This window comes from Mauremys mutica, chromosome 19 (genome assembly GCF_020497125.1).
Source record: "Mauremys mutica isolate MM-2020 ecotype Southern chromosome 19, ASM2049712v1, whole genome shotgun sequence".
Classification (NCBI taxonomy): Eukaryota; Metazoa; Chordata; order Testudines; family Geoemydidae; genus Mauremys; species Mauremys mutica.
This window is the reverse complement of record NC_059090.1, coordinates 26,060,262-26,203,917: the sequence shown is the minus strand read 5'-3', so window position 1 is coordinate 26,203,917 and position 143,656 is coordinate 26,060,262. Positions and strand designations below refer to the sequence as shown.

Genomic DNA, 143,656 nt, shown 5'->3' with positions numbered 1-143,656 from the left:
GTTAAAAAATGGTCATTTAGTCTTGAGAAAAAAAGACTGGCTGTGGGGAGGGGGGTGTTTGGAAAACAGTCTTCTCATATGTTAAGGGCTCTTATAAAGAGGATGGTGATCAATTGTTCTCCATGTCCACTGAAGGTAGGACAAGGAATAATGGCCTTAATCTGCAGTCCTGGAGATTTAGGTTAGATATTAGAAAAAACTTTTTACCTATAATGATAGTTAAACTCTGGTATGGACTTCCAAGGGAGGTGGTGGTATCTCCATCATTGCAAGTTTTTAAAAACAGGTTGGACAAATATCTGGCAGGGATGATCTAGGTTTACTTGGTCCTGTTGCAGCACAGGGGGCTGGACATGATGATTTGTATGATTCTGTGCTGGGCACACCACTGGGAAAGAATAAGGAAGTTTCCATTGTAAAGGAGATTATGAGGTTTTAGTGAGATAAGATTCTTACACAAAGTTTACCTGAGTGCAGTGGGATCTCTTTAAGAGTGCTCATTCATTCGCTATATCCCTCCCAAAGGACAATCCAATGAGGACAAGAGAGAAGAAGAGTACAGTTTCTCACTCACCTGACTCCCGGATTGAGGTCACTGCTTGCGCATTACAGTGCAGCTGCAACATATGTCTCAGCATTGCTTCTCCCAGAATCTTCAGCTCCGGAGACAATTCAGCAGACATCGTCATATGTGCTTTCAGTTTGGACTGGCTCTCACATGACCCCTGACTCAAAATGGTCGGATCTGCTTCTTGCAGTTTCTTGCATATGGCTACTATGCTCAGGCTGCAAAGGAACTTATGTTCAGGACTGTGCTTTTCAGCATGGGTCAAAAGGTTGAAGACAGCTTGGTAAGAACCTCGGTACTGTCCATCATCCTCACAATCAGGAATCAAAGGCGCTGCTTTCTCAGAGAGACCCTCCATGCCAGCTGTGGAATCTCGTGTCTCATCCCGACTCTTACCTCTGGCTTCAGCCTTGTGAAGTTCCTTGTCATCTCCATGAAACTGCTTCACTAAGCTGCTAACCTCTGCAAATCCAGCCACTAGAACAGTCCTTAAGGCCACATGGGAGAAGACCCCTAGTGTGAGCAGCAGTGCCCCTAATGGGCACTCTGTACTGTGATAGTGCTCCCACGCCAGCTGTGCACACTTCTTGCTGCAGTACTTGGCATAGCTACACCCCCCGCAGGGCACTGAAGCCAAGAGCCGCTTCAAGCAGTGATGACAGTGGAGGTCCCCATTAGTGACCCTAGTATCCCATGTTGTTTCAGCACTGTCCTGGAGCAACAGGCTCTTCCCAGGGCTGAGCACACTTACAAAGGCCTCCTCTTTCACCAAGCTCTCCCCTGGCAGAATATCTCTGGTGGCAACCAGATGACGTCCTCTGCAGGAGTTAAAGTTCAAGCTCACAGATGAAAATGCACTTGAAATTTTACCATTTTCTTCCCAGAATTCCAAGTCCTTTTGAGTTTTGCTGAGTGCTTCCGGTACCGATACTGGGCTATTCTCCTTCTCATGTGCTTTTACTTTAAGTTGACTGATTTTTCTTAGCAGAATCTGGCGTGTGGTACTAGTCAGACTCTGATCCATAGCTATTTTACTCTCCACCTTGCTGATGACCCCTGCTGCCTCCTGTAATCTCCCCAGAAGAAGCAGACACTCAGTTTTCCGCAGCAAGATCTTAGGCTGCAATCTGTTTGGATAGCCCTGGGCTTGAGCCCTGTCAATGTCTTCTAGACAATCCTGGAAGTTAATATAAGAGGCCTTTTAAATGACTTTGAAAAATGCCAGAAAGAGATTTTTACTCTTCTGCCCCACCTGAGGTTGGGCACATTTCATTTATTTAGAACTGCATTAACTAAGTTTCTGGTCCATGACTGACCAGGGGTCAGAGTAAAGGCTTATACAGTGCTGCCACTTTAAAAGTGAGACCATTCCACAGAGAGAAAGAGTGCAGACACTCCCAAGGAATTCTGAAAGGCACCTGCAGCTTGAAACACTTTTAAAACCATATTGGACCACAGCCTCTTGTTCTGGTATTTAAACTTTGTACCTTATTAATCTTAATTTGGATTTAAATAAACACAGGAACACCTATCCCAGGTATAATGTACAGGGTTTGGATAATATAGCTTTAATTAGTTAGTAAGCCCTCTACTGGCTTTCTTCTCGGTTTCAAAAGCCACCGGAACGCAGAGCAGCAGTGTATAAATGTAGCTAGGCACCGCACATTGTATATGGTTAGTAAATACAGTGATTTGGACTTCACTATGCCAGTGTGGTTTCTTCATATTATGTTTCCTGTATAAAGAGCAAAGGACACAACACCAAGCCCTAGGCACCTTTATCATCCACTAAAACTATACCATAAAAACCATTACAAAAAGAGCAGCAACAAGACATTACAAACCAGATTAAAATCATCCACCACTCAGATTCCCAAAAGAGAAACCCTACTCTAGCCCTCCCCAAATGCCATCTTAGGCTAATTTGGACCAAGAGCACACAATGTTGAACAGTGGTCTCCCACTGAGGCATGGCCTTTTCCAATTTAGTGGCACTTCATTTTAACACCTTCAACTAGCCTGATTGCTGCCGTATTTTGGGAAACATATAGTGGGATTATGCAGTGCTGGCACCTTCAGAAACACACAGCATGCCACTTTTTTGAAGTTGTGGCACAGCATATAAAACAGTTGAATAGCTGCAAATCTTCACTGTCATTATTGGATTCGCTATACCCAGTTTTCAAAATGAATAGCTGATGGTTTGTCCTTGATTGTGTCAAATCTAGTACTTACCTCAAAGTGACCCAAGTGAAAGAGGGCTGCAGAGCGATTGGCATAACACAATGACATTTCTGGGCTGTTGTGGGACACTGCCTGCAAAGACCAAAAAGAGTAGTAGCCACATTGAGAAAGAGGAATTGGTATATGTTCTATGGGTAGTTTGGTTTCTGGGACATGAAATATGTGTGGTCACGGCTGGGAAAGGGAGAGGAGTGGGGTGAAGAGAGTCAATTCAACCTGTTATGTGCCAACCACTGGACTATTGTACTGGAGATTTTCATGCCCAATCTGTCATCATCCTATCTTGCTTATCTTGACCTCTTCCATCTTTATTCCACACCATAACAGTTAGGAGGGCTCGAGAGATTCTTGGATGTATAAACAGGGGAATACAGAGGACCAGGGAGGTATTATCATCTCTGTAGATTACATTAGTGAAACCATTACTGGAATCAAGTCTGTTAGTCTGTAAGGTGCCACAGGACTCTTTGTCGCTCATTACTGGAATATTATTCCTAATTTTGATGCCTACTCTTCAATGAGAGATGTTGATAAACTGGAGAGGGTTCAGAGCAAAAATATTACTCAAGCTCTGAAAATCCTGCCTTACAGCAAAAGACTTAAGACGCTCAATCTATTTAGTTATTATCTGGTTAAAAGATTATTCAATCACAGTCTATAAGTACTTGCACGAGAACATTTCATTATGCCTTTTTCTGTTAGACTAGATTCAGACTTGAAATACATTGCAAAATTTTAACGGAGAGATTAATCAACCACTGGAACAATTTGCCTAAGGACATGGTGGATTCTCCATCACTTGAAATCTTTAAACCAAGATTGGATGTCTTTTTAAAGACACACTATAGCTCAATCACAAAGAATGTATTTGATGTAGGAATTACTGGATGCAGTTCTATGGCCTGTGTTCTGTAGGAGGTCAGATAGATGATTAGACAGGCCTTTTCTGGCTTTAAAAATCTATTAATCATAATAATTTGCCCTTCTCTAAAGTCTTCCATCCAAGGATCACAATGCATTTTACAAAAGCCTATAAATTAAGCCTCAACACCCTTGTGAGGAAGATGTTTTTATTTTACATATATAGAAACTAGAGAACACAGAGATCATAGATGCAATCCTGAATATTTAAGTGCATTCTCAGCTCCCGTGAAAATCACCTGGAGTTGAGACAGTTCAGCACCTTTCCAGACTGAGCAAAGAGCAGTAAGTGACTTGCCCAAGCCCATAGCAGAGATGGGAATAGCATGTGGTCAGGCTATAGCAGAAAAACAGTTACTAAAGAAGATCGATTGGCTACATGCAGGGTCCATGCAGAATAAAACTTCTCATGACTGTGGTACCCAAGGACACCCCAGAATGCTATTTCCTTGCTAATCTTACACGACTGCATTAGACAGCTGTTACAATAGTCACAAACACCTCCGCATTCCCGTGGAGTTCCAGTAAAGTTATCCCCACATCAAACCCTCCTACCGGGAGATGAACCTGAGGCTGAAGTACCCTCAAAGCAACCATTTTTCCATCGGTGTGAACAACTCTGACTCTACCTTGGAATAGAGTATGAGTGCGGCTGTGTAGCCCTTTTCTTGAAATCTCCTGTTCCCCTCCTCCTTGTAGAAAAGTGCAGCTCTCGGATCCTTTCCCACCCAGTTACGGGCAGCCAGGCTGTGCAAAAATTCTTCATCCGCGGGCCTGTGAGGAGTTAGAAAGCGCAGGGTCACGGCCTGGCTACCCCAGGCAATGCAGCGGGAGGGGCAGTCGGCCGGCCGGCTACTCACTGGAAGAGAGGCCAGCAGAGGAGGAAGGTGTCCCTCAGTGGCGCTGCCAGAGAGAGCTTCTGCTGCAGACGGGGCTCCAGCGAGGCCCACCTCCGACGCGCATACGCCGCCCACTTCTCCACAGGCAGATCCATGGCCCGCGGGCGGGAAGAGGCGGCGGGACTGAGCCACTCTGCGAACCGGAGGGGGTCCCCGCCGCTTGGGGGTGTCTCGGCCCCACCGGGGGCAACCGGGACACGGCGCCTGACGCTCACAGCAGCCCAGGAGAGGCAGGCCGCTGAGCCCCGACCCACCCGTACCCAGCCCCGCCACTAGCGCCCTGGGCGGCCTTACACACCCCTGAGCAGGCTACACGACCCGGCCTCCTCAGCCGCGGGACTCAGAAGAGCCAATGGCGGCGCCCACAGCCACACAAACAACGGGCCAAAGGGGTCACTTCCGCCGTACACAGCACGCCGGCCAATGGTGGGTACCGCGTGGCTGACGTGCGTACGTGCGGAACGTACGTGCTGAGGGGGTGGAGTTGCGCGACGGCCGAGCGGCAAGCGGGAGGATTTGGCGGCAGTGCGAAGAGCTCGCGGCTTGGGAGGCTACGCACCATGAGCGCGCGGCTGAGCGAGGGGGCCATCGCGGTGAGGGGCTTCGGGGGAGCGGGCGCTCGGGCTGCCCTGAGCCCGCCCAGCGGCGGCGCTGCGGTTCCACCTCCTCCCGTCGGGGGAGCGGGGCCGAGCCGGGCCCGGCCCCGCGGGAGGGGAGCGGGGTGGGGCTGTCCGAGACTCGGGGAGGGAGGAGGCGGGGGGTGTCTAATGCTCTGGGGGGCAGGGGCCCGGGGCATGTGAGGGGAAGCGGGGGCGGTGTCTGTATTTCCATGGGGCGGGGTAGGGGTTTTCGGTGCCTGCCCGCCCTGGTGCCCCCATCGAGGTGAGGCGGGGTAGTGAGCGACTGTAGTGCCCCGACTGTAGGGCAGGTTCCCCGAGCTTTCTCTGGAGCGCCCTGGGGCAACCGGGGCCAGATGCACGTTATCACGCGCTCTGGCCCTGCTTTCACTACACCGGCGGTTCTCAGACTTTTATACTGGTGGCCCCTTACACACAACAAGCCGGAGTGCAACCCCCTCCTCATAAATTAAACACATTTTTTTTATATAAAACACTATTATAAATGCTGGAGGCAAAGCGGGGTTTGGGGTAGAGACTGACAGCTCGTGACCACCGTGTAATAATCTCATGACCCCCGAGGGGTTGTGACCCCCAGTTTGAGAACTCTGGGTTGTTACATTCTTCCACTCCATGGTCACTTCCTCAGTGATCCCTGTCACACATACCTCCCTTTCCAGCCCTGAACTTATAGCTGGATAGTATCTGTCTGGCTGTGGATTTATATGAACACAAACTCTTATTTAAAGTGGTGGAGCAGCGGGTTAGTTATAACCTGCCTTTCTGTATCTGAGCTGTTTATTCTTGCTGCCCGTTCATAATTTCACTCCTATTATTTTTGAGGTTTATAAAGTTAGAAGGGAATGACTGTCATATGTTCAGTGTACCTCTGACAGTTAGTTAAATGTACAATTAATATGAGCAAAAGAGAGTCAGCAACAACCCTACAAAGTATAACAAAAAAATAAATTGACCTCATTGGGACTGAATCTTTGCTCTCTGCCCCATCTCTTGGATACTGTTTGCAGTTCAGTCCCAGTGTGTGTTTACTACTATTCTGGTTCTGGTGGTTGCCAATTTGATCACACTTGAATTGAACGTTGGAGAAATACACAACACAGAGCAGGGGTGGGCAGACTACGTCCCAGGGGCCACATCTGGCCCTCAAGCTCCTGTCAGGGAGTGGGGTCTGGGGCTCGCTCCGCTCCGGTGCTCCAGGTGAGGAGTGGGGTTGGGGGGGTTGCCCTGCTCCGCATGTGCCATGGCTCTGTACGGCTCCTGGAAGCACTGGCATGTCCCCCTCTCTGGCTCCTATGCGTAGGGGCAGCCAGGGGATTCTGCACACTACTCCCACCCCAAGTGCCGCCCATGCAACTCTCATTGGCCTGGAACTACGGCCAATGGGAGCCGCAGGGGCAGTGCCTCTGTATGGGGCAGCACACAGAGCCACCTAGCCGCACCTCTGCGGAGGAGCCAGAGTGGGGACATATTGCTGCTTCTGGGAGATGCTTGAGGTAAGCATGCCCGGAGCCTGCACTCCTGATCCCTTCCCATGCCCCAACCTCCTGCCCCAGCTCTGATCCCCCACCCTCCGAACCCCTTGGTTCCAGCCCAGAGCACCCTCCTGCACCCCCAACCCATCAGCTGAAGCCCTCACCCCTTCCTGCACCCCAACCCCCAATTTCATGAGCATTTGTGGCCCATCATACAATTTCCATACCCAGATGTAGACCTCAAGCCAAAAAGTTTGCCCACCCTTGACAAAGAGAGAAATGTGGAAAGGGAAGAGATGGGCTTTGGGAACTCTAGGGTCCTTGGCTAAGTTACAATTTGTAGGAAGTATAACTACTTGCAGCAGCTCTATAGCCTACCTGAAAGTGCTCGACAGGCCACTGTGTGAGAATTGATGAACTGGTAAATCAGCCTGTCACTTCCCATAAAGTGCAGGGATTTTTGAGGTGAAATGCTTCTCTCAACAAATGGTCTGTCCTATTCCTGGTATCAGGATGCACTTGTACAACAAACAGAAATTTTGAGGATGTTCACATTGTTGGCACGCTAACCAAGTTTGATTCCCCGTTTTGGGAACAGTTTATTATAATTAGTCTAATTATTTGTTTGCTAATCTCCTCAGTCACAAAGCTTTAAAAATGTTTTCCAATCAAAAGGATTAAATCCTCTATCTTCCTTTACAGGCCATAATGCAGGGAGAGAATAATTTAAGGCCTGTCCTCCAAGTCATTGTGAGTATTCCCTCAAGTGTCGTCTTATTCCTATTATCCGTAGCTTAGTGTACTTATAATTGTACATGCTGATCTACAAGTCCATAAAGATAAGTTACCTGACACACACACACACCATTGATGAGTTTACAATCCAATTTGGACATGAAGAGGTGGAAGCCTTGTAAGTGAGCAAAGGAGCACTGAAAAGCTCATTGGCATGAATCTGAGCAAGCATGTTTTAGTCCATCTGAGATAGGCTTTAATTGCTTGTCATCTGTCTATCTTAGCTTTCTGCTTTATGAGTAAGCTCTCCCCAATAGGTGTGATCTCATACTTTGTCTCTGTGTGCCTGTAAAATCAGATAAGGGCTAAGAATTCAAGTATTTTCTTCTAGAACATCCGTGCTATCGCCACAGGAAATGGGCCACCTCGTTACCGTGTGCTGATGAGCGATGGGGTGAACACGCTATCCTGTAAGTAATGCATAGTGATGAGAATTTACAAGTGCATGGCTAACAACTGTACTCAATTGTCCGAATTAATGACAGAGTGGTTTTTGCTGCTGAACTAAGTTCCAAAGGAATGTGTGAAGGATAGAATTTATTTATTTACATTCTGGGATCTATAATTGCATTTTAATCTTACAAACAAAATCCAGCTTTTCTGAGTTGTTGCAGAGCGTCCAAGAATTCATGTTAATTATGGAGAACAGCTTAGTCATACAGAACAGTGATTAGTGGACTATACTAATAGTAGTGGGGTCCAAGAACCATTTATCAGCTCATCTTAATCTATCTTTTTCTAATTTGCTGCATAAATTTTACTTCAGTGGCTTGGGCTACTAGGCAAAATATCATTGCAAGGGTGTTGTATTCTGTTCTCAAACTTCAGAGAGTTAATATGTGATTTATGTTCCAGAGATATATTCACACTTTCTCACTTGTGATTGCACTGGTTTGTGAGAGATGATTAACTGGGTGGGCCTTAGATCTGTGCAGGACCAGTGGCCTGAATGGATTGATTGCAGTTAGCTATGATGGCCATCTTTTCAGGGCTGCATATGCTGGTTGTTTTAGGGTTTTTCTTCTGTTTTTTGCAGCTTTCATGTTGGCTACACAGCTGAATTCTCTAATTGACGAGGAGCGCTTGTCCGCCCACTGTATCTGCCAGATTAACAGATACATTGTTAACAGCCTGAAAGATGGAAGGTATTTATGTATATTTAGATATGTGCACACAAATGCATCTGACTAGTGGATGCTGCTGCATCTTACATAAATGATGAGGTCAAGTGCTGTTGTTCTGAGATTAATAATAGGTGTATCCATTGTGGTGTGTATGGTACATGAGGGAGGAGGCATGTGTTTCTCCTGACACATCATGTAATCGTGATGGCTGTTTGAGGGCGGCCGAGATAAAAGTTGCTGTACCTGTCTGCAATGTACTTAGTTGCAGATATTAATATATCTGTGTAGTAATTAAATGGAAATAACTGGATAAAATGCATCCAACTGCATAATTGTTAGATTTCAGTCACTGAAAATTACCTGCTGTGGGTGAGAGTATGAATGAGGACATGCCCTGGTGGTGATTGTTTTTGTATTAAGATGGTAAAGTACTTGAACTTTCTATTGCAAATTAAGGTAGGGTAACAAACCTTCAAGATTGTGTACATGCATGAATGTGTAACTGTGTTAACTTTTGCTGTCACTCTCTTTCTCCCCAGTCCACCTTTTCTATTTGACACTCACTTGTATTTAGTTTTATGCCATTTGGGGCAGAGTTGTAAGGAATGTAGCACATTTTATGTGCTCCTACAATAATGTTGATGGTATCACTACATATCAACATCATGTGCATCATTCAGATGGCTATCTACTCTTCCTGATTAAGTGCTGTATTGTTTCAATCTACACCACTTTTACCGGCATTGGTTAAATCTCTGGTTGATAATGGAGTGTTTCTTCTTGACAGTGCCTCCCCAGGAAATCTGCCTTCTGTAGTGATTGCAGTGCCTGTGTGTATGCAAAAGACTCATTTATAGCCTAGGGCTATATAGTGTCCAGGAAGATGTCAAGAGTTTTTACTGTTGCTTGCTTTGTGTTTGTAGGAGAGTGATTATATTGATGGATTTAGATGTTCTGAAAACAGCTGATGTGGTTGGTGCAAATATTGGCAATCCAGTACCATACAATGAAGGTAAGAAACTTCCTACAGACAATAGAATTGTTTAAGTGACTCACTATCATGCTGGTTTTCAGCTGGCTACTCTGTTTTTGGTGAAAAAATAAGGACACTCATTTAATTGTCTTGTGCCTGGAGTTGTGATTTCCAGTTCTCCAATGTCACTTGTATCTGTGTAGCTTAGAGTTTTGTACAGTGGCTATCACCATAATATCTAAGCCCAGGCCAAATGGGTTAGTTCCTGCTTCCATGTGTTATGGGGAAGTATCAGACCAGCTGATTGTCACACCTTAGTGACTCTCTATATAGCTCTCAAGTATAATATTGCCTGAATGATTCCATTCTGATTCTTTTTTTTATCTGCTTGTAACTGTCAGCTTTCAGGCAGACGTTTTCCAAGCCACTCTCCTTAAGGTGGTGTTTGGAAAATTGATCAAAAAGTTCAGCTTTCTTAATGAAAGTTGGGTGGTGGATGGGAAATACATTTATAATATATACCTCTACCCCAATATAACGTGGTCCTCAGAAGCCAAAAAAATCTCACCACCTTATAGGTGAAACCACATTATATTGGGTTTGGTCTGGTACGGTGTACTGGCAAGAACTGGTATGCTGTGCCGGACTGGACCGGCTTCCTCAGCGGTGATTTAAAGGGCCCGGTGCTCCAGCCGCTGTGGGGAGCTCTGGGCCCTTTAAATCACCGCTGGAGCTCCTGCAGTGGGGTTCGGGCGGGGATTTAAAGGGCCTGGGGCTCCACACAAATTCGGATATAATGCGGTAAAGCAGTGGGGCTCGGGTGGTGCTTTAAAGGGCCCGGGGCTCCCCGCTGCTTTACCATGTTATATCTGAATTTGTGTTATATCGGGTCGTGTTCTATTGGGGTAGAGGTATATAGGGCTTTAAACTAGATTAAAAGGCGCAGGAGACAAAAGCCCAAAGGTAAGTGTAAAAAGAAATGACCTTAACAGAAGGCTAGCTGTTGTGGGGGGAGACGTGGAAACTTACGATAGGGTCATAGGAGCAACAAGAGGAAAATTAGTGAGGAAATCTGCTTGACAACTAATTGACTATACACAAATGTAAGGGCTATGGGGAATAAACATAAATAACTGGAAGTCTTAGTCCATGAGCTAAATTATGACTTAATTGGTGTCACAGAGACTTGTTGAGAAGTCTCATGACTGGAATATTGGTATTAAGGGTATAGCTTGTTCAGGAAGGGCAGGCAGGATAAAAAGGGAAGAGGTATTGCATTAAACCTCAAGAATATATACACTTGTTCTGAGGAAATGAGAGGCCAGACCATTTGCAAGTCTCTGAGTAAAGATAAAGGAGTAAAAAAAAATATAAGGGTGACATCATGGTAGGGGTCTACAATAGATCACCAAATCAGGAAGAGGAGGCAGATGAGGCATTTCTAGAACAAATAATAGAAATATCCAAAACACAAGACCTGGCACTGATGGGGAGCTTCTACTATCCAGTCATCTTTTGAAAAAGTAATACAGCAAAACATAAGAGGAAACATAAGGAAAATGGAGAAAGTAACTTGGGAACAGACTTGATTCTGGCCAACAGGGAGGAATTGGTAGTGAGTCTCAAGGTGGAACGTAGTATGGGTGAAAGTGATCATGAAATGATCATTTTATGAGTCCAAGGAAAAGAAGGCATGAGACCAGCAGAATAAGGACAATGGACTTTGTAACAGGGTCGGCACCCACCACCCATGAGCGCCCCTTCTGGTCAGATGTGATCCTGCTGTTTCTTGGTTTGTGGTAACAGGGTAGCATCCTGTTCTCACAAGTGCCCCCTTCTGGTCAGTGGTTTCTTTGGCGGGTCTTCAGTGACTCAGGCTTCCAGCTGAGCCTCTCACACTGTCTGTAGGTGGAACAGAACAAACAAACCCCTTCTGGGATATATTGTCTTTACCTTCTGCCAAGGCTTCCTCCCTGGAGACGCTGCCCTCTGTAACAGTCCAACAGGGCCCATCACGGTACCCTCGCTTGGTCTGGCTAGGTTCTGGGCTCAGTCTTTGCTTGGCCCCTGCAGCCTGCCAGGATCTCCTTCTTAGCTCCCTCAGTCTTCGGCAACCTTCCCTGGGCTCAGTCTTGCCCACACTGAGCTGTCTGTTGTCCTGCTGCTCTTCCAGCCAGCCAGGAACCTGCTCTTCCCTCTTCCAGCTCCAGGAAGTAACTGACTGCTCTGCTTTTTCTGCTGCTTCTTTTGATATGGCCTTCCTAGTCCCTCTGATTGGCTTCTTCCCCTGCAGCCACTCTAGGCTGCCTAGAGGACTTCTCCTCTGCTCTTCTCTGGGACGGGGTGAGGTGGGGCCTCTGGACCTAGTCCACCCATCACAGACATCAAAAAAGCAGACTTTAACAAACTCAGAGAACTGGCAGGTAAGGTCCCCTGGGAAGAATGTCTCGGGAAAAGTTCAAGAGAGCTGGCAGGTTCTCAAGGAGATGATATTAAAGGCATAACTACAAACTATTCTGATAGAAAGGAAAGATAGGAAGACTAATAAGTGTGTCAATATGGCTCTATCAAGAGCTCTTTAATGACCTGAAAATCTGAAAGGAATTTTACAAAAAGTGGAGACATGGACAAATTGCTAAGGAGGAGTATAAAAGACTAGCACAAGCATGTAAGGACAACATCTGAAAGGCTAAGGCACAAAATGAGATACACCTACCAAGAAACATAAAAAGCAATACAAAGAGGATCTTTAAATTATATTAGGAGCAAGAAAAAAAAAGTGTTGGCCTCTACTTAGTGGGGAAGGAGAAGTAATAACAGAAAACCTCAAGAAGGCTTAGGTATTTAATGCTTCACTCTTCACTAAAAAGGTTAATGGTGACCAGATGCTCAACGCAACTTATATTAGCAAAGGGTGAAGAAATGTAAGCCAAAATATGGAAAGAACAGATTAAAAAATATTTTGACAAATTGGATATATTTAAGTAATCAGGGCCTGATGAAATTCATCCTGAGATACTTAGGGAACTAGCTGAAGCAATCTTGGAACCATTAGCAATTATCTGTGTGAACTCATGGAGGACAGGTCAGGTCCGATTGGATTGTAGAAAGGCAAACTTTACCTCTCTTTAAAAAGGGGAACAAGGAGTACTTAGGGGAATTATAGACCGTCAGCCTAACTTTGATACCTGATACTGAAGATATTGAAACATATTATTAAACAATCAATTAAGCACTTAGAGGACAACAAGATTATAAATAATAGCCAGCATGTATTTGTCAAGAACATAGTATGCCAGATTAACCTAATCTCTTACTTGATAGGGTTACTGGCCTATCAGTAGATATGATATATCTTGATTTTAGTAAGGCTTTTGACAGTTCCACATGCCATTCTCATAAACAAAGTTGGGAAATGTGGTTTAGATGAAATTGCTATAAGGTGGGCACAACAGGCTGAGAGACCATACACAGAGAGTAGTTACCAGTGGTCCCCTATCAAACTAGAAGTATCTGGTGGGGTCCCACAGGGGGTTTGTCCTGGGTTCAGTACTAGCCAATATTTTCATTAATGACTTTGGTAATGGAGGGAGAGCATGCTTATAAAATTTGTAGATGACATCAACCTGGGAGAGATTGGAAGACGGAATAAGAATTCAAAAAGACCTCAACAAATTGGAGAACTTTCCTGAATTCAACAAGATGAAATTCAGTAAACATAAGTGCATAGTACTTCACTTGGGGCTTAGCTGCACTTGCGAGTTATGGGTGCACTAGCTCACTACCCGTCCACACTGGCAAGGCACGTAGAGTGATGTGACTCCATGGCTAGAGTGCTCCTGGTTCTCCACCTCGGTGAGGAAAGTGGCCTTACGCGTGCAAAAATTTTGCAGCACTGTGAATCATCCCATACCTGCAACACTATGCGGTCCCACCAGTCTGTGCTTGTTTGCCTGGCCCAGAATTGGCATTCCACTGCATCAACCAGCCCCACTGCCGCCATGATGTCCCAGTTGCCACAGCCCGTGCTTTCAGGAATGTCTGTGTCCTCATCAAAATCCTCCTCATGCTGGCGTCTCTTAGCCCGGTTCTGCATATACTCCAGGATAATGCGCAAGGTGTTTACAATGCTCAGAACAGCAGCGGTGACGGTGAGCTGAGCGGGCTCCATGCTTGCCGTGGTATGGTGTCTGCACGGAAGAAAGGCGCAAAACGATTGTGTGATGTTCCTTTCACGGAGGGAGGGGAATGACGACATGTACCCAAAACCACCTGTGACAATGTTTTTGCCCCATCAGGCATTGGGAGCTTAACCCAGAATTCCAATGCGCAGCGGAGACTGCGGGAACTGTGGGATAGCTACCCACAGTGCACCACTTTGTAAGTTGATGCTAGCCACGGAAGTGAGGACGCACTCCGCCGACTTAATGCACTTAATGTGGACATACGCAATCAACTGTATAAAATCGATTTCTAAAAATCAACCTAATTTCGTAGTGTAGACATACCCAAAGCAACCATTACTGTGGAATGCCGTGTATGTGAGAGAGAGGAGGGGTGTGTGTGCTGCTGTCTGAACTTATAAGACAGCATGCTGACAGGCTCTCAGCCCCCCAAAAGCCCACTCTTCCCCCACATACGCACAACACACTCCTTGTCATACTCCACTTCACCCACCCCATTTGAAAAGCACGTTGCAGCCACTTGCATGCTGGGATAGCTACCACAATGCAGTGCTCTCTGTGGCTGTTGCAAGAGCTGCTAATGTGGCCACGCCAGTGCGCTGTCAGTGTGGACAGAGTACAGCGCTTTCCCTACTGTGGTCTACGAAGGCGGGTTTAACTCAAAGCGCTCTACATCTGCAAGTGTAGCCATGCCCTTAGGAAGAAAAAACTAAATGCACAACTACAAAATGGGAAATAACTGGCTATCTGGTAGTACTGCTGAAAAGGATCTGGGGGCATAGTGGATCACAAATTGAATGAGTCAGCAATGTGATGGAGTTGCGAAAAAGGGCTAATAACATTCTGTGGTGTATTAATAAGAGTGTTGTGTGTAAGACATGGGAGGTAATTGTCCCACTCTGCTCAGCAATGGTGAGGCCTTTAGAGTACTGTGTCCAGTTCTGGGCACCACATGTTAAGAAATATGTCAAGTATCAGGGGATAGCCTTGTTAGTCTGTGTCCACAAAAACAACAAGGAGTCCGGTGGCACCTTAAAGACTAACAGATTTATTTGGGCATAAGCTTTCGTGGGTAAAAACCCTCACTTCTTCAGATGTATGTAATGACCCATCCACTCCCAGTCTTTATTCAAGCCTAATTTAATGGTGTCCAGTTTGCAAGTTAATTCCAATTCTGCAGTAGTACTAGTAGTAACAAGAAACTGCAGAATTGGAATTAATTTGCAAATTGGACACCATTAAATTAGGCTTGAATAAAGACTGGGAGTGGATGGGTCATTACACAAAGTAAAAACTATTTTCCCATGCTAATTTTTCCTCTCCTGTTACTCACACCTTCTTGTCAGGTGTTTGAAATGGGCCATCCTGATTATCACTAAAAAGTTTTTTCTCTCCTACTGATAATAGCCCACCTTAATTGATTAGTCTCCTTAGAGTTGGTATGGCAACACCCATTTTCTTCTTCGAGTGATTGCTCATATCAATTCCAGTTAGGTGTGTGCACGCACTGCATGCACGGATGTCGGAAACTTTTTCCCTAGCAGCTATCCCGTCGGGCCGGCTGGGGAGCCCCCTGAAGTAGTGCTGATATGGTGTTCTATATAAGACCTTGCTGGCCCGACCCCCCTTCAGTTCCTTCTTACTGCCCGTGATGGTTGTTGGAACAGTGGTCTCTTGTCTCATCAAGTGCTCCACTTATCCCTAGCTTCTCTTATCTTAATTGTCGATTAATTGTTATTAGTTAGTGTTAAGTGTTTCCTATAGTATTAAGCGTAGTTTAGTAGTTGAGGGCAGTTCCATCAACGACTGCCTTGCGGGGCTCTGGGACATGCTGTCCCAGGACTACAAGCCTTGCAACAAGCCCATGCCTATGGGCAACCCCCATGATTCCTGTCTCAGGTGTCTGGGGGAGCGCCATGAGGCAGACAAGTGTAGAATCTGTAAGGCGTTCAAGCCCCGGACGTGAAAAGAGAGGGAGATTCGACTCAAGCAACTCCTCATGGAGTCTGCTTTGCAGCCCTCTCAAGACGCGGGCCCGAGGCTTCAGTGCGGAGTGCCCCTCCTGCAGTACCGTCTTCGGCACTGCAGAAAATCCCGTGCTCATCTTGGGACCGGCGATCTCCTGGGCCCCAAAAACGCTCGCCTCGGCACTGTTCCCATTCCCCGGTTGCTGGGAAGAAGCAAGCCTTGGAAGGACCCTCTGTTAGGGCTGAAGCAGTTGTTCCGGTCCTGACTGAGCAAGACTCTAACCAGGCCTCTAAGCAGGACAAGGCTGCCAGGCCCAGATCTGCTCATCCCAGCCCTGCACAAGGGACAGTGCAAGTGGAAGAGATCACATTACCTTCCACACCGGACACCTTCGAGGCCGCCAGAGGGCTCATCGAAATGACGGCTCCGGTGCCTCTGGCCCCAGCACCGGCCCCAGCCCGAGTCCCGGTACTGTCCAAGGGTAAACCAGCAATGTTCGGAATGGCAGCCCTCAGACCAGCATCTCCACGCTGCTTGGAGTCCCGCCATTGTTCTGAGTCCCGGCACCGTCACAAGTACCGGTCTGACTCACGGCACCAGTTAGACTCATGGTGCTGGTCTCGCAGTCCCGATCCTTGAAGCCGTTCCCGCTCGAGGTCACTATCGACTGCTGGATCATGGTCCCGCTCGAGATCCAGGTCATGATCGGCGACCTCATGGCACCATTTGGACTGACGCAGTGTGGAACTCCGATCCCTGCATTGACTGTCACCACAACACCGGCCCATGGCCCGGCACCGCTCTCCGGAGTGGCACCAGTCGCCATCACAGTGCCGCTCTACTGCCCGGCACCACTCTTCATCATGGCACCGGTCGCGGTTGCGATCAGCCTCCCGGCACCGATCCCTGCATGACCTGCTCCTACCAAGGGACTTGGTGCCCCCTTTGCTTCACTCGTGCACCGCTCCTCCTTGGCTGTCGCAATCTTGGTCCCCTTCCGGCAGGTCGGAGAGAGCTTCAGGGTTCTCGGATATTCCCCAGTCAGGCCCGGGGAGCCTCGTCCAAGATCCCACAACACCCAACTAGCAGCCCGCGCAGTGGCAATTTTGGACCCCCTGGGCATATCACCAGGCCCAGGGCACCACCCGAGTTGCCCGGCCACCATCAGGATTGAGCACCCAGCCCCCCGAGGCGACCCTCAGCCACCCCACTCCGGACCTGGACAAACCTGCTGAGCCAGTGCCCGTGGTAAGGGCTACCCCAGGCACCCAAGAGGAACCACCCATGCCTGATCGGGAGACTGTCTCTGCACTGGTCCTTCCAGTGGAGGCTGTGGCTGGCACGTCAATGTCTGGTCCAACCCCGATGGACTTTAGGGTCCTTCAAGAACTATTGAGGCGCGTAGCCCTCAATATGAACCTCCAAATTGAGGAGGTTCTGGAGGAGGAGGACCCTATGGTGAACATTCTAGGGAGGGGCCTTCCAGGGTCGCCCCCCCCCCCCCCCGGCGAATAAAACCATTCAGAACAATGCCAAGTCTTTCTGGCAAACCCCGGCCTCTATCCCTCCCACAGCTAAGGGGGTAGAAAGAAAGTACTTTGTCCCCACCAGGGGTCATGAATACCTTTTTACCCACCCTGCCCCATGCTTGTGGTGGACACGGTGAACGCCAAGGAAAGACAGGGCCAACAAGGGCCTGCTCCCAAGTCAAAGGACGCTAAGTCGCTGGACCTTTTTGGAAGGAAAAATTTATTCTACTGGGGGTCTCTCTCCTCGTTCTTTTTGCTGTTACAGACTAACACGGCTACCACTCTGAAACCTGTCAGGTAACAGTATAATCCATTTTCATTGTTGCTGTCTCCACCTTCTGATCTGGGAAAAGAATGTAGAGTAGCAGGATAACACTGACAGGTAAACTGCCAGGCTGACCAGAAATCGAGCAGAAATCCTACTTAATGCTGCTGTGTAGAACCATCTTTTTCTATCACTGTTACTTCCATTGTTACTTTTGGGGGAGAAATGCATGCACTAAACAACAAGAGCTTGTTCTTGTGACAGCCACAAAGTTAATCCCAATTGTAAATGTTGTGGTTAATCGTAGCTCTAGACTAGTGTCTTCTGAAAATTTACTGAACAGACCGTTTTATGTGCATGTGTGATTTTCTTCCCAATTGCTTGTCTGATGCAATAGTATATTTCTTGTTAGCTAGGTGTCTGTTTCAGAGTTGTCATTATTCTTTACTGTTGCTTAGAAGCAGCTTGTCATTTCAAATATTTCTAAAATGCATTTTCAGTTGCAGATTATTCTGAATGTGCAAGTTTTGAAATTATTTTCTGTAGTCTGGTTTAGGTTTTAAATTTACATAAAAGTTCTGTTCCTATTACAAATCAATCAACACAGACTGAGCTGTTCTTGCATTGTTAAAATTACTGGAGGATTTTTGCCTCTTGTGTTTCTTATTTGAATTTACAGCTAGTCAGATCACTAAAGCTGCTGGCATTTGGTCGAATATAGTCAGAGCAGTGTTAAAGGTTCAGGAGCAAGGCCAGTGCACTGATACATTCTGCAGATTAGAGGGTCTCACATTTTTTCATAGTGTGGGCTAAGGATGTCAAATATTAAACGGTTAACCGATAAGTATTAGTTTTACGGTTAAGCCACCCTAACTGTTAAGCCTATTGGGGAGTCTGGAGTTGAACTTCAAGCTGCTAACCTGAGTTAAAGGCCAAGTTGCCGTGTTTTCACTGTTTTAAATTGACTGAACACCCCCCCCTTTTTTTTTTGAAGTTAAGACACATACATAGACTAGTTTTCTGTAATGTAGAGTCAGTCCCTTTTTTAGGGTGCTCTCAAGTGGCCATTGTCAATATACTGACAGCTGTCTCTAAGGTGATCAGGTGCTGTGATGATCCACCTGACTTCCTGTGAATCCCAGCACTGTGGCTCAGGTTGGTCAGCAATGGATTCAGACTTGACTGTGGTGGTTGCTATAATGTGGAGCCCATCATCCTTCATTTAAGGTCTCCATATTTTTTAATTTGGAAAATATGGTGACACTAAGGTGTATCTCATAGATTTCTTTATAATTAGTGTTGAGTCTCAATTTACCTTCACACAGCACCTTTTTTTCTGCATTTTAAGGAGTTTTATTAAATTGTTATATTTTAGCCCTTACGTTGTGTAGTGGTGCAGACCCTACTGCTGAACGGCCACACTGGATCAGACCAAAGGTCCATCTAACCCAGTATTCTGTCTTCTGACAGTGGCCAGTGCCAGGTGCCCCAAAGGGAATGAACAAAACAGGTAATCATCAAGTGATCCATCCCCTGTCGCCCATTCCCAGCTTCTGGCAAACAGAGGTTAGGGACACCATCCCTGCCCATCCTGGCTAATAGTCATTGATGGACCTATCCTCCATGAACTGATCTAGTTCTTTTTCGAGCCCTGTTACGGTCTTGGCCTTCACAACATCCCCAGGCAAGGAGTTCCACAGGTTGACTGTGCGTTGTGTGAAGAAATACTTCCTTTTATTTGTTTTAAACCTGCTGCCTATTAATTTCATTTGATGACCCCTAGTTCTTGTGTTATGAGAAGCAGTAAACAACACTTCCTTATCTACTTTCTCTACACCAGTCATGATTTTATAGACTTCAATCATATCTCCCCTTAGCCGTCTCTTTTCCAAGCTGAAAAGTCCCAGTCTTATTAATCTCTCCTCATACGGAAGCCATTCCATACCCCTCATCATTTTTGTTGCCCTTTTCATCTGCCATTTTGTTTCCCAGTCACCCAGTTTTGAGAGATCCCTTTAAATAATTGTCAACCCTGAATTCTTTTAAGTAGTAATAGAAAGTGGTTGCTTGTGAAAAGAGATCTGGTTGAGATCACCATATGCTATGGCTCTTCTCAGAATGGTTTGCTGTTGTCTTGTAACACATTTGACTGTTAGTGGGTATTCTATGCCATGAAGCTCTTGTGGAAACAAGATTACATCCCATTGTGACACCATGGGTATGTGTCTGCCTCATTTTCCCTTAGTGAGCTTTCCCTAAGTTCAGATGCTTGCATACAGTGAACAATGCCCCTCCAGGGATCTAGTTTATTTAATCAATCACCAAACATGCTATGTAAACAAGCCACCACCTGCTTTAAGACCCAGGGCTTCTCTTCTGCCAGGAGCTGTGCAGTCTTTCCCGTGCTAACTCAGGGTTTCTCCCATGCCTGCCTGCCTGCCTGAAGAGCTTTGTAGTCTTTCTCCTCTGGAGCGTTCTCTGTGTTCCGTGGCTGGTTCCTCTCTCGGAGCTTCTGCTCTCCAGGAACACATCACTGGGAGTAGCTTTCCTATCGAGCTCCCCAGGAGCATCCTCTCGGTTCTGGGCTCCTGACTGAGGCGCATAAGCCGAGGCCCAGGTGTTCCTTATATATCCATTCATAAGCCGAATGTTTTTGGTTACGACAAACCACAGCCACTGGGAGCTGAGTGGCTCCATGTCTGTGAACGCTCCAGGTAAACAAAACATCCCGACCCGCTGACGGCCCGGGAGCCAAAGGTTGCCAACCCCTGAAATATAGGGTCGGCTTATGAAAGGGTCATATTTTTTTGCTATTTTGCTGTTTTTACCTAACCATCTCGGGGGGGCGTCAGCTTATAAACAAATAGGCTAATGAGCGAGTATATATGGTAATTAACTGCTGCCCAGCTGTTTATCCAATTAACCATCCATAGGTAGATCTGGGTTTGCTCATTCTTTTCAGTGGAGCCTGTCACAGGGAGGCTGGGTGCCTGAATCCACAGAGGGCCAGTCCCTGTGACAGGCATCCTAAAGGCAGTTTTTAATTACTTGGGTCCCCCATAAAGCAGTTGCTGTGAGAGATCTGGTTGAGATCCATATATGCTGTGGCATTTCTCAGGCTTGGTCTACATTTAAAAGTTAGGTCAATATAGCCATGGTGCTCAGGGGTGTGGGAAAAAGTTCACACCCCCTGAACACCATAGCTATAGTGATGTTAACCTCCAAGTTGAGTGCAGCTCAGCTGATGGAAGAATGCTTCCATCCACCTAGCTACCATCGCTTGGGATTTTGGAGTTTCTGTAGTGATGGGGGAAAAAACCCTGCCATTGCTGTAGGACGCACCTGCACTACAGCAGCATATCTATGGCACCATGGCTGTGCTGCTCTAATGCCCATAGTGTAGACATAGTCTCAGGGTGCCTTGCTATTGTCTTGTAACACACTTGAATGTTAGAGGGTGTTATGTGCTATGGGGCTCTTGTGAAAACAAGGTTACATCTCAGAAAGGCACCCTAAGGCAATTTTAATTACTCTGATCTCCAGTCCATTGCACTAGAAGTAGTCTTTTCTCCTCTGATTAACAGGACAGGGGCACCAGCAGCAACGTTCCTCAGCTCCAGCAGCCAGCCCAACACACAGCAAACCACAGCAGCAGAATGGAAATTCAGCAGTAGGTAAGACACTTCTCATTCAGCATGTCTAACTATTGGCTCGCAATACTGAATTGAATTATGAGTCTGAATTTGTTTAGGACTGGAAAGTCAACCCAGCTAGAGAATCCTATAACAGCAGAGAATGAAGGCAGCTTCAGGGCACCTCTTCAAAGTGCCTAGGAAAGAGCAGGCAAGAAGTTCTAAACCAGGAAATGAAAAGTATATAGCAACAGACGAACAGTAAATGACTCTTTATTCGCTTATTGTCCCTGAGAGAATGCTGTCCTCGAATCTTTGGAATCTTTTTCCACAGTGAAAAGGGACTACTGCCTTTAAAATATTTGAACCCTTCTCTGAGGGAAGAATGATGAGTCCATCTTAAAACACATGAAAGAAACTTGGTAAAAATTCTGGACTTCATTTGGGAAGTGGCATATGTTACACATTCTTGCTGATTGATGTCTTTTGGTTTAGACCTTGTCTACACTGCCACTTTATAGCGCTGCAACTTTCTCGCGCAGGGGTGTGAAAAAACACCCCCCTGAGTGCTGCAAGTTTCAGCGCTGTAAAGTGGCAGTGTAGACAGTGCACCAGCACTGGGAGCTGTTCCCCTTGTGGAGGTTTTTTTTTTTTTTTTTTTTTTTTTTACTACTTGGAGAAAGCTCTCCCAGCGCTGGTGCCATGACTACACAGGCACATTAAAGCGCTGCCGTGGCAGTGCTTTAACAATGCTAGTGAAGACATGCCCTTAGTTGAAACTACATTGTGCCCTCTAGACAACTGAACAGATTCTGGTTCCAAACTGATTGAAAGGGTATGTCCGTGCTAAGCCATTGAAGCAGAATGGTTAAGTGTTATAGGGATGAGATTCAATTGAAACTGCTTCTATAAATACTAGTTTTTTGTGAGGGCTTTAAATTGGCATATAAGTTGTCTGTCTAGCTGCAGATTTATTTTTCAAGCAAAAAGGTTTCAATCCAAGTCTGAGCTATGAGTAAGATTTGAGACCTGTCTTAGACTTTTTTGGCCAAATTGCACTGTTTGAGAAGCATTTTGAAATAGATACGAGAATTTTGAAGCCTGCTTACTAAGACAAAAGTGAAAATGAGTCCTACCTTTCTTTACCCCTTACCTTACTTAAGCGTATTTGTTTGTTCTACATTTATAGGAGCATAAATAGGCTTAGTAACTGTGTGTTTGAGTTCTCCAAGGAGATGCAGGACTGAAGCTAAACTTGCTATATCTTATTGGTGCTGGTTTGTCCGTGGACTTAGCTGATGATTCTAACTGAACATCCTTGGAGACTTGCCCATAGCTGCCATTCTTAGTTCATTTACTGTTTAATAGTCATAAAAGACTGAAGCATTTCTCTTCTGAAACAGTTTGCAGTGACAGACTAGGTACAGTTTGTGACTCAAGAGTAGAAATGCTTTAAAACTGAATAACTTATTTAAAAACATACTGTTCTGTGCCTCTGTACCCTGGTGACTGGAGACTGATAAATGCCTACATGCACTTTCTTCTACTTGCTTATGTGCATCATCTTCCTGTAGCCTAGTGAGAAAACTTCCATCGCAGATTGAGTGGTGCCTGGCTTGGCACTGCCACTTGAAATTAATCTTTGTCTATACATAGAAAACGAAAGTGCAAGATCATTTTGTTTGAGTTCTATATAACTGAATTTATGCTTGTTTTTTTAGGCCCCACTACTACTAAGTACCATGGCCCCTCAAAGCAGTTTGGTAAAGCAGGTGGTACTAGCTTCTTGAGCACCCCTGGTGGATCACAGTCCAAAGTGGTACCAATTGCCAGTCTGAACCCATACCAATCCAAGTGAGTTACTCTGCCAGTGAGGTTCAAAGAATAATGCATAAATGAAGGAATGATGCTGAGAATAAATTTCTGCTTTCTCAGAAGAAACAGTCTTTTAAATCTGCCAAAAATGCTTTAATTTCTCTTGGACACAGTGTCAGTTACCTCAACACAGCTGGTACTAAAGGTATTTTTTGATTACCCCATGTGCTAGGAACTCTGATAATCTGAGATTAGGCTCTGGATCACCTTGTAAAGTTAGTTCCAGAGTCTGTGGGCTCTGCTGACCTTGACCTGTTACTATGGTATATTGCCTGAAAATCAATTGACATGTTCTACCAAAGATTTCCTTTTGGTAGCCTATTGATCTGCTCTGCCATAAACGTATTCGTCCTGGCTTCAGGAGAAATGATGTCCAGTTTTAAGAGAATGTGGATATAAGTATTTTGGGAACATCAGTAGTTAAATTATACAAACTGATGCACTTTACCCCATATTTTATCAACTGTTTGAACCCGAAAATTGGACTCCTGCGAGGTTCTAATATATGGCCTTTCAGTACAGGCATATTGCTGTACTGGGAATGCTTAATATAGAAGCGTGAAGGATTAGAGGGTTGCTTCCAGGAGAATTGTTTGGTACTTTATCACGCTATATGCCTTAAAAGTGACTTTGTTTTCTTAAATGTTGTTGCTTCTCTATAATTTCTGTTTTAATGGTGTAGACAGTGTACCCTTTACACAGACAAGTAGAATCACTGAGATACAGTGGAGTATCCTAGGTTCTGAATTAACATCTTAAGAACTGAAAGTCTGTGAAATTTGTAAGACTCCACTCCGTTCTATAAAAGGACACTGGAGTACTAATTCTTACTGTCTTGTTTCCAGATGGACCATTTGCGCTCGTGTTACCCAAAAAGGCCAGGTTCGCACATGGAGCAACTCCCGTGGTGAAGGAAAGCTGTTCTCTATAGAGCTGGTTGATGAAAGTGTAAGTTCTGTGGTGGGATCCAAGATACTACAGTGATGGGAGCCATAGAAGTACCTAGATAGGAGCAGAGGAGTTCTTGAGATGTCTTTATGTAAATGAGAGAAGATAGAACAAAGGAAATCGTTGGCAGATTTGTTATAGAGAATTGCATTCTCTGAGGTGTTAATGTACTTGACAGTCCCACATTGATTTGCTCAGAGTTTTTACAGCTATCTAAAATGACACCCTAAATACAGTTGTTTGCCTCTTTTGTTAACCCAGTCTAACGTGGTATGTGGCCAAAAATGATGGTGGCATCAGAATCTGGTATCTATGCAGGCAGACAATATCTCTGGTTTGTGGCACTCCCCATTAGATTGGCAGATGAATCCCATTGCTGTTGCTAGGACTTCATATCCGTAATACAAGGAATAAGACACGGAATTTAAAAGAGCATTTCGAAATAGAAACTCATTTTAATTGGGAAATCAGAATGTATAAAAATGCAATACAGCGAAATTCCATTTCTGGTTTGTTTTGAGGAGTGAAGTCTGGTTGATCTAAATCTGCTGTTGAGGCTTGTTACCCAAGTCTCTTGATTTAAACTATTTTGTTACACAGCAGCTTGTTTGTTTGTATGAGATTATTTTTAGTACCAAATGTGTGGTTCATAATTTGACATATCTTCATCAGTCTTTTATTTCACTTCTGTATGCTATCAGCATTTTGACTGACAGTTTTTATTTTAATTTGTAATATTTCTATTGCATAAATATCTTAACAAGTGGAATTCTAGCTCTGCCATTAATTGTCACTCAGGGAAGAGCTTGTCACAACACACATTGCTGTACTGATCAGATGTGATGTCATCCTCTAATTTGTGAAGCTAAATGCTATATCATATCTATAATGAGGTATTGCCTAATCTGTAAAATGACACAATTAATGCAAGGTTTGGGCATATCTGTTCAGAGCCGCACTTCTTTACTACAACGTGATGGCATACTGCACTCACCACTATATCTCATTCTTTCTGGAGTTTCTTATATGGGGTTGTTAAAACATGGAGATGAAATCAGATGGTCAAGCAAAGGATTTATCATCCTAGTTATAACTATAAATATGTATGGAAAATGTGTTTGTTTCTTCCGTGCCTGGAGCGACCCCTACAGAGCATTCCGCATCTGTAGAAATGGTGCCACTTTTATATTGGAAAGATTTTGTGTGCTGAATTTTAGTTCTAACTGGCTTTTGCATTTTCCTGCAGGGTGAAATTAGAGCTACTGCTTTCAATGATCAAGTGGACAAGTTCTTTCCCCTCATTGAATTGAACAAGGTACAGTATCATTTATTTTATAAACAAAATAGGGTTGTTTAATGTGAACGTAAGCCATTTGCAGCATTTCAGTGCAGATGTATCCTATGTTTCATCACTTCTCCGTCTCCTGTAGGTGTATTACTTCACCAAAGGTCATCTGAAGACAGCTAACAAGCAGTACACAGCTGTGAAAAATGACTATGAGATCACATTCCATAATGAGACTTCTGTTGTACCCTGTGAGGATGCTCAGCACCTTCCTTCGGTTCAGTTTGAGTTTGTGCCCATCTCTGACTTGGAGAACACATGCAAAGACTCAATTGTCGGTGAGTCTGTATCGCAAGATGGGGAGCCATGAGGCTTAAAATTAGTCATCTTGTACCAAATACTTGAGGAGCAGATGAAGAAACCTATAGTGCTATGCGATTGATACGTTCTCTGTTAGACATTGACACTCAGATACTGCAGTGGTGAGTACCCCCTAGAAACGCCTGAGGTAGTTACTTTTGCTCGTCTCGCTGCTAGGAGCTTTAGAGATGGATGTCCAAGTTCAAAGCAATATAGAGATTAGAGGAGACGTTGCACGAGTTTATCACTTGTAAAGTGCCCAAACATGGTTTGGGTTGCCAAATGAAAATGACTTTGGGGTCCTCATCAGAGTTCCTAGCAGATGCTTGTCTGCATAATAGCCACTTTACAATCCCTTGCTCAAGGGAGCCTCATACTGGAACAGAAAGTGGTGCTGCAAGGTGAGAATAAATTCCATTTTATAAAGTGGTAGGAGAGAAGATTGCACAAAATCTTAATCTACGTGGTACAGTGAGTCCCTTACTTTCTTGAACGCTAAATTCATGAACAAAATAGTATTGCAAAGATGTAATGGATTTTTCTTTCACTAACGGCCTTTCTACTTTAATATACAGGGTTCCCAGGTTTTAGACTTTAAGAATTTTAATAGTGATTTAGAATCTCACAAGATGTAATCTGATGCTACCTATGTGTGAGTTCTTCCCATGCAGTTTTTGCTCATCTGCCCCAGCCATGACCTTCAAGTAATTCTGACTGAATTATGCCTATTTTTCAGACATAATTGGAATCTGTAAGAGCTATGAAGACATCTCTAAAATTACAGTGAAATCTAGTAATAGAGAGGTGTCCAAGAGGAATGTGCATTTGATGGATACATCTGGGAAGATGGTGACAGCTACTCTGTGGGGAGATGAGGTAAGTACCCTGTTACCTGTTCTGAGCTTTCAGATATATAAAAAGAAGACTGGGTATGGTATGTCACCTGAGGCAGGTAATAGTCCTGGGCTAAGGGAGGGGAAGCATCTCAGTATTGAGGGTGGAAGATTTATTTTGGCTTCACTCTGTTCTGACACTGTTAGTCTTTCTCCAAAATAACTTTATACTTTGGCTGATCTGGTGTAGTTTGAGCAACACTGTGCATCATGGCTGTCAGGGTCTGAAGATAAACAGGCTTCTGATTCAGGAAGCCAGTGTCAGCATTAGCTCCAGGTGAGTTGCTAATTGATCAAGGAAGAGCTCTGTGACCAAAGGTATCCAGCAGGGTTAAGGTTTATTTGTAGAGCAGGGTCCCTGGAACCCTGACTAAAACCAGTGCTTGTAGGGTTGTGAGGAGGAGTCAACCTCAAAAAGCTAGCAGGAATAAACAGCCAATGAATATATTTGAACTGGGATTTGGGGGACATGAGCTCAATTTTGAGCATTGCCATAAATGTCTGATGTGGCCTTGAACAAGTCACTTTGTTGTTTTCTAGTGATGTGGTAGGCTCTTGTTGATCTGTGCCCCAGTTTCCTGTATGTAAAATGGGTATTATTCTGATCCACCTGACAAGGATTCTTTGAGGCTAGATGTTCATAAGTCACACAGCTTCTCTGATGGAAGGTACCACAGAAGAGCTAAATGTTAACTTCATGCAAATAGCCCTTTTATACAGCTATAAACATTATGAATTGAAACTGTTTTCTGCCACAGACTGGAGAGGGTGAGCAAGCTGAGAGGGAGGAGAGGGGCACAATATGGGTAGTGAATGGCCAGTCTGCTGCTGCAGGCAGAGATCTGTGACCTGTGTGATCTGGCAGGATCTCTTGAACATAAGCACTCACTGTCTTCAATCCTTGTCTTGTACTGCAATTTTTTTGCATGGCTGAATATTGGGGTTGGTGGCGTGGATTGATTTTAAATCATCAATTTTAATCATGATTTAAATCAGCAAGCAGGAAATCTTAGTTTAAATTATCAATCTTAGTTGTGTTTTGCATTTATACTTTTGAGTTATTGTCATAAAAAAGTTGATTCTCATTGGTTGGTAACAATTATAGCATGTTAATTTGTAAGTAAATATAGCCTCTACTCTAAATTTTGTGCTTCTTTTTGTTACCCAGGAAGATACTTTACCAATACACAGTTCTATAGTTTGTTACATTTATTCAGATTCTTATATTTTTATATTTTTTTATTACTATTGCTGGTGAACGATGTATTTCTTTACTAGATTAATTTTTTTTTTACTTGTGCTTTCTGTAAAGCTATGTTGGATGGAAATTCAATTTCAATTAAAAATGTGCATCATTTTAATTTTTTATTAGTTAAAAATATTGTGTGTGCTAGATACATAAGAAAAAAAGCTTATCAAAGCATGTTTTCTATTTAAAAATGATTTATTAAATAAAGGAAGAATTATAGAATCATATAAATGTAGAGCTGGAAGGGACCTCAATATTTATAAGCCTATTTTAATTTTGTAAGCATACTCTCCACTCCATTATCCAAGTCATGAATGAAAAGATTCAATGGTACCAGACTCAGGACAGATTTCTGCAGGACCTCAGTAGATACGTCCTCTCAGTTTGACGGCAAACCATTGATACCTACTCTTTGAGTGATGACAGGTTTCAGAGGGGTAGCCGTGTTAGTCTGTATCAGTAAAAACAATGAGGAGCCCAAATAAATTTGTTAGTCTCTAAGGTGCCACAAGGACTCCTCATTGTTTTTACTCTTTGAGTATGGTCTTTCAACCAGTTATGCACCCACCTTTTAGTGATTTCATCTAGACCGTATTTCCCTAATTTGTTCATGAAAATGTCATGTAGGACTGTCAAAATCCTTAGTAAAATAAAGATCAGACCTACTACTTCCTCCTATCCACTAGGCCAGCAGTCCTGTCAAAGAAGATAAATAGGTTGATTTGGCATGATTTGTTCTCGAGAAATCCACACTGGCAATTTCTTATCACCGTATTGTCCTCCAGGGATACAGATTGTTTTAATAATTTTGTTTCTATGTGTTTCCAAGTATTGAAATTAGGCTGACTGGCCTATAATTTCCTGGCCCTCTTTGTTCCCCTTTTTAAAGATAAGTACCTAAGTTCCTTATAAGCTGTGCAGCTGCGCAGTAGCCTATTTAGTGCCGTGCAGGTGCTCAAGGAACCCACTCGGGGACCTGCTGGAGTAGGGGCGCCCTAGGCACTGCCGGAGGAGGGTGGACTGGGCCAGCCAGAGCAGCCCAGCCTGACCCTGGAGCGACCCGGACCCAGCTGGGGCATCCTGGCCTGACCCTGGAGCAGCCCAGACCTAGGCGCAGCCGGGGTGGCCCTCAGCTGGCACGGCCTTCCCCAGGCCAAGACCTACTGGGGCTGGGGGAGGGGCACCTATCCTGCAGCCCTAGCCTCAGAGCTCCCAGGGCTGGGAGAGGCGCCTCTCGCTCCCAGCCCAGGCGCTGCTGCGGGGGAAGTCCTCTCTCCCCTCCGTAACCCCGGAGAACCAAATCCCTCACCACCTGCACCCCAGCCCTAAGCCCCCTTCCATGCTCTGAACCCCTCGGCCCAACCCCCACCACATGAATTTTGATATGAGCACCAATATGAAGGTGATGTGTCACGCATCACCTCCATATTGGTGCACATAAAATTCATTCTGCACATGGGTGGGAAAAATTAGAGGGAACACGGATAGGTACTGTATTTCCTCTTGTCCAGTCCCCTAGGACCTCACCCATCTTCCATGAGTTCTTGAAGCTAGTTTAGCTTTAGCTAGTTCTTTAAGTACCCTAGGGTGAATTTAATCAAGTCTTGTTAATTTGAATCCAGCTAATTATCTAAATGGTCTTTAACCTGTTTTTTCCCTAGTCTAATGTGTGTCCCTTCCCCCTGGTGGTTCATATTGATTGTGATAAGCATTTATCTGTAGCTAGTGAACTGAAGTGATTCTTTCTGGTCACCATGCCCTTCAAGATTTTGGAACTAGAAGATTTCATTCTCTTGCAGTGGTACTGGAACCGGGCGGGGGGCCAGGAGAGCGAAAGCCCTTCCAATTTTTGCCAGGGCGGACCCCGCCCCATTCCCTTCCTCTTCCCCCCAAGGCTCCACCCCCTGACCAGACCAGCTTGGAGCCTGGCCAGTTGCAGGAGCCGTGCAGACACTCAACCTGTCTGTGGTGCGGCGGAGATTAGAGCAGCTCCCAGCCCACCATCCCTCGGGTTCCCCTCCTGGCCCAGGGAAGGGTAGAGGTGGAGGGTTTGCAACTCCACTCCGGCTCACCACAGCTGCCCATGTGGCTCTGGCTCGGGTGGGAGGCCTTGGAGCCGCTGCCCCGCCATGGTAAGAGCTGGGAGGGCAGCTTGGGGAGCCATGGACCCTCCACCTGCCCTGGGTGGAGGGCCCAGGAGGTGGGTCATGGGCAGGGGGCTGCTCTCGGCAGGGCCCCCTCATCACAGGTAGGTGGAGGGTCGGCCGTGGCTGCCCACGCACCTCTTATCATGGCCGGGCTGTGGCTCCGAGGCCCTGGCCGGAGCCGGGTCAAGGAGAGTTGCACAGCAGCTGTGGTGATCCTGGGTCTCTCCACCTGCCCGGGGTGGGGACACGGGCAGGTGGCTGCTTTCGCCCCCACTCCAGGAAGGGAGGTGGGGGCGGGGCCCCCGTCCCACCTACCCACCTACTTTTGGGAAGGCTCCAACACCCTTGTCTTCTTGCACTTAATTTTTATTCATAGATTGGAAGAAGAAAGCAAGTTTTCCTGCTTTTTCAACTCACAAACTGGTTTCTTAACTTTTAATGAACTAGTCATTGAACTAAACTAATTGAACAAACTGATATGAAGAAGATATTCCCTCCGCACCTGCAAAAGAGGTTACTGTTGTCAAAAGCCTAAACAGCAGCATATGCCCCCGAAACTGGCAAAGGCTCCCCCCGAAGGCAAGCCAGCCGCTAAGACCCCTTGGGGCAGTGGAGTGTTGCCAATCCCTTGAGACAAAGCAGTGCTCTCCACCTCTGCACTGCAGGTCGCCAGAGTCGCAGCCTGGATGCTCTGGGGCTCATCCTCGGTCACCAGCACCACGTTCACCTAGTTCCTGGTGCTAAGTCAGTGACTTCCACCAGTTCAATTGTTCGACTTTCTTTAAAACTTGCCAGCAAACATGCCTGCTTATTATTTTTTATATTTAATTTAAATGATTTAAATTGATTTTAACATAGGGTGTCTGTTTTAAATTTAATTTTAAATAGGTTTTATTTTTAAGAATAAACCTGTATTTGATTTAAATTAAAAAATCTGATTTAATTTTTTTACAATAGTAAAAAACAAACACAAAAAAATCCCACCCTGTTATCCACCCCCAAGGATGAGTATGTGAAAGAATGGTTCACGGTCTCTTTGAGTATGGTGGATGTGACCAACACCATTGCCAACTCTAGTCTCAATCTTTCAGCTTCTCCCCTTGTGTTCACCCACCACAACGTGATGACAACACGACTTCCTGGGAGTTGTCCCTTGTCTGAGGGCTCTAGGTTCTAGAAACTTCTTAATCTCTAAACAGAGGTCCTGAAGGGTATGGGGTTCTCTTCTCTTTGAGGATGTCTCTGTGAAAGTGCCTAGATGACATTGATCTTAATGAATTTTGTTTCAGTTAAACTGAGAAAATGGAATTAAAAGAAAAAATGTTTGCTTAATATATCCAGATTTATGCTTCTCAGAAGCTAAAATAGATAAGGCAGTCTCAGTTTTGCTAGAGGACAAAAAAAAAGTAAGTAGCTTGCATCTCCTTAAAGCAATCATTTCTCTGACCACTCAGGTCTTCCTGTCAGCATGTTGCTGTCTAGAGAGAGATCACCCTCAGGTTAAGTCCCTTCTGATCCAGGGCAGCAACTCTCCCTTTCCAAACCATTTTTCTCCAGTTAAATGCGCAGACACTAGGGTTTGGGGACTTCCTGCATTCTCTGAGATTGGCCATTGGGGATACAAAAATCCTGTAAACAATGATTAATAGGTCATTAAGCCTTTGAAAATAGGCTTAATGACCTAGCTTAGATACTCTACCTCATAGATACAGCTAGATAGTTTGGTCTAATTTTGGCCTGTTTTTAGTCATGATCTATGAATTATGAACTGAGGTGAGCTGCCACATTAGGCCATTAATGTTTTTTGTGTTTTCACAGGCTGAAAGATTTGATGGTTCTAGACAACCTGTGGTAGCCATCAAAGGAGCCAGAGTTTCTGATTTCGGTGGCCGGAGTCTCTCTGTTCTGTCCTCGAGCACGGTCGTGGTGAACCCAGATAGTCCAGAGGCATTTAAGCTCCGAGGATGGTATGATTGTGTACTTGTGTTGAATAGAGGGGACTGCCTATTGCTTGACTTTAACTTGTTGAGGATTCTATTCTTGTTTTACTCCTGTAATCCACATGTGAGCAGTCTATAGAGCATTAAGAAGGGAAGCATGGGATTTGGGTTCTAAATAGAACAGTTTCTATTTCTCTTGGAGGTATTATGGCCTTTGAGAGGTTGGTTTTAAAATTCTTAAATTGACAAACCTGTAATCCCATAGCAAACTAAGAAGAAATTGGAGAAGAAGCAATTAGAGTGGAAGTGGTGTGTGTTGACCCAGATCCTTAGAAGGCAGCATGAAATCAGACTTTTAACAACTCTGCTTCTATGGGTTTTACCTGAGAGAATGTTTTTCTTCCACAAGCTTTATCCACTCTGCAGGATCTTATTAGCTGAAGCCATATGTGGGTGGGAGGAATAGTTTTGATTCTTGAAAGGTTTTGTTGTTGTATTGGAGTCTCCTTTTCCATTATTAGATGCCTTTTATGGTATGATAACAAAATAACATCAGATCTTTGTCAGCAAAGTAATGTAATTCCAGAGGTTCCCCTAATGCTGCTAGATTACAAGCCCTGGTAAGAGGAAACCACAATGCTAGGAAGGATCTAGTGGATAAGGCACTGGACAGGGGGCTGAGATCCTGGATTCAATGCCTGGCTCAGTCATACATTCCCTGTGTGATCTTGCACAAGTCACTTAATCTACCCTGTGCCTCCATTTCTCACCTGTAAAATGAGGTACTTCCATACCTCACAGGACTGTTGAGAATAAAATCATTAATGGTTCTGAGGTTCAGATACTGCTGTGATTTTCATTAGATGCTGTTTTTTACGAAGTGCTGTCAGCATGCTCAGTCTGTACCAGATACAGACATAGCCCTTCCTTCAAGGGGGTTACGCTCGAGTAGGCAGCGAGCATCAGACACATTGGGAAATATGGAAGAGGGCTCTATCTTAAGATGCATGTTTTGTTTGTTTTAATGTAAATGTAGGCTCATGTTTGTGGGCTCTGTACAATATGTGAGGTTTGAGGAGGAATTTTAAAGGGGTGGGAGCCTGATGGAGGGCCCACCATGGAAAAAAGTGTGAAAATGAGCATGACGGAAGACGAGAGGAGAGGGTAAGAAGTAAGAAATGAGATCAAAGATACAGGGAAGAGCAGAGGTGTGCAGTCTGAAAGGTGGGGATGAGAAGCTTAACCCCTCCCCCCATCCCCTGGCTGATGGAATTGCTACCTTTAAATAAACATAACTAATATTGAGCAACATGGCGGGGAATAGTGTATTTGGCACTGTACTTCAGGCTGCTTAAAAAAAACTTGGAGCAAGTTAGCCCATGACATGATCTACTAGATCTTCCTGGTAGTTGGGCTCTTTCTCATGCTTCACCAGCGTTAATATTTCATTGGTGGTTGCCTCTGGACAGTAACTTAGAGCTCTTGAAATTAGTTTTTACACTAACATAGCCACGTATTGGTTTAGTCTGATGTCTGTGTTGCACTGTACTGAAAGTCATAAGACCTTACAGTACAGAGAAGAGTGCATGGCCTCCCAAATGAACTGGAGACTCTTTCCTCCCTAAGAAAAGCTAAACAAACACTACATTAAAGTAACAATGCGCAGCAGTTCCTCAGGGATGGGAAGATAAACACTAATAATTACTTCAGCTTTTCGGTTTCCTGGCTCTGGAATATCAGAATCCTAAATAGTATCATTAGCTTTTTTTAAGAGTTATAGATTTTTGTTAGTTCAAGATCATGATGTCCTTCCCTCCATCAGAGAATGGGTTTTGTCTATCAGTGCCACTTGTCACCTAGCTGCGGTTGCTGGAGCATGAAGTGATGGTCTTTCACCATCCTGCTCTCAGCCTCTTCTGACCTTGAGGGTGGGGACAGATAGGGTCATAACTCAACCTCTGATTCTCCCACTTGGCACCATCCATCTGCTTTTAGACTTACTTTAATATTTGAGGGAAGCTTGGAGAAGATGTGCCTTTGGAACGGGATTGGAGTAAGGGCTTGGGAGCCTTGTAAATTGATACTGGTTACTTTGGAAAACTATGTACAGGGTGCATTTGCTTTTTTATGCAATACACTTGAGTTCCATTTCAGTGATTCCCAGGCTTTCAAGTCTCCTCTTCCCAAGACTTCAGTTCCTCTCTGAGGCCTCCCTCAACCCCATTCAAAGTGCACATAGGTTGAGGCAAGGCTTCCTAAAAAGCCCTTACCTCAGCTGTGCATGATTTCAGTTCAGTTTTCAGTGTGCAACTAAGTTAATCATGCACATATTGGGTGCTGCAACTGCCTTAGCTGCATATTCATAAGCTCAGGAAGAGAATTGTATGCAAACTGCAGTTCTTCTTTGAGTGCTTGCTCATGTTGATTCCATTCTAGGTGTGCACCCGCCCACGTGCATGGTCGTTGGAGATTTTTGCCTTAGCAGTATCCGTAGGGTCGCCAGTGGAACCCTATTGAGTGCCGCGCTCATGCACCAGTATATCAGGTGCGGCCTACCCTACGCCCTCTCAGTTCCTTCTTACCGCCCGTAGTGGTTGGTTGGTGCGCCTTCCCTTGCATTGCCAGGTCTAGCGATTTTCATCTACTGTCTTCGAGCCTTAAGGCCTTGTAAATAGTTTTGTTCATATCACTTAGTGTTAAGTAGTTAAGTGTAGTTAATAGTTAGCAGTTAGGGTCCCAGCGGGGACTTTGCCCCAGGCAGTGCATGCCCCGGTCTCCCGGGTTTAAGCCCTGCATGGTCTGCAACAGGCCTATGCCTGTAAGTGACCCCCATAGCAGCTGCCTCAAGTGCTATGGGGAATGACACATTAGAGACAAGTGCCAAATTTGTAAGAACTTCCGTCCCTGCACACAAAGGAGCGGGATATTTGGTTATGGGCTCTCGTCATGGAGTCCACCTTTCCTCCGGCCTCCGTGCAGCCCCACCAGGACTCGCTGAGTACCTCTCCCTCAGTGCACAGTGCACCCCCGGTACTGTTCCCTGTTGCTGGTGCCCAAAACGAAGACTAAAGAACATGGCTCCCCGGCACCAAGCAAAAAGGGCCATGGGCCATCGGGCAAAGGACCCGCTTCATGCCTCCTGGCCACTCCAGATCTGTGCACTTGCACCGTCCCCCTAACCGGGGCTCTTAGTCCCATGAAAGATCCCACCACCGACTCCCAGGAGCAGCATGGGACCAAAAATCCTGGCGGCACCAACGCCTTCACAGGCTTCCCTGGCGCCGAGAAAGCACAGGCCTCAGCCCATGCTGCCGACGCAGCATGTGCCCCCGGAACTGGCAAAGGCTCCCTACGAAGGCAAGCCAGCCGCTAAGACCCCTTGGGGCAGTGGAGTGCCGCTGATTCCTTGAGACAAAGCAGTGCTCTCCACCTCTGCACCGCAGGTCACCAGAGTCACAGCCCGGATGCTCTGGGGCTCATCCTCGGTCACCAGCACTATGTTCACGGTTGCCGCTGTCTCAACGCAGATCGCCTAGAGCAAGATGCCAGTCTCCGTACTACCAATGCTGCTCCCCCTCCCACAGATCATCCTCTAGGCACAGGTTCTGGTCGCCTGCATTGTGGGAGAGCTCCCCGTCACCTCTCCAGTCCCCCCCGGCACTGATCACCTTGCTCCGGGCACCGGTCCCCGACGGCAATGGCCGGCAAGCAGACCCAGGTGTCAACAGCCCCACCGTGGTCAATGGAAGGGGATTCTCTTGCACGGAAGCCCAGTTCAGCCCCTCACTTAGTCTGCACCCATGCAAGTGGGCACCTGAGGGTACGTCGACATTTCCAACTTAGCAGCACGGCCAGTGGCTGGTGCAGTGGCATTATTGGGGCGCATGGGGAATGCCAGTTGTGGCGATGCCCCCTTCTTACCACTCATCAGCTGCTGCTTCGGAGCAGCAGCTGGCGGCACCGGGCTTGGTGCAGAGGGCACGCCTGGTGGTTGAAGCAGAAGGAACAGCACTCACCCCTAAGCCTTCCTCCCCCGTGGGGGAAGATGCCCCGGAACCTCCCCTGGTGGTGCAATCATCGTCCTCGTCGCCAGAGGAGGCAGTTGCGGGTCCCTCGAGGGCAAGCCCGCTGGACAATTTCAAGAAATATCAGGCTCTGCTGAGTCATGTGGTCGAGAACTTGGCCCTGGAGGTGGAGGAAATGGCTGAGCAGATGGACACCTTGTTTAACATTCTGTCAGCTCCACTTCAACCCATGTTGCACTACTGGTTCACGATGGTATCCTTAAGATTGCCAATGCTCTCTGGCAAATTCATTCCTCCCGCTTCAAAGAGGGCCGAAAAGAAGTACTTAGTCCCGGCCAAGGGGTTTGAGTACTTGTATACCCACCCTCTCCCAGGCTCGCTTGTGGTCTCTGCGGCTAACGAAAGAGACAAGGAGAGGCATACCAGTTTGACTCTCAAGAATAAAGAGGTTAAACGGTTGAATCTGTGAGAAAATTTATTCGACGGACAGTTTGTAGTTCCAGGTGGCAAACCATCAGGACCCCTTGGGCTGTTCCAACTTCAAGTTATGGGACTCCCTGTGGAAGGGACTCCTTGAACTTATGGAGGGTTTGACCCAAGAATTTGGCACTCTGGTGGAGGGAGGGCACTGTGGTCACCAGGTGCTCCCTCCAGATGGCATGCGATGTGGCGGACTCAGCAGCCAGAGTGGTTGCATCGATGGTGGTGATGAGGTGCAGCTCCTGGCTTCAGACTGCTGATCTCTCCTAGGAAATGCAGACCTCCATCCAAGACCTCCCATTTGATGGGAACAGTCTCTTTTCGGACCAGAATGATGCGAAGCTACGTGGGCTGAAGGACACCAGGGCCACCCTTCATTCACTGGGAATACATATGCTGCAGCCTGTGAGGAAGCAGTTACAGCCGCCCCCGCCACCTAGGCCTGGGCAGTCTCACCAGGGACCTGCAAGAAGGGACAGAGATGCTAGTTTCAGCCGCTGTCACCCTTCTTCCTCCCAATCACCCATGCAACCTGGTCCGGCAAAACATTCCGGGGGCCAGAAGCTCTCGTGTTGAGGTTGAGAGCGATGCTCCAGTCACTGTCCAGGATCCACCCTGCTCATTCCTCAACCATCTGTGTCCCTTCCGTTCGGCCTGGTCCCAAGTCACCGCAGACCATTGGGTGCTAGACATAGTGTCTCAAAGTTACACCATGCAATTTTCGGTCACCCTTCCCTCCCACCCTCATTCCTCCCCATCTCTCTTCAGGGACCCTTCTCACAAGCAACTCCTTGTTCAGGAGGTTGAGAACCTCCTGTGCATGGGGCTGGTGGAGGAGATCCCTTGGGACCTACTCACACTACTTTCTAATTCCAAAAGCAAAAGGTGGCCTCAGATCCATTCTGGACCTGTGACGCCTCAACAAGTCTCTCAAAAAGTTGAAGTTTCACATGATCTCCCTGGCCTCCATTGTCCCCTACCTGGATCCGGGAGACTGGTATGCTGCTCTTGACTTGAAGGATGCCTATTTCCACATCTCCATCTTCCAAAGTCACAGACATCCTCCATTTTATAGTGGGCGAACGCCATTTCCAATTTACGGCACTCCCCTTTGGTCTCTCATCGGCTCCTAGGGTTTTTACCAAATGTATGGCCCCGGTGGCCGCTTACCTCAGAGGTTAAGGGGTCCTGATCTTCCCATATCTCAAAATGGCTCATCAAGGACAGGTCCTGGAACCAAGTATAGAGAAGCCTTGATCTGGTGCATTCCACCTGCCATGACCTGGGCCTGTTGATGATAAACGAGAAAAAATCCACCTTAAGGCCAGTCCAACGCAGAGTTCATTGGAGCGATTCTCAACTCCACGCAAGCCAGAGCCTTCCTTCCGGAGGTGCGTTTTCAGATTACGTCGGACCTGATTTCTCATGTGAGGAGCTGCATGCTCACCACGGCTCACACTTGTCTGCGGTTGTTGGGCCACATGGGCTCCTGTGCCTATGTGGTCAGTCATGTCCGGTTCCACCTCTGGCCTCTGCAAGTGTGGCTGGCGTCGGTCTACACCTCCCAAAGACATGATCTAGACCTGGTGGTCTGGATGCTGGATCACATCCTGTTGTCCCTGAACTGGTGGTTGGATGCTGGATCGGTGTTGCAGGGTGTCCTCTTTGTGACCCCATCCCCATCACTGACCCTGATCTCTGATGCTTCGGACTTGAGCTGGGAAGCCCAGCTGGGCGAGCTGAGCTCCCAGGGCTGATAGTTGCAGGATGATCTGGCCCTCTACATTAATGTCAGGGAGCTCAGAGCAGTTCCCCATGCCTGTCAGGCCTTCTTGCCCCACCTGAGGGGCAAAGTGGTGAAGGTCCTGATGGACAATACTGTCGCGATGTATTATATCAACAGACAGGGTACAGCCAGGTCATCAGCCCTCTGCCAAGAAGCTCCCAACCTTTGGCACTTCTGTGTGTGGCATGCCATTTATCTGGTAGCCACTCAGCTGCCCAGCACCAAAAATGTGCTAGCAGATTGCCTCAGCAGGATCTCTCATCTCGCCATGAGTGCTCCATCTGGAGGCGGCCAGTATGATCTTTTGGAAGTGGGGGACTCCCTAGGTGGACTTGTTCGCGTCCTGCCAGAACAGGAAATGCTATGTATTTTGTTTGCTCCAGGGGATGGACAGGGGGCCTCATGTACGCCTTCCTGCCAGTGCCATTGATCCAGAATCCTCGTGAAAATCAAGCAGGACAGGACGAGGGTTATCCTGATAGCCCCCAAGTTGCCTCGATGTGGACCTTTCAGTAGCCAGGCTGCTGCGACTCCCTCTCTGGCCGGACCTGCTGTCTCAGAATCACGGCAGTCTCCTGCACACGAACCTGGAGGTGCTGCATTTGACAGCGTGGCTGCTGCATGGTTACATGCGGACAAGCAGGAATGCTCGACCCTAGTGCAACAGGTCTTGCTGGGTAGCAGAAAACCCTCCACCAGTGTGACCTATCGGGCAAAGTGGGAAAGTTTTACATGCTGGGCCTCGGATCGGTGCTTCTGAGCCCAGCAGGCCTCCCTGCAAATGATGCGGGACTATCTCCCGCATCTCAAGCTCCAAGGCTTGTCACTGTTGTCACTCATGGTCCACCCGGCTGCTATTTTTGGCTTTCCATCCTCTCTTCCAAGGCAGGTCGATCTTCGCTCACAACATGACGGCCTAATTCCTAAAAGGTCTGGAGAGTCTTTATCCACACATCCGGGATCTGGTCCTTCTCTGGGATTTGAATCTCGTGCTGTCGAGGCTCATGGGGCCTCTATTTGAATCTCTGGCATCCTGCTCTTCTCCTTCTCTCCTGGAAGGCAGAGTTCCTAGTGGTAATTACGTCCGCCCGCAGAGTGTCTGAACTCAGGACACTTACATCAGAACAACCCTATACGGTGTTGTACAAGGATGTGGTTCAGTTGCAGCTGCACCCAGTGTTCCTGCCCAAGGTAGTCTCCCAGTTTCATACCGGCCAGGACATTTTCTAACTGGTCTTCTTTCCGAGACCCCATAATTCCAAAGAGGAGTGCAGGTTACATGGTCAGAGGTCTGGAGGGTGCTGGGCTTCTATATCGACAGGACACAGCCTTTCCATAAATCAACGCAACTCTTCATTGCTGTGGCAGACGGAATGAAAGGTCACCCAGTGTCTGCTCCGAGGATTTCGTCCTGGATCACAGTCTGTATCCGATACAGCTATGAGTGTGCTTTGACTAGCGCCAGTGGAGGCACATTTGATTACAGTACAAGTGTCAGTGGGCTTATTGGCTCAGGTGCCGATTCAAGAGAGCTGCTACCTGGTCGTCTGTCCACAAGTTTACATCCCTGGGACGATGCTGGCTTCGGCAGGGCAGTGCTGCAAGCTGCAGAACTGTGAACTCCAAGCCCACCTCCATTGGCATGGCATGTGAGTCACCTAGAATGGAATAGACATGAGCAAGCACTCGAAAAAGAAAAAACAGTAACCTACCTTTTGCAATGGTTGTTCTTCGAGATGTGTTGCTCGTGTCCATTTCATTACCTGCCTTCCTGCCCCTCTGTTGGAGTTGCCTGCAAGAAGGAACCAAGAAGGCATAGGGTTGGTGGCACCTGATATACTGGTGCATGAGCACGACACTGAAGGGGAGTGCCACTGCCGACCCTACAGATACCACTAAGACAAAAATCTTCTCACCGCACAGGTGGGGGCACGCGTGCATACCTAGAATGGACTGGACTGGACATAAGCAACACATCTCGAAGAACAACAGTTACAAAAGGCAGGTAACTGTTTTTTTCAGCAGATTATAACTTGGTCAAATCCAAACCAGTTTTCATCAGAACACTCAAAAGCACTTCTCAGTGAGGTCTGTCTTCGTGCCAGGTTTCAACTTTCGCTCCCTAACCATTTGGGCTGTAGAGCTGTGCAGAAAAATGTTGCAAGAATTTATTATGATAGTTAAGTGGTGTTCCATTCTTCTCAAAAATAGCTGAACTGTTATTACTCAAAATTTCCAGAAGAAAATCCCTTTTGTGCAAAGACTGAATATGAGAAACTTCTGCTTCAAAGTGAGTGGCTGAAAATGGGATTAGAATCAAAAGCTTATGCAGCCTTACCTATAATGGTCATTACTGCTCCTGTGGACTTCTGTTATTTCTTTGATGGATATATAACTAGTGGGTTTTTGAGAGAGCTTCTGCTGCCCAAATCAAATGTGCCGTAATTCAATTAATGGTCATGGCTGTATTGATGCAAGAGGCTACCCTTTTGTGGACAGTGGTCTCTGGGAGGTTTGACACAACTGAAATGAGCTTTCTGCTGAAATAAATTTGCCACTACATTGAAATCACAACATCACCTGAGCAGGGCTTGTAGCACCAGCTTCACTAACAGGCGTATTTGCTTATTTTAGCTCAAGAAATATGATCTATTAAACACTGTTTGCTTTTCTTTCAAAGCTGCAGGAAAGATAATAGCAGCATGTAATTTAATTCTAATTATGCAAATATTATCTGACTGCTTCTAAAATGCATGCAGTTCCTGGTTTGGCCACTAGCTGGCATCAAAGCTATGGACCTGTAAACCAGAATTTGTCCACCTTTGAGATTATAAAATACTATGCTAATTAAAACAGTATTAATTTATCCTGAAATTCTATTTTAGTGTAATATGCACATGGTACAGTAATTGTTTCCTGTGGAAGTCGCTGATAAAATCCCTCTTGTATTAAGTATGTAAAACTAAATATAAGATTTTGGATAAGTCTGGCTGGTTTGCATTCCAAAAATGGAAGAATCTCTGTGCTTTCAGGTTTGATTCTGAAGGACAGCTTTTGGAATGTACCTCAATCTCTGATCTGAGAGGTGGACCAACAATTGGGGGAAATACCAACTGGAAAACTTTGCATGAAGCTAAATCTGAAAATTTGGGACAAGGAGATAAGGTAAAATAGAGCTATTAAATGCAAACTGTGTATGCTGCATAGAAAATAAGTTAGGTTTTACATAGGTATGGTGTTTAAAGTTACCAGCTCTTGAGGGGAGATACCTGTGGAGACGGTTAGAACTTTTGATCTTACTGAGTTTGAACAGAGGTTAACCAGATCCTGAAGTTCATGGTATCACTTATTTATTTTTCATATTATAATAGCAGCTAGAATCCCCAACAGAGTTCTGGACTCTGTTTTAAAAAAAAGAAAAAAAAAAAAGAAGAAGAAGAAAGGCACTCTACGACCAAATAGCTTTCAATCTAAATAGATAAGACTAATTGTGGGAGGAGAAACAGGTATAAAGAGGTGAAGTGACTTCCCCAAGGTCACACAGCAGGTCAGTGGAAGAGTTACATAAGAACATAATGACGGCCATACTGGTTCAGACCAATAGTCCATCTAGCCCAATATCCTGTCTTCCAACAGTGGCCATGCCAGGTGCCCCAGAGGGAACGAACAGAACAGGGAATCATCAAGTGATCCATCCCCTGTCGCCTATTCCCAGCTTCTGGTAACAGAGGCTAGGGACACCATCCCTGCCCATCCTGGCTAATAGCCATTGATGGGACCTATCCTCCATGAATTTATCTAGTTCTTTTTGGGGTTAGAACCCATGTCTGAGTCACAGTTCAGTGCTCTGTTCATGATGTCACACTGCCTTTTGGTTTTGAAATTTAAATGCTAAAGCTTCATGGCATAAACCTACCAGCATCTAAAGGGTAGGAAGAGACTTTTCATATAGGTAGGTTATTCCATAATTGCCCATTATGGAGTTTTTTATGTCTTCCTCTGAAGCATCTGGTGCTGGCCACTGTCAGACAGACTAGACTTGATGAACCATTGGCATGGCAGTTCCTGTGTTCTTTTATTCTGCAGGCTGTGGTTTTACTGAATGTTAGTTTGCAGCACACACTATTGTATATAGATCCTCTGCCTTTTGTAATTTCACTCTCTAAAGAAGAATGGGGAAAGTATGAAATTTTGTTGATGTGAATGAACAACAGAACGTGAATCTCCAGTTTTGACTAGAGACAATGGGAAAGCAAATGTGCTCATTCTTATAAACTAAGGATTGTGAACATGGTTCAATGAAGATTTAGGGACTTCATTTAACTTAATAGAACCCAAGAGCAGTGGCAGCAGCAGATTTGAGTTGCAAGTCCCAGTGACCCATAAATGTGAGGTCTGTTAGTCATAAAAATCCAGCTATGGCCTTTCATGTTTTCCAATTCGTTTAGAACTCAGATTCAGAAAAAAAAATCCCAGTGTTTTGTGGGTAATGTTGCTCTCTCATTCTCTCAGGCAGATTATTTTAGCTGCGTGGGCACAGTGGTATTCCTGCGCAAAGAGAACTGCATGTACCAGGCATGTCCCTCTCAGGACTGCAATAAGAAAGTGATAGACCAACAAAATGGACTGTATCGCTGTGAGAAATGCGATCGCGAGTTCCCCAACTTCAAGTATCGCATGATACTCTCGGTAAGTAAAAGGATTAGGTGAAAGTGTTGATCATTGACCACATGCCTCGTATAAACATAATTATACCCCTGTATCTGAGAGAATGGGGCAGCAGAACAATGTGGTCCAGTGTGTATGGGTCCTGTGGATAAATGGGCATTAAGCAGCTTATGTGCTTAACCAAGCAGGTTAGGAGTGTTTCATTGATCTGATTAGCAGTTTGTTTCCTTGTGCTTCAATTAAAAGCTTTTCTTTATTCCAAAAAGTTTCAGGCTAACCCAGTTGATTCTGGTTTGCAAGTATGGCATGCAGTGCAAAACTTAGATGGCCCATATCTCTTCAGTTATGAAGATAAACTAATGTAAAATGGCATTTCTGGAGAGCAGTAATTGCACTTTTACAGCTGATACCTATATTTAGTTCATTCTTTTGTAGATAATGTTCTGCATCTCATGCATTAATGGAACCTGCTTCAGGATAGTGTGTCTGAGAATTGTTATTGTGACACCTGCTTGCACCACTCACATTGAGATTCTTTTCAGCCTTTACATTTATAAAATGCTTGAAAAATAGTGGGTTGTGCCTGCCTTTAGAAGTGCTGTGCAGGGGGGTCTGCTTGGGAGGGGATCTATTGCTGCAATTTCACTTTGGGTAATACAAAGACTAAATTAAACAGTGCTTCCAAACAGAAATACTCATCTTATTAGAAAATCTAAAAATGTACAAACTACCCTATGAATTAGTATTTCTACTGTGGAGTGTAGGGGGGATGTGGGAGGTGTGCTCATGAATTTCACACCACTTGAGTCTCCTGTTTTTCACAGAAGTCAGAGAATTCACTTAAGGATTTTGTTTGGTCCTTAACTTGTACCACATTGTTGCTCGGTATTGTGGGAGTCTCAAGGTAGTGTGATTTTTTGCATGCTGTTTTGCTGAAATACCTGGGTACAATTTGGTTTGAGATGGAGACATTAAAATTAAATTAGGACACAAATTGTTTTCTTAAACTGATTGTGGTGATAGAGATTGCAGGCTAAGATAAAGCTCCAGCCATGTCCATTCCCACGCATGTGTTGGCATCTGAGTTAGTGAAGACCCCTGCTGTTCTGTTGAAAGTACTATGCATCTGACACTTAAACAAAATCTTTGAAGTTTGTCATAGCCTGTGCATCAAGTTCCAGTTTCCAAATGTGATCTGTACACCAGGCTTCTGTACAGCAACCCTTCCTGCCTGAGTGTAGTGTGGTTGTTATCAATCTGCATGCAGCTGCTGCTCCTGTTAACTGGCATGAAAAAAAAGGTGTAGTGCTGCTCGCAGCTAACTTCAATCATTGCTGTGTTGCACTGAGGCTAATGGTCTGTGTTCTGCTGTCACTTACACTAGTACTTCACGGTGATGGTAGCATACAGCCATTTCCCCCATATGTTTAAATTACCAGCTTCTTGGCCTCTCCCTTTGACTCCGGTTGAAGCATGTTGCTAGACAGTCTGTACTGCCATGAAAAAGATTGTTGCACTTCATCCACCAATGAGTACAAATAGTTACAAAAGGCAGGGAACTTGAGGCTGCAAGAGTCTCACTTAAATTTTAAAGCTCTCCCCAGCTGTAAAATAAAACTTTGTTCTTGAGTTTTCTTGTGTGGGAGGCAATTGGATTAAATGGCTGTGGACTCTTTTTAGGTGAACATTGCAGACTGTCAGGAGAATCAGTGGGTGACTTGTTTTCAGGAGTCAGCAGAGGTCATTCTTGGGCAAAATGCTGCTTTCCTGGGAGAACTGAAAGAAAAGGTGAGTCAACTAGCTTGTTCTTTTACTTTAATTTAAAAAAAACCAAAAACTGTCTAGAATATACAAGATTCTGTTTCCATGTGTTTTGTCACATGGGGTTTTGGAAGCTACCAGTGGTAGCTGTAGCGCCACTGTGCTACAGCTACCCTCAAAAAGGTCTCTTGTCCTTTCTGATCCTGTAGTTAGACTTTTGTGACAATTCACTGACTCTAAAGGACCCTTGAAGGGTGTAGATTTGGATCCTACAGTGAGTTCTGTATGGACAGACCCCCATATGCACACACAACACCATTGAATTTAACAGGGATTTGCAGGGGCCTAGGGTTCCACTCATGTGGCTCTCATTGCAAGATCAGAACTTTGTTTATTGAAATGAGTATACAAGGAGTATCTGAGAGATTCCTGCTATGTTTAGCAGGAATTTGATTTTACCCATGGCTTCCTACTTTCTTGTTCACACTAGCCTAAGCTCCTATCAACTCGATTCTGAGGCTAATTTTACTGGTGCTGCTTAGTGGAATTCAGCTTTTTGGGCCTGACAAAAATTATGACTTTTTAAATAGTGCGTGCAGAGATGTTTTAGACATCTGTCTCACCAGATTAGAATAGTTTGATAATAAACCACTTAAGCTTTAATAAAAATGACAGTCTTTTCTTCTCTTTGTGTATACATACTTCTCCTCTACCACAATTTCCTTCCCCTCTCCAAATCCTCCCCCCCCCCAAAAAAAACCCAAAAAGCTTTTTCTCTTGAAAATGATCTTTTGATGTCAAAGCTCATATCAGACATGAAGCAGGTCATTCAGAAATACTTGGCTTATTAAACTGAAGTGTATTAAATGTTGCTGGACCCAAAGTCTTAGAGGAACTCTGTTGCACAGGATGGCAACATATTTTTAGCAGTCAGCTATATAACTTAATCTGACTTTATTTTGGAAGGATAGTAGCAAGTGGCTAAGCTGTCCGCCACTGAGGTGTGATGCTGGTCATGACCATAGTTATGTTTGTACAAGTTTTCATTTTACATCCCTAACTTAATGAAACCCTCATCTTTCAGACATATTTGGTCTCTGCCTGATTCTGAACAAAAATGGTTCAGCCAATTCTGAATCAGAGGAAAGTTGGGGAAATACTTTCCCAATTACCAAAAAAAACCAACCCCAAACAAACAAAAAAACTTGTAGTGTGGTGTTTTTTGTTTTTTTTTTTAAATTGCTCTATGGGGAAATAGCTTGGGGTAGAAAATTGAAATAGTACGGAGAGAGACCTTGTGGAGAAGCGATGCCTTTGATTGTTCCAGACTAAATCGATTTTGATTTGATAATTTTACGAGCCTCTAAAAACAGCATTCTGTGCATTCACAGTACATTTTGCCTGACTTTTTTCACTAAATGCTTGATCCAGTGCCCTTTGAAGTCAAGGGGAGTTCTTCCATTGACTTTAATGGGCATTGGATCAGAGATTAGGTGTGTAGCAAAGACCATGTTGCAAGTGTATGTGTAAGTAAACTTTCATCTACTTCTTTGCTCAGACCTGCCCAGGACCCATTGCCAAACTTTTCTGGGAAATGTGGGGCCCTGGTAAAAGGGTGGTTCTTCTGTAAGAGCAGCTTTCCCCACATGTCCAAGGTAACAGTAAGTTTGTGGCAGAGCTGGAAACAGATCCCTAGTGTAATGAGACTGGTGTATTAGCCACTAGCCAATGGTGACAATCAGGAAAAAATCACTTAAGAATGGATGTGCTTAATTATGTAGTGTTTAGAATTAGGTTGCTCCTGTTCCCCCATCTTTGTCATATCTTTTGAGATTGACAGATGAAACCACTATGTAGGTGCAAAATAGTATGTTTTATAGAAGAAATGAGACATATAATGAGTAGCTTGCTAGAGCAGCACTTAAGGGCAACAGGCTTGACTTTGGCCTGTGAATCATAAGACCTGGGTTCAACTCCCGGATCTGACAGTTATCTGCTCCTTGACTTTGGATAAGTCACTTTCCCACAGTAGCCCAACTCTATAATGGAGACATTAAAGCAGTATTTATATGCCTGTGTCACTCAGGGGCTGTGGGATCTAGTGAAATGTCTGTACAGTTTTTAAAATGTAAAGCTTTGGGGGGGGCAGAATTGCTCCCACAGCTTGATTTGATAGTGTATTGTACTTGAGAAATGTTATGTGGTCATGTAAGAAAAGTCTGTGGTGTTAGAATACACATGACGGATAGTTACCATTGCATTTGCAACCTTAACTTTTCCTGGCTTTTCTGTGCAACTTGAACAGTCCTTGTATGGAGATAGATATAGATATATATAAAAAAATCACAACACACTCCCTTTTTCTTGTGTGGTATCCTTTCAAATGAATGTGTCAGGATGCCAGGATACATGCGGCTTCACTAGATAATGTTAGGCCTGAATAAAGATGTAGCACTGTCTCTCTGCGGTCAGACAACGAACTTTGCTGTCGGGGTTGGAGTCCCTGACAATAAGCACAGAAGCTGAATAAGTCTGATAAGACTGTTGGCAGTGAAATGGCTAACCATCTTGACATTTCAGTGACTATAATTAAGCATCAGAATTAACCCCAGTTTAGAAGCACGGGGGACTTCACAGCTGTTGGTGATCTCAGTTTAGTTCTCTGCAAACTCAAGACAACTGTGTATTGTTTCATATGGCCAATCAAGAGTCTTCAGCATGGACTAGAAACTTCATCTTTTTAAAAATTTAATTTAAACTACAACTGCGGAAACTAAACAATTTGTTGGAAGAACAGTCCTCCAAACAACTAGATTTTACTACGCCCACACACTTCCATTGTCGCAGCTAGCCTATATTTTAACAAATTCCCTCAAACTTTACAGTGACTGAACTTTTCTGAGACTTTAAGGTGCAGCTGGATGCTTGAATTGTCGTCTCACGTCTGTCTTTGTACTCCTCACAGAATGAGCAGGCATTTGAGGAAGTGTTCCAAAATGCCAACTTCAGCTCATACGAGTTCAGGATCAGAGTCAAGCTGGAGACTTACAATGTGAGTACCCCCACCAGGTGGATGGGGGCATATAGCTTTGCTATATTTAGACTAGATTGACAGGAAGCTGTTTTCTTCTTTTATGCTATGGAGTGGGGGAGGGGAAAGAGCAGCTTCCAAAGGTGAACAGTGGCCAGCCTAACTAAAACAACATGGAATGAGAGAAGAATCAGCATCATTCTGTGATGCTGCTTTTCTTCTTACTCAGCAAAATCTAGCTTTTCACTTTGTTTTCACTGGAACTATTAGCTCTGGAAGCCAGAACTTCACAATGCTGAGTAAACTTGACACCAAGAGTAATGAAGCTACTTTGAGCAAAGGGAGATTAGAACTCGTTTGTCTGAAGCACTGAGCCTCAGCTCTCCCTCTCTTACATACAACTTTTCTCTTTCAAAGGATGAATCTCGTATTAAGGCCACAGTAATGGATGTGAAGCCTGTGAACCACAAAGAATACAGCAAGAGGCTGATCATGAACATCAGAAAAAACGCAGTACAGCTAGGATAAGAAGGATGGTGTTGATTGAGCTGAAACTAGAACTTCCACACAGAATAACTAAGGAGCTGAAGTTAACTTGATTTCTTCCCACCCCATGTGACAATTTGGCATTAGTTACACAGTGCATGGTAGCCCTTTATAGTGGGTAAGTGATTTCATGGAATCCTATGTGCAGATATCCCAGTGGTAAGTTAAAAGAAAGTGCACTCAGGAGGCCTTGGTGTATTGTGGACTATCTTGGTCAATTAAACTATGGCAGAGCTAAAGAGGAATCGCTAGAAAAACTGATACTAGTTGCTCCTGCAGGCTTGCAACCTGTATTAAGATTTCATTCTTCAGACATTTTGTATGCCTTTGCTAAAGTAACTTTGCTCTCTTCAGAGATTTAAAGCTAAATTACAGAGTTTTTACACTAGAAGAGACTGGTGATACCCTTGGCACTTTTGACTTGTTCTGAAGTGGGTGAGAGGGAGGGAGAGACTGTCATGCAGCTTTCTGATGTGGACTAAGGAGAAAGGGCCTATTAGCACGAGTCAGTCAGTTCTTCCGCAGAATTCAAAGGCTTTCTCTTTCCACAGGTGCCAGGCAGTTGTTAATGCTTGGAATGGCAATATGGTAGAATTATTAATCAAAGACACATCTCTCATATCTGAAGAATATCCTTCCTTCAGGGGTTATCAGACTGAGTCAGATGGGTCTGATATTAATCAAAATCCTCTCTTCTGGGAGAGGCTGATAAGCATTGACTCTCTGTCCCCCCAGGGAAATCTAGGCAACTACAAAGCATTGCTTTAGTTTTCACTTCACATACTTCCCGCCTTATACATATTTCTTGTGCTGGTGTTTAATTTCTTTGTTTTTGTTTGTAAAAGTGTTAATCAGAAACAAGTTTTTAAATGGGGGGGGCACTTTATGTTAAAACTGTGTTTCAATAAACAATAACAATAAACAACAAAGATTTGTTTTGTTCCTGTGTTGTTAATTCTGCTTTCTTTGAACTGAAGATTTCTCATTACTGGAAAGCAATTAATTAGCTTCATAATAAGTGTTCACTTGGGGGAAACATTACCTTTTTTTCAAACTCTAAGGTTAGACTGAGGAATGGAGATTTGTCTGCCTGATGTTGGCAGCAATGAAAATGCAATGTTTTTTTTACCATTTCTGTGCCTGCGAATGCTGATGATCTGGCACTTTGGGGATTTTTATTGACGTTTACACAGCAGTCTAAAGCTAACCAGGCTTTGAGATTTGTACAGACAGTGAGCTAGTACAGAAAACAGTAATTATGCTACTGGGCTTTTCAGTCAGCAGAGCATGCTAGCTGTGTGTGCTCCTAATCACATTAATTATGTGTTCCCTGGCTGCAGCTCACAGCTTGGCATTTGCTGCACAGCTCCAAACATCCAGGCAGTATTGCGGTCAGTTTGTGGTAGCAAAACTGAGTTTTGTTGTAGAACTGTAGCTTGTGTGCTTGATTGGTACACTCTTTACTGCCTGAGATGTCCTGTTTGTGTCCTTCAGTTTGTGGGTCCTTTTATGTTCAGGAGCTCTAAATGCCATTGCTGATAATGGACATGAATGGCATTTTCCCAGGTCCATTAAATGCATGGACAACTCTTTTTCCCTTTTTGGATTCTAAAGGTAGTGAGTAGATTGCACTTGGTTTTTTGCTGATGCTTCAGAATTTTTATGGAAGTACTTGTTCACTCTGACCTTGCTTGTAAAGCATTGACTAGAAAATTACAGTCTTCAACACCGTTCTGGATTGACAAATTGTGTGTTAGGAGTGATAATCTGTCTTTCCACTCTGCTAACCAGTCTTTTAGTTCTGCTCCTCTCTTATACTTCACCTCCCTCCCAATTTGGGAGTACTGAAAACAAGGTGTTAACGTGAAATGTTCCTATGTGTGGTGAGCCCTTGAGTTTATTTCTCTTGCTCTCAAGTTGGGGGAAGAGGTGACACATAGCTATTGCACAACTGTTGTGTGGACACATTTTTACTGGGGTGTTCCAGTGAGAAAGCAATTGCCAAAGCTTCACTTTAGATTTCTCTTTGGAGACGCACCAAAAACAGGTGTCAGTGTTTTTTTTATTTTTTAAGAGTTTGTGTTCCCAGAGGATCTTGTAAATAGATTCTGGCTCTTGGACCTTATATTTTTTTGGAAGTATAACAGCAATAAAGGCCAATTATTTTATTCTGCATAATATCTTTCACTTATGGATCAATGTTTCTGTCATAGCCACTTTGATATCTCTGTTAAACAATTAAGAAAAAAAAATCTTGCCTTTATTTTATAGTACTAGAACTCCCCTCATATTTTATTGTGCAAGAGACTGAAAAAATAGTAACAGGTTTCCGAGTAGTAGCCGTGTTAGTCTGTATCAGCAAAAACAATGAGGAGTCCTTGTGGCACCTTAGAGACTAACACATTTGGGCATAAGCTTTCATGGGCTAGAACCCACTTCATCAGATGCATAGATTCTAGCCCACAAAAGCTTATGCCCAAATAAATGTGTTAGTCTCTAAGGTGCCACAAGGACTCCTCGTTGTTTTTGAAAAAATAATCATCTCATTTCTGTCTATTTCCATTGTTCTGTGCTTTCTGTTAAAGTCCTCCTAGTCTGTGGTGTGTTGCACTAACTTTTTGAACTGCCTGGTCAAAAATTCCCCCTGCCCCTTTTTGGAAGATAAAAATATTGATTGAGGTATTTAATACACTAATGAAAACCACAGTTATTGATTATATAATTAATATACTGTCTAAAAGTGAAGTTTGGCAGCACTTATGGAAAAGCTGTATTGACTTGTGCTGCCTTGGCAATGTGCCTTGCAGGTTTTATTTATAGAAAATGATACAGGTTCCTCTTCAGGTAATGATTCAATCCTACTTTCTACTCGCCACAAACTAGAAAGCTCCTGTTCCCCTTACTGGCTCTCTAAGATTTTCATTTATCTTTGGGGGACTAAAATGTTTAGCATTTAGCTTTTACACCTGTTGTACTAGCTCTTAATACCAAGCTATTCTAGTATATAGGTCTATTTTTTTTTTCCTTCAAATTTATCAGGTCAGAGGTCTCCAAAAAGGTTTCCATTTCCTATAAACAGCTATACCCCGAATTAACTTTGGGTTATGTAAATTCTTAAGAGAAATTAGTACAACATAACCAATTCTGCCCTTTTTAAAGCAGATCTGGTATGAAAAAGCCACACTTAAATAACAGACGTTCTGATTTAGGCTCAACCAGAGTGGTGGTCAGTTTTGCATGGTTTTGGTTCAAGCCAAGGTAGCCTTTAATATAATACAGGAAAGAAGGCTCGGCATCTTGCCACTGAAGAACAGACACATCTTGCTTATGGGTGCATGCCTGCCTTGTTTCATGGGCTCAGTGGCACTGCCCATGTGACTGAAGGGTGATGGGAGTGTCACTGGCTTGGTTGGCTTGTTAAACCAGACCCTACTAATACTCTGAGACACATTCAGCCTTGCTTCTCTCTTTGTGACAATATTGCCTCCAAGTTTAGGTTTATATGTCCTCCTTGGTGTTACGTCACAAAGCCTGTGTAAAATTTGGCAGGGAAATAAAGCTGCATTTTAAAAATTGTTTTAGTTTGTTCCAGTGTCATGTGAAATGGTTAAATTTCTTAAGACCAGGTGAAGTTATTTACATCCAGTTCAGAAGCTGATAACTAAGGTTTTTTTAGATTTCAAGCAGTTTTTAAAAAAAATTCTTCCACTCCCAAGTGTATCAGCTTTCTGGTAATTGGCGCTTGTGCTGTCATTAAAAATGACAGTTTTCTCCAATAACATTCCTAGTGCTTGTAAAATGCAGCTAACGTAACCTATATTTAACTTGTATTATCTAGAATTTCCTTTCAGTGGTCGCTTATTCCAGAGTCGTGGGGTGAATAGCTGGATACTTTTCTCTGTGTGAACATAGCACCCTCTAACCTAGTTAAGAGTTAAAGATTTTACCCAAGGACCGAACTGGTCATAGCTTGTCATAGCTTCCCCTGTAGAGGTTTATTTGTGTTTTCAGCCAGTCATGGAACAAAGACCATCCTTTTTGGAGAGAGAATGCCCTGCCCTGATGCCTATTGTAATAAGGCCCAGATTTTGCTGGTTTCTTACTAAAGGCCTTTGAAAGGACTTCTTACTCCCACATTGCTCCAGCCAAACAAAACCCCTTTTCTCTTTGTGGTTGGTTGAAAATGTTTGTCCATGGAAACATTAAGGTGCTGTCCTGATAATTGAGATGCTGTATCACAATCTGCTCCTCTCCTCTGCCTGGAAGTGTTCCACACAGAGCCCTCTAATTAAATAGAGAATGGTTTGCCATGTGAAACTGCCACTTCTGAATCTAACTCACTCATTTCAAAAGATGCCAACACTATCTTTATAGCTATTCTTAATAATTTTCTCTTGAATTGGAGCGGTTCTAACCTCATATTTTGCTCCACCAGTTGGTTTTTTTTGGTGTTTTTTCTATACTTGGAATACTTGTATAGGGGTTTGTTGGGGGTTTTTTTGGGTGTAGAAATACTCATTAGAGTAACTCTTAAGGGTATAACTTTGTGAAAGAGTCTGTTAGGGCTGCTCTGTACTCCTTTACAATAGGAGTACGTGCAGGCTCTTAGCACAGAGCTCTGTCAATCACATGGCTGTCACATTGAGAGGGTGCTTGAAGAGCACCACTGCCATCCCCATTTGCTCGAGAATGAAGGTGTTTAGGCATTTTACTGGGTTAACATCAATTTTGCAGACAGATGTGCGTGCTGCAACCACCCTCTGCACATGCCTATAATAGAAACCATTAGCTCCTGGGTGCTATCGAAGAGCTAGAGTGACTAGGAAGAAGGTGGGGTACTATTAATGCATGAGGCATGATCCAGATAGGACAAAAATAGCATAGCAGATTACTAGATAAAATTGGCTTTTACCTCTTCTTCATCCTTCTTGCAGTCTCCTGCCAAACTTCAGCTTTTAAGTCGGTACTCAGAGAAATTCGCTCTTCTTGTAAAGATGCCTCTTGTTACCAGTTAAATCAGTGACTATTTGGCAGAAAATCCGAGTAGCTAGTATCATTATTTATTACCTTCATTACCTGCTGCATTGAGTGTTCGATATTAGAGGCTTCTACTTACCCAACTAAGCATCGCAAAGATATTTTGTCTATCTTCTAGTGGTTCTATCTGCCTTCATCCAACTGGATGTAGAGATCCCGCAGGGGATAATACTGGAATGACCCACACTCAGTTCCTTACAGGCTCTTAATTCTCCTCATTTGACAGTGGGGGGATGAAGAATGTTTTTCCAACTACTATTTCTATCAAACTTCAGCTGGGCTGTGGAAATCCTTCCTAGGTTTGTACTTGCTCTCTAAGTGCCGGAAGCCTGATGCCACCATCTTCAAACAGCGAAGGAGCAGCACGCCGACTCTTGACAATTTGTTGGAGCATATTTATAATTCAAATGCTAATTCCTCCTCTTGACTCATAATAGCTTCTGGATTCTGAATCTTTAAATTCCCGATCTCATGTCTGAGGTTAATCCACCCAGATAGATTGAGAAATGGAATTTATAATTTGGAGAAGTAATGTCAGTCTTCCTTTGCTTTAGCCAGTTTAGTTATAGGCATATTGGCGATAGGTCCCACCAGGATACCAATGCATGACATTGGTTCTGTAAACTCTCACCAAAGGCAGATTTTGTCTAATTTATTTGTATGGGCAGCATTAAGAGTTTGTCTCCTTTATACCCATGTCCTGACATAGGTTTAGAAGCCTCAATAACTGGCAGTGGTATTAATCCTTTTAAAGAAGTTGTAAACTTGGAGAAAATAAACTGCAAAATAATCAGGAATGTCAAGTTTCTTCTTCCACAACTAGTGAAAATTTGCAGGAACTGAGGAGAGAGAAGGAATCTCTCTGGATTAAAAGTCGAGGTACTAGTGGTACCATGTAGCAATCTAGATTTTAAACCATAGAAATTATGAGTAAAAACAGTGAAGAAAACAATAATTCTGGGTAATCAGAACTACATGAGCACATTTGTGGCTCTGTAAAGAGCTGGATTGAAGTACAAGAAGGCTCTGCTTCTGAAAGTAAGGGAAATGGGTTTCTGCACCAGTCAACAACAGGCAGAGCCTACTTGAATTAGGCTGGAAGTTAAATTTACTGAAGCAGTTTATAGAAACACTAGAGTGTAGCAGTAGAGCACAATCAATAGACAGGATCCAGAGATGATGGCATAAATGTTTCAAATGTGCTCAGGGTAATTAGTTCTGAATTACCATGTGCATATTTTAAACATTTAAATTATCATCCTAGGATTTAGTAAACAGTTTCATGCAGCTTGGTTTGATTTTTCCATAAAGCTGTTAGTGACTAATCAGGATGAGTAGGGTAGAACAGCCACAACCTGCACTATTGCTGAAGGTAATCAGCAGTGCAGCCACTGGAATAACCGCTGGAAAATGGGGTTTGGGTCATAAACCTTCCCTGTCTCAGCTGTCTCAGACAAGCTGCCTCTCCTAGGAAGCAATATTCATTTTGCGCCAGTTTTCAAAATTACTGGCTCAGCTCTTAAACCTGCATAAAATCCTTTCAGTTTATGTTGCATTTTCTTATACCTCAAACAGCAACAGAACAAAAACAACCGGTAAGTGGTTAATGTGCAAAATGTTATTGTATGCAGTAAACAGAGATAGGGCCCTCTTCTGTCTTGATGCTCTGTCTGTGTCTGCTGTGTGCACATCACATCTTTTCCCTGCTGTCCTGACTGGGCCTTCGAATCATGTAGACTTACAGCCATGTGGCAGCCCATGTACCTTCACTGCTTCAAAACAGACCCTGGATTGTGATGACAAACTAGGCAGTTGAACATGCCTAAATCAACTAAAATATTGGCAGAATTCTGGGCTAAAAATTCATTTTCTTCCATTTAGTATTTTATTTAAAAAAAAAAATACATGCCCAATCTCAGGATTTTCTTTCTTCTGGCCTTTTCTGGTCACAGCCTTAACTTTTAGCATGAAGGGTATTTAATTTAATATTTTTAGGACAATAACTGGCTAATGTGAACCTTCTGTGAATTAATGGCGTATATCCTGGAGCCAGCAGGTGGAGCTTTAAGAATAGAAACCATTTCTAAACTCCGTTTGTGCTAGGGACCACTGAGTGGGAGCTATCTGTGCTGAAATCCTGATTGAATAAAAATTGTTCATTATGCAAACTGTCTGGTTCAGTACGCAGAGGCAGCCCCCAGGCACAAACCCCAAGTAGCTGCTTTCTCTTTCCCCAGATTAAAACATATGAACTGCTTTGATGTAATCTTATAACAAAGCCTAATGGAAATTTTATTTCCTCTGAAGTTGACTGTCATTTCTTATTGCTCCTCTTCCTCTGTCCTCTTAATACTCTCTGATTCGTAGATCTGCAGTTAAATTTGCACTGTTCTTGTTCCCAAACACAGTACACTTTCCCTTCCATGTTCAGGTTTATTTAAATTTAAATACTGTTATGTTGCATTACAATATATTTAATCTCTTGTTTTTCTACAGCTATTTATCATTTTAATGAAATGCTGTAGAATTACATTATTACATTATGCAATGTGTTTAAATTGATAAATTACATTAGAAAAATATTGGATGGGATTTTTTAATGGTTAGTGGGTTTTAGTAGATATATTTTCTCATTAGTAGACTCACTGCACACAGATGGCATGAGGCTGGAATGTTAAGGATTTTGGGATAAGCCATATTTATAAGTTTTCTGAGACTTTGCTGAGCAAAACGGATGGAGAAAACTTGCCCCAATGCAGTTACTTTTACAACATCAGTTGCCATAACAACTTCATGCAATACTATATTTTTGTCGAAAATTCCTTTTAAGACTCGGTTGCTGTAATTTGTTTCAGCTCTTAAAAGGCATGTTTCTCTTGGTGGTGTTTTCAGGGCTCTCATTACTGTAACGAAAAAGTAGCTGTGCTAATATACTCTTCATTTCAACATATGCAAAAGTTCAGTACCTTCCAAAAATAGAATTTAAGAGTGGAGGTGATGAATCTGCTATAGGATCTCTTCAAGACTATAGGAAAGAGGAATAGGCTTAGCTGGCAAATTGCCTTAAGAGGAGAGATGCTGCTGTTCTGTATCAGTGATTACTAGACCCAATGGGAGTCTAAAAAAAAATGCAACTTCAGTTCTGTGTATCCTGCTGTTTTGCATCAGGCATGTTCCAGTTGGCCTTTCATGGTAGACGGACGTATTTGTGTCTCCCAAAGAGCTGGGGCTTCAGCTAGATGTCATTCCAATCATACTAACAGTATTTGACTAACTAGTAGAGATGTCCCTGAAGTATTTGCTTAAGAATAAGCAGCAGAGTAAAGCTTGCTGCCCTTTCTTTCATGATTTAGCTGTTACCTTAATTCATTAGATGATGACTTCACAGGCTATGTATGTATGTTTAGGTTCTGACCAGAGTCAGAGGCACTCTTTAGGCCTCTTGGGTCTGTAGAGTGAGGCTAGACATCTCCTGAATAGACTGCTGTGAGTTTTCTAGTACTGTACTTCCTGCTTCAAGAAGCAGAGCAGAACCAAGAGGGGTACCACACCCAACACTATCTGGGAGAAGTTAGGCAAACTTCTGGAGGCCCCAGAGTTCAGGCCTGTTTGGAGTTTTGAGTTCTTTCATCTGCATGGCTGTGCCTTCCTTCGTTTCTTTCCTCAGGCTCTTACTCTTAGCTTCTCCTAAGGTGCCTGTTGCCCTGGTGGTAAAGCCCTATAGAAATGTTGAACAATCTTTATGGTGTCCTGTAAGCCTGTTTGAGGGGTGTGATGCAAGCAGTTCAGGTGCAAAGTTGTTCTTGTTGCAGTGTAAAGTTGAATGTTGAATGTATGGTATCTTCAGGGGAAATGATGCAGTCAGCCTTGGAGCAGGCCCTTGCTCTCCAGCCCATTGTACAGGGACATGTCTGTCTCCCAACCCCAACTTGCTGTGGGACTCGGCCCCACTAGAGAAGGGAAGAGATTCCAAACCCCTTCAGGTCTTTGCAGATGTCATGACAGACATGCCTTTCCTTGGGAAACTCTGTGCTGGACCTTCATGCTGCCATTCTGCAATATGAAGCTTCCATAGAGTCTGTGTTTAATAGTCTGAAATTTCTGATTTCACTGTTTCCTGGATTTGTCTTGGCTCTTTTAATCCTGTGTGTGTGTAATTGAAAGGGTTAAAATGGTCGTCTTAGCTTCCTTATGTTTGCTCCAGCCACAGCTCCTAGCTAAGATGAGTCATCTAATTCATGCCCCTTTGTAGAGCAGTGTTTTTCTGTAGCCCCATGCTTTTTCACAGCTTTCATCCTTAACTGTATTTCTCTGATAAACCATAACTGCATTTTGGTTGTGGCTCCCATGAAAATGACCACCTTACAACTTGGATTCTGTCGGCCTCTGGCTGTGAGATTTGGGCTGGGCAAATCATGTTGTGTGAGCAGAGATTATAGAAAAGGGCACATATCTCTCCATGAAAGATGAATCATTCTTCTTCCCTTTGCTCCTTATTGTAGTAACTTTATTCCTGAGGAATTTTGTTACTTATATGAATGTCAAATATGATTCCATCAGAATTACAATGGAATTCAGCATAAATTAGTGACCACTTCGTGCTACAGAAAGTTGCAGTGTAAATTCGCTCTGATCTCACCACAACTCAGTCTTTAGTAGATGCTTCAGGATGGCTTTAACACCCCCCCCCCCCACCACCAAAGTGGTCATAAATTGCAACCAGTCACTGGACTCCCTCCAGTCCTAGAGCAATTACTGGGCCAATTTAGCGGAAGGTTTTGATCAGGTGTTTTACTAGCAGGATTTTATTTCACTAAATGAATGTCTTCTAAAGGACCAGGAATGTAATATTTACATGTTAAAGTGCTGCTATAATGGCACTGCATTTAAGTTCACTAGGAGACCAAGAATCCTGTGGTAAAATGTGTGATAACTGCGGCATTTACGAGGGAAATAAATTATAGCAGTTGAATTCCTCCACCCGAACAAAGGCCCATGTTATGCAAGCATCTTTGCTTTATGAAAAATTGTTTGAACCATTCTCACTTCCTGCCATAAATGTTCCATAGCGTTCCTGTGCACTGTGGCTATTGCATTCCACAGTAGCTGGGGCAGTGTATCAATGAGTGGGGCATTGTTCTAATTTTTCTATCTGAAATCTTATGAGAACGTCAGGTGAAAGGAGCTATTGAAGTGAAAATTGTTAATGTGCTATTTCAGTACTCTGAGCAGTGATGTAAACAGAACCAGATTCTACCTACCCCAGTCTGCGTGTGCAAGGGGGAAAAGTGCAGTGTCCTTCGCTCATGTGTGAAGGAGTCACCCCCTTTCATGGAGTACAAGCAGCAGGCGTGTAAGCTGTAGAACACTTTTAGATGTGTACCATTCATGACAGACAGCTCCAGAGTATTTGTTCATGGGGCTCTTTGCTCACTGTGCCTTCCCACCTTGCAGTCTTAGGATGACATCAGGGGGGAGAAAACACTGCACCTCAAGCAAAATATAGTCCGTTGTGTTTACTTCAGGCATTAGTGCAACCCTGAGGAAGTTGGGTCCATACCTATCTGCACTGCTTCACACCCCTCTCAGCCTTCATCATTACTTCTCCTAATCTCCTTAGCCACTTACTGCTTGTATTCTGCTAGGTCATGAATTGTAAGCAGGTCTCATGCACTGTACATCTCCATGCTCACAGTGCACTTGTGTGTTAGTGTCTAAATTCTTCATCTTAACACATAGTTGAACTAATCAGGCACTAACACACTGCTGCTTAACTTCCTTATTTCTTGGGATAATCTCTTCCAAACTCAGAGTATTTTAATATATTTTGTACTACATAATCTGTTTAATACAAAAACAAGAAAGAAAAAGGCAAACTCTGCCTATACCAACCCAGCCCCCATAACAGAACAAATCACTTAACTGGGCAATTATCTGTGAAAACCATAGCCCCTCCTTCCTGCTTCACCTGCAGCCCAGGGAATGAGGTGGCCTTTGCAGTATTCACTGAAGTTCAACACATTCATGATTTTTTGGGGTGGGAAGTGAATCTCCTTGTTGAAGACCCTCTTCGGAAAATACCCAGCCAATAGCCTCCTCTTGTTTAAACCAGGTGCTGGTTGTGAGTAACATCACTTGCTGCTCCTTTACATGGAAGGCTGAATTAGTGACAGCCTGGCCTCTTTGTAAGCGGCACTAAGTGGCTTTTCCTATTGGGGTATATAAACCATAACCTTACTGATTTTTCATCTTTAATCTCTCTTGCAGCAGCTGACTGTCAGTTCTCCTTGGCAATGCTTTTCCCAAATGAAAGAGGGTTTGATGGAGTTAGCTCCATGCTCAGTATCTTGAGGTGAATGAGTCCCTGAGCAAACAAGTTCAGGCCTTTGACCCTGAAAGTACTTGAGGTATATTGTGAGTGGAAGGTGAGTTGTACGCGCCCTGTGGATTCCCAAACCATAATGTGACTGTGGAAGGCTCCTGGGTGTGATGCTAGTGCTGATCTCACATTTCTTTTTCTATGCCTTCCACCTGGGAGATGAGTGAGATCATAGAGCCCCACTTCGCCTTTTGCAATGAGACAGTCTCTATCAATGCACTGACAGCTCCAAAAGAAATGTACACATTACTCTTTGTGGGACCTCTAACTTCTTCCTTTCAGACCAACAAGATAGACGCCATTTCATTACCAGCAAGCGCTTTGTGGATAGATGTGTTCACTTTATCAGCACCTATCTGACCACAGTGTAACCAAGGTGTATTGCTGTTTTACTGGAGTACAGCTTATACCATTCTATTATATACTTTTCTAGGCAGAGCAGAACATATGTACAGTTGCCTCTTAATTCTTCTGTGTAGCATTAGAAATAATAAGAACCTTTCAGCGCTTTTGATGTGAAAGCAGTTAATGATGTATGCTTCCACAGTGAAGGGTGTTGTCAAAAAATAAAGAGCGAAGAGAAATTAAATGCTACCCCCAGCAGTAGCAGAAGTGAAAGAGAGCGTGTGACCCTAGTCCACAGCAGGTGGCGCTGTGCTTTCCCTGGCTAATTACATTGAGTCTGCATACCTGTATGGTAATGAGGGACTTTTAACACCAGGCTACTCCTTTAAATAACACAACATTTAAGCACCATCGCTTTTCACTTTCATGTATGTTTTGGTCTCATTATTCCTAATTATTGAAGGCATTTGACTTTAGAGAATAGGCCATTTCCCCTTCTTCCTGCTGTGGTTCCACAACCCTTTGTTTATGCCAAGCCAGGCCAGTTTCTTGCAACAGATTGTGATGTTAAACAGAAGGTTATGAACAGTGAAGCAAGAGTAACTCGGAGAGACAAGTTCTCTCAAAACAAACCTCTTGCCACTTAGGGAGGGCTGGGGCAAAAGGCAGAACAGCATCCCCAAAAGGTTCACTAGGATTAGTGTGCATCTTTAGGAACGTGTGCAACTATATTACGGAGCAGTTAGCTTCCAAGTCCATGTAGAAAATCATGACTTTTGGCTCCAAGAATGTCCAAAATTACACACACGCATGGGAGCTCTGTGGGCCGGATCACTCCCTTCTTCAGAAAAGGCTGCACGACTGACACAGTTATGTGGAAAACTCTATGCCATTGGGTGGATGAAAATTCTCCTGCATTGTGGGGCAAGGGCTAAGGCCCCCATAACCCATGAAATGCATGGGGAAATCCCCCAGCACGCAGGCTGGCTACTCAGGATGGGGCACGGTCCCTTCGTGGTACTGTCTGTCTCAACATCCGTGACAGAATGGCTCCCTCAGGAGCAGTTGGGTATGCCTGCTCCAAAAGAAGGGACGATTGATTTAGTGGATTGAGCGTAGCACTTGGAGGCAGCAGCCATGTGTTTTATTCACATTTCTGCTACTGACTGGGTGTGTGACCTTTGGTAAGTTGCTTTGTCACTGTGCCTCGGTTTCCCCATCTGTAAAAGGGGAATAATACAAAATGCTTTACAAAGATGATTGTGTAAGTCTAAAGTATTCTCATGTAGGGACATGGCCACGAGTTTGTAGGGAGGGGTGGTTGTAAGAGCATGACTCACAATTTCATCACTTCCCAGTTACATCCCTGCCCCAGTCAGGCAAAGAATCTCTGTAGACAAGGGAGAGGAATGAGACAGTTATCAGCGTTTAAGTCAGGAAGATACTGTAGGATGCTTGCTGTTGTAAATGTCATCCTGAGGCTGGAATTTTCACATACACCAGCATATGGATATTTAAAATAAAAAGTGAAGCTCCTTCCAGGCGAACACGGGGACACTCTCTGTGAGACCAAGCAATCTGCTTTACAGTATGAGAGGAAGGGACCCAAGGAGAGAACTGCAATGCCATGTAGTCTGTCCCAGGACACCCACATCTCTGGGTGTGACTCTTGGTGGTAGAAGCTGCTAAATCAAGAAGTGTAGCAATGTGGTGTTTTTTTCAGAATGTCCCTGGTCACTTTTGTTGGTGTTTCTTTCCCTGTCCCACCCTCTGTTCCTTCATGCTCAGCAGCCAAGGAGCGGCTTTACCATGAAACAAACCATACGGTAGCGTGGGGCCCCCAACAACAGGTGGGCCCCCAAAATACTGGACAAATATCTGACAACCTGCCCCCATGTCCCGGCCAGCGGTGCAGCAGGGCTTAGGCAGACAGGCTGCCTGCATACTGTGGCCAGTAGCCCCACACTGCTCACAGTAGTGACCGGCTGCTAGCATGTCTCTCTGCATGCCCCCTGGTGGGGGGGGGGGCGCAGTGTCGTGCCAGCAGCAGGGCTAAGGTGGCCCCTGCTTTCTCTATCTCTCTCCCTCCGTACCGCTTTGCTCCCAGAAGTGGCTGGCATGACCCTGCGGCCCCTGGAGGGTAGGGGTGTCTCCGCATACGGCCCCCGCCCCGAGCGCTTACTCTGCAGCTTGGGGGGCGGTGCCTGCAGCTGTGGCACACGAGACCCCCTGCCCCCCCGCCCAGTCTAGGAGGCACTGCCAGAGAGGTGTGTGTGCCAGTCACTTTGGGAGCCATGCCACCCAAGATAAACTCTACCTACCGTTCCCCTCCCGCACCCCAGCCCAGAGCCTGCACCCAAACTTCAGCCCAGAGCCCATACCCCTGCCTCAGCCCAGAGCCCGCACCCCACTTCCTCCCAGAGCCTGCACCCCTCACCCCCTCCTCCTGCCCCAATCAAGGTACCTCACTTTATTTTCATTTACTTCCCATTACTTATAGGAGGAGAAGGAAGAGAAAAAGGGGCGGGGGGGCAATAAGAGAGAATGTTCTTTTTCTTGGCTGGCTCCCGAGGGGGAGGAGGCAAAAATGAAGCTGTGCACAGGGCCCCACTAACTCTCAATCCGCCACTGCAGCAGCCACATGGATGCAGAGTAAGGTTAAAGGTACAAACCAGGATTTTGCTATCCCCAAAACAGACAAACTTCTAAGACAGATCTGACATGGGGGCCATCTAGTCCTTTTGCTAAGAGAGGCCAGTACCCACTGCCTCAATGGACAATGCTAGGCTGTGATGTTACTGATGTGTCCAGTTTCAGCTGCTACAGAACATACTGTGCCCTAGGTAGATCTCTCTGAAGCTACCATTCCATGCTCTAGGGTCAGTTTGCTGGTGGAAGCTACTCCTCATCCTTCTGGAATATCTCATGAGTCTGCAACAGTGTTGGTAATTTGTATGCATCTTCAGCAAATGCCAATAGCTGTTGGTGGGGGTTGGACTGAATACCAAAAATGTTCATTCACTGACTTTTAAAAATACACTGGACAAAATGTTAGAAGATATACATTGACAAGGAGCTGGACTTGGTGACTTAAGTATCTACCTCTGACTTTTCCAAATCTTATGGCCCTGTTTCAACATAGATTGGATTGTTTTATTGGACAATTAATTACCTAGATCCCTTTTTAATTTCATGGATATACAGTTTGAGATTGTTGCGGGGGTTTTCATCTTCAGATGCCTTTTATCCTTTCCCCAGTAGACTGATGTTGCTGCCAAATGGAAGGGATTATTTTCTTGGTGGCCAGACTTGTTTGTGCTGTGAAGCCTGCTCTAGGAATTGGGGTGAAAATTAAGTCTATCCAACTTTTCCTTGCCCCACTGGATTTAGTCCCCTGGCAGGCTTCCATTAAAATCCTGGAAGGGGAAATTCATTAGATGTACCTTAGCATGATTTCCCGTAGCTTTGATTTTAATGAAAATGTGGATTTGAAATTGTTTTATCATTAGAATCTGTTGACTGAATGTCAATGAAAAGCAATTCCACCCACCAGCCATATATAGATGCATCCTGTGCGCTTAGGTAAATCCCACAGTGAGAGTGTGAAACAGAAAGGGCAGAAATTAGCCTGCGAGGTTTACAAATGCACTGCAGGCTAATGTTTTTCTGCATTTCAAGGACCTAAGTTCAGTTCCAACAATGTTGTTCCACTTATAATCCATAATGGGAAAACTAATCAATTAAAATGGTCCATTCTTAAACCATTGCAAAAGGAAAGTGATGTTTAGAATAACTGCATTATGTAGCATGAAGGATGTAAGCTAAAGATAAAAGCATGTTATCCCCAAATCTGCAAATCCAGACAATCTCTTTTTCCATGGTACCTGAGAAGGCAGGAGGAGAAATTCTGGTGAGACTCTTTAGTAGGTTACCAAGGAGTGTTTATGCATAAGGCAACTGACTTCTTTTTCTCTGAAGACCAATTTATACCAGCCCCAGTGACTGCAATGAGCCTTTAACTCCCAAATCTCAGGACTGCAGCTCAGCATTCTAACATAGGATACCACTGGGACTGCAAAGACAGCTGTAGGGGTTTGGATGTACACCACTGTACTTACTATAGCTGGAGCTGGAGCAGGAGCAGGAGTGCTCCTGAAAGCTTGCCTGTGTTATTTATACAATATGTGCGTTTGAAATCTACCACACAAGTATGCATTTGAATCTATTAGACAGCCTTGCTTTGTTCAGGTCAGTGCAGTGACTAACCCAGACCTGCGTGATTGCCTTGTGAATGAAAACAAAAATGTAATGTAAGGGCTCCTCAAGTGTTTCCTTTGTCTTAAGCCACTAAGGCATGCTGAGCGCAGTATTTTCAGTGCATCCTCTGGATAAAGATTAATATCTGAAGAGTTGCATTGCGGGTAAATCTCGTTTATGGCAATCTGGGGCCAACATCTGCTCTGTTACACCTGTGCAATCTCTTAAACACTAGGTCTGATTTTCCTGTAACTTAGATGGGTGTAAATCAGGAGTAACGGCTGACATCAGTAGTTACACTGAGGTAAAAACTGGTGGAAGAGAGGAGAATTGGGCCCCTTCTCAGTATCTCTGCCTTGCACTCTGCTGAATTCTGCATAGAGATCAGCACTTCCAACAACAAAAGAAAGTAGGTCACTGGCAGGTCCCCCCCAGTCCGCCCTCTACTGCCTCATCAGAAGCATATGTGTTGAATTACACGCCTGCAGTTTGAAGCAGGAATATGCACAATATTTTTCCCATAGGAAGCTGCATGTGATTTGATGTTTACAGCTCACTAGGTAAAGGTGTACCATAATGTTCACTACTTCCCCACCCATCCTTACTGTAGTGTCAGACACGTGATGCCTGGAAAGTCAGGAGACCTGTTCGAATGTAAATACTGCAGAGGAAAGCTGCCCTAGTTTTGCTGTAGTGCAGCGGTGCTTCTGGGAGCCTGTGAAGCAGACACTGGCACCTGCATGCGTGTGCGCTCACTCTCTCTACCCTGTTATTCTGCTGCTGTATATTTCCTTTGCTCACTATGACCACGAAACTCCAGTTCTACTTGAAAGATTATCCAATGTGCTAATTGGGACTCCTGCTATGATTAAAAAGAAGTTTCAGATTAAAACCACCATGCTGTATAGCTCAGGAAGAAAACATCTCTTTATAAACACAGCAGGACATTTTTATTTTTTTATTTTTTTTTTGGTAGCTTTGAAGAAACTGGCTCTTGCTGCTGTTTTTGCCCACAAGGAGTCAAGTATGGACAATCAGTGTGCAGTGGTCAAACCTGTAACAGGGGGGACATTTGCAGGGAGATAAAATTGAAGGGTTTTTTCTCTGTTAATATAATAATCGTAATAGTTTTATCTCTGTAAACCTCAGATCCTATCCACTTGGGCAGTGGCAAGTTCCACTGCTCCTAGCTAGAGTCTGTGACTTTGGTCATACGAATCCATGAACAGGCTAAGTGCTGTTGCAGCTTTGATGGGCAGGGTAGGGCGTTTAGCACATTTCCTTTGTCATGGAGCCTCTGCTGTAGTATAATAGAGCTGGTTTCAGAGATGGCCTTAGCTTGCTGGAAGTCCGCAGAGAGAACTGACTGGTGAGCTTTACTTAGTCACAAATCGCTATCTTAATAAGAGCAAACTCTTGTCAATGACTGCAGTATTTGAGATCCAAATGGTGATGTCCTGGACTTCCCAAATGTTTGCTTTATTTTATTTATTTTTAATTTATGTTACACAGTTGTGTCCAAAATCTGACCCACCTTCACAAACTATTGCAGTCTTGTGGGGAATGTCCTCTGGAAATAAACAATCAACTTATCAATTGAGTTTTTTAAAGAGCCGCAGTTTATATAGGGTACTGTTTGGCTCAATTCCCAGAGCTGTGATAATGTCAGCGGTGATGCTGCTACACAGACAAAATTAACAGGTTAATGTCAGCATTGTGAGCCTGCTCCTGTTCACGGTGAAGCCAATGGGAGTTTTGCCATTAACTTAAATGGAAGCAAATTTGGGCCCTGTAACACACAAGAAAATAAAATCAGACTCTGCCAACAGAAAAGATGTGAAATGGCAGTCTGTGTGGCATCGGACCCTGCATTTCTTCAGGGCCTGTTACTCCCACTGTGTTTGTTGCAAGATCAGAGCCAGAGGGTATTCCAATGAAAAGGGCCCTGGGAGCCCTACTGCCCCTCTGCTCTAGCTTGTGTTGGGGTTTGTTAGCAGTCCAGAGGAACTGGCTCTGTGTCGACTTAACTGCCCTTTTTCTGCTTTCTCTGGTGCCTAAAGCTGCCTTTGATGGTTTTCAGTTTGTAGTTAATTTGAACAGAGTTGCATAGCTGGAAAACCTCTGTTAAAGGAATCTGGTTTCTAGCACTTGAGATGAAATGATGAAAATCAGCACAGACAATGGAATAGCCTTTATTTCCAAAGATTTTAAAAATAAAAGCAAGAAGGCAAATAGAAAATAAACTGATTGGTGTAGGTCACAAACATTCACACAAAGGGACAGTGTAGTGTATCTTATTAGAAAACATGGTTCCACTGGAACACTGAAAAGAGAACAATATTTCATGATAGTAATAATTGTATTATTGTTTGCACTTGAATTTGTGCGGACTGTTAAGGCAAATATCTGTTTCCCAAACACTACAGTACATACATGTGCATGACATGCTACCGTTGACCAGACAATAAGTCACATGTGCCACCAGAGGAGAGTCCTTTGCATATTATGAGCAGGGCCGGCTTTAGGAACTGCGGGGCCCGATTTGAATACCCGGCGGTGGTCCGGGTCTTCTGTGGCACTTCGGCGGCAGGGGATCCTTCACTTGCTCCAGACCCCCCGCCGCAGAAATGGCGCCGAAGACCTGGAGCGAGTGAAGGACCCCCCGCTGCTGAAGTGCCGCCGAAGACCCAGACTGCCGCCGGGTATGTAAAAAAAATTAAAAATTAAAAAGGCACCTAAGGCGCGGGGCCCTCTTAGGCGTGGGGCCCGATGCGGGGGAATCGGCCTAAAGCCGGCCCTGATTATGAGGACATTCTCTGGCCTATGTTATGCAGCAGGTCAGACACGATCACAATGGTCCCGTCTGCCCTTGGAATCTATGAATATTATCTGCACTGAATGCTGTCCCATCTCAGCATCTGAGCAGGAAGAAATGGATCTCTAAACCAGATAATTGTTACTTCTGTATCCTCCTCTCAGGCTTCTCTGAATCTCATCTCGGTCCCCTGTAGTCTATTCAGAACACAGCAGCGAAGTTTATCTTTCCTGGCCAGTGCTCAGACCATAGTCTCCCCTACTGGAATCCCTTCTCTAGTTTTCCCCTCAGCCTCCGAATCAGGTGTATCCTTCTTACTTTCAGGACTTTGCATGATTCCACCTCAACCTGTAATTTCTGACCAGTCCTTTTGTCCACTGTGCTCTTGCCTCACTCTCCCATGCTGGCCCCTGCACCTGGAAAGAACCACTCTTCTGATCCCAATGCACCAAGCTCCCTTCTAACTCACTTCACTGTCTGCTCAGTGCTCACTCCTGCCATGCAGCCCCTAAATGCTGCTATCCCCTGTCATAAAAGTGCTGCTACCCACCTATGGTGTTCAGACTCTACAGTGATAGGAGCCATGTAAGTTCCTAGAAAGACAGACATTGCCAAAACTAAGATGATCTAAGGCAGAACCCTTCTCTGCCTCTTCCTATGGGTTTGTGCTGTCCCACTGTTTAGACCATTACCTTCTCGGTGCAGGGGCCAGGGCTTCTCCTGGAGCATTTAGCATACTGACAGCTCTTAACGATAGCAAGTAAAGAAGAGATTTCAGAGTCTGCCTATGCCTGCTCTGCAGAGAACCTATTTCAGCCATTCCATGAACTTGAATGTATCAGGCCCTGCTGAGCTAAACTGAAAACCCAGATAGTGGAGCCAAGCTGTCGGCTCTTCACTTTCTATTTACTATAATTTGTAGGGAAGGACCCAACACATGTATGTTCTCTGATTTTTCATTGCTTTATCCATGCGAAACTGCTACAATAATGAGCCTGAGAGCTGAGGAGTCTTCCTGCTGCCGTATGACCAGTTTGTCTGGCTAACTGTTGTCATCTGGTTTCCACTGTTCTGCATTCTCTGCTCTTCCATGGAGGCATTTTCCTAGGTTATGCTTTGAAATAGCATTTATGTAAGAGCTGGGAAACTGGGGGTGCCCCAGGGTCTCTTCATAGCAGAAATCAGATGAAAATGTGATACTAGCTTCTCATACAATAGGAATATTTCCAATGGACTGAGGATACACAGCAGATTTGAGGTGGGGTAGTCTGCAGGAAACAAACTGAGTTTTTGAAGGCTGCTTGGTCCTTCCCAGTTGTACTGCACTATATACACTGCATAATATACACACCAAGAGCATAATGCACGGGCATGACCTGAAATCAAAAAGGGAGATTCTTAGTGTAATAGTGCCACTTTGTTTCCTCCATGTTTAGGATGATGATTAAGAAGATAGGAACAATCAGGGTAACTGGGTAGCTCCTAGATGTTCTAGACTTCAGACCTGAAGGCAGTTGTGAAAAAGTAGATCCAAAAGTTCTTTCATAGATGAGACCTATAAAGAACCCAAGAACTTTGTTCACTGGATATTTTAATCACGGAGGTATTGAGTGAGAGAACCTCTACACCAAACTGTTTCTGGCGAGAGTATAGAATTGTCTCCTACAGTTTGTTGAAACAGAGCAGTCAGGTTACTCTGCACCTAGTCCTGTAGAAAATATGTGTGATAAACAGAGTTACATTGTTAGCTTTGAAGTACAGGCACTAGACTCCTTAGGATAAATATTAGGGGAAGCCACACAAGTTCTTTAAGAAAAGTGATTTTGTAGGAATGCAAAATCCCCTCTGGAATTTGGCTTGGAATTCTATGTCCCAGAGACCTACTGTGGGGAAGTAAGACGGGTGAAGTACAGCTGAAGTGCATGCTGCTTAAGTCTAAACAAAGTTATTCTGTGGAATAGAAAAAGCAACATTGGCTGGCCAGAAGAGGCATCCACCTTTCTGGAAAGCAAAAGGTATGAAGTGGGGAAGAAATTACAATATGTTCTCAGACAAGTCAGAGAATGACTGATAGACATTTTATTTTCTCTGTCAGCCTCAGAGATCTATAGTCTGTTTTATAATGACAGTTTGCTCTTGAATGGAATCCCGATGCCTTTTTCTTTAACCCTTGACTGAAGGGTTTGGGATGTTGTTAGTTAATGGCTTTTTCTAGCTACAGCTCTTTCTCTTAATTGTATCTTCTCTTTAACACCTGTCTCCAGGGAAGATAGGTTTGCACTGGTTAAATCAGATATATTGCTCTCTGTGCTGAGGAATGGAGAGAGCTATAATCTCCAGGTACAGCGAAGCTCTGGGGTATGTGGCTATGCAGCTGTGTCTTCTGGAGGTTTGGCTTGCTGTGTTGTTGGCAGGTTGCTGACTCCACAGATCCAGTAGCCACACCCTGACTATATTCCAATGGCTAGGATATCATTTACATTGGCAGTGATGTTGGGGAGGGATACTGCTTCATTATGGTTAATTGCTATTTCATAGTTGTTAACTAGCAACAATTTGCTCAGCTCAGTACAAGACAAATATAGAGAGACAGTTTCTGTGTCAAGGATCTTACAGTCCAGCAGGAGTCTGCTCAGTTTACAATCCAGACTGAGGGCCAAACCCCAAAGTGCTTAATCAGTTTTCACTTAGGCAAAACTCTCACTGACCTCAGGGAGAGCTTTGCCTTTAGAATCTGTGGGTGAGGTTTTGTGACTCTAATAATACGTATAACAACCTAAAGCCTCCTGTTTTTAGTTCATACTTTATCTGGAAAAACATACAATTCAGGGCTTGTGAAAGTTACTGCAGTACTTAGCTAGAATATTTTCTGAGTCAGGGAGGCTATGAGACTAAAATAAACAAATTGGGTGAAGAAATGGAAAAAAATGGAAGTTGTGAGTAATTCTAGCAAGTCCTTTAAAAAGCTGTGTGTGGTGAACAATGCACGTTACCCTGCAGTTGTCAATAGCACAAGGGCTCTATGGGAGTGAGGAGCAATGTAAGTTGTTCACGATTCTAAAAGAGTTAAGGTCACGAGAGCTCCTGTTTTTGGTGTTGACTGTTATTCAGGTTAGGCCCCAGCTCTCTTTGGTATAGCAGTACTGTTTTGTTTCCTCTACACATGGCCCAGAAAAAGCTAGACAGGAATGTTACTGTACAATCCCTTTTATCCCGCTAATTTTTCAGAAGACAGATTTCTAGCAAAGCTGGAATTAGTCATGTTAATGTTTTGCAAGAGAAGTAAAAAATACTAGCGAGTTGCAGTAAGAGCAAGTGGGCCATGTGCTAATCAGGGGGGTTAAAATGGGACTTGTTTGGTAAAGAGAGTGAGAAATCAGAGCTAACATACAGCAGTTATGTTCTGCCATGTGTTATTTAAACAATAATTTGTTAGTAAATATAAGTTATAAACTATATATTAACAACCTGCAAAGGAGGGGGATTGGGAGATTTGTACAAAAATTTAGAAGCAAGTGAAAAGGGCAATTAGAGGAGCAGAAAGAGATATCAAGCAGTGAATTGGAGAGGATATTTTCACACATAGTCAAAGCTTCTGGAGATATATTCAGAGCAGACAGAAGGTAAAAGAGAAAATTGGTCCATTACAAAATGATATCAGGGAATTGGTGACATGGGAGAAGGTAATGGCTGATTCGTTTAACAGTTATTTTGATTCTGTTTTTACAGAAGAGGAAAGGGAGCTGACTGAGACAGGGATCAGATTTCTTGATAAGGTAGGGGAAGAGCTCAAGAGAATGTAGAGAAATATGCAAATTGTTATGGAATGACTGGACACATTCAAAATCTCAGCCACACTCAGGAAAACAGTAAAAATAGATTGTATCTAGTGACTCCAAAGTGTAATGAGGGTGGTGCATCTCAGTCCAGTTCCCAGGAGTTTACGTTACAAAGAATGCACCTTCAGTGGGGACTAATTGAAGATAGTAAACCAGACTGGAGAAGGAAAACACATTAAATGTTGCCCAAGGAAGGGATTTGGAGGTTTCAGTCCCACTGCACGAAGTAGGCAAACTGCCTTCTGAGATCCAGCACCAAGAGGACTGAATGCCGATCCAGAGGTGAGCTTGCTATTGTACCCTGTGTGGGCTGGTGCTCAGTTCTACTCATCGTTCCACTGGGGCAATATTCTTGCCCTGTTGAGGGGACAGCAGCAGGGAGCAAGGTTATCTGTTATGAGGAAAGCTAGGGCTGTCCTAAGCCTGAGAAGCACAATCATCTGCTTGGAGCCCTGAGAAGACACTTATCTCAAGGACTGACCTGCTCCTCTCTCTCTCAACCACTGGGACCAAAAGGGTAGGGGACTTGAGCTCCCCCCCCCCCGCATTCTTAGATGGGGGCTGGAAGACCTAGCTGACTGAGTGAAGAGACTCATAGAGGGAGCATTACGATTTAGTCTGGCCTGTATAACACAGGTCATAGCATTTCACCTATGTCAGGCCTGTGACTTCTGGTTGAGCCAGAGCAAACCTTTCAGAAAGAGCAACAAAGAATCCTGTGGCACCTTATAGACTAACAGACGTTTTGCAGCATGAGCTTTCGTGGGTGAATACCCACTTCTTCGGATGCAAGACCCTTGCATCCGAAGAAGTGGGTATTCACCCACGAAAGCTCATGCTGCAAAACGTCTGTTAGTCTATAAGGTGCCACAGGATTCTTTGTTGCTTTTACAGATCCAGACTAACACGGCTACCCCTCTGATACTTTCAGAAAGAGACATCCCATCTTGATTTAAAGTCTCCAAGTAATGGAGAATTCACTATGTCCCTTGGTAAGTTGGTCCAAATGTGTGCCTTATTTCTAGCTTCAACTTGTCTGGCTTCAGCTTCCTGCTGTTGGGTCTTGTTATGCCTTTGTCTGCTAGATTGAAGAGCCCTTTACTCTGAGATGTAGTGGTGGTTCTTCAGGGGAAGAGGTGATGCTGAACTGACACAGAAGCCTTCACAATGTATGAAGATGTCTGACAATGTGAAGCCAGATACAAACTCTTAACGTAGGCGAGGGGATGGAAATTGAGTGGGTGGGGAACTGTCTCAAAAGAGCAAACAAGGGGCTGTGGCAGTACTGTCTCACTCAAAGAGCAGTGAATGTGGAATTGGGTACTGCGGGCAGATGTCGAAGCAAGCATTATAAATGAGTTTACGCTCAAGCAGATGTGACCATAGAGGAAGAGTTGGTACAGAGGCGGACAGTAATTAAGGGAGGGTGAGAGAATCCCACAAGCCATAATGGACCAAGTGTTTTTTCCTGTCTAGTGATTTTTTTATGTCTTAGTTTTGTTTTTTGAACAGCCTCCTTGATTGCCAGGAGTCAGATCACTTGGTTGACAAAGGATGTAATACACAATGGAGTTGCCTTTTAGAGGCAACATGTACATCTTAGAGGAAAAGGATACTAAAAATACAAGTATGGTTTGGGGCCAGGCATAGTCTGTTCTAATATAATTAATCTCAGAATCCTTGGTGCCTGCTGCACCCAAATCATTTATAAATCATTAGCATCTCCTGTGCTGACATTTCTCTTCTATATTATAGCAGTTACATGGAGACTTAAAAAAAATTAATAAAGTGCTTCTCTTCTTCATTCTCCCACTGAGAGCTTTGATTTCCAGAGTATGAAACGAAATAACCAACATAACAACATTCTGAGACTTCTAAGGGACAGTGCCAGACACATTCAGCTGCTATTGGTTATAGTGTGTAGGACGTGAGGGAGCTATTTCAGATCACAGATTATTTGTTTTGGCTGCATTGGACATCCCTTTAGTGGAGGTTTAGAGCCATGTAGACAGAAAAGTTTGGATAGGAGCTGGAACAGCGAGGACTAGATGAGTAATCTATTCTTCCCTCTTTCTGGGACTGTTCCTGTCATTACCCAGGAACTTTGTTCTGAAAAATACATGCTCAAGCCCCCCTCCCTCCCTCTTTGAAAGGCATCCCATCTCCTGTGCCTCTTCAAGTTTGTGAGGCAAGCAGGAGACTCTGCACTTGTTTCTTATTAAAACTCTAGATGCCTCACTTCAGGACTGAATGGTGAATCCTTGAAACTACATAGACATTTTTTGCCCCCAAAACAATTTGATTAGGGGGTTTCTCTTTCCAGTTCCAGGGACTTCTATGAACCACTCTACCCAACAGGGGCCTACTATATTTAATAGGAAGTTCTCAATACTGAAGTTTAAATAGCCCCCTCCCCCTCCCCCTGCACTGGCACCAAACATCTCAGGTGGAGGGCAGGCTGATCATAACAGGGTACCCTGCAGTAAGATGCCCCCAGAAGGATAAATATGGAACATGAGTTATCCCTAGTAGGCTAATGATTTGGAGAACAGGAATTTTCCTGAGGTTTCCATGAGTCAGCGCATCCTTGCGCAACCAGTTGGTTACATGCTAGAAAAAGAGCCGTTTCCTTAGCACTGTTGTCTGGTTCCAAACATCAGCTACAGGCCAGAAATGTGTCACTGCAGCTGGAGTATTGTTAGGAAATGAAAAACAGGCTTTGCTTGTCCAAGATAATTTTATTTCCCTCTTTTCATAAACTTCAGTGTTTTTCTTCTCGCATATCCACTCTGACAGGGAATTAATGTGTTACATCTAGACATCATCTCTAGTCAATAACACTACCATCTCCACCATACACCAGCCTGATCCAGACCAGAATACACGACCCCCTTCCCCAGCACTCCAGCTTCAGGGTTACTGCCAGTGGGTCAGGATAGAGGTTAGATGGGCAGGTAGACCTGCTTCTTCTACCCCTCCCTTCCACAACTCCCTTTGTATGGCTGCTTTATACATTTTTTCTATCATGGATGAAAGTCCTGGGCACTCTGTTCCTTGCAGGCGCTTATCAGATTCCCAGTTAATCATTTGCAGTCCCTTTCTGAGTCTCCCATGAGATCTTCCTTTTTAAGGAGCACCACTTCCCAGGCTGTCAGGACTATCTCTGGAGTCCCTGCACTACTCCACCACTTGAGTGAAAACCTTAGACCAGCTATAAAGGTCCTCACACGGCTAACACTGTTGGGAACTGCTTCTCACTCTTGCTAGAAACGTCTGCCCTGGCCTCATGATGCTATCTAGGAGACAGAGCTCCATAGCTGTGTATGTTTGGTCTGAACACTTCTAATTAATCCCTTTCTTCCTGGCATGTGACAGGTTAGAAATTAGGTCATAAGAGTGAGTTTTGGCTCTTCAGATATTGACTTTGTTATATTGCATACAAAAAATCCCCCAAAATCTAGTGCTCTAAGTTGCTAAGAACATTGGTCCACTGTGGTTCCCCCGGCACACGCTGAGTCTGATGGATGGCTGCCCAGCATCTGTAGGCACTGCTGCCAATTGTTTTCTAGAGAAAATCATATACTGTTCTTCTGCTATAAATTCAACAATACAATCCTTACATCTGAAGATATAGTTTCCATATAGTTTATAAACATTATAAGACATACATATGGATAATTGAGGGGAAGGGAACCTGTGCATTTGTTTATTTTATATGTGAACACAGTTACAAAAAATGCACCTTCTGTAGGAATCTCATTTCGTTTAAGTTTTAATATCCACCTCTAATCAGTCTTTCCTTTGGTAGTTGGCTACTCCTAGCCTAGCAGGCAAGCCCTGTTTGCTATGTGCCTGAGATATACAGGGATTTGAGATTGTCTTCTAAGAGAATTCTGGCCAGCTTTGGCCTGTGGGATTTGGAGCCAAAAGGGCTAAAATGTGGGAGAACCAATGTCCTTATTATACATTTGGTAAGTGTCTTTGCACACCGTTTCAGATAGATGGTGTAGGCTTAATTGGTGATCATTTTTACAGCAATTCTGTTCCCTTCAGTAATCACAGGGTCTTTCAGAGCTCTCTCAAATTAACAGGGTTTCACATAGAGCACAGCTACTGTCCGTGTTTGTCCAGTTGTTATTAATGAAGGCTTAGCTCCTTTTTTGTTATGTTGACTTTTCTGTAGGTGCTCAGTTGGGGCTGTTTGTGACAAGCATGTGATAATGCCTTTAATCCACTCCTGCTGTGCGCATTCTGTACAGTTCATGTTTATAATCCACTTGTCCATGTATGGAGACCATCAAAAGCCTAAACAACATTCTTTCCTTCACAAGGCCAAATCCTCCATGTACGAAAAAAGAAGAAGAAAAGAAACTCTGGTCCTTTGTAGATTCGTGGCAGTACAGACACTATCAGTCACAGCTAGCTCAGCGTATTATGACCACTAAAACCATTATAAAAACTAGACGAGAGGCCCTGATCACCGAGCTCCCAGCTGCCTGCTGTACTCCACTGGGGGGTCTGATGGGTGTCCGCCGGGTGCACTTACCCTTCCGCTTGGGTGGTGCAGTTGGCATCATGCCAAAGCTGAATTTGTGCTGGTAGTCAGGCACATAGTCCTGAGCCTCATGAATGCTTTTCCGTGGCCCCAGAGACACTGGCTTAGAGGTTCGGTTGCGGCTTTTGTGGCTGGTGCAGTTCTTGCTGGGCTTTCTGTAACCTGGACGTGAACCGGGAGGTGCTACTGGTTGACTGCTGTGTAAACTGTGCTCGACCCCTCTCTCTTTACCCTTCTCCTTGGAGGAGTGGTGTGGGTGGTGGTCTTTGGAGGCTCCTCTGTCTGCTGTGGAGAAAGTGTGTGTTTTGATCTGATGGAGGGACTCAGACCCAGAACAGTTCCTGTAGTCCTCTGCTTTTAGCACCTTCAAGTCCTTGCCATGCATCTGCTCAGGAGACTCACAGATCACGCTGGAACTTGAACCTCTGAATCTGCGCAACCAATCCCAGAGTGACCTGGATTTGCAGTCACAGCTCCAAGGGTTGCCATTCAGCCTGAGAAACTCCAGGGCTCCCAAGTGGGCGAGGCATTCCCCCTGGAGCTCAGAGAGGCTGTTATTGAACAGGAAAAGGGTGGTCAATCTTCGGAGATCGTGAAAAGCACGTCTGTGGACCCACTGGAGTTGATTTTGATGGATAAGTAACCTATCCAAGTTTATTAGTCCCCTAAATGTGTTCTGATGAAGGCTCCACAGCTTGTTTCCATGGAGAAAAAGATGGCTGAGATTGACTAGGTCAACAAAAATATCATCCTGAAGGAATTCTATGTGGTTATCTTGAAGATAAAGATATTGTAGATTGTGGAGGCCACCAAATATCCCACTGGGTAAAGAGCTCAACCCACATTTGTACAGGTACAAGGCATGGAGCTTCACCAGCCCTTGGAAGGTCTCAGCTGCTAAAGCCCTTAAATAGCGATTATCCCCCAAATCCAGCTCTTCTAGATTAACAAACCCATCAAAGGTGTCTGGGTCTATGAAGGTGATGTTATTGGAATAGATCCACAAGGTGACCATGGATGGACTAAAGTGACCTCGCAGAAGCAATGTGATCTGGTTGTTCTGGAGGAAAATCCTCTCGCTGTTTTCTGGTATCCCCTCTGGAATTGATGCAAAGTTGTGGGCTTGGCAGCTGACAGTCATAGGTGATGGGTAACATATACAGTCAATAGGGCAGCATGCAGTGAAGTGAATCTCAAGTCCCAACAGCATCAGGAGCAGCTCCACATAACCCCCTGTTCAAAAAAGGGAGAAAACAAGGTCAGTTGAATTACGATGTCTTGTAAATCATTCAAAACCACCTGCCTAGTAATTATAGCTGTGAGGATTATTCCTAGTGAAAAATGTATCCAATTAACTCAACCACTTTTTCTGTCCATAAATTATCCACAAACAGATTGTGATGAGTAGGTTAGTTACTTGTAGTTCTTCTTCGAGTGATTGCTCCTATGCATTCCATTTAGGTGTGCGTGCCGTGCGTGCACGGCTCTCCGGAACATTTTTACCCTAGCAACTCCGGCGGGCCGGCTGGGCGCCCCCTGGAGTGGCGCCGCTATGGCGCTGGATATATACCCCAGCCGGCCCATCCGCTCCTCAGTTCCTTCTTACCGCCCGTGACGGCCAGTTGGAACAGTGGAGTGCTCCCTTACCTCCACAGCCCTAGCGTTTCTCCATCTCTTCCTTTATATATAGTTCATTACTTAGTTGAGTAGTTAGTATAGTTGTATAGTTAGACAAGTTTAGTAGTTAATAGTGTAAGTAGGGAATTAGAGGGGTTAGCCCCTCTTCTTCCACTCCCGGTGCAGGCTTATGCCCGGGGCACCGGGATTCAAGCCCTGCGCGGCTTGCCAGCGGCACATGCCGGTGAGTGACCCACACGACTCCTGCCTTCGCTGCCTCGGGGAGTCACACAGGACTGACAAGTGCCCGATCTGCGTGGCCTTCAAACCCCGAACGAGGAAGGAGCGGGACTCTCGCCTCAAACAACTGCTGATGGAGGCTTCACTCCAGCCTCCGGCGCCAACTCCACCGGCGCCGAAGCCTTCCTCGGCGAGCAGCGCACCGGCAGCACCGAGCCGCTCCGGTGCCGAGGGCCCTCGACACCCGGCACCGACGTCCCGGCGCCGCTCCCTCTCCCCAGGAAGGAAGCATAAGGCGCCGAAGACGGTCTCTGCAAAGCATCCGCAGAGACCGTTAGCCCAGCCGCCTCCGACACAAACGGTTCAGGCTGAGGCAGTGCACAGGCAGTGCACGGTACTGTCGACTCCGGTGCCGCAAGGGCCGTCGAGTCCGGCACCACCCAGCTCCCCGGTACCCACCGAGGATGAGCTGCGGATCCCGTCCACACCTGAGGCGTTTGCGACGGCGAGGGAGCTAATCGAGCTCGCAGAAGCTCAAAGCCTCCGGCCCCCGGCGCCGCCGGTGCGGGCGCTTAAGTCAGTGGGCAAACCGCTGATGATGCGGCCTCCTTCCCCTGACGAGCGAGACGGTTGGCGCTCCAGGATTCGGTCTCGATCCCGGTCCCACTCTCGGAGACGGTCGCCGCCGCGCCGATCCCGGTCCGAAAGACGATCAACATCGCGACTCCGCTCCCCGTCTCGGCACCGGTCGCAGTCCCGGCACCGCTCTCAATCGCGGTACTGGTCGCACTCCCGGCAACGGTCCCGGTCCCGGTCACCGAGTCACCGGCACCGCAAGAGGTCCGGTTCCAAAGACCGCTTTCGGCACCGAAACTCCAGGAGCCACTCACGCCGCCGCCGCTCGCGGTCGAGGTCGAGCTCCAGGCACCGCCGGTCGAGCTCCCGGTACCGCGCCACACGCAGGTCCCGCTCCCCGATTAGGTCACGCGATGACCGACACCGACCTTCGGCACCGGCTAGGCACTTGATGCCGGCATCGGTCGCACGCTCGGGGATCGCCTCAGCTCCTCCCTGGCCCTCTCGTGAGCCCTCCATCGCTTCCCCTGAGGGCAGTGCAGTGGACTTCAGGGCAGAGTCTCAAGGATGGGACCATGGACCCCAACAGTGGGGATTTTGGGTTCCCTGGGCCCAACACGAACGAGGGCCTCCCCTTCCGCCGAGGCAGGCGGGTACGGAGCGTTCGGTGCCGGAGGCCACAGTCAGCAGGCCCCCCCCCGTCTCCAACGGGAAAGACCAACTCGCCTCAAGGCCCGGCGTTGGGGCAGGAGGCCGTGGCGGCTGATCGCCCAAGGGCAGAGCAGACATCTGACGAGGTGCTGCCAGGCCGCTCCTCGTCCTCCTCACCCGACGAGGCGGTGGCGGGGGCATCACCATCCGAACCCCCGCCTATTGACCTAAAGGCACACCAGGACCTTCTCCGCCGTGTGGCAAAGGCTATTAACCTGCCCATTGAGGAGGTCCCAGAGGACGATGACCCAGTAACTGATGTCGTGGGAGCGGAGGCCCCCGTGAGAGTGGCACTGCCCTTTATCCGCACGATACAGCGGAATAATGCTACAATCTGGCAGTCGCCTTCCTCAGTCCCCCCCACGGCGCGAGGGGTGGAGAGGAAATATTCCGTCCCGCCCAAAGGGTACGAGTACTTGTACGTGCACCCAACCCCGGACTCTCTGGTGGTCCAATCGGTGAACGACCGGGAGAGGCACGGGCAGCCGGCCGCTGCGCCAAAATCTAAGGAGTCGCGGCGCATAGACCTGTTGGGGCGAAAGATCTATTCAGCGGGTGGCCTTCAGCTCCGCATAGCTAACCAAATGGCGCTCCTTTCCCGGTACACTTTTAACATCTTGGGGTGCCTGGGTAAATTTTCGGAGCTGACCCCACAAGACTCCTGCCGGGAATTCTCGGCGCTCCTAGACGAGGGCAGGACGGCCTCCTGGACCTTAATTCGAGCAGCCTTGGACTCCGCTGACTCAGGAGCCAGAACTATGGCTTCCGGGATAACCATGCGGCGCATTGCGTGGCTGCAATCCTCCACCTTGCCGCCAGAGGTGCAATACACCCTCCAGGACCTCCCCGTCGATACACAGGGTCTCTTCTCAGAGAAGACGGACTCGAGAATTCAGACCCTGAAGGATGGCAGGATTGCTATTCGAACTTTGGGCATGCACACGCCGGCCACCCAGAGACGGCCGTTCCGGCAGCAGCCCTACCGGCCCTTCACCCAGGCCAGGTCTAGGCCATTTAACAATCGCCGGATGGCCCCCTACCGCCGCAGGCCGTTGGGGGGTAGGCGTAACCAGACCCAGGGCCCCTCCAAGGCCCCTCAAGGCCCAAAACCGGCCTTTTGATGGGACGCCCGAGGACGGCCCACCACTCTCCCCCCAGGATCCATCCCTATTATTTTCAAATCGCCTTTCCCGCTTCCTCCAGGCGTGGTGCTCCATAACATCGGACAGCTGGGTCCTCAACACCGTCCAGCACGGCTACCGCCTGCAGTTTGTTTCGCCCCCTCCCTCCCACCCACCTTCCCCGTCCCTCTTCAGGGAACCCCTCTCACGAGCAAGTCCTCTTACAGGAGGTCGAGACTCTGTTGAGCGTGGGTGCTATAGAGGAGGTGCCTCGCAGCAGGCGGGGCAGGGGATTCTATTCCAGATACTTTCTCATCCCCAAGGCGAAAGGAGGCCTTCGTCCCATATTAGACCTCCGGGAGCTCAACAGACACCTGTGCAAGCTCAGGTTTCGTATGGTGACCTTGGGGACCATTATTCCTTCCTTGGATCCGGGAGACTGGTTTGCCGCCCTCGACATGAAGAATGCATACTTTCATGTGGCAATTTACCCCCCCCACAGACGTTACCTGCACTTCGTGGTCAACGACGCTCACTACCAGTTTGCGGTACTACCCTTCGGCCTCTCCACCGCACCGAGAGTGTTCACCAAGTGTATGGCGGTTGTGGCCGCAGCCCTCCGCCGTCGTCTACATGTGTACCCGTATCTCGACGACTGGCTGATTCGCGGTCGGTCCCAAGAACTGGTAGCGGCTCAGGTGACCGAAATACTGTATCTGTTCCGTTCACTAGGCCTGCTTATCAATGCCGAGAAGTCCAGCTTAATTCCAGCACAAAGGGTGGAGTTCATAGGAGCGGTCCTCGACTCCAATTTAGCCAGAGCCTGCCTCCCTCGTCCTCGGCACGAGACGATGGTCTCGTTCATACGGGCACTGCAGGCCTTCCCTACAACGACGGTGCGATCCTGCCTGCGCCTACTGGGTCACATGGCAGCGTGCACGTTTGTGACCGCGCACGCAAGGCTGCGACTTCGCCCGTTTCAAATGTGGCTGGCATCGGTGTACCGCCCCTATCGCGACCCCATAGACATGGTGGTGACGGTTACAAAGCCCACTCTCCAGAAGCTCACCTGGTGGCTGGATCCGGGGATTGTCTGCGCAGGGGTCCCGTTCCGCCCTCCTCGCCCGTCTGTCACCCTGACCACAGACGCCTCGGCGCTTGGATGGGGTGCTCACATAGGAGACCTGCATACCCAGGGTCTCTGGTCAGCCCGGGAGCTCTCCCTCCACATCAACGTCCGGGAGCTGAGAGCGATCCGCTTGGCGTGTCTTGCCTTTCGGGCCCACCTCCAGGACCGCTGTGTAGCGGTGTACACAGACAACACCACAGCAATGTTCTATGTGAACAAGCAGGGCGGAACCCGATCCTCCCCGCTTTGCAAGGAAGCGATGCTCCTATGGGATCTTTGCGTGACCCACTCGATTCACCTAGAAGCGTTTTTTCTGCCAGGGGTGCAGAACACGTTGGCCGACCATCTCAGCAGGTCCTTCGCCTCCCACGAGTGGTCCCTTCGCCCAGATGTGGCTTACACAATCTTCCAGAGGTGGGGGTTTCCCCAGATAGACCTGTTTGCCTCCAGGGCCAACAGGAAGTGCCACAGGTTCTGCTCGTACCAGGGTCAAGCTCCGGGCTCCCTCTCAGATGCGTTCCTCCTGGCATGGACGGATCCCCTCCTCTACGCGTTCCCCCCGTTTCCGCTCGTACACCGGGTGTTACTCAAGCTTCGGAGGGACAGGGCCCGCGTAATACTCGTCGCTCCGGCCTGGCCGAGACAGCACTGGTACACCCTGCTGCTCGAGTTATCCGTTCGGGATCCCATTCCCCTTCCGTTATGGCCGGACCTCATCACTCAGGACCTCGGCAGGCTTTGTCACCCGAACCTGCAGTCGCTGCATCTTACAGCTTGGTTCATGAGTGGTTGACCAACGCAGAAAGGGGTTGTTCGTTGGCGGTGCAACAAGTACTGCTCGAAAGTAGAAAGCCTTCGACGCGCTCTACCTACCTCGCAAAGTGGAAACGCTTCGCGATCTGGTGCGACCAACGAGGTCTTAACCCATTCTTGGTCCCCATCCCGACCATCCTCTGGTACCTGAAAGGTCAAGGTCTCGCGATCTCTTCCCTGAAGGTGCACCTGGCGGCTCTGTCGGCCTTTCGGCCCGCCATAGGAGGCCGGTCCATCTTCTCTAACCCGATGGTTGCCCGCTTCCTTAAAGGTCTAGACCATCTGTACCCGCCAGTACGTCATCCTACTCCAACTTGGGATTTAAACCTGGTTCTGGCTCAGATGATGAGACCACCCTTCGAGCCCCTGGCCACGTGCTCTCTGCTTCATCTCACCTGGAAGACGGCCTTCCTCGTGGCAATCACATCCGCCAGACGAGTCTCGGAACTCCGCGCCCTGACGGCCGGTCCCCCGTATACCGTCTTCCATGGGGACAAGGTGCAGCTTCGACCGCACCCGGCCTTCCTCCCCAAGGTGGTGTCGGCCTTCCACCTCAACCAAGAGATCTTCCTCCCGGTCTTCTTCCCGAAGCCGCACGCCTCACCTCGTGAGCAGCAGCTCCACACCCTGGACGTCCGCAGGGCCCTCGCTTTTTACATCAACCGGACGAAGCCCTTCCCGCGTTCGACCCAGCTATTTGTGGCGATTGCCGATCGCATGAAAGGCGAGCCGGTCTCCTCGCAGCGGATTTCATCCTGGGTGACGTCATGTATACGAACGTGCTACGAGCTTGCTCGCGTCCCCCCATGCCGACTCACCGCACACTCGACGAGGGCGCACGCCTCGTCGGCCGCCTTCCTGGCCCATGTCCCCGTCCAGGACATCTGTAGAGTGGCCACCTGGTCTTCTGTACACACCTTCGCTTCCCACTACGCGTTGGTGCAACAGTCTCGAGACGATGCGGCCTTCGGCTCAGCAGTCCTACACTCGGCCACATCTCACTCCGACCCCACCGCCTAGGTAAGGCTTGGGAATCACCTAAATGGAATGCATAGGAGCAGTCACTCGAAGAAGAAAAGACGGTTACTCACCGTAGTAACTGTTGTTCTTTGAGATGTGTTGCTCCTATCCATTCCAGACCCGCCCTCCTTCCCCACTGTCGGAGTAGCCGGCAAGAAGGAACTGAGGAGCGGACGGGCCGGCTGGGGTATATATCCAGCGCCATAGCGCCGCCACTCCAGGGGGCGCCCAGCCGGCCCGCCGGAGTTGCTAGGGTAAAAATGTTCCGGAGAGCCGTGCACGCGCGGCGCGCACACCTAAATGGAATGGATAGGAGCAACACATCTTGAAGAACAACAGTTACTACGGTGAGTAACCGTCTTTTGTCCAAACTTACTTCAGCCTATGGGGTGTTTGCCAACTGTTTGCTTTGATTATTCCCTGGTTGTTGTTTGTGGTGTATGAATGGCCACCTTAATCACATGGTGTTGTGGCTGCCCTCTGATTGGTCAACTGAAACTGTATAAATAGGGTAAACACTTGCAGTGCAAAGAACGAGTTCCTGGCTTGGTGTCAAAACCAGGGCCGGCTCCAGCTTTTTTGCCACCCCAGCGGTGAAGAAAAAAAGAAAAACCTGATTGAGCTGCTGCTGAAGTGCCACCGAAGAGGAAGAGAGGGAGAGAAGGACCCGCCGCCGAATTGCCACGGAAGGTCCGGATGTGCTGCTCCAATAACGGACCGAGTGCCGCCCCTTTTTATTGGCCACCCCAGGCACCTGCTTCCTTCGCTGGTGCCTGGAGCCGGCCCTGGTCAAAACACACTGTTCACCTGAAGAGCAATCATTCAAAATGTTCATATGCTTAAAGCCCTCTTGTAAGTTTGTGGCAAAGCAAACAGAAAGGGTAGCAAGTGTGACAAAAGTGCTCACGAATAACAGTTCACCCTTCATCCAGCTCTTCTAGTCCTAATGAGAGACAGTGTTTGAGCCCCCATCAGTTATACCAAGGGGAATGAGGGATTTCCCCAACTCAGGCTGCTTTGCACACACGAGGCATCTGCTTTACAGAAGCACTGAGTGTTTGCATCTCCCACTGATTCAGCTGGAATTTGGGTGCTCAGCACCTTTGGAAACAAGCCCTAAATCTCTTGAAAGGAAAGGACACTCTAATTAGAATAGTCCTTCTTTTACTGAGTTGTAACACTCAAGGTCTTTTAAACAGCAACATACAGATTTAAAGCACAAGAGACTCACAGGAAATATTATTTTATCAGCAGTCAGCGGAGAAGGTGCTGAGTTGAAAACTAAATTTGGAAGTGGGTGCTCAAACATATTTAAATAGATCTCCTGTGGTGTAACATATTACAACTTCTGCTACCAAACAAAGTACTTCTGATCAGGGCTTTATTACAGCAGAGAATAAAGGACAAAAAAAAAAAGGAGCAGTAACTATCATTCCCTGTGGTCAGCCTTTGTATTGCCAGCCTCACTGTCCTGTGCATTTCCTTCTCTCACTCCTATCTTCCTGCTTTCTTTCAGGCCATTGCCTCTCAAACTCATTGCACCAGGCTTTCATTTATCATTCAAATTCCACTTCTTCTGTTACATCCACACATGCTCACCCATGTCTAATGCATTCTGCGCTGGACATAACAGAAAACGGGCATCAGATCAGAGTAACATACATCTGCGAGTGCCACCTGTCAATTAAACCCTGGCATATCAGATGGATTACAATATTCCTAAAAAGACTGCAAAGAGAAGTTCACCAGTATTGGTGCCAGGCTATCACAAGACATCCTGGGTTGTGCTGGGCCATCTGGGATTTTATGATCCCCTTTTCCATGACTCAGAGATGAATCTAGGGTTCAGTATTTAGACCACATGTCAGGAAGAGAGTAGAAACTTCCTTGTCTTTAATTCTGTTCCTTTAAAAGTGTAATTCTGCAGTTGGCTTCTCATGTAGTGTAGTGTGAGATATCGCTACATAGCTAATTGTGAGTCCTGTCCATCTGGTTCCATTCTTTGAATGCAAAGTTGTCATGTTTTTGGAATGATTGCACCACAAAGACTGTCAATAAATTACCAGCAAAGGGCACTTATATCTGAAAGTACTGTTAATAAAAATTAGTGTGCCTTAAAGTAGCTTGGCCAAACAGTCAGATTCCTGTTTAATGAGGGTAGCAGAACTTCTGTCAAGTCATGCCCTTCAGAAGTTACAGGTTTGCATTTGCAGATGTGGGTGGTCGTGTGTCAGGAATACCTAATACATAAAGATGTTATGATTATTGATGTTTGTTATTAGAAGCATTTTTAAAGTCACTAACATGACATCTGGCTTTGCTCTTATGTGGGTTTGATTTCAAGAGGGAGAGGATTGTGGCCCCTTTAGACCTACTCATTGTAAGTCTCCTCACGCTGACCATGACCTCTTGGTTCCTTGATGGGCAAGGACCACTGTCTCCACAATCAGCAGTGGCAGCTGTGGCCTCAAAAACACTGATACCCAAAAGTGCCAGTCACCAAGTCCTTCCCATTCCCAACTGTGAACATGTAAGAAAAACAACACTTTGCATCCATGGATCAAAAAGCACTTTACACGTGTGTGTCAGTATCATTAATCCCATTTTACAGTTAGGGAAGCTAATGTACAGAGATTGATACTTGTTAGCAAAATCTCCCCAGGCACTGATCACTGGGATGTTCTCTCTTTACATGAAGCCTGTTATCACAAATGCCTAAACAGAAGGGTCTGAATCAATAAACCATCTCCCACTTCTGAGCAGCGTAGAAGCAGTGTGTGCAATGCCCACCGCCAACAGTTTAACATACTGTTCCATGGCACGTTCGTCACCATGATAACAGGATAGCTGATGAGAATGTGTAGGCTGGTAGAAGTCTTATGATTTGGGTGATTTACATGTACATGGTGCTAATGACACAGGCCACACAGTGACGATGAACACATTGGGCCTGCTTCTTCCCTGCTCTGCACAGAGCGGGTGTGAAACACCACTAATGCCGAACGGTAGAGTTTCACACTCACTCTGCACAGGGTGAATGACTGCACAAGCTGCAGGGCCTGGGAGAATCAGGCCCCTCCTTGTAATCAACAAACACATGAATTCATGTTGTCTGACATTACTATCTGAAGGCGAAATTTGTGTCTCGGGCTAAAATGGAAGGTGGTTATGATACAGATTATTGTTGATGTGTTTCCAATTCAGCTTCCCAGGAATACAATGGTGAAATTGCCATAGCAAGGAGTTTGTTCTGATATCCAGGCGTGAAGGGAATTGTGTGAGGTTGGCAATGGACAGTATAAATGCCAACATAAATGGATATTTTGGGTGAGGGGATTGGTAAAGCAGAATAAACTAGGCAACTCTCTAGTGACCCCACACAATACTCTAGCCAAGGATGTGAGTAACTTCTGCCCATAAAATTTGCTGATTATCTACCACTTTGAATGTTATGTTGAGGGATAGTCTCAGTTTTGGTCAGTTTGCAGGTTCTCTCTCATATACAAATCCAGAGGTGTGGATGGCCCAATACCACTGGAGCTGAAATTTAGAACAGAAGCCACTGTTAGGCCCTTAGTCTTATCAATACTGCCAGACTGGGGTGACCTGCAGTATGACTCTGTACCATGTAATCCTGAGCGTTTTAGCCCTCTTGAGTTTGCAGGGGCACAGCTCACCAAAACTGAGTCGCCAGCCTTCCAAGAGCTTCCGTTTGGAAACCAGGGGTCCTTGCTGGGAACTGTGGGCCCAGCCTGCTGTCCTCATTAGAGAGCCAGAAATTGATTAATGTGCTGAAAAATATTCTATTATCTCCAGCGCAAAGTGTTTAGTTTCATGCAGCCAAGGCTGAAGGCAGATGGAGTGTCATTGGTACATGTATCAGAACTGACCAGGGAGGGAGAGTTGCAGAAGCTGAACAGAAAAATGCTGGTGGGAGCCTTTTAATTAATTGCTTTAAGAAGATGCAGCACTGTTGACACTGGTAAAGATGCCAAGGATCCTGTTAGCGCTTCACACTCCTGTTATTACACATGGGTAAGGCATTGTTTCCTCCTCACCCTCCCTTCATGGGGCCATTCTGCATTCACTTGGTTTTCACTGTGTTCTTACTGACTGGAGTGAATTCACTGGGCTGGCCGAATTATTTCCCATGTAGCATCTTTCTAATTAGGCATTAATTAGGCATTAGTTAATGCCTGCTTGAAATAATTTATCTTTGGATGTGTCCAGCTTGCAGTGTTACTTATATCAGCATTATACTCATTATTAGACTAACATCATTATAAATGTTCTTCATTACCTGCTAGTTTCCAACATATCAGCCTTGTTATTGGAAGTGAAAATCACTCCTCCTGAATGCATTATTAATGAATGACTATCTTTATGCAGCACTGGATTATTGTTATACACTATTACATGGTTAATGTTACCTTAACCAGTGCTGGAGCTGAAGCGCTCAGGAGGATTTGGTTTCTAGGGGACAGAGTCTGTGCACTTATCCAGACAAAATAGATCTTTTCCTTCCTGTCCATTTTAGGGCAGATTGTCTGTGTGGTGGCACCAGCATGGAGATAGAGGGGAGGCTGCATAGGGAAGAGGGAAAATTCCCCCACCTCGACCCTCACCCCGAGGCCACCCCCACCTTTGCTATAGGTTCTCCTCTGGGCTAAATGTCCAGAATCTGGATCTGGGACTGGTGAATCTAGGTGTACACCTTTTATCGGCAGCAGGGCCAATGCTTAGGACTCAAATGGGTGGAAGAGTGCTAATATGGATCAACGGCCATCAAGCCCCAGGTGCCTGGTGGAGGACCCTCCTTGGACAATGGCAGGAGCCACATTGCCGAGTTAGCAGGCACTGCGGGGCAGATGCAGCACCCTTCAACCATCGAGCCTCGGCTCTCCATTGGGTAAAGATTTCGGCATCCCAGAGTGTGCATCCTGCTGCACACCGCGGGTTGCACGTCAAACTATTCTGCGTGGACAACCTAGGGCTGCAGGGATCAGTGTGTCCCCCTGTGTTGGGGGCTTTGTAGGGATCAGGTCTGCCTGCAGCAGGCCCTGGATGCCCTTTGTGCTTGGGGTTGCTGTAGAAGGTAGGGGGAGCCAGTGCTGCACCAGGGCAGTGGGGGCTCCTCTGCCGAGGTTTCCTTGCACATAAAGTAGGATATTTTAACTCTTATTTCAAGAGATGGGTAGCAATATATTGATTTGGGAATGTGAATTACTGTTGTTGGCCTGTCTCATGAATATAACCAAATCCTGACACTGAGTTTAGGGAAAAAGTTATTTATGCTAGAAGAATGAATGCCATTCTCCCCTGATATGCAATGTAGCTGTAGCTGTGTTGGTCCCAGGCTATTAGAGAGACAAGGTGCGGTAATATCCTCCTCTTCAGCTCGGTGCAAACTCAAAAGCTGGTCTCTCACCAACAGACATTGGGCCAATAGAAGATATTACCTCTCTCCGTTGGCGCTATCTGCATGGCTGTTCTGCTTGACTCCCATTTTGATTTTTACTGCTGTAAAACCCCATGTAGAGCTACTTCATAATATAAATAATATTTAATCAGAGGAGGATACAAGTGGGGGCAAAGCACCTGGCCCCTGTTCACCATCAAAGTTATCAAGCAGGTAGAAGCTTGGTCATCACTCACTCCCGAGGCCAAATTCACACCTGGCGCAACACCACAAACTGCCTGTAATGGAGCTGCCCCAGTAACACCCTGTTTCTATCAACCTAAGTTTTCTGCATCAAGCCCATGTGAGACAGAGGCACACAGACAAGGCTAAAAACCCTAGGGGGCATTTACTTTGAACCTTGGGAACTAACTCAGCATGTCACATTTGCACACTGATAGATGGAAGTTGCTTTTTGGAAGGAAAAAACAATCTGTTACAGACTGTTACAATTCCATGTGCTATCTGAGAGGCAGCAAAAGGCAGCCTGAGCAGCAGTGGCACCTTGTCTTTGGGAACAAGGAGTTACATTGCAGATCAGAGGTGGGATGTTTCAGCAAGTCAGTAGCTCAGAGCTGGCGTTAGTGGACCTATCTGTGCTGTGTAGAGGAGAAAACAAACAAACCTCTGCTACATCAGGACACACACTACATTTCCCAGCAACCACCGCTTTGTGTTTGGCCTCCACAGAGCAGCAACAGGTGCCTCTTTGGGATGAAGGCAAAGGAACAACCTTGCTCCACACAACCCCCATTGTTCAAGGGGTGGGAGGCCTGAAGCTGCTCCTGGAAGGCCAGCAGCCTCTACTCATTCACTCCCTGCAGCCATCTGTTTTCAGCGCCTGGATGCTGGAGCCAGTTCTGGGAGCGTGTGCTCTCTGGGTGGTGAGCCTGCTGCTGCTGCGATTCAGCCAGGGAGTGCCAGCCACCTTCATCATTTCCTGCAAACGGTGTCATAAATAACTGACAGATCCCAGCTGTTTAGAATTATGGTTTCTGATAGAGTGACAGCTGCTTCCAATCCCCCAGTAATCACTCCGGCAGTTCTGGAACATTTCAGGAACATAAAAATCATTGGAGATAATTTTGTTTTTGCCTAATTTGGTGAGGCAAGCTGTGATTTAATAGCTATTATGACCTCGAAGGCAGATGACGAGCTGGAAGGCTAGTGTCTCCACACAGCTTTGGGGGCGGGGTGCCAGAGGGACCGTTAAAGTTATTCTGGGGGAAGGAGGGACAAGAGGAAACCCTTTTTACCAACTGCTCAAAACTGCGTGTTTCAGCACTGTTCTAACTCAGGTCCCTTGTCCATTCACAAGTGAGAATGCTCTTCCCAGAGGCAATAGCCCACAAGGGGATGCAGAAGGAATGTCGCTGTGGAAAACGTCGGGAAGAAACGGTATAAAACAATGCATGTGGTCAGGAGTCAGGAGAAAACGGGGGTCACAACAACAGTTGTAGCCTAGTAACCTCCAGGATCCCTCAGCAACACCCCATTCCATTCTGGTGACACCTGCGAGTCTCCCTTCAGTGAGCTCTGATGCTGCTTCAGTAACAATTAAATATATGGGAATAAAAAATACAACTCCCCAGATGTAACAAGCACAAGAGTGAATTGGTTCATAGGATCATTATTGCCTCTCTGCACACAAACATGCTTCCTCCTTCTTTAGCGTTGCCTTCTTCCCTCCCACCCCACAGAGTTCCTCTGGCTCTAAATTAAATGCCTCCCATCCTGTGTTCCTGCAACACTGCAGCAGTCTCCTATGCACCCAGAGTTCCTGAGCCTGTTTATTTGCTTGCTTGCTTGCAGCAGTGCCATGAATGCTTCTCCCTGCTGTAAGTGACAACAGCTAAGCCTTCTGGGGTGCATTACTGTTAGTCCAGGCTTGTAGTAAATGAAAAAGAAGCAGGTTCAGGAGCTCTGAGGACATTAGTGGTGGTTCTGGCAGGAGGCACCAACAGGAAAGAAATTCTACTGACCAGCAGGAGAGAAATTGACTTTGCTCATGGGTATTGGGTAGCTCAGGCTGTATTGGGTAGATACCCCCACCACCTATGTGTTACCTTTGGGAATAGCCTGATTGGAGTTAACCTGAAGGTAAAACCCTTTCCTCTGCAAATCTTAATGTGAACAGACTCCTGTGGTCAGGAGTATGCCTGGGACATGTCATCTAGGCACAAGTTCCAGGGTCCCCCTGCATATGGGGTGGAGGAGGCATTTACCCTACTCTCTCCTTCTCAAGGTCAAACCCAAGGTCAGTGGGAAGTTTTTGGAACTTGTACATTTCCTCTTATTGCAGTTTTAAACCAGAGGCCTATAAATTTCTTAGTGTAATAATGCAAAAATCAATAGCTCTCTTTGGAACAATAGCTTTATCTTTCATTTCAGCAGGGCCCAATGCCTCCCCACAGACTCTGTCCCTCTGAATCAGACAAATTACTAACATGGGAGAGTGTGTGGGCTGCTTCCCCTCACCACATGTGGGGGCTTCTCAGTGATATGGGACTTATTTCTTTATTCCCAGTGCTGTACAATTCCAGGACAGTATAGGACAGGTTCCTCTGAAGGGAGCTGTCTTATGCTCATTCTCTTCTCTGACATTCAGCCCAAACATGAACCCTTCAGGCCTTTCGTACCAGCAAAGGGGCTCCTCATAGCTCAGGGATCCCAGAGTCTCCACTCTCTGAACTGCCTAGGTTGCATGTTACTGTGCCCCTCCGAGTAGCTTAGAGGAGTCGAGGGGAGGCTGGGCTGCACATTTAGTGCCCACGGAAATGCCTTTTTGCCCATCCAGTTCAAACGCCCTGAACATCAGTCTGAGAGTTTCCAAATGAAATAGAAGTTCTGTATTTGTATTGCAGTAACACCTAGAGACCAGAGCTCCACTGTGCTAGATGCGTACGTACAAACAACAAGGGGGTGGTCCCTGCCCCAGTATTCTTAGAGACAGGAGCTGGACTTGACAAATGGACACAGGGGCACAAGTTATCAGTGACGCAATTTCAATCAATGTCATAAGCCTGTCACAGCACAAGTGTAGCTGAAGCTCTTTCCTGAAAGGTTTCAGTGGCACTGTACTCAGAATCCAGCTGAAATAAAATGTAGCATCCTCAGCATCCATAGCTAAAGCCCTTTGAGCACAGAGACGCCGCTGGGAGGAAGCTCATACACTTGAGCCCTTTTGGGCACCACAAGGCTACTGCTGGGAGAAGGCTCACAGCTGTCATTCTGCTGGACATTGTCAAGGTGCTAACACAGAGCCCGCTGCCTCTGGACACATGGACACAAAGAACAAAACATGCGTTTCTGGAGGTGGGTGGCATAAGTGTCCTTGGTATGTAAATTAAAGTCCAGTGTGCCTGGCACTGATTCTCCGCATCTGGCACACTGGACAGGAAGGTCTGGTCTCACTCACTTGTTTATTTTCCATTGTTTGCCATCACACTGGCTTGAAATATGCATTGAAAGGCAGGATTGTCTTTCACATCTTCCTGGATGTGTGATCCTCAGAAACAAATTAGCACCGATTCACTTCTATATAGAGTGCAGCCATCAGGGAATCGCTCCCAAATTCACAGCGAAAGAAAGCAATCATGCTTCCAGCGCACTAATCCACTTGACGAGCAGCTCCTGATCCCTCGCCTCACGCGGGGGCTCCATTAGGAATGACAAACTGCATTGAAAAATAATAAATAACTACAGGAATTGACAAGGTGGCTGGAGGTCCAAAGGATTTGTACCCGAATGTGGAACTCCCTGTTTAATTAGCGCTCCTCTCTGTCCATGTGGCTCTAGCTCTCTCTCACTCACTCTCTGTTCAAGCTAAAGTAAATAGAAAAAAATAAACCCAGTGGCAGCAGCAGCTTTGGGATTGGAAATTCAGATACGGAAACTTGTTTAATTTAAAAACGTGCATCAGTACTAATGTAAGCGGAGAATGGAGGGAACGCAGGCTGTTTTTTCTTCATCTAGTCTGCTCTCTTCATTTAACCCCATTTTGGAATACACCTTCTGCTACAAGGGTGCGCGTATGAGAACAGAGAAACTGCTTCAGCCGATGCTGAGTACAGATAGTGCCTGGCCAGCTGGTTGGGTGAAGAATGGGACTGGGAGGCAGATCTCCACCTCTGCCTCTGCTCGCTCCAGTGAACACCTTCCTCTGGAAGAGCTACAGGGGAGCCCACTGCAGCTCTGTGTGACTCATCCCATTATGGATGTAGGGAGATGAAGGCCTGCCTTGTCAAATGCTGTTTGGACTCTCTTGGAACAAAACCACAGTGGAGGGATATGCAGGGTGTTTGGGGTTATGGACAGGCAGATCATTCCACCCTGCCCTGACTGCAATCCTGTGTGCTGGGGAGGACAAAGCTGCTTCCCCATCACTTGTCCCACTGTCTCTGGGGAGGATGGCATTACCAAGAGAATGCCCTGGGTCCTTCCCGCACGCTGCCCTTGCCTCCATCTCCATCTCCTTCAGGGTTCGGATTCCACAGGAGAGCAGAGAGGTAGCTAGAAGGGAGGTGGTGAGCAATGCAGGGACCCGTGAGACTCAGACTGGGCTTGGTGACACCAGCATGAGTTGCAACCTGCTTTCAACCAGTTAAAGTAGAGCTCTTGATTCTTAGTGACTGGAGAGTCAAAGCAGAAGCCAATCCACAACTGGGACAGCATCCAACTAGCGGATTGAACCGTAATTCAAATATGCTTCTCAACCTCCTAAATTAAGAAGCTTTGTAAAGTGCAGAGAGCAGCTAAGAAGGTTTTCCTTAATGGCATGAGGGAGGGACACATCCAGAGATATGGTCAACAGGAGACAATCCCAGCTTCGAGGGAAAACAAACATTCTTTACTAAGCTACTTCTGGGCTTTTGGCAGGTCTGAGTTAGTCTTTACCTGAGCACAGCTGCGTAAGAGGAGTTGACAACAAATGTATCGACTTTCTCCAGCTAGCACCTGCTGTGCAGAGCTGCCCAAATGCCGTGGAGACTCTAATGACACTTCACCCCCGGGAGGGAGCAATTATTATCATCCCCCTTTTACAGACAGGAGAAACTGAGGCACGGCAGACATGTGACTCACCTAAAGTCAAACAGTGAGTCTGTGGTAGAACCAAAAATAGAACCCAGGAGTCCGGACTCTGCCTACAGCTCTAAGCAGGAGCGTACAAACCAGTGTTTAAGATGGTGACCTCCCAGCAGCTGGTGTTTGGGAGTCCTGGGCCATCAGTGCTGGGAGGGCTGCGGTGGCGCAATGTGTTCTGCCTTAAGAGGAGACAGTGTCCCGGTGTTTGTAGCCCAACTAGCCAGCTGAGGCAGAAGAGATGAGCCTCAGGAGGACCCGTGTACAGCCCTCAGCAGAAGAAAGTTCATCGCAATTAAATGACAAAAATCATCCAAGATTAACACACGTCAGATCAGTATCAGGCACTGAATAAGCTAAGATATGGAGAAAGCAGAGATTCACCAACTCATTTCTTGGGCCAGACACTAGCTGGGGACTCCCAAATTTGTTCTGTTTGGTTAGAAAGATTTTCAGAGTGGAGGAAAGCGTAAGGTCTGAGAGCAAAGCTCCTGTGTGCAGGAGTCGCATACACTGCTGTGCTGCTTGCACTATGAGCATAGTAGGTATTGCCATCATAGCTCAGACCAGCAGACCACCAATTCTAGTATTCCACCTCAGACTGGCAAATGCTTCAGACAAGTGAACAAGTGTGGGATAACCTGCCCCCAAGTGAAGATTTTCCTAGTCCCATCTGTTAGTGAGTGACTCATGCTCTGAAGCAGGAGGGTTTTAGTCCTTATACAAGGGCTTTTAGCCTATCTAATGTAATTAATAATGAGAGCATTATCTCTATAAATGTCTGATCCTGCAAAGGTCCTGACCTCAACAGTGTCTTGTGTCAGGGAGTTCCACAGGCTAATTATATGCTGGGTAAATTCTGTATTTGTTTTTTCTGCCTTTCAGTTTTATTAAATATTCTTGTGTTAGTATGATGAGAAGGCAAATAGGAGTGTACAGTCTACCTTCTACACCATTCAGCAGCGTCCAGCTCTGTCTACAATGGGGATGAAGGAGAGTGGTGTGTTGGGCATCAAAGCATCAATCTTGGTTACATCTTCCTTCCTCAGAAAGAGCTTGTGTCGTTTAGAGAGAATCTGTCAAGCTGTTAGCTCAGTCCGGAATCCCCAGTCTCTTTCTCATCCAGGCCCTGAACGGATGGCACATTCCCCCTCCCCCCCTTTGGTCTCCTTTGAATGCTAGTGTATGATGCCATAACAGAGTGTGAAACATGAGTCCATCTGGTTAATGAGAAGGAGCCAGCCCAGCACTGTACTACAGTTAGCAAATCCCACGGCAGAGAAGTGACAATCTCAGACATCAGCCAAAGACCCGGCTGCTGCAGAGGTATTTGTTCACTCAGAGCTGTGAATATAGTGGGACTCCTCAGCCTGACATGAGCTTTGCAGGAGGCGACAGGGTGTCCATCTGCATCGACATAGCACTGATCACCACAGAACATAAGCACATGTAGGAGGCCTCTTTTTGTATTGCACTCAACTTTGAAGCAAAAGGAAGCCTCAGAAAAGTGTCATGTTACAAAGCAAAGGGATGCTAACAGCTGGCCCCTGTGCTCTTTCTGTGACCTATAGAATAGGGATAATACTCCTCTAGCTCACAGGGCTGTTGTGAGGTGTAATTAACTAGTGTGGGCATGTAATGTGCTAGGTGAGTGCTAAGCATCATTATGATTACTTGGCGCTGTGAGAAGTGGGCATGAGGAGACATGATGCCCTGTAGATAAGGACCTATGTAGTGCACAGCAAGTGGGATGTAAATTGTTTGCAAAGTCCCTGAATTCTGTGGTGGGCTAGAGATTCTGCAGCAGCTTTCGATAAATGAGTGGAGGAGTGTAGTGACTTAAATACGAACATGATTAACATAATCAGTACAGTACAGAAATACCTGTGTCAATATTAAATTCAGTGTATTTTTGTAGTGACTGATAGCTGCATCATAGCAGTAAGCAGAAGCTGGAGATTTGGCATCGGGATCATGGGAGGCAGCTTGGGATAAGTACATTAGAAACCGTTTCTGTTAAAATGATCAGCAGCAAAATGGTTAACAAGACTGAAATTTTTATTTGTGGCATTAGGTTTCAGAATGAACAAACCATTAAGATAGATAGGGCACTTCATCCCTCTCAGAACTTTGGTTTCAGGGTGTCTGCAGACTCAAGCAGGCATCACTACATCAGTTATACTCTATTCTCCACAGCCATGTGGACTTGACGAAAGCATAGGTTATGAGTACAGTTCTGAAGGGTGGGGATTTCCCAGCAAATTCTACAGACAGGGAATCTTGCAACACAGGGGCCCTGCTTGTAGGCATTTAGAGCATCATGTTGGGGTTCAACCCCAGGCAAATCTCCAGCTAGGTGCACGCAGGAATGAGTGATGGCTCATTCCTACCAGTACAGTGTAGAGTGTCTTTCTTACCCTCCTCCCTGCATGAGTCTCAGAGCTCTCCTCTCACACCAGTTGTGCAATGGTGTATTTCCTCTGACTCCTGACTGAGCCTGGTGGAAGTTAGAGGAGAATCAAGCCACCACCTTCAGACAGAGCTTTGGGAGGGCAGCATGTACCAGGCAGCCTATTATCCAATGAGAATTGGCACTTTTGGTTGCTACAGTAGAACTTTCAGAATTTCCCACCTAATGCTTCTGTCATGTGAGTGACTGTTATTATGCATCTCAGAAACTGTCACTTTCTTCTATCACTGCACAAGGAACTATGGGACAGACGCACAGTGACACTATGGCTACGTCATCCCTGCCAAAAAAGGTGGTGTTAAGCAGGATAACTAGCTAGTGCACATTAGTTCACTGTAAAATCCTTGTGGCAGCAAAGCACAGTAGCTTTTACCATGATGTAAGTAGGTGAGCTCAACTGCAGGTGGGAGGTAGAGTGTTGACCTTGCCTGGATACCTCACAGTAAAAGCTGCCTGTGCCTTGTCTCCAGCATGGGCTAGATACCTGAGTAATTACCCAGGGTTCTGGGTGGTCTTGTGTAGCCTGTGCTGCCGCAGTTTCACTGCCCTGGTACTTGAGTGAGTTAGCTTAATCCTAGCTGGAGTCTGTCTACACGAGCTACAGTCACACCCTGTGATTGCACTGTGCATATCCTGAGTCTCATTTCTACTCCTCGGCAATGTAACGAGGCTGTGAAGTGGATGTGTGGTGTAAATGAGAATGAGCCCTGTGTTAGAAAAAAGAAAACAGCATTATCATTAAAACTACTCTGCCTCCCTGCTTGCCTGTGCAGCTTCCCCAGCCCCCTCCTGTCTGGCTTCCTGCTAGAAGCCCCACACATAGGCCTTGTCTTAGTTGGGAGTCAGGGTGCCTTTCCTGGAGGTGCCAACCTGTTCTTGAGTTTCTGAATCTGTCACTGTCTCATGAGCTGCCTACTGCTGTGAAACCTCTTACCCGTGTTTCAGAGAACAGAAGGGTGTGTGGTTAAGTCACAGGTCAAGCTGTTAGGAGACATGGGCTCTGTTCTCAGCTCTGTTTAAAAGCTTCCTATGTGGCCCTGGGTAAATCACTTCTTTCTGTGTCTGTTTTCTCAGCTGTAAAATGGGGATAATGCCACTTCCCTAACTCACTGGGGCATTGAGGCTACATTGAACGCCTGCACATGGGGCGGAGGTCCTGGGACTGTACCACAGAGTGTTGTTATTAATTATTGTTATTGATGGTCGGGCAGCTGCTGTGCTGTGACACGGTTTATCGGGCTGCTCCGAATGGTCTCACTGATAACTAAGGCTCTCCTGTCTCTGTGGCACCCACCTGCTGTCTCTCGTCTCAGACTGTGAACTCTTTCGGGCAGGGATCGTCTCTTTATGTGCTTATGCAGCACTGAGAACAATGGGGCCTCAGTCCCTGACCTCAGTGGGAGTAGGACAGGCCCATAAACAAGGGTCTGCACTGAGAGAGACATCAGGGACCCAGGTGGGTGATGGGGAAAATGGCACTTTAGGCAGTTGTAACTAGGTAGAAAAGAGGGAGAAGGGGAACTTTTCCCGAACTCGCACAACCTGGCATGCACTCCACAAAGAGAAGAGAGCATTGCTTTGAATCAAAAGCAGAAGGTTAAGAAAAGTATTAATATACTGGAGGGTCTGTACACAAATGAAGGTGGTGCTGGAAATGACTGTGACCTAGTGGGCACCACCAAAGCCTGGACTGACGATTCTTATAGCTGCACTGTTGGCATAGATGGGAAGAATCCCAGGAGAGACTGAAAGGGAGTAATTGGCGGAGGAGGGTGGTGCTGAATGTGAAATGTAAAGCTCTGCTAGATGAAGCACTTAGGATGTGCACAATAGAGAACAATCCATCACTGGGCCAAGGGCGGGAGGAAGAGGACTGTTTGGGTCCCAATAGCCTTTTCCCATCTCTGGATTCTATGATTTTGTACTTAATCTGGAAATAAAAAAATTGTCCCAGTTTTCCCAGGAACAGACAAACTCCCCATTTACTGCCCCTCAGAATGTAACATCTAAGCGGCTTCTGACTTACCCACTCTCCTCCTTTGCCCCCATTCTTTAGAGCATTGCCCCTGGTCCCTGAGATGCTGGATTCTGCAGTACGCTCCAGGCATAGGAACCCAGCTCACCTGACTTCAGTCACTTTCCTTCAAGCTCATCAGTCTGTTTCTTACTGTGCCATTGTAAATCCTATTATGATCCCTTTTCGCCGGGTAATAACAGTTGGTACAAAACACACGAAAACTTGGGATTGGTGCAAAACCAAACTCACCAGTGTTCAGCTACTTTAGCAACATGATGCTGAAGTCACATATCAGACCCTCTCAAATCAGTTTCCCTTGAGACTGATAAATGGTGTGGCAGGAAATTAGGAATATCAGAAGAATTCACAGCGGTGAACAAAAGGGGTGTGCGTGCGTGCGTGTGCGTGTGTGTGTATGTCTGGGTGCAAAAGGATTCCCATCATGAAACACCTGTACATTATACATGTCCTGGCTGGGGACAGACAAGCTGGTGGATGAGACCCAACATATCAAGAGTGTTTGATCTTCCTTGTCTGTATCCTCAATAGAAATGTCACTCTGTGGAGACACAGAGACACATGGGCACTTTGCTTTATGAAAACATACAACCGGGCCTGCTCATTCCCACCCAGAAAGGGAGCTTTACCCTGCAGGGAAGGGGAGAAGTTCCTGTGCACCTGGATTATGTTTGCAGCTGTCACATCAACTCATTTGGATTTACACCAGCACTGTATGTCAGTGCAAAGAGCAGCTGTGGCCATGTGGTTAGGAATCTAAGAATTCCGGTACTGGATCAGACCCGAGGGCCATCTGCAGCAAATTGTAAGAACCCTCTGTAGCAGATGTGGGGTAATCTGCACCCCACATTAGGTCTCATCCAGATCTCTGACACTTTAGACCCTGGCTGAAGCCCTGAAATAGAAGGTTCTATGTCCTTTCCAAGACTGTAAAGCCCAGGGGTCGGCAACTTTTCAGAAGTGATGTGCCGAGTCTTCATGTATTCACTCTAATTTAAGGTCTCGCGTGCCAGTAACACATTTTAACATTTTTAGAAGGTCTCTTTCTACAAGTCTATAATATATAAATAAACTATTGTTGTATGTAAAGTAAGTAAGGTTTTTAAAATGTTTAAGAAGCTTCATTTAAAATGAAATTAAAATGCAGAGCCCCCCCGGACCGGTGGCCAGGCCCCAGGCAGTGTGAGTGCCACTAAAAATCAGCTTGCGTGCTGCCTTTGGACACGTGCCATAGGTTTCCTACCCCTGGTATAGCCTTAACTATTATAATCTGGACTCTCTTGTTATCCATATAAATGTCCAATCCCTTTTTGAATATCACTATGTTCTTGGCCTCAATGACTTCTTGTGGCAATGAGTTCTGCAGTCTAATTACATATTGTGTGAAAAAGTATTTTCTTTTATCAGTTTTGAATTTGCTACTTTTTAATTTCATTGAATGTCCCCTTGTTCTTGTGCTATGTGAGAGGGAGAATGGAAGCTCCTGATCTACTTTCTCTATCCCATTCATTATTTTATATACTTTTGACATGTTCTCTTGTATTTATCTCCTTTCTAAGATGGCAATCCCAGTCTTCAAGCTCTCTCTTAATATTAGAACTTTCCAGGCTCTGGATCATTCTTGTTGCCCTTCTCTGAACCTCCTCCAGTTCTCCAGTATCCCTTTGGAGACAGGGTGACAACCCATCTGGAAAAGAATCTCTCCATTTCAGGAGTAATTCATTTCCCCAGGAAATGTAAGTGCTTGGGAAATGATGTTCAGCCTGTCTTCTCTGTAAAATCAGAGCCCAGCACTGGACTCAGTGATTCCCACTCAGTCCCCAACCACCCCTGCCCTGCGGTGGGACTGTCTGTGGACTAGATGGCTGAGGGCTAATCCTCTCCCTTCCCTGCTGTCTTGTTGCAGGACTGCGTGTGACTGAGAGCTAATGCCAGCCAACCTGATGCGCTGTCTGCCAGGGCTGTGCCTGTCAGAGGGTTTGTGGTGCAGAGTACAGAGTACACCTAATAGCCCTGCAGTCCCCATCTAGTACCAACTGCAACAGAAATCTATTTATAGCAATGGCAACAAGCAACACCCACTATCAGGGACATTTCACCCCCAACCTCCTCACGTCCTGGTGCTTAATTACACATTTTACAAAGTTAAAACAAATTATAAAGAGCAGAAATAGTTTATTTAAAAAATAAAGGGAAAAAACTTGGCAAAAGCAGAAAGGAAAATAACTGAAATGCTCATTAAACTGAGGGGCTCTGTTTTCCTATCCAAGTGGCCACAGCATCTCCAGAGGCTCTTGAGAAGCTTTGAAATGCCTTGTCAGACAAGCCTTTCATCCTACCTGATGTTAGCTGAATTCATGGACCCAGACATTTTTGCTGGAAACAGGAAAGAGGGAGCAGCTCCAGTCCAACTTTTCACTTTCCATCTGATCACTGTTGATACAATTTATTCTTATGACAGCATGTGCTGCTTTCATGGTGTTTTATTCTGAAGTACAACTTGTCTTTGTTAGTCCCATTTTCAGGTCTTTCATCATTTGAATAACCACATAAAAGGCATTTAAACACTACTGCTTATAACCAGCCTTGGTGAGAGGAGCTGGGAGTGGAGAAGCTGTGAGCTCTTCTTTAGCCAGCATTCCTACATGATTCCCCAGAGTGTCTCCAGATAAGAGAGGCTGGGAACAGAGTAGCTGGGAGCTCTGTCAAAGCCTATTCCCTTTAGCACCTGCTGTTGGTGATGGTTGATTCTGGAGATGCTAGGATGTCCCTCATGACATTGCCTGCAGAGATCTGTGGCAGATTGTCTACGCTACAAGGATCCAATGAAAAACAGAACTGTTGTTTATTTGTTTTTGTCTGGGAAAGCAGTTTTGCAAGACCCCCCCTTCACACACAAACACACAGAGCTCATTCCCAGGGCTCCCCTGGAGTGGTCCTGCATTCTGCTTCCCTGATTCAGGTGCAGACTCTGTACATTTGTTAGCTGATTCTTCTGACACCCTGGGAGGTGCAAAGTCACTCAGCCCTGCTGATTTGTGTTTGTTCACCTGTCCCAAGAACACACTTACTGGCTTTTTATCAATAGCTCTTTTTGCAGGGGCTTCATTACTTCCTAATTAGCCAAACCTCCTTCCTTCCTTTGGAAAACAAATCAAATTTTGCTGCTGCTGTTCAAACTTCCAGGATGTTGTTAAACATCCAGGTCCATTAACCCCCACAGCTTATCTCTGGGCATTCTCTGCCTTTGGCTTGGGGAGACTTCTCAGCTTATTGGTACTGATCAGACCTGGAAGTTAATCAGTGCTTTATCCGCAATCAGTGCTGATAGATCCCACCATGAAATGTTATCTGCTAATTTACTAAAGGCACTCGGTGGTTTACAGCTACCCACAGAGAGCTATTGGAGTCTAATAATAGCACCATAGTATTGCTCTAGCATGGAAGCAAATGCGTTTACATTTGTTTGGAGACATCCAATGACATCACTAGTGACCAAATCCACCTGCTAAAGCTTTGATCCTTCCTTTGAAAAAGAAATGTCCTGCCCTAATCCCTGTTGTGCCTGGTGCTGGGAGATGCTAGCACTGGTATAGTGGAGCATTCTCCACTGCCAGCTTTTCTACCCCTTCTCCCTAGAGAGGCTGGGACTGGAAGAGCTCTGAGCTCCCTCCTATAATTCCCTGCTGTGACTCATGACAGATTCTCCACAACTACAAGGATCCATTGAAAAATCAGAATTGTTTTCAGAAAAGAAGTTTTGTGAAGCCTCCGTGCACAAGCCAGCTTCCTGATTTGCAGAATAAATATGTTTTAAAGTCATCGTGTGAACAATCTGAGAACTTCTGGGGTATACCACAGAACTCATTTCACATTTTATAATCCATACAAGCAGTGTGCTGAGCCTGTGTCATGCTAGCAGTCTGGGAGTGCAGCAGTGCCTGATTCCCATGGAAAGCAGGGGAGTGCATAGGTTTGCCCATTCACTCTCTAGGCTTCCGTGCTCACAATCAATAGTGGTGCTAGGCACAAGAAGACTAAGCAATAGCTTAGGGCCCCAAGCAGTTCAAGGGGCCCCCCAACTCAAAATACCGCTCTTCTGATTTAACATGGATCCTTTAACAATGTATTAGCCTGGGCTGTGCTGGCATTTTTTGCTTTGTGAGAAGACTGCGATTCGTATTTTTACAGGGTGGGTGAAGGAGGAGGGGGCCCCTAACAATCTTCTTTCGTAGGGTCCCCAATGGGACAGTACCACCGTTGCACAGAGTCAGTACACGGACCAGTGGCTGGGGACCCTGTCCCTCTTTCACTTTAAATCCCCTGTGATAGTCCTCATTCCAGTAAATATTGAGCCTCTGTTATTATCAGACATGTTTGAGTCTGGTGCAGTTACAAAAGTCTCTGATGGTGCCAGTTTCCCGGGAAGGTACAGAAGAGCCATTTCTTCTGTGTAAACCCTATGGCTCATCAGCATAACAGTTCCGGCATCAGAGATGCCTTTAACAACATGTAACCTCCTATTTCTAGCCCACTGTCTCCACTTTCTCCATTGTCTCCCTCCCTTTTTTCACATGCTGAATTGTGTGATCACTTGAGTCTTATCCCGCAAACTCCCAAAGAACCAAGCTACACTGGAAAATGTGCTGCCTCTCATTGGAATAACCTTTCAGACTTCATTTAGAGCCTCTCTCTTTCCACTGAACATTCTCATCCGTGAACGCTTTACTAATTGCAACTTTTAATACATTGGACTAGGAGAGCACAAGATCAAACACAGCTGCTGCCATGTTGCATGTCCTTTCACTCAGCCGCAGCGGAACAAGCAGAGGATGGACCTACTAGGACAACGAGTTCCCTTCTGCTCCTTTACCCTGTTCTTTGCTCATCGCACCCAAAGGCAGAGAGGACACTGTAATTTAAGACTTTTATGGGCCATAATTAAGATTTCATCAGGAGTAACTAATGTAAACATACCCATTCTCACCAGCTGCAGCCAATGCAAACATGTTCAGTTCTTGTGAGGGACATGTCAAAAAGCCAGTGCTGACATCTCTCAGAAGGGAATGAGCAGAGCACCAATTCAGATCCTGTATCAGGTCCCGTCTACACAAGCAAGGATGTCAAGGTTACCCTCCCAGCACCCAGACTTAAATCAGACATTGCCAGCTGGGGAGAGAGGCCAGAGACCCTGCTGGCTATCTGAGCATGTGGCCTGCCTAGAGCTCGAGGTCACCAGCCAAGCCTCACACACACCATGGACCAAAACTGCAGAACTGGAAGACACAGACAGGGAGGTAGATTATAAACCTGTAATTCAATCAGGGGGGTACAGATGATGTCACAGTGAGAAGAACTGTCGTTATCAATACGTACATACTGGGTATACAGTCGCCTTTCCAATCAATTATCTCCTTTCAGACACTCGTACTGATAATAAATAGAGATTATTTAATGGAGCTAAACACTGAACTGATACTTTACTAAAAATGCCAGGAAATGGCTGCGTTTGTGCATCGGTGTCCCGAGGAAACACAACGGGTGGACGCACCAGCCTAGAGGGGAGAGGGGTGGCGAGGCGGGAGTGGAGAAGGAGTCCCAGATTGGAACTGGAGTCCAAACAGTGGGGGCAGCTAGGAGGAGGGTTTGGAATTTATGGAGAATTAGAATATTCTCTGTGGCTGGGGACTGCTTATGTGAAATGGTCCCCACTTAAACTGAAGTGATTTTGATCTCCTATGTTAACAACTGACAGACCACATAAAGTGGGATTCAAACTGCATGGGAAAGAAGGAGAAAGGGAGTTTCAGTTAACACAAATAATCTGGTGTGTAGTTCCAGTGTTCAAAATAAACAGAAGATGGGCTCTGGAGGACACAAGATGAAGATTATGAAGAGTCTTAATGCATCCAAGTGTTTTTACATAAATCTACGGTGCACAGAATACAAGCAACAAGAACATGAAGTGCTGTTTAATAATTGACATTATGATCTAGTGAGCATGACTAAAACTTGGGAGGATTCTCATAATGGAAACCTTCTTTTTTACTCCTGTGAGGTGTTCAGATACCATGGTGATGAGCCTGGCATAAAAACTTATAGATGAGTGTGGATGGATACAATCAATTCAGAGACAGAGAGGAAGGAAAATGGAGGGCTAGTGCTATATTTAAAACCATTTGCAAGGCCACGTCCGACAATAAAGAGGCTGGTAGTAAAAGATTCTAGTTAAGAATGTGAAGGGGGGAGGAAATAAGAAAGTTTGTGGACAACGGTTACAGACTCCCAGGGGAGGCAGAGAGTGAGAACAGAAAACCCCACAGCTGGTAGGCAGTATCCAGGAAAGTCCTACATTTGACACTAAGACAACCTTGTCATCCAGACAGTAACTTGTAGCAGAAGAGAAGCCTGACTAAAAGGAATGGGGCTAGGCTGGCTGGTGCCACAACAGCAACAAATTCAACAGTTCCAAATAATGAAATGGTCTGAACAATGGCAAAGGAGTAACATTGTTAGAGTTTCTGAATTTTAAATGGAGTGGGTTTTAGCGGGACACAGCACAGCCTTTTACGCTGGACTAACCTCACCTGAAAAACACCAGCATGAGCATTAACTTGGGAAAATCATATAACATTTTGCATAATTTCAGGAACCCTCCTCACCCAGCCAATGAATGGAAACATGACCCTATTGGCCGCCCTCAATCCAGGCCAAGGTTGCCTGTAACAGGGTGACTTGCGCCTGGGGAGCTGGAGGGCTGGGCTAGCTAATCCTGATTGCAGAACGAGCCACTCCTCAAAGAGGTCAGGGTAACTGCCCTATAAAGAGCAGCAGGAGGCTGCAGTGGGGGCGTGTGGGGGGGGCAGTGGACATGCTTCACATGGAGCCCCTTGAGTGAACACTAGCTTCGCTGACGAGGAGGAAAGGAACAATATGCTTGAGCCTGTATGACATCATCGTGAGAGAATCCACTCCTGACATTATCATTGTGCTATGGGATGCCATTGTCATGCTGGGAGCCGATGCTAGGACAGCTTGGCCCGAAAGTGTTGGGCACTTTTTTGTGGATGTGACCACAGACAGTTACAGTGAGCGACTACTCAAGCTTTGTGCTACAACCAGACTCCATGGTTCTGACACCAATTTCCAGGAGAACAACACATACACATGGACTTGGTATTCAAATGAGGGATGACCTGCAAAGCACTAGATCACCCATTTCCAGAGAGCCTGGTCTCCTGCCAGGCCTTAGAACAGACCAGTTCGCAACTGGGGGTGATGTGACGTGACTTTCGCATAACAGCCCTGGAATATGCAGCTGATATGGCTGTATTCCCATCCTCACAAACTAGTCTCATCAATGCCTGAATATACTTACAGAAAAAGCAAGTAAGCTTGGTCTTCAAGTCAACTGGAAAAAACCCAAACTGATGGGAGTGGCCGATGGACCTCTACTCTACCCATTGTAACTGTGATGGGCAGGAAGTTAAATTCATTAACTCATTTGAGTGTTGCTTTGTTGACATGAAACATCAAATCAGAAAGACTGAGTGTTATGCATGCTCTTTGGAAGCTCTGTGGCATCAATGCCACATACCAGCTTGGACTCAGATGGGTATTTATCTGGCGTATGCTCTCTGTGCTCCACAAGCCAGAGAATTAATGAATGATGAGGCTGCAATGAAGGGTAGGAAGCTCAGGAAATTGTAGAGAAACTGCAGCGAGGGTTTCCTGCAGGGAAAACCCTGACACCAAGGGAGCAGGAAGCTCCTGTGGGGAAACCCCGATGGGGTTTCGGCCTAGAAGTTTGAGGGGCTAGAGGCCAGTTCCAGAAGGCTGAGCTCCAGCTAGGAAGAGGTGGGAGGATGGGCTGTGAGAACAGGCTAGGACAGATGAATTGCTCTGGCTGTGAGGGAAAACACCAGAGCTAAATATGGACTTCTGTGTGGTGATAGACTTTACCCCAAGGACTGTTATGAACCATTTCTGTTATTAAACTGGCCACGCACAGGGGTGGTGATAATCCAGAGAGCACCTTGTGTGCAGTCCTTAGGGGCCCTGAAGAGGAGGAGGCAGGAGCAGGGTGCTGCAGAGGCACCCGGCCACTCGGGGGGATGCAGGAGGCAGCCAGACCTGTTACGTTCCCCAAAGGGGAAGCGGAAGTGGGGAAGGAGGCTATCTTTGTCATTCCTTTACGCTGATGGGTCTGGACCTCTGCAAAGGGAAGGGGCCTTCATGGGCCAAACTGACTTTGCCTGGTTCACCAAATCCTGTCCATATGCCTGTCCTCCACTTCCTTATTTTCCCTATATACTAAAACCTCCAGTGCGTGGCAACACTGATGAGCTGTGGAATGGAGTCTTTATACCTTGTAGTCACAGGTATTCAGATTCACAGGCAGAATGCCAATGTCTCTGACAAGCTAGAGACTCCGTTCCACAGCTCTTAGGCATTTGGTTTTGGAAATGTTGCTCCCCATAATGAACTGAGTCTTGAAGCCACCTGCCCAGCCTCTGCTCAGAGAGTTCCATTCTGAGCTTCTGAACAAGAGAGAGATGCTGATCCCTGAAGAAACAAGGTAGAGAAGGAGAAATCCAGTTGTGCATCATTCTGCTGCTGCAGCTGCCATTAACCTGTCTATGAACTTCTGTGACTGTCCATTTCTTTCCCTTTGACAGCTGGGACTGCTCTGAGCATGCTTTGGCCGTAGCATAAAGGGATTTGTTTCTTCGTGCTGCAGTGGCACACCATGGAGTGACTGAATTCTGCTATAGGCATTTCTCTGATACTTTGCCTTGGCTCCAAAATGGAGAGCTAGCTAAACAGATACCTTGGTGAACTGGATATCCACAGCATGGCTTAGCTTAGCAGGATAAACTGTCACTGTTGGAAAACAGCTAGAAGCAGCAGGCTTCAGGCTCCTTCAAGAGTAACTGTATTAGCAAACCACCATGCTGTGAGTTCCATTCCATTACAGCTCCAAGCTCCAAACATCTCAGCATATTCCAGACTCATTCAGGAGACAAACAGCCCTCCTCCTGCACCTTCCAGATCAGAAAGACTTTAAAATAAGGAAAGAAGACAATGTAATGAGGACATCATGCTTCTTTGGGAGGATTATACAGCCAGATGTGAAAACCAGGATACAGAGAGCAAATCCAGTGCAGATGGAATTCAACAAATAGCACAGCAGCTTCCATCAGAGAATCAGGGGGACAGAACAGCAGAGCAGACGTGGATTTTACATTTCACGACAGACCTTTAAATGCTCTTTTAAAGGCACTTTACCACTCCAGGTACTACATTGTTTCTAAAGATCACAGGGATTTGTCTCAGAGTAACACTTTGTTGACAGAAGGCACCAGGCATGACCACTCAGGCTATGACTTTCCTATGTTAGAGAAAGTTGCACCGGTGTAACTGCATCATTGCAGTTGTTTCTGTAAATTGAATGTCAATTTAAGGGAGTTAGAAGGGCAAGTTCTACTAGCCAGATAAAATTGACCTAAAGGCGTTAACCTGCATCTGCATGAGGAAAAAGGTGGAGTTTAGGTGGAGCTTAAATAACATGTGTGAGCTAAACCTGACCTTACCTTCACCACTTGTCTGAGTCCTGGTCCTTACTTAAAAATTAGATCAACCTATCTATGTCACTCAGACCTGTAAAAGGCTTTGTACCCTGAGAACCATACTTAGGTCAAACTCACCCCTGCTGTAGATGCAGGAAGGTCAATGGAAGGATTCTGACATCAGCATAACAACTGCCTCCCAGAAAGGTGGACTAACACCATCAACAGAAAAACCCCTTCTGTCGCTGTAAGGAATGTCTGCACTCCAGTGTTACAGCTGTGCCAGTGTAGTGCTTGTAGTCGAAACACAGCCTGAGTCAAGACCTGAAGGTCAGCACCAGTTTAGTTACATGGATGTGCTTACACCACGGCATATTTCTCTAGTATGGCAGGACCTGTGTCAGCAATGTGCACTGGCTCCTCATATGGTCTGAATGTGCTGGCACCAAGCGAGGTTCCCCTATACAGTAGATCTGATTCTCCACTGTCTGGCACCCTTATGCAGTCATTTGTGCCTGTGCAAAGTGAGCATAAACTTTTATCAACTCAGAATTCTCCACAGGCTCACACTGGCAGTGGCATTCTACACCCACTCTGGACAGGTGTAAATGACGACACATGGTATAAGAAAGGGGAGAATCAGAGCTTTGCACCAGGTGAAAGAAGTGCTGCAGAATGAGGGGGTGGGAGGAGGGCTCCCCCCTCACAGTGCAGTTTAGTCTCTGGTGCTGGCCACTACAATGGGGGAGCGGAGTCGCTGCCATCTCCTAGTCCCCTCGGGCGGTGCTTGCACAGCATGGTGTCTTTTATTGTTGCCTATTTGTTATTTTCAATCTCTGTGTAGCACCAGCTAAAAATCAAAGGCTTGACTGTTTCCTAATTTAGACAGACTAAGAAACCCAGCAAAGATGCTTCTAAATCTCCATCTGCAGCTCTGTCTAAGCAAACGGGCCCTACAGAAGAAACAAGACAATTCTCAGCATCTGCCAATGGGGTCATAGTCAAACATTTGGTCTTTTATGGAGCTTTTTAACCACCCTTGGAGCTATTGTGGGGGTAGGGCTATCCCTCCTCAACTACAGAGTAATTCTTTTACCCACTCCCACAAAGGGGGCAGGGCCCCTTACACAGACTGGGTTTAGGGGATCTGTGCCAATCCCTTATCTGAACCTCAGCTGCTACAGGGAACCTGAGCCATCTCCCTTTATAACACTTCACCCTTGTATACTGCTTCTCGGCCAAGGATCTCTCGAAGCCCTTACAGAGGGGGGTAAATGTCGTCATCCCTATTTTACAGATAGAAAATCTACAGCATAGAGAGGTTAAGGCCAAGGTTTGAAAAGTGACCACTGATTTGGGGTGACTTCAGTTTTAGGTGCTCAACCTGAGATCCAAAAGTCCTTATCAGCCAGAGCTTCCCATGTGATGCCTATGGCCTGGCTTTCAAGAGGGCTCAGCATCATTGTGTACCAGCACACACAGGTGCTGGAACTAGGGGTGCCAGGGGTGCTGCTGCACCCCCTGGCTTGAAGTGGTTTCCATTATAGACAGGTTCACAGTTTGATTCAACGGCTCTCCACCGCTCCACTGTACACGTTGTTCTAGCACCCCTGCCAGTGCATTGAGCTCTTTTGAAAATCGAATCCTTGGAGTCTGGTTTTCAGAGGTGTTGAGCTTGTGGGAGCTGCAGGTGCTCAGCTCTCTGGAAACCAGGTCTGAGGGGGTCTCAGGATGGGCTCCCGGGAAGGGAGCTGCCCGAAATTAGAGACTACATTTTAAAGCAATTCCATGTGACTGGGCTTGGATCATAACCGAGACCTCCTGACTCCCAGTGCTACCTAGTATCCCATGGACCACCCTGCTTCCCTTGGATGGGGCACAGGCCTTCCCTTCCCTCGCTGGGCTAACGCATCCCGGGGAAAGTTAGAAAGCATCTCTGTGAAAATTAAAAAGACTAGATTGCAAAGCCTGATGTCTCGGGGTGTTTGGAGACTTTCTGGGTCAGACTGAGACAAGCAGCCCAAAGGGGAATGCCTGCAGAAATAGAATATTCCATTCCTAAAACTCTCCTAAGCAGACAAAGCTGTCAAAGGGCAGGTGATTGTATAATCACAGCTGGTGCTGTTTAGCCTGCAGCCTCAAACAAACCACTTCTTGGGACAGGAAGTGGGGAGGGGCAATCTGAGAAATCATGCCCTGAGAGAGAGGTGGCTGTGGGGCTGCCTGTGTTATTGCTTGTGACTCCTGCAGAAGTCACCTAGCACCAGAGATCCCTCCTTGCCGGGGGGAGAGGGTTAAACTGAATTAATCTGACAGGGAAAGGAGAATGGCAGAGGAATGGGAGAAAGAGGAGAGGAAGAGTAACAAGCCCCATCAGTCACATCATTTCTCTGCATTCCAGCTCCGTTTCCAGATTTATTAAATCAAGAGCCAATTTCAACATCATTTCTTTCAAGCAGCTCCACCTCACAGGTGTGTGGAATTTATTTGAGATAAAGAAAACCATTACGGCGCGACAGCAATCTTCAAAGACCACCTCGGAGACCTGAGAGAAATAAAAACAGTAGCCCATGCAAATGTGCAATTAAGTTTCAAAATACTTGTGCTCCATGAAAAATTATTTCCCTGCAGAGAACAGGCCTTTGAGGCAATTTTCCCAAACCCCATTCAGCATTCACTCAAAATGCCCTTTAAAAATAACGTATGATTTTCCTCCCTCTCCGTCCAATACTCTCGCTCTCTTCCAGATAGGAGATGGCTTCAGTGCAAGAAATGTATTCTCTCATTTTGGTAGGAGATAGACTGCACTTCCAGGGGAAGAAACACAGGCCATTTAAAGGAGACGCTGTGAATCAGACTCAATTCAGAATTCGATTAAGGCTTTCCAAGGCAAGAGTGCCAGCCCCAGAGACTCCCTTGGCACTACTGTCTGAGACAGAGTCTTGAGAAGGGCTTGGGGGAACAATTCACAACGGATAGTTTATTCAGCTAATGCAGCCCCTTTTTCTGTTCATGAATTATCCACAGACTAGGATTTTGATGAGTGTGTTCGTTATTCAGTGACTGACTTGGGCCACTGTAGTTCTGGCTGTGGACTGCTCACCCACTCTTCACAGTCATTGTAGCTTTGAATGTGTTCTTCATTAGTCACTATTTGTGCCGTGCGACTAACCACAAATGCATAATTAACCTGTGGAACTCACTACCACAGGGTATTATTGAGGCCTAGAGTTTAGCAGGAGTCAAGAAAGGATTGTACATTGCTAGGGATCATGCGAACATCTCCAGTTACTTTAGCCCAAATAAAATTACAGATAATAATCCCCATGTCAGGTCATGAGAGAGCCTCTAACTGCCAGAAACAAGGGAAACATTTCCCGTCAACCCATTATTCCATAATTATCCATTACAGGGATTCTTCCTCTGAAGCATTGACTGTTCACTCTCAGGGACAGGACACTGGACTACACGGACCCCAGCAGATCCATTTTAATGAGTCCTTTGGTCATCTAAGTCTCATGATATTATTTCTGCTCTCCAGTTGGATTGTTCCCAAACTGAGAGAACTTTCAAGGCGGACATGTGAATGCTTCTAACACAAGTACACCTGCAAATCCTTATTCATATGGATATTTATGACTCCCTTACTGCAATCTGTCCTGAAACCTAAATTTGACTCATATATAGTGTCGCCTCTCTAGTAGAAACAGTAGATTTTGTAGTATAGCAGGCCAGTTTTCCATTGGAGGAGAAATCAGTGATGCAGACTTTGGATATTTTCTTAGTGTAACTTGTTTTATTTCAAACTCTGTACACTCATCCTTGAACAGAGGTGGTCAAATAGCATGCAGGCTAACTCCTCTCTCAGGAATCTCAGGCAGAACATCAATTTTGGAGCAGCTTTGAGTCTGCCCCAAGAATTGACTCTAGTTAGAGAGATTAAGGCAGAGAGCAAAATGCCCTGCGTCTGCTACAGCTCCCCCAAAATGATACTCTTTCACACCACTAACAATGCAGCAATTCGTCAAAGGCTGATCAGTGCTGGTATGCCAAGATAAAGAATTTGTGAAACTCTGTGTAACAGCGTCATCTGGTGATGTCCACCATCACAGTACGCTCACAACAAGCCAGTAAAAGGGCTACATACACTGTGTGAGTTGGCAGGCTTTGTTAAACAAATGTTTGCAGTACTTAGCCAGCTCTAGTCCCCACTACTAACATGAGAGGTTTGTCCAATTATTCATAGACTCTAGGACTGGAAGGGACCTCCAGAGGTCATCGAGTCCAGTCCCCTGCCCTCATGGCAGGACCAAATACTGTCTGGACCATCCTGGATAGACATTTATCTAACCTACTCTTAAATATCTCCAGAGATGGAGATTCCACAACCTCCCTAGGCAATTTATTCCAGTGTTTAACCACCCTGACAGTTAGGAACTGTCTCTGTTTCCAGGCCCAGGGTTGTATTGGAACCCTAGCGGTTTTGGCAATCCCCGATGGAAGACGTGGCTCAGTGCTTCGTTCTACCTGCTCTTGGCTAAGGCACAGTGCTGTTCCTCTCAGACACTGATCTTGACAGTTTCCAGGCCTCTGCTACCTCCTGGCTGGATTCCTACAACACTCCCTGGGCCTGATCTGTAGCCCATTGAAAGCAATGAGAGTCTTTCATTCTACTTCAATGGGCTTTGGAGCAGTCACTCTATTAGGGGCAGTACCTGAAGGCCATTCAGAAGTTGCAGCTAGTACAGAATGCATGTGCTTGCCTGCCAGGCAGTCTGTCCCAGGGCATGGAGCACACTCATACGCCACAGGCTCATGCAGCAGCTGCCTGATCACTTCCAGGTCCCATTTCAAAGGGCTGGTTTTGATTTACAGACCCCTGGGTGTCGCAGAGATCAGATTTACCCCTGCACATGAAAGTCACTGGAAGAGCAATGCTGTTGCTGAACCTTGGAGGGGGGCAGCACCAAGAGGGTGTGAGACCCTCCAGCGCCCGGCTACCACCCTGTCACCGTTGCCTGGCAACCAGCAGGAGGTGTAGCTCTCCAGTAAAAAGGGCCCTAGGTGAGCTAACCCAAGCTACAGGCTGAGCGACTTGAGGCGTCTCACCAAACGGGCCAGCTTCACTTATTCCAGGTCCTCCAACTGTCCTGGGCCCAGGGCACTGGAACAATTTGCATCGTGGGGGTGCTGAGAGCCATTGAAGCAAACTGTAAACCCTGGGTGTGATGGAAACCACTGCAAGCCGGGGCTGCTGCAGCACCCCAGAACCGCTAGTTCCAGCACCTGTGCCTGGCCCTATTTGATGAATCTCTCTCCAACCCCTCGCCTGCTCCCCAGGGGGGATAAGCTGAGCTGCTTCATGCTTAGCCTCCGGAGTGCGGCCGGGGCCTGCTGGGCCGAGTTTAATCTCACTGTCACACTTTGCCTCTGCACGCTTTGACCTGCTGTGAAATCAGTGGCCAACAGCACTGAATATTTTAAGAGCAGCAATGCAGGCATGGCTGTGTAGCAGAGCGGCTTCCGCGAGCAGCAAAGGAGCCTGGGTATTGGGCTGCTCCCCCCGCCCCACAAACAACCCATTAGCACAGTTCAGGGAAACCTAAAAAATTCAAGAGACGCTGAAATATGCAGCACGTTGCTCTCTCTGGCGAATGACGCGCTCCGCTTCCCAGAGTAGGGGGTTGTAAATAAACGGCTTTATAGCACTGGAGGAGTTGCTATAAGGCTGCAGGTTTCTGCATAATGAAGATTGACTCAACACTCCCAGTCCTGCCCTCTCATGCGTTACTGCCCGGACCTCTCACAGGAAGGTTCAAGCAGTACAGCTCTCAGCTCAGCCTGGGGACAGCCCAGTGTCAATGTGACATCACAGCCCCACCACCCGCATCCAGGCGATTAGCACATTTGCAAAGCTAGCAGAGTGTCAAACGCGGCTGAAAGAGGCAGCGCGACCTTCCTCCCTTTCGTTCCTTTGGCCCAAGCTCACTTCCCCGATGCCCTTTCTCTCTCCTGCCTCCCTTTGCCCAGCTCTCTCCCTATTGCCCCTTCCCACAAACATCGTTTCTGTCTCTCTACTCCCCACGCCCTCGGGAGCCACCCAGATGGCTCGTGTTCACGTACTGCAAGACCTCAAAAATGTTCCTCTTCAGCACTTTTCCTATCTGGGGCACAAGAGACCGGGAGCAGAAAGGAAGTGAAAATCCTCATTTGCATAAACCTCCTGAAAGCTCCAAGATGCTGGCTCCTGTGTGGCCGCTGCGGCTCAGCTGCTGTCACAAGGCGCATCCCCAGCTCCCTGCAGCCCAGCAGCGCATGGGCAGCACCCTGGGAGAGGGAAGTGCCTTTGTGTTTGCTGTCTCCGTTTAGTCCCAGGCACTCTCTAGGACAGTGACATTTCCAGCAGTTCCTCCCTAGGAGAAGGGGCAGTAAAAGTGCCTGGACTGTGTCAGCCGAATCTACCAGCAGTTGTGTGTATCTCTGGAGGGGACCTAATGCAAGACTCATCTGAGCACCTGACCTTGGAAAGCCTGTGCCAAGCTTTCTGTCCTTCCCACTGGAATAACTGCTCAGCTGCAGTCCAGTGGGATGCAGAACAAAGCCCCTCCCACCCCCGCTATGTCAGCACCAGGGCTGCCCGGGGAGGGGGGCAAGTGGGGCAATTTGCCCCGGGACCCACAGCGGCCCCGTGAGCCCTGGCCCGGCGGCGGTCCAGATCTTTGGTGGCATTTTGATGGCAGGGGCCCTTCAGTGCTGCCAAAGACGTGGAGCAACTGAAGGGCCCCCAGCCACCGAAATGCCACTGAAGACCTGGACCGCCGCCGGGTGAGTACAAGCCCCGCAGCTCCCCTGCTTTGCCCCAGGCCCCCTGAATCCTCTGGGCGGCCGTGGTCAGTACTGCAAATTCAAATGGAAGAAAGGGGGAAACTGTCGAAGTCCTCTTAGCTAACAAGTATCAGCTGCTGGGGTTAGAGGGCATCTTCAGTCAGTGTTCTCCATACCCAGGGATTCAAGCTCTTGGTGGGAAATCTCCTTCAGGAATTCCTGGGACTTCCCTGCCAAACCAGGAGCATGGAACTGTGCCGCTCTCCCATTCATTCATCCCTCCCTTTCCTCCCCTTCACCACTGTGTGCAATCACACCACAAATGTCCCTGCGAAGGAAGTACTGTGCACATGCTGCAAGGAGACTAAGGGCCTGCGTGTGGAACTCTGACCAGACTGGAGAGCAGTTACTCAGAGCAGGTTCCCTTGGAAGTCAGTGGGACTGCTCGGGTGAGCATGTGAGTAAGGGCTCCAGAGTCCAGCCTTCAGGTATCTCATGCATAGACAGACTGCACCAAACTCCTGTAAATACAGCATGTGGTGGTGGTAACGCTGCGGAGGGAGAGGAGTATTTGAAAGTGGTGCCAGGGTGCGGAACTGGAGTAATTGGATTTAATTAAAAAAGGGAAAACTTTGGCTCAAAGGCAGGAGAACCTACCTGACAGTGAGAAGTGTTGGGCTGTGCCACTGTCACCACAGGGAAGTGGTGGAAGCCCCATTGCTGGAGACAATAGACTGAAGGGAACAATCCTGCCCTGGCACCAGGGCCGGCTCTAGACCCCAGCGCGCTAAGCGCGCGCTTGGGGCAGCATGCCGTCGGGAGGGCGGCAGGCATGCCTACGGAGGGTCCGCTGGTCCCGCGGCTCGGGTGGACCTCCCGCAGGCGTGCCTGCGGATGCTCCACTGTAGCCGCAGGACCAGCGACCGCCAGAGCGCCCCCCGCGGCGTGCCGCCCTGCTTGGGGCGGCGAAATTCCTAGAGCCGCCCCTGCCTGGCACCTATGGTGAGCGTGAGGAGAGGTGGCCTCAGCGATTTCCCTCCTTCTGACCTAGAATACTCTGCACTTTGTCACAGGCCCAGTCTGCTGGCAGGGCAGAGCTGCTGGCTCTGGTAGCCTTTTCACTTCAGAAACTTGTAGATAAATCTCTTTGTTAAAAAACTAAACAGCCAGCTCACAGCCACTGATGGATCAGCTGTGTTAATTCCTGCCAGTGGGCTGCTGGAACGTCCTGGCTTGGGAATGGAACTACAGGAATAGTTATGTGAACCAGAGGGCCTGCAGCAATGAGCACTGAACCACATTTGCATCCTCCCAATCCTGGGGCCATCCAGCCACCTGGCCAGTCTTTGGCGTAAAGAAAAGCAGCCTCAGGGCTGCTCTGCTTACACCTAGTTTCCTAAAGCCGAAGAGGTCCATTCTATCAGCCAGAGATCACTGGAGCATTGTGATATCCTGGCCATGCCCTTTTCCCCTAGTAGCACCCCCTACGCTGGGGGCAAAGAGCAGGGTCATTTCCACCCCAGAGGAATCCTTAAGAAGCTGGCTAAGTCAGATTTGTGGCTGCTTTATGCTGGTTCAGCAGGCCTGAGGATCAGCCCATCATCTTCGGGAGTCTGTGCCCATTGTCTGTGTTGCCCTATGCATCTCCTGGAGAGCTGCCCAGATCTATGTCTCTACCAGGTGTAGCACCAATGATGCTCACCTTGTGGCTCACTCACATCTATCTCCGACTTTAGAACCAATAGAAACATAAAGTGCCTAAAATTCAAGGCCAAATTCTGCTGTCAGTGACGTGGGTGTAAATCTGGAGCAACTGCTGAAGTCAGAGGGTTTACACTGGTGCAACGGAGTGTAGAATTTTCCCTTTGAGTGCAAGACCCTCAGCTGCCAGGCTGATTGCTTGACTCCAGATTCCCAGAGTGACATTGCACAGGTTTGCATTCCAGTCTAAAAAGGCAGATTAATCGTCTCGTGCTGGTTCTGTCACATGCAGGGATATATTTTCTTGTTGGAATTTACAAGTAGTTCCATCTGAGAAATAAACAACCAGAGATAAAAATTACATTGTCACAGTGCAGGTGTGATAGATGTAAGCGACAAGCCATCCCGGTCTCCAAGGCAGCACCCGGCTGACAGACTCCACTAAATGAGACCTGGAGGAGCCCCAGGCCCGGGGAATGAGCTGCTGCTGGGATCTTCACAAGGAGAGCGTGGAAACGTGGCAATTGTCACTGAGTCACTAAAGCACAGAGTGCTGTAAGTACCTGCCCCACCCCGGGGGAACCACACAGTGTGATCCCAGGCATACTCCCGCTAGCGGCGAGGACAAGCACTGAGCCCAAGGCCCAGGGATGAATGGGGAGATGTGCTCACCTCCAGACTGGCCAGAGTGAATTAGTGTGAGCAGAGACAGCTCCACCATCACCCTCTGGGAACCATGCCCTTGCTGGGCCTTCAGAGGAAAGAGGGCGCCTCCTCAGAGTTCACTGAGACAGAGCCTGGTGATCTGAGCTTGGGGTTATTGTGTGACTAGTTATATCATGACTGCATTTCAGATCTCGCTTTTTCCAACCTTGGACTTGACGAGAGATCTACAGGCTGCGGTGGAGTCACTACATTTCCCATCATTAAGCTCCATTGCACAGGGCGAGCTGACTTTATGATGTGGAGTGGGCCAGGAAATGGAGCCTCACAGCCAGGACCCTCCCGAGAGCAAGCAAGTGACAAAGCAAACTCTGCCTTCACTTGTCATTCCCGTAGGGAAGAGAAGCCCGATCCCCCTGCCCTCTGGAAAGACAATGTCAAAGGAACAGTCATCATCTCCCCTTCCTCTTAAGACATCCCTGCAGCTGGTGTTGGCAAACAAGACCCTGGAGACAAGGAAATAGACCCCACCCAGGGAATCTTTCCATAAGGCTCTGTGCTGCTGTGAAGGGTTCTCCTGCTCCCCAGCCTGGCAAAGGCTGCGCACACACACTGGGAGAGGAAAGAATTCCCACTGGACTGGGGAGGCCAGGGACCCTCTGCCCTGGGACACTGTGTCTGGGTTCTGAGAGCTTGGAGCCACAAACGGTTCTAATCAGCCTCTGTCTTCTCATTCCACGTTTTCCCTTCTTTGTGAGATACTGACATGGCTGAGCACCAAATGCAACAGCCTGGCTAAGTCTTTGCAGGGCCCGGGATGTCCCTGGCAAGCCTTCAGGCAAAGTGGTAAGAAGGATTAAGGTTATTTACCCGGGGCCCCTTCTCAGGTAGTTTACTCCTTCATCTTTATCTGTTTCCCGTGACTCTGTTTTCCTTGGTGTGTCTGTATCACTGAGCAGATCTACAGACTGGGTCACTGCTGTTCAGTGTGGAGGGACAGAAATCTAAAACTGTATTGAAACCTGTTAAAAAAAAAAAAGGATCTAAAATGGCTGAATGGATTCTCCCCCCTGCCCTCGGAATCCTGCCAGCAGGCTGTGGGTCAGCAGCTGCTGGGGCAGTGCCAGGCCTCCCTGAGGGCCACTTGAGGCCCCGCACCAGGGCAGGTCTCATTACTCCACACTTAGAGGCTGACAGCAGCACCCCAAATTACTTTCAGTCTATTAATAAACCTGGAAGCAGCTGCTGGAGTCCCTTCCGTGCCAGTCAGGATTTATCCACATTGCTCTGCCTTATCAGGTCTGCTTTTCACAAGCACTTAAATTCATGGGGAAAGGAAAAAGTGAAATCAGATAGAAATGCGGGTCTGTTTGCTGTTTTCTCCAATGAAATGGTTCTGGGTAAACAGCAGACGCCTTTGATGAAATCCCAGCAGGCTTAGACAATAAAGCTGGTTACAAACTCAATCTGGTGCAGATATCAGATCTGAAATTGTTTCAAAAAACATGTCAACATTTTCTAATGCTGCTGCAAAACTTCCTCAGCGCCCTGCCACAAACCTGCAGCTGTGGCAAGGGGCCTGCCGTCCCCACGCCCATCCCTCAGCTGGTGTCCAGAATGAATTCCCACCAGAGAATCTTGTGCCCAGATTACTCATCTTCTCTATCTGCACAGACAGCACCTGCAGTGCAAGACGGTGGCAAATATCAGCTTGGAGAGACAACGCAACCTCTTGAAGTCAGCAAGGATGACTGTGGCATAACATGTCACCTCAGAAAGCAGCTATTCCTTTCCCAGCATGTTCTCTGTTTCCTCACCTTAACCACCTTTACTTCCATTTTTAATCATCTCAGAACAAAGCCTCTTTCTAGTGCTTCGTGTACAGCCCTCACTTGCACGCAACTACCAGGAGTGTAGTGCTGCTGGGGCGATCTGGAGTGTTGCTCCAGAACCCGAAATCCAGGATAGAGCAGTGCTTTGGCACTTCACCTGGTGCATGAGGTCACGATGCCACTCAAATGTGGCCCAGCCATCCCTCTGTCATGACTGAGGGCTGGCAGCCTGGGCCAAACCTTAGTGGCACTGCAATCCTGCGTGCCAGGTCACAATGCCGCTCATCACTCAAATTTGGCCCAGGCTGTGTGAGTGCAGGGTGGGTGATGGTAGCAAGCGGAGCTGCTGCCCTGGCCCAGGATGGGAACAGAGTGCTAAGTTGGGGGGGAGAAGGGAGGGGGAAGGAAGATCCCAGAGGTGCTGAATGAGGGACTGGGGGTGAGTTGTTGATGGGCTATGGGGTGACTGGGGCGTATTGGTGGACTTGGAGTCCAGGATTGCAGGATGGTGGTGAGTGGAAGTGTTGAGGGCCAGGATATTGGGGGGCATCATCAGCATAGCGTATCACTCTAACAGGGCAGCCAAGCCCTGGTGTTATAATTTCTCTCCAATAGTTTCTTGGGAGTACAGGGTGTTGACAAGAGACACCATGTCAGGCTTGCCTAGGCTTCCCACATTCACACTTGGGGGCATTCCTCAGTTTCTACATGGTCATTTTGTCACCAGTCTTGGTCACCCCAGCTCCTGCTCAATCCAGCGTGCACCAGTGTTTTCATTTGAGGTCAGTGCCTAAAGGGAGTTGTTCTGAAGGAACCAGGTTTTCCAGGATCATCAGCATTTCCCACCGTGTTACTCGGTAGCCTTCCACAGTGGTATTTTGGGGTAAGGAATTTTCAGAGGCAAAGCTTTTGCTGAACTTCAGTGCCCTGGGTGGTGGAATGTGTCCGTGCTGTGTGTGTTTGGATCATACACCTGTTTTTGTCTCTCGTTTTTACTGAAAGTATCCCATCACTGAGGGAGGTGTGATCTTGGCCAGGCAGTCTAGCGACAGGTTGGGAGTCAGTTTCAAGGTCCTAGTGGTGATCCTTCAGGAGTCATTAAATTCAGTATCAATTTTGTATGCATGTTTTGAGTGTGACATACTGGGGCACAGCACTTCACGGTTGAGTACACAGTTCAGAGTGTTGTGGGGTCAGCTCTCCATTTTGAGTTGGCCAGTTTCTTGAGTGATGTGCTCTCTGAATGTCAGTGTTCAATCTAATGTGATCCCAAGGTACACTGGATATTCATAGTGCTCAAAGATTGTACCGTCCCACAATATCTGGAGTTTTCGCTTGGCCTGACAGTGTTCCAGACGGAAGGGGCAAACGTGTCTCACTGGGGTTGGCATTCAGGAACGATGTGCAATAGTATTCTCCAAGTATACTCAGGGAACCAGTTAGAATGTGCTCTGTGTCCTCAGTCTTTCTGACTGGATGTCAGTGCAAAGATCATCTGCATAAGTGAATTTTTGCATGTTGGGGAATTCTGGTTCATCGTTTGCATAGATGTTAAACAGCAATTGTGATAGCACTAAACCTTGGAACAATGCATTCTGTTGAGTACATCATCAACTTTTCTGATCATTTGTCTCAACAAAGAAATGTTGATTTTCAAGCAAGGATTAGATTATTTGGACTAGCTTGCTATTTCTCAAAATTCTTGCCCGTTTCAGAAGTGCATGATGGTTCAGAATAACATAAGCAGCCAACAAATCAACAAACGCATCCCCTGTAATTTTGCAGGTTGCAAAGCTCTCTTTGATGTACTGAGTTCAGTTTACAACTTGACCACATCATGAATGCCCTGAACAGAAACCAGGCTGGTCATCAGTCAGCTGCCCTTCCACTACTGGCGCTGTTCTACCCGTTATCCCCTCATCTAGCTTGTAGCTTGAGCAGAGTAAGGATATTGGCTGGTAGCTCTTTGCAGAGTTAGGGTATTTGAGTAGTGCAATCACTTCGGCCTGTCTCCACCACCTGGGTGTCTGCATTATTTCCAGGCAAGAATTCAAGAAGTTAAGTCGCCACTTTTTGTTCTTGGTCAGAAGTGTAGTAATAGTTCATTGAATGTGCCTTCAAGTCCAGCCGCCTTTCCACTTTCCAGGGGTTTCATGGCTATTGTCAGCTCCTCCACATTAAGCTGCTCATTGTGGACTTTGCTGCCCTGGAGAGTGAGCAAAGTTCCTGCTCAGCTTGTGTTGTTTTGTGCTTTGTGGACTGGTTTGCCACTGAGGATGAGTAGGTGTGCAACTTGCTGGGACACACTGTGGCAATGTGCTTTGGGTGTTGTCCATCAGGGTTCAGCTTACAAATGGCGGCCCAGGCTTTTTTGCTATTGTGGTACAGGTTAGGTATTTCAGTCCGCTCCCGTCTGTGGTCACATTGCTCATCTCCGATCTCTCTCATAAGCATTTCCCTGATCCAGTGATTCCTTCACTGAAGGGATGCAGGTCAAACAGTTCTGAATAGCCCTTACATTATTGGCTTGTCTGTTCTGAAAGCCCAAGTACATATAAGGTCTAACATCCCCTAGGGGTGTGCTTTGGGTCATCTTCCACACCAGAGAGACAAATTCTCCATAGTGCTTGTGTCAGAGCAATATTATGGATGGATTCATCCAGCTCAGAGGTCAGGCCGTCCCAGTCAGCCTTCCCGAAGTTGGATGTCGACAGGTGCTGTGTATTCTTGGGTTGTACTGCAGCCTGTATTGTCACTTGCACTGGTCTGTCCTGCAATTTGGGATTGCTGCCATGACCTCCCTTCTGACATTGCCTGCGTTTTCAGAGGTGACAGAGACTTCATCAGGGTTGTATCCCTTGCTCCACTATGCACTTTGGAAGATACATTTATCCTTGAAGACTCAGAGCAAGGTCAAGTTGTTTGCTGCCACCCTTTTCTCAACGTCTTCCCCATTGTTGTCATTGGTGGGGGATCCCCAGATGGGGTTGTGACTGTCGAAGTCACAAGGCACGTTTTTTTTCTGGCCATGCAAATTGTTCACCTGGTGGTTTGTAAACAGGAACTACTGCCATTTGCTCAAGTTCAGCCATGACAGGTTCCATTGTACCATTGTGTTCACAGCAGTATTTCTAACCAATTGTTTGTTACTGTCGCGGGGTGATCATCCGCTCCAGCCCTGAAGGGCTTACACCCAGCCCTGGGAGAGGGCTGGGGCTGCGAGCCAAAGACTGGACGGATGGGGGAAGGCAGCCACAGCTGGGGCCACGCCCCAGTCAGGCCACAGCTGGCCCTATAAAAGGCTGTGGGCCAGGCGCTCAGAGTCTCTCTCTAGCTGTGGAGAGAGACAGGCCTGGCTGCTTGGGAGCTCAGCAGGGTCCCTAGAGTGGAGCTGGGGAGCTCCAGGCTGGAAATCCCCCAGGCTGAGGCCTTGCTGAAGGCCTAAAGCAGGTACTGGGGTTGCAGAGGGCAACCCAGGGGTAGGCCAAGGCAGCAGGTCCAAACCCTCCTTGCCAGTGCTGAATGGCTGATACTGCAGTCTGCCCCAGGGCACGGGGGTGAGACGATGACTGGCAGTAGCCGTATACTGAGGTGAGGTGGGGATAGTGGGTGGGGGGTTCCCTGGGCAGGGTAGACTCTGAGAGAAAGGGGTTACTGCCAGGGGGCAGCACCCAAGGTAAAGAGGCACCAGGGTCCGGGAGGGACACAGGGGCCTGAGGCATGCGGGATACCGGCCGGCAGAGGGTGCTCCAAGGCTGGAAAAGCTAATTCCCTAGACGACCAGCAGGAGGCGCCACGCCAGTGAGTCGTCGCCTTGCTAGGGTTACGTACAGCTATCGAGCTACCATAGGTGTTGCTTTCAGTGTTCGCATCAATATGCACGCCAGGGATGTTTGGTGCTGTCGTCTCTCTGCGTGTTTCTTGCAGGCACATGATGTCTGCTTCATACTAGATAGACCATTAGCCTTCTCTGCCAAGAACCCTCCACTGCACTGTCTTTGGCTGAGGCCCTACAAGGGACCATTTGTGTCAATGTCTGTCTAGACTCTAGATCATCTACTGTGGGCTCTGTGCATATGTTGGGGGTGAGTGGGGCATGTTGGAGGCTGTGGCCAGTGGGGCTGAGGTGTTGGGGGCTGTGATGAGTGGCATGTATGTCAGGGTTGCTAGGATACTGTAAGGATAAGTGGGAGCAGGTGGAAAACCATTGTCAACCTGGTCTGATCTGCCAGTTTAACTGGGTTTATAGAATATCCTCAAAGTAGTTGGTGCATCCCAGTGAATCTTACCCTTGTTTGAAGTTTGCAGGGAATATTAACATTGTAAAAACAATACGTTACATGTGCCGCTAATGGGCTTTTTGACTAACGACACGTGTGCTTTGGATGTGCCTTGCTACTTAGTTTAAAGTTTGGCATATAAAAGCTGAGTTATGCATGTTTTCTGTTGTATCAGGTATAATATGTGTATTTATTACTAACGTGCAAAGTATCATAATTGCTGTTGTGCAGCTTTTCAATTAGATAAATTTAAATGGTAAAATGTTAGCTGGGTTTTGAATGTGGATGCTTTATCTTATGGTGACATAACACAGAAGATAGATTTTTGAGACTATCTCATGTGAGACAGAATTACTAACTCAAGATCACTTTTGCAGGAAGTAGTGCTACATCCCTGGCAGCTGCACCCACCCTCACACACTCTAACACACTCACACCACACACCTCTCCTTGCAAGGCTTGCATCTGTGTTTACACTTGCCTCAGTGCAATCCCAGCTAAATGATGGAGTCTCTAGCACCTTCCTAGTTAAGGCTGTGTTGCTATTTACTTGTAAAGCAGGACTAAAATCCCTCTATGTCACTTTCATTATTGTATTTGGTCACCAGATTTAGCACAATCACTTCAGAGGACAACTGACTTTTCCATGTACATTTTTGGAAAAATATTGACTAACTTTTGCAGAACAAACATTTATAAATGCACCTTTAGGAAATTTTACTTTGACAGTATCACAGTTTGAAGTTCCTCTAGGAAACAGACACAATCCCTACAAACGCCACACTTCACAACCACCCACTTGCTGTGTTAACTCTAGTCATCAGTACAATACACTATTGTACACACAGACAGAGAGTTCAGTTCTGTAACTTCTGCATAGAAATCAATGCCAAGTTAAGAGCCATCACTAGCGAGATAGCTCATCCATTCACATAATGTTTCCTGAACATTGCAGAAATACGTCTTGCAGTGGCACTACCTCCCTTATTTCCATGGCCCAACACACAGCCATGTAGAGAATGATGTGCCCTGTACAGGATGGAAACCACACCAACTTGTGGTCATTACTAAGCATGGGAATATGTACCAAGTGCTCATGCTGGAGTTTGAGGGTGCTTGCTGCTTTGTCAGGAGGGTGACGATACTTGGGCTGTGGCTGGGCATAAGAAGAATTGCTGTGTGGAGCACAGATGGGGTGTGAACAGACTTGGACTTTGTCTTGACTAGGAAGAGTGGGTGAAGATAGGTCCGGGTTAGCTAACAAGTGCTAGCTAAGCCTGACCTAAACTCCACTTTTTTCCTAGTGTAGAGGTAGGGTAAATCCTCTAGTTCAATTTTAGCTGCTTATGTTGTAACCTAGGGTGTGCCCAGGCTTGGACACAACTAGCTAAAATGGAAGTAGAGGTGTTACCCGGCTTCTACAGTGTGGAAACGGCGGGGCTTAGCTAGTATGTGTTAGCTCAACCTGACCTACCCTCACCCACTCTTTCTAGTCATGACAAAGTCATAGCTACTATTTCTTTGCTTTGGACACTGTATGTTGGGGGGATATGCAGTCTGGCAACCTCCAGTTAACAAAGCTTTTTGTGTGAGAATATATATCCATGATGAGCAAATGCCCCAGTATGTAGATTGGGGGTAGGAGGGAGAGTTATTTGCATTCAGAAAAACATTGTTTGGAAATAGGGTAAAATTGCAACTAGAAACAGGCAGGCAGATTCTGAAGGGTTGTGGCATGGTTTCTGAACTTCTGGAGGCTAGTGTTTTCAGCCTAGTGTTTGGAAGCATTCAGTTTTCCAAACGAGGCTAGTATGCAGGCTCTTTGGACACTTATTGCTATGGGTGGCACATCCCTAACGTGGATAATGTGTGTGTGGGGGGGGTGGAGATGCAATTGGAAGGGCTTTAATGCTTAACTCAAAGGAATGGTTTTCCATGATTTAATATTTTGCATGCACCATGTGCAGCTCTGGGTGCATGCACAGGAATTAAATGATAACACAGACTGCTCATCCAAGTGTCACAACCTGGCCCAGTCCCGCTCTCTGGACAGACACAAGTCTGTTGTGAGTGGATACAACCACCAGATCCACAAGCTTCTAACACCCTGGGGCTGGGTAGTGGCTGGTCGCTGTGCCTAGCTCAGGGTCTCTCAGGCACTCCCAGGTGCAGACCAGGTCTCTGACACCCTTCTTGAGCAGTGGGACTCCACAATCCAGCTACCTCAAGTCTGGATCTAGTCCCTCTGCTCTCCCAAGCCCCAGTCCCGTAGACACATTTCCCCAGAATCCAGGAGCTCTGGTTTCTCATTAACCCGACATGTCAGGAAAACAAGGAATGCAGATTATCAAGGGTTTTTCTTAACCAAAGACCCTTTACTCTTGAAAGCACTAGAGGTACAGCTCTATGAAAAACAAAATCCTGGACACAACCCCGCCCCAGATCTTATCTCTTTCCTTCTGTGAGTCTGGGGGTTGACCAGCATTCACAGGCTAGGACTCTTCCGGCTTTCACCTGGCTTTCTTGCACGTGGCAGTGGTCTGCCCTCCTTCACAGGGAGCTTTCTGCCTTAAATATAGTCTCTGCTCCCCTTTCTGCCCATGTGCTTCAGCCAGGGGAATTATAGACTCCAATCCCGCTCTTATCAGCTCTCATTGTCCCAGTAGAAAAGAATCATTCGATGCTGATGGCCCTCGATGGCTCTGCCACAGCTCCTAACACACAGTCTTTCTACTAGTTACAAAATGGCTGTTCTATTCACAAAGGAGGTTACAATACAAAGTAGAGACCCTGAAATACAGTGGGGTTCACCATTAGAGCCAGGCATATCCCCAGTCTGTCACATCTCACCCCTATCAAAGGTGAAAGGATCAGAGGCACCCCCTAAGCACCCTAGGGAAGTTCTCATATCTCCCTCTGCCCTGCCTGTATTTCAGACAGCTCCCTATTGATTTAAACCCATATATTCATACAGTGAACATCCTATAACCAAGCCAAGAGGCAGTATTCATACATCATTACAGAGCAGCTCCCAGTCCATCACCTTGCCACCTTTAGATCACACTGGATGGGTACCCGGGGAGTTTCACATGCCCTCATGTGCCCCCGTGACCTCAAAGAATTGGAGGGGCTGAGGCTGGGACCTGACCCCGCCACTTCCTTCTCCCATTTGCCCACTAGGGAGTGAGGCAGCCAGTCGTGCTGTGTGCTGCCAAGGCTGCATGCTCCAGGTGGTCCGGGGAGGGCAGTGCCCCCTGGAGTAGTTTGAGTGGTCAGGACAGGCCTGGCCCCCTGCAGAGCTGCTCTTATCCAAGTTGTAACTCCTGGGCTTTGGTTCCCCAGTGTCGGGGAGGAAGGGATTCAGGCCACCGCTCTGGCATGCCTTCTCAGGCTGTCTTTCCCCACCCCAGCACCAAGTGTCTGTGAGGAAACCATTTCCTTCTTCGGAGACATCCTTTGTCCCCTGTCCAGAGACAGATCCCTCTCTGCCTCCGTACAATATCAACAGGAATATCCTCTAACATTCCTGCCACCAGAACCCCTGAGCCCTCCTGGTCATAAAGTGTGGGGACGATACCGAGCAGGGAGGGGCTGCAGATGCTTTGGGGACGGGATTAAAATTCAGAGTGATCTGGACAAACTGAACAAATGGTCTGAGGTAAATAGGATGAAATTCAATAAGGACAAATGCAAAGTGCTCCACTTAGGAAGGAACAATCAGTTGCACACACACAAAATGGGAAATGACTGCCTAGGAAGGAGCACTGCGGAAAGGGATGGGGGTCATAGTGGATCACAAGCTAAATATGAGTCAACAGTGTAACACTGTTGCAAAAAAAAGCGAACATCATTCTGGGATGTATTAGCAGGAGTATTGTTAGCAAGACACAAGGAGTAATTCTGCTCTACTCCGTGCTGATTAGGCCTCAACTGGAGCATTGTGTCCAGTTCTGGGCGCCACATTTGAGGAAAGATGTGGACAAATTGGAGAAAGTCCAGAGAAGAGCAACACAAATGATTAAAGGTCTAGAGAACATGAGCTATGAGGGAAGATTTAAAAAATGGGGTTTGTTTAGTCTGGAGAAGAGAAGACTGAGAGGGGCCATGATAATAGTTTTCAAGTACATAAAAGGTTGTTACAAGGAGGAGGGAGAAAAAAAGTTCTTGTTAACCTCTGAGGACAGGACGAGAAGCAATGGGCTTAAATTGCAGCAAGGGAGGTTTAGGTTGGTCATTAGAAAAAACTTCCTAACTGTCAGGGTGGTTAAGCACTGGAATAAATTGCCCAGGGAGGTGGTGGAATCTCCATCACTGGAGATTTTTAAGAGCAGGTTGGACAAATACCTGTGAGGGATGGGCTAGATAATACTTAGTCCTGCCTTGAGTGCAGGGAACTGGACTAGAGACCTCTTGAGGTCCCTTCCAGTCCTATGATTCCATGACTTCAGTAACTCTGCCAGTGATTAGGGGTCTATTAGAGGAGCAGGCGGGCAAGGTTCTGTGGCCTGTGATGTGCAGGTCAGACTAGGCCAGTCCAGCTGCAAAAGGGGAACAGATCCTTAACCCAATGGATGCCTCCACTCAAATTCCTGGGAAATATGTGCTGGGGTAAGCAGCGGGGTGAGGGAGAGAGAAGAAGAGAGAGAACCAGAGAGAGGGCAACCAAGACACAGGCAAACATAAGAACGGCCACACTGGGTCAGATCAGTGGTCCATTTAGCCCAGTATCCTGTCTTCTGACAGTAGCCAAAGCCAGATGCTTCAGGGGGAATGAACAGAACACTGCAACTACTGAGTGATCCATCCCTTGTTATCCTCTCTGAGCTTCTGGCAGCCAGAAGTTAAGGGACACCCAGAGCATGGGGTTGCATCCCTGACCATCTTAGCTAATAGCCATTGATGGACCAACCTATCCTCCAGGAACGTATCTAATTCTTGTTTGAACCCAGTTAAACTTCTGACCTTCACAACATCCTCTGGCAACAAGCTCTACAGGTTGATTATGTGAAGAAATACTTCCTTCTGTTTGTTTTAAACCTGCTGCCTATTGATTTCAATGGGTGACCCTTCGTTCTTGTCTTCTGAGAAGGGGTAAATAACACTTCCCTATTCACTTGCTCCAAACCATTCATGATTTTATAGACCTTTATCATATTCCTCCTTAGTCGTCTCTTTTCTAAGCTGAATAGTCCTACTCCTTTTAATCTCTCCTCATACAGAAGCTGTTCCCTACCCCAATCATTTTGGTTGCCCTTCTCTGTACCATTTTCCATTCTAATATATCTTTTTAGAGGTGGAGCGACCACATCTGCGCGCAGTATTCGAGGTGTGGGCGTACCATGGATTTATATAGAGGCAATATGATATTTTCTGTCTGATTATCTATCCCTTTCTTAATGGTTCCCAGCATTCCCTTTGCTTTTTTGACCTCCGCTGCACACTGAGCGGATGTTTCCAGAGGAGATAGAAAGTGAGAAAAGGGGGCAAAGAGCGAATGCAGGGAGAAGGAGCCAGACCCTGAGGGAGAGACCCCCGGGCCTTGTTTCCAGCTGACATATGCTGGTATCACTAGCGGCACTGATGCCTGGTGGGCACTGGTGTTAGGCGGACAAGGCAGAGGGAGATGGAGATGGAGATGGAGATGGAGGAGTGCTGACTACAAATGACAGTGAGAGAGAGGGGATGGTGAGCCTGGGCTCCATCAGCAGGGCAGGTGCTGAGGAAGTGGCAGGAGCTGACCCCTTCACTGACGTTGGCTTTGCTATTGATTCCTGCTGCACTCGGCCTCATTATCGCTGATGAGCTGCTGCGAGTGGCTGGCAGAGGAGACGGACGGGGAAACGGGGGAGTGTTCTCCTTGGCTCTCTGGGTCATATTAAATATTTACTGGGTTTGGTTTTGTTTTGTTCCCTGGCCTATCGATCGGAGAGCCGGAGAGGAGATGCTGGAGAGGAATAGCGGGGAAAAGATGCCGAGCAGCAACACAAAATGCTGGGGATACTGCTGTTTTTAGGGCTCTCCCAGACACTTCTGCCCACCCACATCTACGGCAGCCACCTCCCTGGGCCCCTTCTCTGCCCCCTGGGACAAGTGCAGGGAGGGATATCACAGGAGTAGAGTTTACAGGCAGGGACTGAACTGGGCTGTGTCCAGTTTCATTAGCTGGGGCGATCAGGCACCTCCATCCATCCCTGTTTGGCTCAGACAGGGCCCCCACCCCCAAGGACATTGGGCCCTGGCACAAAGCACACAGGGAGGGAGGTGGGCACCCCAGCTCAGGGCTCCCAGACCCATGGGCAGGGCACATGCACAGGATCACGAGGGGCTCGCTGTGGCCTCTGTGTCTCTCCAGGGGAAAGGATGGGCAATGCCCCAGTGGACGGCTGGGCACAGGGGAGACTGGTGCAGCCAACTCGGTTTCTATTTAAAGAGAAGCTCCACTGGAAAAGGAACAAAAGCTGAAAGAAGCTATAAATAGCATCCTCCTTCACACTGGCTCCTCTCACTCTAATACCCTGGCTCTGCTGCTGCTACCACTCTAGGCTGAGCAGCCGCACTCCCCTAGGAGGAGAAAGAGGCTCCCGTGCTAGCTGGGGCTGACCCCCTACGTGGCCATCACAGAGCTCTTCCTTATCAGACAAGTTCAGGGGTGTCTGTTAGACAGCAGCGAGCAGCTCAGGCCTGTGTCGGGGAACATCTGACAGCAGAGAGCTGTCCGGACAGAGCCAGCTGCAGGTGGGGAATGAGCAGCGAGAGCAGATGAGACTCTTGAGATCCTGTTTTCCTGCCGATGTCCGTAGGAGTAAAGAACAAGGGAACAGAAAGCGGCAGCAATATGTGCAGCCTGAGCAGCTCTGTCTCTACACAGAGCGTTTTTCCCCAAGAAAGTTTCCTCTGGGGACAAGCAGCTCTGAGGGTGCGCAGCCTGCAGTGCATGCAGCTCCCTCTCTGTACAGCTGCGGTAGGATGGGGCGAAGGGCCACCAGGATGCAGCAGCTTGAAGCTTCCAGCTTGTGGAACCTGGACCAATTCACAGTTCCGGCATCACTTCCAAGGCCAGATGGGGCTGGAGCCCGTGGCGCCCCCCCTGCCCGCTGTTCAGCAGTAAAGCTACAATTCTGGCACAGAAATGTTTAGTGCATTTTACGGCAGAGGTGCGGGAATGAAATGATAAATCACGTGAAGAAGAGCAAGCCCACCCCTCACGTGCCCCACAGTTGGGGGGTCCTGCCATAGGGGGCGGAGTCCAGCTCCCAGCTCCAAACCTGGCACACATGGTCACAGCAGCGGTGGAGATGGAGGGGTGGCCGGCCCAAACCTGAGTGCCCCTGCAACTACACAGGCCAGGTCACAATGCCACTTGGTTTCACGGACTTTATTGAATAACCCTACGCATCAGCAATGAAAGCTCCACTCACCCTCCATGCCTCCGCAGGACGTTTCTAGTGCGCAGGTTGTGTTAACACAATATTGACAGGGTTTCCCTAGGCCTGGCAAGACTCACAGCACAGGGGTTTGATTAACTAGTATTATACCCTCCTCTCCTGTCGCCAGCTACTACCAGGTTCTTCCAACACAAGCAGCTGATCCCTCTGGGCAGTCCCTGCCCCTTCTCAGTGCCAATTCAATGTGTTCTCAACAAGTTGGCAGGATGGTAGTGCATCGAAGAGAGAGGAGGCCCCTCTCCATAATCCCCCTTACCCAGTGTGTGCTTTTCCCCTGCTTCAGGGGCTAGACTCTGATCTCATCCTGATGTGAATCAGGACTGAAGTCAGAGCAGCACCACTGCTGCAAAACTTGGTTGGGGGAGAACTGGACCCACATCTCTTCTTTCCCTCCATCTCTCCTTCTCTGTCTCCCCTCCGCTCTCTGCATCTCTCTCTCTCTGTCTTCCCATTTCTCTCCCCTCCTTCCTCCTCTGCAGTGGTTCCCTGGTTTCTGACACTTTGAGTGGGCCCCTCCCTTGCCCTGGAAGAGGATCACTGCATGCAAGAGGGGGTGAGCAGAGGAGTCTCAGGCAGACCTACTTTCAAGGCTTTAATCCTTTTTGCTTAAAGGATTTTTTTTTCTCAGCAAAGATGCGGTCTGATCAGAGGAGAGACGCAGAGCGCTGACAAGCTGCGGAAGGCGGAAAAAAAAGGAGAAAGAAATACATATTTATTACCCTCAATTATTAAAAAATAGATAGCAGCAGATCTTAGGCCCTGGCAGAGGCACTGCAGAGTAATTTGTGTGAGGACTATTTTGTTTTTTAAATCCCATTGAAATTATAATATTCTGGGCTTGTTAGCAGAAACACCCAGCAAATTCTTGCAGAAAGAGGGACCATGATGGAAGAAGTGTAGAACCCTGATACCCAGAGAATTACTGATCCCTCCAGATCCCTGCTCTAGAGAGTGATAGGGAAAATCTACAGCCTCATCCGTCCCCAGCGTGAGAGAATGGACAGCTGGAAGTCCCATCCTGAATCCAGCAGGGGCTGCGAAACCAGCTCCTCCCGCCTCAGCCAAACAGAGAGGGAAGGACCTGTTCTGGGGAAGGAACTGATTTAGTCCATCACAAAAGGGCAAAGAGTGAAATGCCCAGACTCCAGGTGTGCTAACTTGTACTGCACTCAGGCTGCTGAGACAGGACTGACAAGGATCTGCTCTGGGAAGTCCCTGGAGTGACTCTGGATTTACACTAGGGACACTGAGCAGGATCTGTCCACAAGTAAATAAATCTCCAGACCTTGCTGCTGATTTGTGTCCTTCTCTAAGAAGCTCTCACATTTCCAGGGTGATGGTTTGTTCTGTTAATTACCCTACTGATCTCACAGGTCCCCTCTGTCCCTGCCTCCAGGGAGTTGCTGTGGCAAAAGACAGCGGGAATTCCTAGCCCCTGCTGCGGAGCTCGACCAGAAACCATTTTCTGTTTTGATGAGGTAAGGGCTAAAACCTGCCAAGGAGACCGTTGCCAATGGCAAAAGCTGCATGGCTGTGGCAGAGCGGATAGAAGGTCTCCACACTCATCAGTGGCACCCTTGGAGCCACCAAGGAGAGCACCCTCCTGTGGAGAAGTGAAAAGGAACCCAGTCTGCATGCAGACAGCGAAGGGAGAGTGACAAGAAACTCAAGCTCAGACCTCTGTCCTCCAGAGACCTGGGCTCACATTTAAAAACCTCCTATAAGAGGCGAGTTTATGGACTCAGCAGCCTACTCCCTCGTGCAGCGGCTGTTAACACTCTCCTGGTGCGGGCCAGTTCTTAAGACAGAGACTTCCCGTTTCTGTAGCTTCCCTGTGGCATATCTAATGCTTGGTTACATAAAGTCATGTTAGGACAGATCAAAATAAACAGCTTCGCTGTGCTGAGTGCAGCTGGTTGGCTACGTGCCCCTGTTCTGGGTCTGGGCTGTTTATTTCCACTCCCTGGCTGCTGGTCCAAGTCTCCCCTCATTACTCGCAGCCCATCCACTCGAGTCTCTCTGGGTCCGTTTGCAGCCGGGTTTTGCCACTTGTGTGTTTGCTACCTCGTCCATCTTGCTGTTGTCAGCAAATCTGATCAGTTAAATTTACACCAAAGAGATGCCCAATAAAGAGAGTCTCATTAACAGGCTTCTACGCGTGTTCAGGAACCCAAACAGGCAGGAGAACACAAGGGAGCCGTGACAGGCGGGCAGGGAGCTCTGCCTGAAGACTGGCACATGCACGATTGAAATAGTCTAGCAGGGCAGGGCTGTCTCTTGTTTCCATTGCGCATACTTCACCACTGTGACCAAGACAGCTTGAGTCGTGTCATCCCTCCCCCCCAATTGCTGCTCCACAGACCCCACATTGAGAACCACCAACCTACGGCATGGTTGTATTAATCACAGCAAGAGCTGCTGCTCAGAATGGGCCGGGCAGTTATAGCTGGGGGTGCTCAGTACGGAACTGGGGTGCACTGGCTGAGCAGTGCTAGGGAGCCAGAGAGTGCAGGTCAGGATGGAGATGATTAACAGAGCTGTGCACGGAGTTGCTCAGCATCTGCCTGCAGTCTCTCACTTCCATGAGTATTAAAATTCACTCAATAATTATAAACCAAAGACACAAACCTGTGTGTCTGTGAAGTCACACGTCTCTCGTTTGCTAAGTTCAACAGCAAGGGAACCTGCGCCCCTGAGCAGGTAGCTCCACAGTGAGGGGAGTCCAAGCCTGCTCCAGCGTCCCCGGGTGTGAGTGCCACCTGATAACCCCGCAGCACAAGTTCTCACTTTGCCTTGGGACCTCCAGGTAGATCTGTCTGGGCTTTCTGGCTACGCTTATCACCATGGTAGCTGAGTGCTCACTCCCAAATAAGTGAGGAATTACTACAAGGTCCATACACTTCCGGAGGCTTTCACCTTCCACTGGGTCAATGACGTGAACTGGACTCTATAAAAATGAGACCAGCAAACCAAAACTCCAAACCGACTTGCTATTTCTGTCACTAATGCAGTCCTGGCAGTGCCCAGGTTATCAAACTGCAGCCCATGCAACATGTGTTGTGTACCCACGGAAAGGAGGCAGATCACATGGCTCTGGCTCCTCCTCCTTGTTTTCAAATGCTACTTCACACTGAAAGAAGCTAGAACTCGTTAAATAATTCCCTAATATTAACTTCCCATGTAAACAACGGCCGCAGTTGCCACAGGGATGTTATGAGATCATGAACGGAGGCAAGTGGTCTGAGACCCTCTAACTAGAGACTTAAATACAGTGTCGGGTTTAAGGGGACGGTTCCCTGGCAGCTGCTGGTCATTGTACCTGATGAGCCTGCAGGACTCGGTCGGTACCACTGCTCTCTAAATACCAAGCAGTGCTGGAGAGGTGCTGTTCTTCCTAGAGTCCGTTGCTGGCTGGAACAATGCCTGCATCTCACACACGCACACACGGACACCGGCAGTGCCTCTGCACTGATAAACCTCCACTCTAGCACACACAGGGAGTAGACAGGGTCTCCTACTTGATGACCTGAGCAAAAGCCCCCTGCAGTCCTATGGCAGGTACCAAATAGGCCTCAGGGGTTTGTCTGCTCCATTTCAAACCCAACAAGCCTCTCTACTGCGCAGCAGCCAAGCCTGCTCACCTACATGGAGCTCCGCACTGATGGACCAGTGATGCAGCCCCATGCTTACCCTCCCTGTCCGTGCTGGGAATCTGGTTGCAGAACAGCCCTCCTGGCTTCGTCTGCAAGACTCCTAAGAAGCTGCTTGTGAAGCCAAGGCAAGCTCAGAAACATCAGCCAGGCCAGGTAGACCGTTTCCAGAGCCCATGATGCAGGTGCACAAACTGGGAAGCAAACAGAAAACAGCTGTAGGTACTTAAAAATACAGGGAGCAAAAAAGAGGCTTTCTGCACCAAATTGAGCATTTTCTGTTTCATAATTTTTCAATCCTGCTCTGCGCAAAGGAAATTGTCTTCTAATATCTCCCTGCCACTGCTGCCCTGCATCCGCCACTCATGTCGCACCCATCCATAAGCATTCAGCACCAGCTCAGAGGACTGCCCAGATCAGCATTCTGCTGGCCTGGCCTCACCTGCCATCCACATGGGCAAGCCGTCCCATGAATGGAACAAAACCCAGCTGCTTGTCAGAGCTATGCCTGCCCAGAACCAGGCTCCCGGCCTGGATCAGCAAAGGAACCTCAGCTTCCTAGCCACTTGTGATCAGTGAACAGAATATTCCTGAGAGTGTCCATTTGGCCCTAGGGTGCATCTGAAGAAATGATGTTTTACCCATGAAAGCTTATGCCCAAATAAATCTATTAGTCTTTAAGGTGCCACCAGACTCCTTGTTTTTGTGGATACAGACTAACACGGCTAACCTCTGATACGATGCACAAGGATGGTGAGTTTCCATAAAGACATCCTTAACTGGGAATCTGGCCAGGGTGGTTTCTTTGGAGGTACAATCCAGCATGAAAATCCACATCTCGCACCTTTCCAGCATGCACTGTGAGGTCATGGCTACTCAGAGGCTCCCTTTCTGAGTCATGCATGGGGCAAACGGAGCTGTTACAAGAAGTGGTGCTAACCTGCCCTCTGAGCTTACCCTTGGTGTTGTGGGCTCACGAATACCACCAGGTTTGCACTTGCTGTGATGTGTCAGTCTGCCTGTTGTACATGCCTATGAAATCCCTTGGCCAGTGCTCCAGCTGTGTATGCACACCCTTCTGCACACGCTCAGTACCTTGCAACAGCTGTGCTCGCAGTGGGTGCATTACACTAATATACCACTCTACGCAGACCTTTCCCACGGGCACCACGGCACATGCACGCTCACACACACTGTGCCAAAATCCTTACTTAGCAGCTGTTTTTCTAAACAAACTAGAACTTGGGTGGTTTCAGTTTCGCTTCTCCATGTACTCAGAGTGATTAGACAGTAAAATCACCAGGCTTCACACCGTTTGCCTGTGCAGCTATTCGTATAACTGTTGCCCTCCTCCTCCCTCCCACACTGTTACATCCACTTGTTGCATCTTGTCTTACATTAGACTGTAACCTCTTTAGGGCAGGGACTGTTTGTATTTGTGTGTTTGTAAAGCACCTAGCGCCCCAGAGCCCCAATCCGCAATACAAAGAAATACAGTATAATAATGAACTGTGCACTCGGTCACAGACCCATCACTGCCTCAGTGCCATCCACTGATCGATCACCCAGCTGGAAGGAAAACATCTCCAGTTGATAATCGTATATAGTTTCTAAATTTTGAGTTGACAACTCTAGTTGATTTATATGTTTAATAATATTAAACACTTGTACAGCTCTTCACAAACACTGACAGAGTCTCAGCTCCTTTATGTGTCAGGTAAAGTAATTGTTACTATCCCTGTTTCACAGAGGTGGCATATGGAAGATTCAGTGACTTACTCAAGGCCCCCCATTAAGTCAGTGTCAGAGCTGGAACCAGAATTTAGGAGTTGCCGGCTCAGTGTGGTGCTCAGACCAATGGTATTCATACTGTGTGCCTCAGACAATGTGCAAGACACGAACGGGTCCCTTCCAACCCTGATATTCTATGATTCTATGTTATAAACACTGTACAGAAACTCACTCTGAACCCTGGGCAGGTAGGTCAGAATGATTATCCCCATTTTACAGACTAAGAGACAGGCATTAAGCGATTTGCCCAAGATCACACAGCAAGGGGTGGCAAAGGCAGAATAAGAACCCAGGTATCCTGGCTCCCAGCAAAGTGCTCATTCCTACAGACGACATTGCTTGTTCCTTTCTTCAGTTTTTTATTTCATTCCCTTCTTTTAAATAATTTTTTTCCACTGTACTATTCAGGGGCAGGCTGTTTACACAGGGATAAACCTAGTAATCTCGGGACACTAAACGTGTAGTCTAGGCTGATGGTTTCTTCCCACATTTCAGCTGAATGTCTTGGGTGGGTCCCTGTAGCTGGTTAGCCAGTGAAGGAGCATATCTAACAAACAAGTCTGCACACGGGATGGCTCAGGGGACTGATAATGGGTTACAGCTCCAGCTTTTCAACTCCAGCTTTCTGCTTCAAATGTGGCTCAAGTTCTTAGCTGTCAAAAGCTGTTCTCATTCAAAGGCTGTTCAGTGGCTTGTGTAAGAGGAAGTCCCAATGCAGTTCCTAGAGGACAAATGTCCACCTCAAAACTGGCACACGTCACAGAATCACAGCAATGTAGGAAGGGACCTCAAAAGATCATCGGGTCCAGACCCCTGCTCTGAGGCAGGATCAAATAAACCCAGACCCTCCCTGACAAGAGTTTCTCCAATCTTATTATTAAAAATCTCCAGGGATGGAGATTCCACACCTCCTTTGGTAACCAATTCCAGTATCTCACCACCCTTAGAGTTAGCAAGTTCTTCCTAATATCTAACCTAAAACTCCCTTGCTGCAGATTAAGACCATTACTTCTTGTCCTACCTTCAGTGGACATGGAGAACAATAAATCATTATCCTCTTTATAACAACACTTAGCCTGTGTGAAGATTGTTATCAGGTTCCTCCTCTTTTCTCAAGACTAAACATGCCTCGTTCTTTTAACCTTTCCTTATAGGTCAGGTTTTGTAAACCTTGATCATTTGTGTTGCTCTCCTCTGGATTCTCTCCAGTTTGTCCACATCTTTCCTAAAGATTGGCACCCAGAATTGGACACAGGACTCCAACTGAAGCCTCACCAGTGCCGAGTAGCGCGGAACAATTGCCCCCCATGTCTTACATACGATACTCCTGTTAATACGCCTGAAAATGATGTTAGCCTTGTTTGAAGCTCATGTTCAATTTGTGATCCACTTTACCCCCTGATTCTTTTAAGCATATGACCACCTAGCTAGTTATTCCCAATTTTGTAATTGTGCATTTTATTGTTCCTTCCTAAGTGGAATACTTTGCATTTGTCTTTATTTAATTTCATCTTGTTGATTTCAGACTAATTCTCTAATTTGTCAAGGTCATTTTGAATTCTAACCCTGTCCTCCAAAGTGCTCCTAACCCCACTCATCTTGGTGTCATCCTCAAATGTTATCAGAATGCTTGCCACTCCATTATCCAAGTCATGAATGAAAATACTGATTAGTCTGACCCCAGGACCGATCCTATGGGACCCCATCAGATATGTCCTCCCAGTTTGACTGCAAACCATTGTAACTACTCTTTGAGTATGGTCTTTCAACCAGTTGTGCATCCACCTATCCACATCTCTGCAGAAGAGCTAGAGATTGAGTGGATCGGACAGAGACTCTACTCCCTTGTACACCTGACAGAGCCATGAGGGAGGTCTGCTCTGCAAACACCCACGTTGTACCTACTCCATGGATAATAGGCGTTCATTCTCCAAGACCAGCATGCTAGGGGAAGGTGTATTGAAAATCACTTGGAAGCAAAGAGTAAAGCATACATCTAAAAGAGAGAAGCAGTTCTCTGGCATGGGGTAGGTTTTATTTTGATGTATTTTTTAATGTAGCTCTTTGATCCCACTCAGAAGTTTGGAGTGTTCTAAATAGTCTTGCAGTAATGGCTGAGTGGGCTGAGTGCAGGTGAGATGGCCGTGGGTACACACGCTGCATAATCTAGCAAATGGATCTTGCTGCAAAATAGGTGATCTACCGAAATACAGATACATTTGGTCTGCAGGACAGTGGGCCTTTGTTCCGAGCAGCCTGTGCTCTGCAGAGCAAATGGCTGTAGATGCTTCTTAGTGTAAGGGCCATGGTGGGAACCGGCTGATGTCATGTGCCACATCTAGGGAGGAGACACAAAATGGAGCTGAGGGACTATTTTTAGAATACAGGTATCCCTAGCAATGTCTGAGCAGAGAATGTTACTGCTGCCCTGTAGAACTAGCTAGCCACATCCCAAGGGTCAGTTCTCTGTTCTCGCTCACACTCACCTACCGTTAAACATCTTGGCCACTTCACAGTGAAGACCCTCCACTCTGCACATTCCGACACCTCTAATGACTCCCACCTGACAAGCTTCAGCTTGCATTGAACAAATAAAGTTGTGGCTTCTTCTCAATTCTTGTAACAGAACTGACCTCTCCTAGGCAGAAAGATCTCTTAGATCTTTCATACAAGAACCATATTTTAGAAGCTGTTTGTCCAAGGTCCGGCTCAATGGGTCCCCGATCCCAAATGAGGCCTATGTTCTACTCTGATGAAAATATTGTTATTAAATAAGGTCCCAGGCAAGAAAATAGCCCTTGAGCTGAGCTCCATCCCTCTCCCCTCCTTGAGGAAAACTGCCCAGGATTATCCCTTTTCCTTCAGTCTCTTTACATCTGAAGCTGGCTGTAAAGAGAAACTGACTAAAATGTCTGGTCCCTTCCCCTTTGCAGCCAGGCCCTCTGATGCAGAATGAACAAGGATTGATCCTAGTCATTTTCTCTCTGCAAGTTATTAACAAAAAGAGCCTTCTGCAAAGGGAAATGGGCAGAAGCTCAGATTGGCCCCTTTAGCGCCTTCCCTACCCCAGCAACTCCAGCCTGCGAGTCTTCCTGGCTCCCTTCCATGTACCAGCTGAGCAACAACATGAAATTAACTTAATGTCATTTTGCTGCTCATCTGGCGCATGAAGCTTTCAGCTAAGCAGGAGAGGAGCTAAGACGACATGTCAATGGACTGAACGAGCCACATGAACAACTTCAACCCCTGGACTCTGTTGTCCATGGTCTTGGCATCCTCCTTGACCTTGAACTCACCTCTCCTCGCCAGTCTCCTAGTCTGCACATCGACTATTGCCACCTCTGGAAGAACGCACGGCTACAGCACGGCTTTTGCTCCACTTCTCCTGACATGCTCACCAGGCCTTCGTTACGTTGTTACTATGATTTAGTCCTGCAGTGCCTAGCCCTTTACAGACTGATAACGCTGTCAATGTCCCTACTCCAAAAAGCTCGCAGGCATTGGGACACCATGGCAAAGAGAGCAGCTCAGATGCTCCTACAGATTAGCTCGCCTCTTGCCATGACAATTGTAACTCCCTGCTCTGTAGCTCCAAGCTCTGGTCTGTGCGGAATGCTGCCACCCACCGGGGTGCTGGAACTAGGGGTGCTGCCCCCCCCCGGCTTGAAGTGGTTCCATCATACGCAGGGTTTACAGTTTGGTTCAATGGCTCTCAGCTCCCCCACTATACACACTGTCCCACCTGCTCACACCTGTAAGAGCCAGCTGAAAACCTCCCTTTGGGTGTTTAAAACCCTTGATAGGTTTGTGCCAGCCCATCCCCTCACCCACCTCTCCCCTAGCATTGGCCTCCTCAGTGTCCCTGCCCACAGTCTGGCCAGTCGGGGAGAGCCTTCTCTCTGCTGCTCCTGGTACCCACTGTGTCTCTTCTGCTGCATCTCAGCTGGAAACCTTCATCCCCCACATCTGCCCCAGGCTGTTCTCAGCAAGGTCTCCGGGAGGTACACGTGGGAACAGGATACTGTGAACAGCAGTGCTAGACTGGGGGGCTTTGTCATGGACTGGAATAAACTCCCTCCCAGGGATTTCCACCTTGGCATCCCCAGGGGACCCCAGCAGTGACAACCAGCTCTGTCATGTGGGAGGCAAAACAAAAAGCCACCATTTAACCCTCTTCACGCACAAGGGAAACTGCCCAAGCGCGTCTCTCCTGGCCCCTGGAATGGCCTCCAGAAACCTCTCTGTCCCTGGCCACAGCCTGCTAGCTGCTTCCTGAGACATCCCATGGAGTGGGTATGGGGAACCCAGAGGAGGCCACAGCCCACGCCAGCTCCAAATTGCCACGTTCCTCTGACATGGAGCACGACCAGCTCACAGCTGCATTGATGCCCTAGGGAAATCAGCGTGGCTCTAGTGCTCTGCAGAAAGTCCCCTGCTTCCCTCAGCCATTCCCCACAGGGAGGGAGCGCCTGAGAGTCGCCTCCTCACTCCCTCTTGTTGTGGGGACGGGCAGACTGGCCCCTCCTGTGCACTGTGCACACACTCCCAACCAGTCTCGTGGGGTCTGTTTGGTTTCATTCCTTCCAGAAGAATGACATGGCCTCACCAGGAAAGCACTCGGGACTGTACACATGTACCAGCCTGCCTGTGCCACAGCACTGCAGACTTGCCAAGGAATTGGGCCTATTCAAGCAGCCATACAGGGACCATCTGGCTACAGAAACCCAGAGAACGGAATGCATCTTGCAGGAATGCAGGCCTTAATCTAGCTGCTTGTTGAATTATTCAGCGATGGCATTAACTTATAAATGAGTGTGTTTGACTGATTTTGTGGTTGATGTACAGATAAATTCTAATGAAAGACAGCTACAAGATTTTAAATTATTAATTAGACTGCCACTTAACAAAGCCTATTTGGCACTCTATTTCCTTGCTTAACAAGACAAAAACTTTAAGAATAGGTTCTGTATTAGCCCAGAGGCTGTTGATTTGCATTTTGTTTTTCTAGCTCTGAAAATGAGAGCTGTAGATCTTGACCTTAACAGGCTAGTCCTGGTGAAATGAAACCCTTTTACCAGACCTTCCTTCCTGTTTGCGGGGAGCAGCTCCACCTAGTCTCTGCATCTCATTTCCTCTCCATTTTTCAGACCAGGGCAGTGCTTTGCTATCCCCAGGAGTGCCTGGGTGATGGAGGGGCTGAAAACCAGGGCAGCTGCTATTTCTCTCTGCTCTGAGCATTGTCAGCAGCTCTGGCACACTTGGGATTCTGAGCAAGTTTTGTTTTCTGATGGGGTCTGTTTGCAGAGATGGTGCTCGCCAGAGGACACAGCACACTGAGCACCTAACCCCAGTGGCAACAACAAACTTGTTTTGACTAATAAGCTGCACAAAGTCCACCTGGAAGTCAGAGAACTAAGGCTCAGACCCCAAGGCCCTGCTGCTGCAAGGTGCCTTTACGCCCCAGCAGAGAAACTCCTTCCTGTGCTCCAGGCTCTCCAAGTGGGATCCCAAGTTCTCACCTGTGCAGCATTCCAGGAAGTCCTCACCCTGGGCAAGCTTTAGTGCTGGTGCCACCAGCTATGCACTGAGAGACAAGCCCAGTGTCCTTTATTCCTGATACCCCGGGCGCATATCTAACCTATACATCAGATCCTGGGCACCTTGAGGGGCAGGCACAGACCATCCCTCAGCACAAACCTGTGGAGGAAGTGCCAGTCCTCCTGGTGCCACTGCCCTGTCCTGTCCCACACTCACCCTGCATCGGACAGGGCAGGCGAGAGCGCCTAGTGGAAGGGCCCAATTGCTCAGTGTGGGCCAGCTGCAGCCAAGAACTCCCAGAAGAGGGGACCAATAGGAGGGAGTGGAGCCACAGCCCCTGGAAACCTGCCCAAGTCCCCAGGATGCCTCAGTGGCCACCCGTGGCCTGGTTCAGAGCCTCAGGGCTTGGTGCAGACTTTGGCCAGCTCCTGGCCTCCTGGCTACCAAGTCTTGGCCTGTCCCAGGCCTCTACCATGCCACACAGCCTGCCCAGCCACTACTTTCTGCATAGCCAGTGGCTGGCATTGGTGCATGTGTGAGGAGGGAGAGGACCCCGACTTTGGCTTCTTCCTTTGTAGTGATGTCAAAAATCTTCCCCTATGATGTCCTAGTTTGTTGCTATGGAAATAGTTGTGATGTCACCTGCCCAGAGTTGTGACAACTGCAGGATTACATAGGCACAGAGGGGTGCAGCTGTGGGGGGGCTCTTGGGACATGTGAGGGGAGCTGAGACTTTTCCCTTGAATAACACCAAACGTTAGCATCAGCTGGAAGGTTCCCCAGCTCACTGCCAGTCCCAGAAGCCCCCTTCTTACAACAGAGCCCCCCCCGCCCTCTCTTCCTGTGCTTTTACTGCCCTCCCCCGGGCCAGTCGTTAGGAATTAAAAACCAGCCTGCGCCAAGGATCTGCACAGCTCTGCCAAGCAACCCGCCAGTCCCAGAGCCCTCTCCCCGGGGGGAGGGGAGGAGGCCCAAGGGCGTGCTGAGACCAGCGCCCCTTCCCCTCTTGGAAGCAAGAGCTCCAGCAGCACCGTGCCCAGGCGCCGAGCGCCTCGCCCAGCACCCAGGGAATTACATCATCAGCGGCTCCCCAAGGGGAATCACAGAATGTCAGGGCCCTCAGGAGGCATCTCCTCCAAGCCCCTGCTCAGAGCAGGACCAATCCCCAGGCAGATTTTTGCCCCAGTTCCCTAAGTGGCCCCCTCAAGGATTGAACTCACAACCCGGGGTTTAGCAGGCCAATGCTCAAACCACTGAGCTATCCCTCCCTGGCAGGTGGGGGCGCGCAGCCCGGCTCCCGGCGCCTCAGGAGTTAAGGAGAAAAGACCCAACTCTCCAGCCTTTGGAAAATTAATGAGCTACCTTGGCAAGTCCTATAATCCCCGCGTCTGGGGCTGTGAAATATTGATTCTGCTCTCGGCCTCCCAGCGGGCTTGGATCAGAACATGAAGCTTCGGCGGGGCGGGCGGGGAGCGGGGAGCCGGCAGGGGCAGGGGGCGCGCCGGGGACACAGACCGCGAGGAACAAAGGGGCAGAGACAAAGCCAGCGAGTTTCCAGCCCCAGCTCGGTCCCGTGAGCCCCCCCCCCCCGCCCAACTCTTCCTCGCATTAAAGTTTGAGGCTGGGGCGATGCGCCCCCGACTCCCCGACCCGGAGCTGCGGAGCCGCCGGACCCCGAGCGCCGCGCCCGGCAGCAGCACCCTGGACAGCGGCCCGGAGCCCCGGCGCGTCCCCGCCGCTCCCGCCGCGGCTCCTAAGTTTGGTGACACGGAGCCAAGTGCCAAAGTTGAGGCCCCGCGGGCGGGCGGGCGGGCACCAGGCGCGGGATCCGGCCCCTCCGGAGCGGCGCGGCCCCTGCCCGGACTCACCTTTGCGGAGCATCTTGGAGCCGGTGCCGCTGGGAAGCAGGCGGCGAAAGCCCCGCGCGGCGCCGATCAGAGCCCGGGGCCGGCTGGCGGGCGGCGGCAGCAGCTAATCCCAGAGCGCGGAGCCGGATCCCGGGGCAGCCCCTGCCGGGGCATCGCGAGCGGGCAGCGGAGCCGAGTCCGGGCTGCGGAGCGCGCAGGGCGGCGGCGCGGTGCTGCCTCCCTCCCTCCCTCCTTCTCTCCCCTGTGACGGGCGCTCGCTCCCCTCGGCGGCTTTTAGGGGGAGCCGCCCCCCTCTGCCTGGAGCCGCCGCCGCCCCCCGCCCCCTCGGGCTGCGCCTAGAAAGGGCTGCGCGGCGCCGGGTCCCTCTCCCCGCTCCCTCCTCCCGCGGCGGCGGCGGGCTGGGCTGGGCTGGGCTGGGCGAGCCCGGCCGCTCCCCTCCCGTCGCTCCCGCCTCCCACCTAACATCTGTGAAAGTGCCTCGCCGCCGAGCTCCCACATCCGCCCGGCCGGCCCCCGCCTGGGGCTCTGCCCCTGCCCCGCCTCCGACCCTGCCCCGGGGGGGGATCGGAACCGGCCCCGCCTCCGACCCTGCCCCGGGGGGGGATCGGCCCCTGCCTGGGGCTCTGCCCCTGCCCCGCCTCCGACCCTGCCCCGGGGGGGATCGGAACCGGCCCCGCCTCCGACCCTGCCCCGGGGGGGGATCGGACCCTGACCGGGGCGGGCTCGGAACCGGCCCCTGCCTGGGGCTCTGCCCCTGCCCCGCCTCCGACCCTGCCCCGGGGGGGGATC

The 143,656-nt window shown here is 47.1% G+C and overlaps 3 protein-coding genes across 6 annotated transcripts in view; 1 reads left to right on the top strand and 2 right to left on the bottom strand.

Annotated features, from left to right (window-relative positions):
* Nucleotides 1-5,037, bottom strand: part of SMYD4 (SET and MYND domain containing 4) — a 10,567-nt gene extending 5,530 nt beyond the window's left edge. The window contains exons 1-4 of one of the 2 annotated variants that reach the window (XM_044993574.1): nucleotides 4,931-5,037; nucleotides 4,363-4,507; nucleotides 2,804-2,884; nucleotides 575-1,745 (exon numbers count right to left, since the gene is read on the bottom strand). In XM_044993574.1, the coding sequence (XP_044849509.1) occupies nucleotides 575-1,745; nucleotides 2,804-2,860 (1,228 nt within the window). In that variant the 5' untranslated portion in view covers nucleotides 2,861-2,884; nucleotides 4,363-4,507; nucleotides 4,931-5,037. The other variant, XM_044993573.1, reaches the window with a different exon arrangement.
* Nucleotides 5,035-49,132, top strand: RPA1 (replication protein A1). 3 transcript variants are annotated; one of them, XM_044993576.1, is made up of 17 exons: nucleotides 5,035-5,058; nucleotides 7,445-7,492; nucleotides 7,869-7,947; nucleotides 8,574-8,682; nucleotides 9,585-9,673; nucleotides 21,165-21,254; nucleotides 22,934-23,066; nucleotides 23,933-24,035; nucleotides 25,282-25,350; nucleotides 25,466-25,658; nucleotides 26,417-26,556; nucleotides 31,788-31,936; nucleotides 41,233-41,365; nucleotides 42,713-42,889; nucleotides 44,549-44,656; nucleotides 47,595-47,681; nucleotides 48,078-49,132. In XM_044993576.1, the coding sequence occupies exons 1-17, from the start codon at nucleotides 5,056-5,058 to the stop codon at nucleotides 48,186-48,188; spliced, it is 1,821 nt and encodes a 606-aa protein (XP_044849511.1). In that variant the 5' UTR covers nucleotides 5,035-5,055; the 3' UTR covers nucleotides 48,189-49,132. The 3 variants fall into 3 exon arrangements, with proteins under 3 accessions (XP_044849511.1, XP_044849510.1, XP_044849513.1); XM_044993575.1 differs by lacking the exon at nucleotides 5,035-5,058 and adding an exon at nucleotides 5,084-5,225; XM_044993578.1 differs by lacking the exon at nucleotides 5,035-5,058 and adding an exon at nucleotides 5,495-5,514.
* Nucleotides 49,133-73,609: 24,477 nt separating this feature from the next.
* Nucleotides 73,610-143,073, bottom strand: RTN4RL1 (reticulon 4 receptor like 1). Its single transcript, XM_044993632.1, has 2 exons — nucleotides 142,868-143,073; nucleotides 73,610-76,666 (listed from the first exon to the last, which is right to left on the bottom strand). Exons 1-2 carry the CDS (start codon nucleotides 142,878-142,880, stop codon nucleotides 75,303-75,305), a joined length of 1,377 nt encoding a protein of 458 aa, XP_044849567.1. The 5' UTR covers nucleotides 142,881-143,073; the 3' UTR covers nucleotides 73,610-75,302.
* Nucleotides 143,074-143,656: the final 583 nt, after the last annotated feature.

What these genes read in the sequence shown, in the direction of transcription:
- RPA1 (XM_044993575.1), top strand. Translation starts at nt 5,193, where the DNA reads ATGAGCGCGCGGCTGAGCGAGGGGGCCATCGCG. An exon ending in TCCAGTACCATACAATGAAG is followed by an intron (nt 9,674 to 21,164) that starts GTAAGAAACTTC and finishes TCTGATTAACAG; the next exon opens with GACAGGGGCACCAGCAGCAA. An exon ending in ATTTGGGACAAGGAGATAAG is followed by an intron (nt 41,366 to 42,712) that starts GTAAAATAGAGC and finishes TCATTCTCTCAG; the next exon opens with GCAGATTATTTTAGCTGCGT.